At 37.5% G+C, this 144,179-nt stretch overlaps 4 protein-coding genes and 1 long non-coding RNA gene across 11 annotated transcripts; 3 read left to right on the plus strand and 2 right to left on the minus strand.

The window, feature by feature from the left end:
- Window positions 1-6,196: 6,196 nt before the first annotated feature.
- On the minus strand, window positions 6,197-9,690 carry LOC149805570 (uncharacterized). The gene is made up of 2 exons (XR_016414913.1): window positions 9,522-9,690; window positions 6,197-6,363 (listed from the first exon to the last, which is right to left on the minus strand). It is a non-coding gene; the product is annotated as an uncharacterized LOC149805570 (long non-coding RNA).
- Window positions 9,691-21,703: 12,013 nt separating this feature from the next.
- On the plus strand, window positions 21,704-24,914 carry LOC149805571 (uncharacterized). Its single transcript, XM_089936434.1, has one exon. The coding sequence runs from the start codon at window positions 22,421-22,423 to the stop codon at window positions 23,111-23,113; it is 693 nt and encodes a 230-aa protein (XP_089792560.1). The 5' UTR covers window positions 21,704-22,420; the 3' UTR covers window positions 23,114-24,914.
- Window positions 24,915-47,659: 22,745 nt separating this feature from the next.
- On the plus strand, window positions 47,660-57,871 carry LOC149805572 (papilin-like). Its single transcript, XM_089950194.1, has 2 exons — window positions 47,660-47,772; window positions 56,240-57,871. The coding sequence occupies exon 2, from the start codon at window positions 56,240-56,242 to the stop codon at window positions 57,713-57,715; it is 1,476 nt and encodes a 491-aa protein (XP_089806320.1). The 5' UTR covers window positions 47,660-47,772; the 3' UTR covers window positions 57,716-57,871.
- Window positions 57,872-69,177: 11,306 nt separating this feature from the next.
- On the minus strand, window positions 69,178-112,447 carry LOC149805573 (delta(3,5)-Delta(2,4)-dienoyl-CoA isomerase, mitochondrial-like). 7 transcript variants are annotated; one of them, XM_089950199.1, is made up of 9 exons: window positions 111,887-112,447; window positions 111,496-111,622; window positions 103,040-103,205; window positions 95,126-95,214; window positions 90,258-90,388; window positions 82,328-82,441; window positions 77,119-77,261; window positions 75,357-75,507; window positions 69,178-71,054 (listed from the first exon to the last, which is right to left on the minus strand). In XM_089950199.1, the coding sequence occupies exons 3-9, from the start codon at window positions 103,159-103,161 to the stop codon at window positions 70,959-70,961; spliced, it is 846 nt and encodes a 281-aa protein (XP_089806325.1). In that variant the 5' UTR covers window positions 103,162-103,205; window positions 111,496-111,622; window positions 111,887-112,447; the 3' UTR covers window positions 69,178-70,958. The 7 variants fall into 7 exon arrangements, with proteins under 7 accessions (XP_089806325.1, XP_089806323.1, XP_089806322.1 ...); XM_089950197.1 differs by having other exon boundaries at window positions 111,496-112,447; XM_089950196.1 differs by lacking the exons at window positions 111,496-111,622; window positions 111,887-112,447 and adding an exon at window positions 104,608-104,748.
- LOC149805574 (retinol dehydrogenase 14-like) lies at window positions 104,721-110,857 on the plus strand. The gene is made up of 2 exons (XM_089950195.1): window positions 104,721-104,821; window positions 109,315-110,857. The coding sequence occupies exon 2, from the start codon at window positions 109,360-109,362 to the stop codon at window positions 110,314-110,316; it is 957 nt and encodes a 318-aa protein (XP_089806321.1). The 5' UTR covers window positions 104,721-104,821; window positions 109,315-109,359; the 3' UTR covers window positions 110,317-110,857.
- Window positions 112,448-144,179: the final 31,732 nt, after the last annotated feature.

Raw genomic sequence — 144,179 nt, forward strand, 5'->3', positions numbered from 1 at the left:
ATAGATCATCCTTACCATGATTACGGGAATGCCCTTAATAGTAATCAGAGTTGACGTTTTCTCCTCGAACAGTCAAAACAGTCATCAAAGGGGCGATTTGTTTTGCTTTGCACTAGTCCATGAAAATACACCACTTTCCCTCATAAATCTTTAATCTGGAGGGCCTTCTAGCTCGTACCATTCTAGATTGTCAGGTTGAATTGTTTCTACTGCAAGGCTCTCCGGAAAAGGGCCCAGCGTGAAGGAGAAGACGACCCCGGCAAGGATGGAACACGTAGGTCCGAGGCTGTTTGAGAGGATAGACAGTCTGGCCGGAATCTTTCTTGGTAGATCTATTGCTAGATAGAGAAGTTCGTTGATCCAGGATTTGTCCTATCGGAGAGTGGCAATCAGAATCATTTTGCACTTCTGGTCTCTCAATCTTTGTAAAATGGCATGAACTAAGATCATGGGGAGGGGTAGGCGAATTGCACAGACACTCCCAACTTATAGAAAGAGCGTGTGTAATAAGATCCGCGGATGTATAATACAATCAGATTAGTTGCAGATACTCCCTGATTCTAATCCATTTTTTGTCGAAACGGGTTCTATGAGGACGATGATTTGGACAACCCGAAGATGGGAAGACGGAACAGGATGAGTTTGGTGAGAAAATCCATACTTAGATGTACAAATTGATGACATTGACATAGATGGATCTTCCCAATTAATGTGTTTGTCAGATCTAGACAGATGGCAAATTCGTTCGGACGGATAGAGAAGTGAACTGATCTTGGTGGTTCCATCTTCAATGCCGCTGGCCATTGTAACCACAGAAGGCTTGGAGGAAAATTCCGGAGATTGTGGATTCCGAATAATTTCCACAGCCTGCTTATCAAGTAGCGTCGAGATCTATAAAACTGTTTTCTTTACATTGTCCGACGGCATTTCCGCCAACAATGATGAGGACGAAAGGGGAGGTGTGATGTGATGTGATTTGGATTTTTAACGTAGCTTTAACAATTTTCCAGTCATATCGCTACGATGTCTGCAATGTGGCAGTTTATAGTGATGTCTAGCACTGGAGCATCAATCCGCAGACATGTAGCATGATGTCTCACCCAGTTACATTATCCTGACACCGAGCCGACCAGTCCTAACACTAACCTCTTAATGCTGAGCGCCAAGCGAAGCAGCTGTTAGTACCATTTTTGTAAGTCTTTGGTATGACTCGGCCGGGGATTGAACCCACGACCTCCCGCATCCGAGGCGGACGCTCTAACCACTAGGCCACCGGAGCGGTTGAAAGGGGAGGTAACGAGAACCGAAGTTCCTCTGAAGCAATATGAATTGCCCACTCGCTTGGCAGAAATAGATCGATGCATTGCTGCTTGAAAAAAATAATTACACCTAAATGAAAATCTAAGCACAACAATAAGATTGATTCTCCTTCAAAATGTTAAGGCAAGAATGTGTAAGTTCTCAAGTAAACAACATTATGTAAAAGCCAAGACGCAAAAATAGAACCAGGATGAGGGTCAAACGTTCATTTCTAGAACATTCTAAGTTGTCAAAAAGATAAAGTCTTGTACTAAAATTATAATAAAGAACATGGCAAAAATCAGGTAGATAAGGATTTTCATGAGGAATTCCAATATCCTAGACTCTGATTAAGATAAACATGTTTACATTAACAGTGATCTGAATATTTAGTCTACATCCATAGGGAAAATATCTGCTATGTATTATTTTGTTTACAAAATCAATATCCCTTGTCAGGTACACAGTGAAAATGATTTTTAACTAAGGTCAATTACAAATTACAAACATAGATAACATATAATCATTAGGAAAAGACAAAAAGTAATGCAAATTAAATTTACATAACAGTAGTGTATATAAATGATTCAGATTCAAATCCAAGAGTATCATTCGTTGTTTTTCTATATGTACATCCAATAACTAGTAGTAAAGTTTAGTTGCTTAATGTGATGATGCGTTTATGTGTCATTTCTAGGATACAACTATGCACCAAGAACATCATCCAATTAAAAACGAACCTAACTATCAATCTGTGTCCGGAACGTACAAAGGTAAGGCAAAACTACATTCCTCCAAAGTCCGTTAAAAAAAAACGAGCGTAGGGTATTTTCGTCTGTGTCATGCTGCGATTTCTGTGGACCTATGAATGGTGGCAAAATTTAGTCACACGAATCAACGGAAACGGGAAAGTTGAAAATGTAGGATATAAACAATTGTATAGTTGGTAGCTATGTTAATTAAATCAAAATAACGACTTAGATGAACTGTAAATACATTTAAATGTTTTAATTACCTCTTGCCAGTTCCTCGTTTCACTTAGTTTGCATTTCCATGTCGCTTGAATATGCCATCTGGTTTGTTCACCATGCTTTGTACAAGTATGTTTTGTTTGTAGTCTTCTGCTTTCTTCGTCGTCTTGTTTAAATCATATTTATTTAATCAGTATGAATGAAAATACTTAAAAAAGCAACGTATCAATTTGCATTAGAGATTGCGATTCTTCGCAAAAGGTTAAGAACTACATTTTGAAACGGACACTCTGGACAGGGCTGTGCCGAGTTCATTTATTCCGTCAATACACAGTTGTTTGTAGTAAATCAATACAAATCTAAACTGCGTTGGATATGCAAGTGTTTGTTTTTGTATGAATAAAATATATGTATATAGCATGTATCGTACTACTCGTCGCATCAATTTTTCATTCAAAAGAAACTCGAAAAGCCTAGTTTACTTTCAAAGAAATATTTAGTCTATATATATATATATATATATATATATATATATATATATATATATATATATATATATATATATTCTCTCTTCCTGTCACAAGGAAAGTAACTCGCAAAAGCATAACCAACAAGCTGAGAGATGTTTCTCCCTTGTATTAGTAATTTGCTTATTTTAAAATTAGTCAATGCCTGTCCACCTAGTTACGATTGGTCCAGTAACTATTTTGCTATGGTCTGCTGTGAAATAAAACGTTGGTCTTGGAACAGGAACAGGGCTTGTTTTTGAGAGAACATGTATTTTGCGGATCTGAGCAGAGGCGTAGCTATGATATTTTGCGCCCGGGGACGAACTATAAAATTGGCACCCCAGCCCCCTCCCCGTTTAATCACAATTTTGAATATTACCCTTGTTTACTTATTATAATGTAACGTTGTAAGCCTCATTTTGGCGCCCCTGTACCTTGGCGCCCGGGGACATATGTACCCCCCCTGCCCCCCCCAGCTACGCCTCTGGATCTGAGAGAATACTGGAATAACCTGACAATGCTGCTATTTATATTTCTTAACTGAAAAAATAATTATTCTAAATTTGCAAGTGTTCTTAAGCTGTTTTCGTCAATGTGTACACTAATATTTAAACCCGTTGACCTTGTCATAACTTTCCATCTAACAACTATCATTCGTCTGCAATAATATGCACAAACATATCAAATCCTTTATAAATTTAGGTTCAAGGGGGGACATCTTAACGGTTACTAACCAGCTAATACAGTTAGGAGGCTGAGAGGGACCCACATATAAAGCAAAAATATACACGATTGCACCAGTTATTCGCAATAGAGTAGCAGAATTTCAATCTGAGTTCCCTGCAAAATTACATTTTTCAGAAATCAAATGTGAGATTTTGATGTAAAATATACATAGGCTTTCATAGAACAAGATTGATAGAGACAAAGAGTCTATTTGTTATTCTTTTACATAACTGAATATCATCTGAAAAAAGGAGCAAATCTCTAACACTTCAATTTGATTAAACTTCTAAGGGTAAAGACGGATTATGCATTAACTGTTGATCATATATATATATATATATATATATATATATATATATATATATATATATATATATATATATATATATATATATATATATATATATATATATATATATATAGAGTTTGGAGAGAAGTTACAAATGTGCCTTTTTCTTATTTAACAACTTTATCATCTTTCCTCAAGTATAATTAGGAAAAGAATGCGACAGTCGATTTTCACTGATGATGTTTACTTTCCTAGAAGCTCACTCCGTTGATATAAAATGTGTCCAAATTCAATAACATATTGGCAGAGTGCAAATATTCCTTGCGAATCATAGTTATTCTCAGTTAATATAAAAACATCAGGACTGGTATCTTATGGTTAAACCAAAGAAACCAGAGTCACATGATTCAATAGCGTGTATATACCAGATACCGAAATAAGCTGTCAATCGCTTGATCTTGTCTTCGTGCAAATGGTTAACATGAATTATGGATTGCTTCTACGGATCCAGGATTGTTTGTTGTCATTAGCCGTTATGATAATATTTGTGTATTCAGCTTTGCTTATCAACGTTTTCCCTCCTAGACATATATTTGCAGTTCTAGTTTGAAGAGGTATTTGAACAAATACACTTTCATCTTTACTTGTACAGTCCTTTCACTCATAATTGTCTGAGATACGAAGCTAAGGTTTCAGTCAATTACATTCTTGACTTTGCCTCATTTTCATTCCTTGCATTTACACAGTCAGCGTGTTGTAAAATGTATGAAAGGCGCCAACAATACACAAAGCTAATTTAGTATTTGCATAATGTGTTGTCATATTTGCTTAATGTTTATCGCCTTATGAGCAAAAAAATAATACAACGCAAGTTCAACAGAGACGTGTTTTGAATAACCCTTCAGAATGTAAATAAGAGCTATCAAATGTCGAGTATACATGTTTTTATATGCCTTCCGATTTTCCTCTCAGTACATCTCTGTTCCTTCCATTTTAAAGACTTTACTGGTATCTCGGATGATAGAACAATCATTTTGAATACGATGAAACACATGGAAATTCACTGATTTTCTTTATCTTTCTTGTGAATATGAAACAGATTGCGAAAAATTATGGGTATTTACACCTTTCCAGCTGTCCATTGCCAATGCACTGCATTTCATGAGTACGTGTGTTATAGTATTTAGTAGTTGCAAAAAGTAACAAGTTTAAATATTCAGTGAACGAGTGGTCCACGAATTCCATTCTGGTGGTCCGATGAAAAGTTTACGACAGCTAGCTAACGGTTCAATGAACATTAGGAAAGATCATGCAGTGATCCGCCGAGACCCTCAGCAGTGTTCGAGTTGTCCGCGAAAATAAAAAACTTGATACAGAGGATATCTATGTGTTTTGAGGAGATATAGGGAAAGAGTGAACTGTCTCCACGTATCTATTAAAAAACGTAGATTTTCTTTTTATATTTTATATTAAATAATATATTATTTTTTATATTTTAAAACCAGAAACGAACGATTTGCATGGATGTTTTTTTCTTCTTTTCTAATCTGTGCCAGTGAGATTAACTGATGCATTTCTACAGCGATAAAAACAAGTTCCGAAATTTACAATACGTTTAGGGTAGCGAACTTTTATAAATTCAGCTTGTACAAATAATGCTTCAAATTGTGTATTGTATCAAATTAATGAATGTTGTCAAACGAAAATGAAGTGATCTCTGTTTTCCTAAAAACATTTATTGCTCGGATTGATACTGTTTTGTTGGGGGTACTGTAAAAAACATCACCAACCGGTCACATCGGACAGATTTCAGAGCGTTACATCCATAAACAGAAACTTGTAATGATCGTTGTTTTACTTGTGTGGTCTTTATTTCTTTATATCGTTCAATTCATGCACTCAAATATTTAATTTTTGGCCTTAAATAATCTTGCATTCTAATTTGGTAACGGATGCTGTCTGATTTCTCCATCATTTTTAAACATTATTTTGATTGTGTTGAGGGGTAGAATCACTACTTAATTAATGTTGTTACTAAACTATATTTAACCATTTGTAGCAGAGTATTCATCAATTCGTTATTGTATGGGTGACATAGTATAGAATAGCAACAGTTCGTGTAAGTTTAGTCCCTAATAAATAGCAGGATTGATGTATAAAATTAGTGTAAAAAAGCTAATAATTGAAGCCTATATTCGTTTGATTGGAGTTCGCTTTTTATAGCGCCTCCTTATTGATTAAGAAAATGTATAATTGAGGGTCTATAGTCTTGATATATATTAAGATCTGTTCAGGCGAGAGAGAGAGAGAGAGAGAGAGAGAGACAGAGACAGAGAGACAGAGAGAGAAGGAGCAAAAATAGAAATATGAAATATTCCTTAACGTGGAAATACAGATTTGAATAACACACATAAGGACATATATATTCCGAAAATGGCTGCGGATACATCATATGCTCGTAACGATGACTACGACGACTATGCAGCTGTAACCGGCATTCTTCTTCCAGAAGAGGATGGCTTCAATTTAGCTTTGGCTGATTTCCGGTTGTCTCCGCAAGAATTGTTACCTGCACAAAAAGTAGTACTACCTTCATCATCATTACCATTTCTGGATGATTTCAGAAAGAAACAGAAGGAAGTATTGGAGAATTTATTTTGCAACGAGAGAAAGAAGCAGAAGAAGCATTTGTACAACGGCAGAAAGAAGAGGGCGAAAAGAATGCAAGAAGAAGAAGAGAAGAGGCAAACTTTGAATTGTGAACGGAAGAAGGAAGGGAGAGAAAATGAAACGGCGAGTCTGTTAGAGGGAATTTTGAAGACAAATGTATCAGATTTCTTTAGCGGAACCCAAGAGAAAGAGACATTTACGTGCGAAGACTTCTATACCTTTTATCACTAAATCACTCTCACTGCAGCTTAAATGCTAGCAGTAGTAGCAGTTATGACATTATCAAAGCAAAAACAACAACCGCAGGAGGAGTAGGACTTGGCTATAGAAAAGAATTCAAACAGTTAAAGTTGATTATGTCAAGTCCAATGCGTAGAGAATGTGTTTGTACAAAATCAAATCGTCGTTTTCTGCCAATTCTTTGTTGTGTATTGTGTCATAGGATCAGCGACTGTACATTTGAGTTGGCAAGAAAAAAATATCGTGGACAATTTTACCAAGCAGTTGTATGGGTTATCTACTTTCTAGTCCTAACTTCAAATGTGCTACTGACAGCAACAACAGTAAAAACGCTAGTTGCAACTCTTCCAGTCAAAACTACAGCATTTTAAACTGATGGTGACTTGAGGACTGCGTGTTTTAGAAGAAGCATCTTTGAAGCGAAGAAAACAATTCTTGAGAACTCCCTCATTAACAAAAGAAGTACAAAAAGTACTTTCATGAGAGAACTAAACATATGGTGCTTTAAACTGTTAAAGACTTGTTGGGTCACCAAGACATCCCTATAAATTAGCTTCCCACTTTTGGCCAAGGTATTGCGTCTTCCTCTTCGCCACGGTAAGGACAAAGCAGATACCTCTTCAGTTCTCATAAACACGTTCAGAAATAATAGAATAGAAAACAAGAGCAGAAACGGTCAGAGGATTTGACGTTTTTGATTATGAACTGAAAATGAAAGAAAAAAATGATGCACCGAGATTCTTGCGAATGTTTCAAGTCAGACTCAATCAAATTGCCATGCCACCAACGATGATGGCGATATTAAAATCCCATTGAGGAGAATCTCATACTCTGTCGTCTTGGACTACCTCAGTCTCTACTAAATTTTAATCAAACCAAAGAACATGCAGAAAATTACATCAATCTGAATAGCAGTCATTGGTATCTCAAAGCCAAAGTTTTCAAAAGTGGACAACAACAATCAAGGTGCCTAACCATGAGTAGTTCCAGTCAGCAATTTGTTGTTGAGCAAATTAGACTTTACCTGAATAATAAACTAATGGGCATTGGAATGAATATGTACCCTTCCCAAGAGTACCTGGAAAATCTTTTGACGGACTGAAAAAATGCTGAAAACAAACATTTGGATGCCTCCGTGGTTTGGAAACCTGACACTTTGGACAAATTTAAATATACAGAGTTTATTGCATTATTGTTGATGCAGACCAAAGTTTTGGATTTGACGTTGTTGTTGTTGTAGGGTTTAACGCCATTTTTCAGCACACGATAGGCTATACATGGCGGCCAGTATTAATGGTGGAGGAAGAACCCAGGAAAACCCCGGAAAGAACCACCGACCCACGAGAAGCTACTGGCAAGCTTTCTCACATATCCACATTAGCCGAATCCAAGACTCGAACCCACGCAGACAGAGGTGAGATGGCAGTGATCCGTAACGAAGAGCGCTTTAGACCACTCGGCCACTCGGGGCCCCTGGATTTAACGACTTAGGACAAAAATCAAACACGAGCGCAGCTTAGAAATGATGGATCATTTTAATTTGGATATGTGGTTGCAAGACAAGTATTTATTAAATAGGTACGTTGGTGGCTAACTGAAAGTAGTGCCGTGTTCCATTCGATGGGGCAATCTAACGAGTACAAAACCATCTGTAAAGAAGCCAGAGTCAAGCATACCGTGTGAAAGTGTTACCTAAAGCTGCAAAGGACACAAGTCAAACTTTGAGCAAAACGACAGCCAATTATCCATTACGATGAGTGAAACTGAAAACTTTCACCATTCTCTCTAGAATCTGATCGATGTTTTACAAGCTACTCAAACGTTTGCTGATTGATATAATCAGCAAAGCCGCCCTCAACAAAGCCTTCAATCAAAATACTTTCGAGTTCAACACATCAATATTTCCAAGACATACATTAATATAAATCACTCAAGATCGCTAATCTCTGTGTACCAGACCCTTAGAAACGAACGTTGCCCTGAGAAATTACACGAAAGCTTACTTAAAACTGTTTGAAGCCACAATATAGTTAGGTGACAACAACAGTCACTACGTTTCGGACGATGATTACGCAGAAAGAATAGGATTCGCTAATCTGACACCAGAATTAGTAAAAGTATACGGCGGTCAAATCTCCAGATCACCTGGGCCAACCGCACAATGCAGCAGCTGATTATTTAAAAAACCCATAAAGATATAGGTAAGCGACGGGTAACCTTTCATGTAGAAACTATCTGAGCTGTCCGCAGGCAACGAGGTTCTAGTCTATTTTAGTAGCAGTCACCTTTACTCTCTGGACCTAAGAGTTCACAAGTTTGCTGTAAGCCACATCCATGGTCATTTGCGTAAGAAAATAATATTTTTGATTATATCAAAATATTTACATGTTTAAGACCTAATGTTTTCAAAGAATAGCATATTAAAGTTTATATGCAATCATAATAATAATTTCCTGTGTTCTTGGTCCAGTATCCGGTAGCAGGTCTCTTGATCCAGCATGCATTATGTAGTAGGCAGTCACTAACACAAAGGTCCAACATCTGACGTTTCGGTTGTAGGTGATGAGATTGAAAAATATTTTGGAAATACCAAGGGTCCAATCACCATCCCTTGTCTTCATTACTTTGTGATTTAAAGATTCAAACACGATATTCGTATTTGTAGAAGTGGTAAAAGATAGTCTACACTTCACGACGAAACTGATACTGGAGCCACTTTACATAAGTAATTGTTTGATTGATTTAAGTAAACAACATTCTAGTTATGTGGCTGGTATCAACCTGATTATCTTTCGTGTAAATCTAAAATAGTCATACCTTACGTATCCACCCTGGACTTGCAACGTTGGCACCTTCTTTGTCCTAGGTCTTCAGCCTCCTGTTGCTTCTGTTGAACAAATGTTTAACTAGCCCTATGTTTTGCAAAGCTGAAGCCTTCTGTATGCTACCCAAATGGATATAATTTGTTTCCTTTCCTTCTGTTGCGTACCAGTGTGATATATAACATTAATTGTCGCGCTGGGAGAGATATATTTCGCCTTATTTTTTTATATTCGGCTTATTCTTTACAATTTATAAGTCGAGAAATAGGATTTGAATCTTAACTAATTTGATATAACACGAGCCTTCACCATATATTCATATGATTTTTTTTATGTAACGATGATTCTTTACCCAATTAAACACTATTATAACTTTCATGGGTCGAGAAACTATGAAGGAATATTTTAATTTTAGTTTTTCATTAATGGATTTTCAGACGTGTTAAACTCATTCAAAAGACACCGACCGGAAAAACTGCATTTTCTCTATTGTAAAGACCGGATACTTTATCCTATAGAAGACAATTTTAGAAACTTTTGGTTTGTCTCTATTATATTCCATATCAAGTAATATGACCGTTCCATTAGTACGTAAAATTCCTACCTATTAGCTTTTGTACAAAAAAAGAAAACATCAAAGCGCTAAATTAATTTATGTTATTTTCATTAGGATCAATTACTATAAATAATTCATGTGCAGATTTTTCCATTAGGAGTTTTAAGTCAGTGTCAAACATATTAAACTGAAGAGGTTTGTTTTTGGATCTATCAAATTTGTTAATCATGTATTCTTTGTTTGAACTATAATCACTACCATATCTTCAATGCGTGATTTAATAATTGCGAAATATGAATACAGGTTATGAAACATATTCAATATTAATAAATGCATTATGGAGAGAATATCCTTAAAAAGGTACCAATTGACTTACACTTATGATATGTTTTATATCAATAATGCACGAGAAAGAAAATTCAGTAAATCTAGTGGTATTCAAAACTATTCAAGCATTATTTTTATATTACATGGAATATAACGGATACCATCACAAAGCACATGTTTAATGTGAGAGATTCAAAGGACAGAAAACGGAGGAAAGGAAATCAAGGTACATAATACGAACGGTCATACGTTAAATGTGAAAGCGTTATGTATTCATAGGTCTTATTGCATTTTGAGGTATTATTAAAAAGATCTCTTTTCGATTTAGGCTTTGCATTATTTGACTCATAAAGTACGAAACTGTATTCTACAAAATGCTATAGAAATACACAAAACCGTTTTATATTAGCGTATTCACCTGTTTTTAACACGTTGACTGCATAAATGCAAGTAATAAAAACATGGCAAAGAGAAGGTAATCACGTAATTGATTGAAACATTGGTCTCTTATCAAACACTTGTAAACATTGAATGAAAATGTTATTCCACAAATACGAGAACTTTCAATTCTTAAACGAGAAATATCTGCTAGAAAAGCCAATAAATACATTGCTGGAAAAGTGAATGTGAAAACAAAATAATTACCAATATTGAAGACTAATGAGAAAGAGCAAGCGTAGCATCCATGGAGTATTGGTAATCAATAATTCATGCCAAACTATTGAAGCGAAAATCAAGACAGTATTTTAGGTCTCTGGTGTACACGAAATATGGAAAACTATGAGTCTACAATCTTTGTTCTGACAATAAAGCAGTAGCTATAATGATTGGATAGTAATTGTACTGCTGTATATGATCTGAAATGATAATATTTACAGATTACTGACGGATTATGACAATTTGATATTAATTTATAAGGGTTTATTTTAATCCGAAAGAGATAATCTAAGTATGCAATCAATGTGAATTTTTCCGTCTGTAGAGAATATCGTCGGCCTCAACTATTGCATTCTATATCGGGCTTTTGCTTTCGGAAATGAAATTGTTGCTTAGTTAAAGAAATATTTCTAATATTTATCTGAACAATGTGATGTTAACTATAGAGCAGGAAATGTACACAAAATCAGTATATGTCTGTTGTTACCTATCTTGCAGGAAATGTACACTAAATCAGTGTTTATCGGATGTTAACTGTCATACAGGAAATGTACACAAAACTAATGTATATTGATGTTAGCTGTCAAAAAGGAGATATGCATAATAAGTGAATCTCAGACCGAAGCTTTATATTAGCATTTGAATAAAAAAAATGAAAGTGTCAGTGTTATATCCTTTTCTAGAGCTGATATTCATGTGTGTGAAATTCGACGTTTCCATGGAGCCAAACAGACATAATTGATTCTAGAGGGATATTTCTAGAAATCTGATTGAAACTAGGCTACGTTAACGTGGATGACGTGTGGATTCTCGCATTTTCTATCAGACAAGAATTATGTTGGAATTCTATTGTAAAATATTGCAAAATCGTTAATGATGTGCATAGCACTCCCATGATTTAATGAGACAAATGGCCTTCATATTGTTGATAAAAAGAATTCGAAGGTTTCGATGATTATCATAACGAGTATCGATGATTATCATAACGATTATCGATGATTATCATAACGAGTATCTAAAATTTGGAAGAGCCTTAGCAGAAACTTTTACATACGAAACAGCTTGATCACCTCAAAAATTGTCCATGGGTCTAGGATGTCAATGGTTAAAGATAGACCAGTAGAAACCACCAGGAGAGCATTGATGCTTGAGAAAAAGGCTACACAGAAACTAAGTGAAAGCTTCAAAGCCTTCGGATTTTCTAAGTGGAAAAAAATGGAAGACATGGATCATCGGTCATCGTTCCTGGAAGAAGAACTTGAATCATACAAACGAAGGAATACCCAGCTTGCCAACTTATTTCTAGACTGAGGAAGAGGAGAAGGACAAGTTAGTTGTCTTGGACCATTTGATCGAACCAATACTGAATTAAAACCTCAACCTTTGCTGGGTGGGAAAATTGCTCCACTCTCCATGTAATTGCCCCTTATTCCCGTGCAGAAAGTCAGATGCTTACAACTCCATGTTTCGTATGATAACGGACTTTCTTCAGCAACCACAGATGGGTAATCAGGTAAAGAACCTTACGGAAACTGAGGAAAAATCTGTCGCCGCAAAATCAGCAAGAAAGGAAACTAAAACTAATTGTGAAAAATAAACCTCAAGAAAACCAGAAGAAAAACAAACTTCCAGACCAACTATAGTAAACCAGTGTCCATAAGAGCTTAGCAAAATCCAATGCGACCATTGTTGAGAAGGATAGATATTCGATAATGGTAGGAACTGACAAGACATGCAGCATACGAAACAAACTGGCTGCTTTTTAATCTCGAAATCTGTGCTGAAAAATCGAAGGTATGCTTTTGTTTAGGTAACATGTTTCTTGGATGTTATTGTGGGTAAATAATATTTTGTTCGATATTGCTTCGATTATGAATGGAAACAATACTAAATGAACTGACGGAAATAAAATTTACTCATTAATGTAACAAAGGTGTATTTAATTACGATGGTTTTATTTTTTTTTTAAATCATTGTCTGTTAGATCCTTTTAATATGTGATTGAATAAAATCCAGTTCATATAAACATGTAATCACAACTTTTTAAAAAATCATTGTGATTTGATTTGTTTCCCCACTATGAAGTTTGAGGACAATTGCGATTTTTGCAGCCCCATTAACGCTTTTAGATTTCGCTTACGCTGAGAGAGCGATTCATACCTAAGCTGAGTTTTCATTTGCACCAACTTTGCTTTGTTATGGCAAAGGGACAGTTGATGTATACCTGTCCCCAGCTATACTTGAAGGTTCCAATCGCAAGACTGATACATTTCCACGGAAGGCTCGGGGACACTAGAACTAGGTCTGTTCTTTTAAAAAAATAAGAACGTTCTGTCTTCTCCAATAAAAATAAGTAACTTTTAAGCAGTCGCTTGATATGTCTTGTTTGCATTTCCGTATTATTTGAGAAGTTGGAACAACGCTGCATGAAAAATATCGGATGGTTTTTAGAAAACTGTTCAGCAATACTCAACGTTTTTATGAGAACCTACTGAGACTGAATGATAACATTTTGTATACTAGTGAACTCTTGATCTAATATTATTCCATCGCTGAGACCCGATGATATCAACGAGGATAGTGTGGGGTATGCCAGCGTTCCCTTATGCAACTTTATTGTATACTCGTGTAATTTATAACCGCACACGTGGATATTTTTTGTTTGCGATGATTTTAAGAATACCAGCAGTTCTTGTTGCAACTGAAACACTAATTCCTATCACTGGTGCTATCACGTATGTGGCTGATAATGCGCCGATGACAGTTACTCTATTAGCGACGACCGCGGATGCAGATTATACAACTATATCAGTTACAACGACGCGTCTGCGGCATTTTTTTAGTTTTACTGTGTACTCGTTGATTATATTTTTCAGTTGGGTATACCACGAACACACTTGCTCGTATCTGAAATGTTGAACGGCAATTGGGTAGTTCATCATATTTTAAGTAGGTGGTAGTTTAGCGACTAATTCAAGATACCAATAGCACAACAAGCCTAAGTATTTTTCTTCGGGTTCCGCCTCAAATGTTTCATCTTCGCTTTGCTCCAACATCACTAACATAGATCCAGAAGATCCAGCTAGTAGATAACTCCGCGAAATTGTAATAGATATCGTAAATGTTGCAGCACAGTGTACTGAGAACATGTATATACATGTAACCTCAGCGGGATGTTCAATGGATTTATCGAGTGGTGTCCATAATGCTGATCCAGACGGTATTGTATATACTACACTGTCGGTGATCTTCATGATTTCAGAGAGTTTTATGCCTATAACCGTTGGTTTTCCAAAGAAATTCTCAACCATTCCATTTATTTTGTAAACATGATTAGGATATTCAGATCTGAATGTGGTCATTCCATCATTGGTTGTAAGTGACGGGTTCATCATCGGAATGTTGCTATCACCGACGTACTTCTTCGTTGCAGCGTCATCGTTTGATTCTGGTTCTCTAAGACCAGTAATTTGATTATTAGTCATATTGAGAGAACCAGTCATTGTATCACCGGGCGGATAGTAAGAGATCATCGATCTCAGTTCTGATCGTGTTGATCTTGCCGTCTACGTATCATTTTACTGCCACATCATCGTCTGATTTAGGTTCTCTCACATTAATAATTGTATTTTTGCTCATGTTGAGATCGCCATACATACTATCTCCAATTCTTCTGATGCGTCCAGTAATCTCTTCTATGAGTATTAAAACTGATTCCTCTGAGTTTTTAACTTTACCTTTTTTAGTAAACATGGCTAAGTTATCTTCGGTCGCATCTGGAACCCGCAGGATAAAATCTTTCAACGGGATATTGCTCGTCTTGAATCGTCCTTGTTAATCCTGAAAACAACGACTTCATTTTGGTCCCCATTTACGAGACTCAAAAGATCAGCGAGTTCATTCTTGACCTGGTCAAGGGTTGCATATTTGAATAAGTCACATTGGGGCTTGCCGTGAGTCTTACTCGAAGTAGAATACCTACCATTGTATATTCACCAACACCCATGTATTCTCATCCACGACTTTACGACGTGGTGTCAGCAACCTTGACACAGCGTAAAGTACAGCAATTACTGCACGGTCACATATTGGCGGATCGGTTATTGTCTGTGTTGGTAATGTTGATTACTAGGTCGGAGTGTTTTGAAGTCCGCCGACATATTTTAAAAATTCTTTGGATGGCGCCAAACCATACGAATCGAAATAAACAACTCCACGTGGATCAATCTCGTATGCAACCCAATGAGTACATGTACCAGAACTTCCTTCGAGTTTGTTGATACAGGTTTCAACACGATTTGGTTGTTTTTGGTAATTGATCACGCATAAAACACCTCTGATGTTTAATTTTAGCATCAAGTAAATCAAAATGGGACCTAGGAACAATCAGCGAAGTGTCCCAGGTGGTCTTAAACCTTTCCCCTTGGATTGACCGTAGCACGAATGGGGAGTTCCTGGCAGTCTTTGACCTTTCCCTTTTTTTGAAATATTTTGTCCTTGGCCTGTTGTTTTCTTTAATGCCATCCCAGCGGCAGTTTCAACAACACCAAGCGCAGATGCTTTTGCAACAGCTATGGATTGAGCGGCTATTAACGCTGGTATAGCTGAAAGAAGTGGAAATATAACACCCGTCTTGACTGCGTCTTTAATGACATCTGCAGAAAGATTTAATCTAACACCGGTCTTTGATCGTTTTGCTTCATTAAAGTGCCTGGGTTGACGTTCTGTCAGTGATCATTTATTTGGACTACCTGCGAGCTGTTCTGATTTCAGTAATATTTTTATTCCAGTTCCTTTTCGATACCGATTGTAGCTTTTTAATCTGACCAGGAGTCAGAGTAACACTAACATGATGATATTATAATATCATGAGTGATTTAGTTACATGTTTTCCACTGGGGCATCAATAACTCTCATTAGTCCCCCAACACCTTCAAGCAACATTGTTTTGTCGCTGAGTACAACAGCGATTGCTCTATATTTAGCAACGCCAGCTGGCAGTGCACTTACTCGAGCTCGAAAATGTATATCAACGAGTGACTGAACAAATCAAGGTGTTCCAGCGAGAAATAATAGATCGGATATAATGTTGAGAAATTTCGCTGAGACATTTGCAAGCCCCGAATCTACATTTTGATCACGCTGCATGAATGTCATTAAGCGATAATAAGCACACGCAACGTGATTATTTTCAAAATCCAGCAACACTTCTTTAGACGGTTTTTGGTGTCCATTTATCCTCAAAGAAACTTTAATAACCCCAAGTTTGTAAAATACCATATGATTATGTATTTGCGAATTCTGTCGTCTGGTGTCTTGAAAAGCTGTAAATATATGTCGTGGCGCGGAAACTCCATGATGTGATGCGATCTGCCATGCAAATGTACCAACAGTGCTACTCTCGATCGAGTCTGTAGTCATTGTCAACTATGACAGCATTTATTTAACACCTTGACTCATAAAAGAAAGCAACCGTTGTTCTTCATCGATTGATGGTGATATTACTGGCATCCACAACGAACGATTCGTCAGTGTCACTTTTCCATGAAGCGATTCAGTTTCTCCCGCATTACCGCCTTCAGCGTGCCAGATACCATCGTCGTCCGTGTCCTTTCGAGGAAGAGCAACTGTGTGTTTTGCCCCGAAAATAACTTTTCTAACATTTCTACAAAACCAAAGATATGTGACAGTGGTATACCACAGCTAAATCTCCCCATAACATCAATTTGATTTTTACGTGCTGAAAATCATCGATTAAAATTTTCATTCACAAAGAATAAGCTTTCAACATCGGCGTCGTCAGCCGCAGCAGTAACCTTTCTAGGACGCGGCAAAGTATAAGGTCTGCCATCAGCGTGATCAGTGGTATCTTTTGCTAGCATCATTGGCGGACCAGCAGACCGTGAATATTCATCGCTGAATCGGGATAGCCCCCAATATCGTCGTAGCAACATCAACATCAATATTACAAACCTCTATTTCCCGACCATCAATAATGCCATAATTCGGTTATTTACAAATCCATTCTGCGCATCACCATAAGGATTACCATCGGTGTTTATCCTGAACTCCAATGAATACCTCGGCGGGCAAGAAATATCTACTTGTATCCTGAACTTGCACCTCAATTCGCCCACGCTGATCTGCCTGTCGCACTTCATAAGAATGATATTGATAATCACGTATCGATTCATCTTTGATGAATGGTGCGTCCATGTCAAATGCTGGATCAGATACAGGTTTGAACATTATTTATATTTGCTGATGTCCAAAATGATGCATCATCGACGTTTAACGTCGGCGACTAGGAGATAAGCCACTACCCGTTTCCATATTTGCAGTTACATTCCGAGCTTCTTCATCGGCTAATTCTTTCAATCATTCATTTGTAGCTTGATTTATTATTTTACTAACATTTGCAGGCATAACTTCAGTGCTGGGGAATTTTGCTGGCTGTGTCTTTCGTCGTATTAATCGTGCTAGTCTGTCCTTGATTGTTGAGAATGCTTTGCTGGCAACATCACCAACAGTACCCATGAACAACATCAGTAGCTTTCATTCCCAGCTGATTACAATCGGTATTGTTTTGGGGGCTATTCCTCCAAATAGACCCTGAACAACATGACCGAGTCCATCCCCGTAAATCGCTTCGTATGTTGGTAATCGCGAATTTATCACCCTGACCATTACAGGTTCACGTTGAGTATTATGTATGATCATCTTATTTTAGTCATTGTATCTAATTGCATACCCTCAATCACTGTGGTAATCATCAACGATTTCATCGATGAGGAACCTATAAACATTAATGTCCATGATACCCCTGTAAATAATCTCTGACAAATAGCGACTGCTTCATTAACGATTTCTGGGGGATTATTGCCGGCTCGTCTGCCGCCAATCAAAACTTCTGGTCTATCAACATCAGCAAGGACGCTATTGGGACAAAGTTTGTCAGACAACGGAAGTTTTTTTGTTTTGTTTTTACACGGCCAGCGGCAAGACCTTTCTCGGATTTTTTACCTGGTTGTTGTAACACTGGCTGTGATTGTTTTTAGTACTGGCTGTTGTTGTTGTAACTGTGCAAGATAGTTATCTACTCCATTAATAAATCTATAATATCCTGGATTACTATTGGGCATGACCAACTCCATAGTGTATGCGATATATCCATTCTTAGCAAGCTTCCCTATATATCCATTCGTAGCAAGCTTCATTACCTACATTATCATCAGCATACTCAGGTTCCAGAACGTTTTTCGCCGATTAAAACTGTTCACGGCAAACGCAAACAATTCTTCCATGCCGTTAAGTTTTATTTATTTTATTGTGGTAATATTTTCTTCAGTGAATTTATCAGTTGTTTCAGTTATTTCTATTGCTGGTTCTTGTTCTGATTCTGGTATACGATCCTTTAGCACGAGCTTGGTCAATACCTTCAAGTATTTATGGTATTAATTGAGCAGCAGCTATTTCACCTGCATGTTGTCTTAGAATCGTTTTTCTTTAGTTCTTTTTGCTATTTTTCCAGTTGCTACATCGGTTTTCTCCAACGTGGGAAGAAGACCCACGGTAGCCTTTGTAACTCGTTCGGTAGCCTTTGTAATTGGTTTGATTAATTGTTCGGCACTTTCTGTAAATTCCACCTAAAACTCGTGACGCTCTTGTAACTTTTGTTTGACAGAATCACGAACTGGAAGATATGTTTTTAATTGCCTCTATTCGCTGTCGAGCTAGTTTATTTGTATGAGATTCCATGGTTAGCGTTATTATTGATATAATATTGATTTAATTACGCTACAGCAGCAGGGAGGGTGACGACCATTGAGTGAGTGTCCGGGTAAGTAAACGAACACGCTTACAAATTTGCAAATGCAAGCGTCAAAGATAAAATACCCAATTAGAGACCTCGATCGGTTAGAAGTTTCGGTTTGGCGTTATTGACGCTTGTATTTTCATTTTCGTAGGAAGCTTTGTTTTCGCGAATGGACTTGTCTAAAAAGTGGTCTGTTCACCCTCCCTGCTGTTCGTTTTCACTTGCCTCGACAAAGATAATTGCCCTTATTTTGACAGCTTGTAAATTTTTAGGTAGACAGTATGCGTACTTTCTGCAAGTTATCAGGTTCTTCGGTCTTTGTAGCACTATGTAGCACTAATCACACTTATTATTTGTAACTAAGTGTTCCGAACTTTGCTCTATTGCACACTCATAAGTATTTGCATAATAAACTATTTTATGTTATATTATTACAGTTACATTTTTAAAACGATATTTTCCAAGAAGGACAATTTAAAGCTTGAATAATATCTAAAGATTAATTTCTGTAGTATTTTAGCTTAAAATTTAATTTGTTTTTCTTTTTCGTCCAGTTTGTGGTTGTTTTGAATTTATGTCATTGAAATGTAGTTTTTAATTATAATGTTTTTTTATTTTGGACTTAAATTTGGAGAAATTTTTTCATTAAAAAAATATCTATTCAAGTAAATATTGCTTGAGGTAGAGAACAGTTTTTAGTGAGAACAATTGTATTACTAAGTAGACAATAAGAGTACATTTTAGGGCTAGTGTAGCAATTTTTCCAATTTGTTTTATTTACATATTAATGAACTTTTGTCGATGTTTTGTACCTTTTTTCTTTACAGAATAATGTATACATAAATGAAAAAGCAAACGTCCTTTGAGGTAGTCAAATGAAATTTGGAAGTAATTTTTATGTGTGTGTGATTCGGATTTTTAACGAAGATTGAACCCACGACCTCCAGCATCCGAGGCGGACGCTCTAATCACTAGGCCACCGGAGCGGTTAAAATTTTTATGTTATTTTGTACATAAAGTGGTTTATTTAACAGAAACTTTCGACGTATAGAATGAAATTTGTCGTGCATGTTTGTAGGCATATGTCAGATGAATTGATTATATTTGCATGTTGGTTTAGCAAATGTTACAAGTTTTCTTATTTTTAATGTTTGGGACTGACACGTTTTTGTTTTGTTTTGCTGTAGCTTTTTAGTCCATGACTTCAGCTTCCTTGCCGCCCTGCTACATAAATGTCAAACTAATAGAAAGTGTTGCAACGCCATATCTTTCAGGTTGCTACTCACATTGATTGAACCATTTCGATTTTATTCTTGGACGACTAAATTACGAGCCTTAAAAGCCAGTTATTATTTTACATTAATTGGGGATGGGGTTTGGAAAATATGTTTTTGCATGCAAAAACGAATCTATTCTAGTTTTATCTCTTTGTAGTTCTTCCATATTATCAAGTAGAGAAGTGATCTTGGTACATCTCAGGGCCTTACTTTATATTCATGGAAAGGTGATTATAAATGTTAGGAAGAATATAATTTTTGGTTTTTCATTGATGTTTAGGTTCTTTGCACAATAAATTCTTTGATACCTTGTTAAAAGCACAATGGAGAAATTGCATTTTTTTATATGTCAAAATGACTGGACACTATTCTCATAGTAAGGAAGATCATTTAGATCTTGCTGACAAAACGTTCAATTTTCTATTGTAATGACAGCGACATCAATACACTTTAAAGCCAAAAGCAAATAAATTCTCTAAATAAATTAACACTGTATTCATTACGATCAATTTAACAATTCAGTGAGTCAGATTTTTCCATGTCGGGTTTTATGCCAGTGTTTTTTGGCTTAATCCAATTAGGTTCATTTTTTGGATCTATCAAATTTGTAAGCTTTATCCTTTTGTTTGCACTACAACCTTTATCATATCTTCAGTGCGTGTTTTTATGAATCCAAAAAGACGAATATTTAGTATGAATTACATTCAACAGTAATAAATAAAATACATAGAAATTGTACGATAAAAATCACTCAAAATAAGTACCAGTGGCACACACTTATAACATGTTTCAAAGCAATAATACAAAAATAAATATTATTTGTGTTCAAACCTATTCATAAATGATTTCATGTCATCTGAAATATAGTTTATATCCTCATAATAAAATAAAGACAGAAATATGTAAAAAGGAAATAAAAGTACATAGCAATAACACCAATGTGTTAAATTTGAAAGCGGCATATGGGCTTATAACAGTCTGCGGTAGTATTTAAACGCGCCTTTCCGATTTAGTTTTTACATTATTTAGCCAATAAAGTACGTAATACTATACCATAAAACGTTATGCAAAAGTTCAATAGTTATTTTATGTAAGCGCTGTCGTGCATTTTAATAGCACGTTGATTACATGAACGCAGGTTATGAAAGGGGGCGAAGAACGGTTAATTATTTATTTGACTGGCAGCTTGGTGTCTTATATCAGACAAAATGTGGACGATAATAAGTGAAACTTTAATTCTTCAGATGGTTTGGTATAGTATAATTGCGAATCCATGGCTAACAGGGAAGCAAACACACACACAAAAGAATTATTGATCACGAGGACTGAAATGAAAGAGCAAGCCTGGCTCCCACGAAACAATCTATAATTCATATTTACTATTTAAGCGAAGTTAATTCGAGGCAGAGACAGCTTTCTTCGACATCTGGTGAATACACATTAGTTTACCTGTGCGTCTAAAATCTGTTACCTGACCATAAGGCAGTAGATATAATGTTGGGACAGTAACTGGACAGCTGTATATGATCTGTGAGAATGTTAATGACATGTTATTGACGGATTATGATAATCTGATATCAGTACATGAGGGTTAATTTTGATCCAAAAGAGAAACTGAGTTTGCGAAAATTTTCGTCTGCAGTGGATATCGCCTGTTTTGACTGTCTCATTCAGAACAAGACGTTTGCTTTCGGAAAGTTAATCAAAGTTGTTGAATAGTTAAATAAATATTTATAATATCTGTCTGAACAATGTGTCTGACGCAAACTGTCAAGCAGGAAATACGAACGAACTCAGTGTATATCGGATGTTACTGTCATGCAGGAAATATACACAGATTCAGTTATCTCAGTGCGAATTTTTTATTTTATTTATCCGATATCCATGTATGTATTGAAATTATAAGAAGATTCCGTCCTTTTATCAACCTAGCCTTATAAAATCCGACTTTTCAACAGAGCCAAACATACATAATTGATTCTGACGGAATATTTCTACAAATCAGATTGAAACTATACTACTCTACTGGGAATAATGTGCGGCTTCTTGCAGATGCTTTCATGTATGAATTATAATGCAAGAAATAATTGGAAATAATAAAAATAGTGAACGATGTGCATAGAAAATCTTGTGATTTAAAAAAAAGAAACGTTTACTCGATGTTTTCGATGAAAGGTTTCGAATGTTTCAGAACTAGGAACTACAATTTGGGAGCCTTTGTGCAAACGTTTATATATTAAACCGCCTGATCGACCTCAAAAATGGCACAGAGATCGAGAATTTCAGTGATTAAAGATAGAACAATGGAAACCACTAAGAAATCGTTGATGATGGAGAAAAAGGCTACACAGAAACTAAGAGAAAGTTTCAAAGCCCTCAGTGTGTCTCATTGGAAGAAAATGAAAGACCTGGATCATCAGTCGTCGTTGCTGGAAGAAGAACTTGAATCATACAAACTAGGAATGTCTAGTTTGTCAACGTATTTCCAGACCGAGGAAGAGGAAAAAGATAAGTTAGTAGTCTGGTACCCATTTGATCGAACCAATACTGAATTAAAACCTCAACCTTGCTGGGCGGGTAACTTGTCCCACTCTCCTCGTAATTGCACCTTATTCCCGTGCAGAAAGTTAAATTCTTACAACTTCATGTTTCGAATGATACCGTACTGTCTTCAGCAGCCGCAGATGGGTAGCAAGTTAAAGAACCCCATGGAAACGAAAGACAATTCAGAACGTGATAATGCAGAATCAGCAGGAAAGCAAAACAAGATTTTGTTTCCGGACAATATGACGGAAAAAGAGAGGAAATTAAAAATAATTGTGGAAAATAAACGTCGAGAAAATGAGAAGAAAAACAAACCTCCAGACCGAGCAATTAACTATGGCAAACCAATGTCAGTGAGAGCTAAACAAAATCCGATACGGCCAGTGTTTAGAAGGATGGATATCAGATAATTCTCGGACGTTAGGAACTGGTCTGGCATATTGTAAACAAACAATATGTCTGCTTTTTAGTTTCAAAGGCTGTGCTGAAAAATCGAAGGTGTGTTTTTGCTTAGGTAAACTTTTCATGTTGAACTATTTTACTTAAATAGACTTAAGAATATATTATTGATTAACTTATTGAACGAATTAATGCAAAATAACTGGCGATAATTACAAGATTCGATCAATACTTTAAAGAAATAAGTTTAGTCAATTGTAATGGTTTTCTTAGAAAATGCTGACCATAACTTTACGGCGAATTAATTATTTGCATCGCGTTGAAAGCAAATTAGACTAATGCAATCCAACCATAATAAATCTTTAATTTAACACTGAATATTACCAGCACCACCCCTTCTGTAAAACGTATGGATTAATGACGACAGCTTTGATATATTTGCAAGATTGGCAGTTAGAGATTCCAGTAGCCCAAGACTAATTTTCTCTTCAAGTGTCATGTACATTTGTCCTTGTTTTATTTATCCTTAATTAATTTCCTCACTAAGGAGTTTGAGAAAGAGGACTAATTTTTGCGACCTTCAGTTTTTCTTTAAATTGATAAGAATGTCATAACTAAAAAGGTGTTTCAACTGCACCAACTTTTACAATTCTCCCTCTGATATAGCCAAAGAGATCACATAGTTACAAACTTTTCAATTTCAACATGGCACTTTTGGTCCAGATACGGTAACATACAGGCGGGTGGTATTACGATTTCTAAAAGATTGACGCTAAAGCACGGGGACAGTAAGCATTATTTGCATTTCCAATATTAAAAAAATTAATATCTCACATTTGAATTAAGTGGGGAGAAGAAGATTTCAATCATTAACACAGTTTCACTCATATTTCTATCAAGCAGATCATGACAATGAAAATTCATCAGCAAGTCACCCTGCATTGTTACGAATGCCAACAAATCCAATATCGTCATTGTACTCCTCGATACTTATATTTGTTATGTTTCCCTCCTAAATATATAATTTGAATAATGCACAAGATCAATTGAAATTAAACTGGATGTTCATTTACCTCAACAAAGAAATATTCTCAGACCTCGAGATTTTACGAGATTCAGATATAACCTTTGTGTTCAAGAGTCGAGGTATAAAACACCAGCTACACGTTTTGTCTGCGCTGAGTCCCAAAGGTTTGTTTTTCTTCAAATCCCGCCATTGTCATCTGCATCAAAATAGTTTCTAATGAATACAAATTTGTTACATTTTAACTTTTACATAATATATTTTAGTCTATTTTTTAGAAACTGAGTCCATAATCCAACCTGCATTACGTAGTAATTGTAAATTATCCTAGTCTCACCAGGCCTGATTTAGCACAGTAGCGTAATAAGGGTAAATGGCGCCCGGGGCGACAATGATGGTGCAAAGGGGTTTTGGCGCACCAAGACCCTCTGGCGACCATGGGTTTGGCGCTCCAAGAACTCTGGCGCTCGGGGCAACCGCTCTGTCCGTCACCTAACAATACGCCACTGAGCTAGCATCATATCAGTAAATAACGGTATGTTAATGAGGTTGATTGAAAAGTCGGAACTATAAAAAGAACCAGGCATTTTCCTTGATTTGTATTCCTTTGTGATTAGATGGTTCAAAGTAAACACTTATCCTGGCTCTTCAAGGTATTCGTGTTGTTAGAATAGCGAAGAAAGACCATTTCAAGCAGCCTTCTTTATTTTCTATGATAAAATTCTCATTTGCATTCGTGTAAAGTCAACATTAAGGTCTCTGTATTGAATAAAAAATGGAACTAGGAATTTGTTTTTGTTGCTGGTTGTCTTCCTTGTTAATTATTGTACATTTACTCGTGCTTCAAACGTTCCGCTGTTTTTCAAAACCGATTACTTTCACTTAAGTATTACGGGATAGCAGACTATATGCAAGAACTATGGACCTCAGAAACTAAAGAACTGGACAATGTGTACGCTCGTCAGAGCTCATACAATTTCAGAATACACTGCTGCCTGAAGGCTGTTTCGAACCCTGTGTCATCTAAACTTTAGTACATCGTCTCTGCACATTAATGCAAGAGAAGTTGACTGGATTCTATCTCCGTTGTCACAGAGTGATATCTAACCTAATACGAGGTATAAACAATCCGGCTGTGTAAGGCCGTTTATATGAGCTGCATTGTTACGTTATCGGCATATTGAAACGTCTGCCGCGAGGTACCTTGTACCGTCGTTAGCCGAGTGCTTCGTCTCTGCAAGTTAAGATTTCCTGATATTTTTTCTTCTTGTATAAAGACAAGCCTTCAGAATCTGCACTGAAACGATTGAAGAGAAAAGATCGCATAAAAGGCAATATTATTTGAACGCGATGCAATAATGAAAACTTACGGATTTACATCGTCGTGGCCGTGGCATTATCGTTCCAAAGGGAGGTAGCCCACAGTGAGGGGGGACTACCTAGCTGCTTCGACGCCTCTAAGTAAGCGACTTAGCTATCGGGCGACTTACCCTCCCATTTTGGATATTTTCCCTACATCGACCAGCTCAGAGGACATGTCTGTATGTTAACAGTAACAAAATGGTTCCAAACACTTGGCCCCACTAATTTGTTTATTTTCATGACTTGCAAAGGTCATTGAAGTGTATATCTTGACTGTAACCTAAAATTCTTCGTAAATAATGTGTTAACTTGTGTTTTTGACAACGTAAAATTGCTCTTGCTTTTTGGAGCACTTCTGTTGTAAAATCTTTAATTTCGTAAGTGGTTAGATTTGCACGTTGTCATGATCTTATATAACGGAGGTAAGTAAATATTGCATGCAGTCCGCAGTCCGTAATGTCTAGATAGAATCAGTCCCATTAAGTTTTCGGTAGAATAAGAAAATGAGCATATAAAAAAAATGGTTACTGCTTTTGTATGGGAAAATATGAACTCGTTTTGTCGGATGGATATACTGCATTCCCAAAGTCGTACAGTATTTCCATCTGAAAAACTCGTTCTTATTTTCCCATACAAATGCAGCTACCTATAAATACTGTAAAACCGATAAAACTGGATTTCCAGTTACAATAACTGCTACCATCGTTTTATCTGCTAAATCTCTTCCATCAACGCCCATGAAGACTGTACATTTAACGTTCAGTCTTTAATCCCCTTTGATCATGTCAGAAAGGTACAGAGTAATTACTTTTACTTATCGATTATCAGTGATTCAAGATTTGCAAGGAGAGACAAGAATTTTAAACTTAACCGACTTTGTTTCAAAACAGATAGTCACAAAGAATTTACAAAATGCGAATCATCCAACCCACGTAAAGGTGATTTAGAATGTTTCTTTGAAGATAAAATATTTATATCCAGGAAAACAATTTAGGAAACATTTTATATCATTTTTCATGGGATATTTGCTTATGCAGACAAATAATTTTTTTCACGAAAACACATTTTGCTTTCGTATTTAATTAGAACACAATGGAATAAACTCGCTGTGTCGAAAATACCATAGAGTCTTATTTGTCATGTAAATGACAGGTTTATACCAAAAGTTTAAATCCAAGTACACATTCTAGTAAATTCTGTCAAGCAACATTTTCCGTATTTTCAGCGTAACATATCTACATTTTCGCATTTATAAAATAGCGATAAAAGAAACTTTAACAATTGAAAACAAATATAGAAAGTTTATATCAGTTAGTAATATCATCAGGATCAGATAAAAAACATAATAACATGAAGTAATGTTAAGATTTTTCCAATGCGTGTTTTGTACCAATGTGAATTGAAATACATAATTTGTTCCGTCCTACCCTTTTCTTCGTATAAAAAAATATTACAAGATATCTAATGTTCGTGTCACGATTTCAAAAATATGAAGATATAATTTAAAATGTATTAAATGGTGATACATTTATTAAGAGAGAACGTCGTTAAAAAAAGACCGTAACAAAAAAAATAAACAGCATCCATCTGTCTTGAAATATTTAATAGATGTAGTGCACACAAGAATAATACATCAATGTATTCGTGTCCAAAAACTTCTATATAATTTTATCATCATCCATAAAATAGCTAATGTCATCACTGTGAGTAGTGAATGGGGTCACCCTAGCCTCAATGGGAATTAGCATTACAGGACCCCCCTGGGTCACTCTAGCCTCAATGGAAATTTAACATGGGAAAAAATCATGGGTCACTCTAGCCTCAAAGGGAATTGAACATGGGAAAAAGTCTTGGGTCACTCTAGCCTCAAGGGGAATTGAACATGGGAAAAAAGTCTTGGGTCACTCTAGCCTCAAGGGGAATTGAAAATGGAACAGGGTCGGGACCCTATTTTAATAGGGTCCCAACCTGAGGGGTCTATGAAAAGGGAACAGGCGAAAATTGAAACAGGGAGGGGTCTCTATGTTTTGTTTTAAACAAAAAAAAAATTAAAAAAATGGGCTAGGCAATTGAAAGTCAAGATCTTTTCGAGACCTATGAGTGGCCCTGAAAAGGGTCTTTGGGTTTCTTCTTCTTTTAATTTCTTCTATTTCTCCACCAGATTCTTATTTTCTGTCCTACACTCTTTCTCTTCTTTTCTTTCTTTTCTTCCTTCTTCTACCCTTCTTTCTTCTTCTCCTCCTCTTCTTTCTTCCTCTTCTCATTTTCTTCTTCCTTTTCAATTTTTTCGTTCCATACTCTCATCCTTATCCTTTCCTCTTCATCCTCCTTCTCCTCTTTTATTTCTTTCATCAGAGCACTGATCATTTCCTTTACTTTTCTTAAATTGCTGATCTCCATCTTCACTCCATGGGGACTATAAGAATAGCGATCCTCGTTTAACCTCACTAACATTTGCTCCATCATACCCAAATTGTCCAGGACGTCTTGCAATGTTTTCATTTTATCAAGCTGGTTCGAAGCCATCTTCTTTTTTATTCTTTGCAGAATGGTGTGAATGACGAACGTTGTGGGTTCTTATAGTTAAAGTGTGGATGTGAAGGAAAACATCCCCCTAAGACACAAAATTGATATTACCTAGATCATCACATAAAACGCGCGTACGTGAAGGAAAACATCCCCTACTTTTCTCATTTCATATGATCTACTATTCACATACGCTAACCAACAATAAACTAACCCAAAATCTACCATCCACATACCCAAATCATTAAAATCAAATCCCAATAATCTACTATCCACACTAACCTATGCTAGCGCTTATTAACACACAATTATATACATAAACTCATACACTCACACTAGGAAAAAAGATTCAGTGTTTATATTCAGTCTCAGGCGAACATTCACCCCGTTCAGCAAATATTTCTCTTGCAACCACATGTCCAAATGCAAACGATCCATCAGTTCTAAACTCTGTCCGTCTTTGATTTTGTCTCTTCGTTCTACAAACCCCGCATTGTGTGGATTCTTTGTATTAATTTCGAATTCTTCAAACTGGCCTGCATCGTCAGCTTCCCATACCACACAGGCATTGAGATGAGTGTTCTTGGCGTCTATTCCGTACGTCAAGAGATTTTCCAGGTAGGCACGATAAGGGTAAGTATCTATGCTGCTACTGACTAGTTTGTTATTCAAGTACAAGTCCACTCCACTGAACAAGGAATGTATGAAATTGTTGACGGGAGCTATTACCTCATCGCCATCTACGGGCGAATTGTCATCATCGACAACTTTGACTTTCAGGTACAAGTAACTGCTATTCAGATCGATGTAATCTTCGGGCTGTCTTTTGATTTCAAACTCGATGGGAGCTGAGGCTGTCAAAGAGGAGACGGGGTGAAATTCCACCCATTGGGATTCTTGCATGGTCATCATGGTGGGGGGCATGGCAAACAGATCCAGTTCCGACTTGGAACAAGCGCAAGATTCTCGGTGCATCATTTTTCTGTGTCTCAATACTTTAATAATCGAAAACGTCTAAGTCTCTGACGGTTCTTCTTTTCTTTGTCTTTCTAGCTTTAGAAGTGTGAAGTCTGGTGAAAGGGTGTTTTCTTCGTCGTCTCTTTCTGCCTTGTCTTTGCTGAATGCCTGACTCGGTAGCGTGCAGGGCATTTATAGGTGTTTCTCGTCGGCTCAAAAGGTCTTTACCCGTTTGCAGCAAGACATTTTTGCCTGCACTCATGAAGGCTTCTTTGGGGTTTTGTTTGTCGATGATGACATTTTGGAGAAATTCTTTGCCTTGTGTCAGTGCCGCATCTTTCAAGGCGTGCAATCCTCGTGTTACCATCGGTTTCAACACCGGAGCCACCGAACGAAAAGCCGATTTCAACATATCTCCTAAACCGTGTCCTCGATGTCGAGCAACCCCTCGGTACACTGGATACATGACTTACGAGTCGTGAGAGAACCGTTTTCGAAAATGGAGTTTCACCGTGACTTTTCCTTTGGTGTATGGAATATTTTGTCCCAGATCTCCTTTTATAGCAATGTTGAAAGTGTCCAAATAAGACTTACTGACAGGCAAATAGTGAGGATTTACAAATTCGCGGTGGACATGATAAGTGTTTCCACCTTCCTCGTTAGCGATCGTGGCAGAATCCATTTTGAAAGGAATGACACGCAGTAACGGTACGGAGATGTGTCCCACCACGTTGTACTCCACCACATCGGAGTACACAAACATCAAATTCAGTCCTTGGTTCAGTTCTACCGGGGCACGAAAGAACTTGCTAAAAGACTCGTTGTCGTAAACGACTGGCAATTCGTTTTTCTTGAGCATGGCCATTCTCATGTCCATGTCTCCGCCCAACATGTCGAACAATTCAGGACAAAATAAAATGGACAAGATTTTACTCCCGTCAAATTTCATCAAGAAGCGACGAGCTGCTTTGTGGTATTCCATAGTGACACTTTTTTTGACACTTTCCAAAGCTTTCAGAAACACGACATTAAACCTGGAGGTAATGGTGCTCACCAAATGTTGACCACTAAAATAATAGCCTGGGAGAATGAACAAGTGATAGGTGGTGTACTTTTGATTTTTTGTGCCAGGGGTTTTCTTGTCATATTTGCCATGGGTATCCAAGTACTGTTGCATTTACTCGTCATAAACTTCCACATCAAAAAAGTTTTGATTGGGAAGGACATTGAGGACTTGGGTCGGGTGAATGATTTCTACTAAAGCCACTTCCCAATGGACTTCGTGATCTAATGGGATGGCCTGAGGTAATTTGGCCGTGTAACAGCACAACGTGTTGTGGGGAAACCCCTCCATGGAACTGTCACTGGGTAAGGTTAAGTAAATTTTGGTTTTCGTGACTCATAATTCCAGAGTTCTGTGGCTGTCCGAGGGGATAGTGGACGTCAGAGGCGTGTCTCCACCCAAAATAGGGTTCTGATTGTGGTTGTTGGAGTGGTGACTGACACTGGCACTGGACACAAGGTTCCCGTTCAAGGAGAATTTCAGGGAGGGATTGGGAAGCAGGTAACCGATGCAACTGCTCAATAAAATGGTCCAGAATTGTTTGTCTCCTTGTTGCAAACTCAAATTGGCAATGGCTGCCCCGATGACACAATATACCACGAAGATTTGGCAGAAATAGACGATTTGCGTTTTAGGCACACGTTCTCCACACCACACCCACAAGGGTTGTTTTTGTAAATCTTGCAGAGAAGAACTGGGTGAAGGAGTGGTCGACGTAGCTACGTCTGTGTGAAAGGGCATGATGGTCACTTCTTTTTATAGTCGATGACTTGCGAAGCGTCGATCCAAGAATCAAAACTGGGTGGATATCCTTTCCAACGTACTTTGACTTCTTTGACACGTCGTTTGCCCACTTTACGGGTTCTGCGTTCGAGATTGCTTTCGATGTCGTACACGTCGTCTTCTTTTTTGGTGACACGTTGTAACTCGGGCAAATAAAACGTTCCTTTGAGCACTTCTCCGTTCATGTCTTCCAATTTATAGACGGCAGGATGATGGCCATGCACTCGTCCAGTGACACGAAACAATTCGGTCGTCCAGTTAGGTAAGTAACCTTTGTCGAAAGTGCGTTTGGTTTTGCCAATGCGCACCCAATCTCCTACGGCCAACACTCCACTTTTCTTGGGGACAGCCCTCGTCGGGGACGTACCAAACAGGCGCTCAAACACCAGCACTTCGTTGTCGGGAGTCACTTCTTGCGGGGCACGTCCGATGCTTCGATGGTAAGATTGGTTGTACGCTTGCACCAGGTGCGGTAAGATGTCGATGTACTTCAGAGTGTGGTCATGCGTAAAATATTTCCACATGCGTTCTTTCAAAGTGCGTTGAAAACGTTCCACGATGCTGGCTTTGGTTTCGGGATTCTGTGGTAAAAAAATGAATGTCACGTTTCTTTAATTCTTTTTGGAAAGCTTGGTTCAGAAATTCGGTGCCTTTGTCCGTTTGCCATCGAAGAGGGTGACAACCGCTTTGTTTCAACACCCGTTGCAAGGCTCGCACTAACTCGCTGCTCGATTTGGAAGTCAAGGGCACGACCCAGGCAAATTTGGAAAAGACGTCAATGACACAAAACAAATATTTGTAGCCGGGATTGTAGCTGGCCAAATGAGAGACATCGGCTAAATCGGCTTGCCATTGATGATCGATGCCTTCCACTCGGGTGCGACTTCTGGAAAATTTGCGTCGAATGGGTTTGTGTAAAGTGTAGGTAGCTTGTTCTTGTAACCATCGTTGCACTTGAGGTAAACGGAGACTTTTCAGTCGAATTTTGGCAGCACGATACAATTTTTGAACTCCTGCGTAACCTGCAGGATGGGAGGGATCGTAGTAAATGCTGCCTAAGACTTTTTCCATTTTTTATGTTTGTTTGTGTGTTAATAAGTCACCCACTCTTCGGTGATGTTACTTTGGGTGGGGCGAAAGGGTGGTTTAGAAACGGATTTACGTGTCCGATGGGCTACGGGAGTAGAAGTCGATGGAAGTGGTGGTGGAGGTGACAATGGAATGGCTTTGGTCTTCTTTTCTTTCTTCACTTCTGGTTTCCCTTCTTTCTTTTTAACTTCTGTCGAAGGAGAAATGACATCATCTTTTTAACCCAAGCTTTCATTTCTTCTCGTTGGGGTGTGGGGGACGGGGTCAACAAGGATGCTGCAATCTTACTCGAAATTGGAGCTGCTGACGGTGTTTGAAACACTTCTCGCATCTCTTCTTCCTCAGGTCTTCGTGGGGTAACATCTCTGGTGACCCCTGGGGATGGTAGTAGTGGTGGTGGTGGTGGTAGTGATGATGGTGCTGGACTTTTCATTAAGGTCTTAAAATCTTTCAGAGTGGGTAGAGCTGTTTCGTCTAAAGCTTTCTGGTGAAAGATTTGCAGTCGTTGCAAGAGTTGACCGTACTTTTGCGATTTTTCTGTTTCGGACAAATCTTGGCGATCCATCAAGGACTACAATTCGTGTTGTAACTGGGACATCTCGCTCAAATTGGGATTGGGAGGTAAATGCGGGGTGCGTTGTTCTTGCCAACGATGATATTCCATCCATCATTTGTAAGGCACTAAAGCTAGTTTTCGTCCTTCCATGGGGTTGTCAGGGGTCGATTCTGAGATCTTGGAACTTCCGAGGCCTTTTTATCTTGCTCCCACCAGTCCTCCCAACATGGTTCCCAAGACTCCTTTCAGTATGGGGCCTAACAAGAGAGGTAAAATACCTCCACGTTGCACTAACATCTTCTTTTTTTTAACGAATGGGAATTTTCTTTTGAACCATTTGGCGAAGAACGTGACGATGTTTGCCTAAGCATTGTTTCTGGTGTTTGGACAAAGGGATCGTGCCTTTCAAGACGTTCAAACAGCATTCGCACACGGTATCGATGACCTCTTTGGAGGCTGATTGAATGAGTTTTTTCGTAGAGGTGGAGAAGCTTTGTCAGGACAGATAACATGTCCCCATGTTTGACTAAACGAGGAGGCAGTCCCTTTCTTTTCTTTCCTTGGGGCTGTTTAGAAGAGGGATGTTTTCTGGAGGGTGACATCTTTGAGTCTTCAGCACCAAAATCGCTGATACCCCGACTTGGTCACAGGCCTTTTTTTATGCTGTAACGCGTCTCCACTGATTGTCTTTACGTCGTATCAATTTGAGGACAGGCATGACACCCGTGCAGGGGTACGCAATGGACTAAATCGAGCCAGTTCTTCCTTGGACAAATCCAGTAAACTTTGTAACATGCCCGATCTTTCTTGGACTTTGATTTTGGGAGAAGGTACTTTGTGAGCAGCAGCCACTGCCACTAAATTGGAGGGTCCTGTCACTGGGGAAGTTCTTGGGGTCATCAACGGAGAAGTTCTTGGTGTGATCAACGTCTCCAAGTACTCTTCAGTTCTTGGTGTCATCAACGGAGAAGTGGATGAACGTGAGGCTGCCGAAGACGCAGTCACCTCCGTGGCTGGTCGTGGTTTGCGAGTGTAAGGTTGCGTCCTGGCCGAAGTGCCTCTCTTGCGACTTTTTTTTTGTGGACTTTTCTTTTTCTGGGGACTTTTTCTCTGTTTCTTTTTCTGGGGGCTTCTTTTCTTTTTCTGGGGTGGTGTCTGGTAAGAGGAGGGTCCCGCCACTGGATAAGTTCTCCTTGGGGACCTGGTCTTTTTCTTCTTCTTGGAGCTTCGTTTGACTTTTTTCTTGGGGAGAAGTTTGGGGGTATTAGGATCCCATCTTAAGAGAGAGCGAATGATGACCCCTCCTAGAGTACCGCTCCCTCCAGGTTTCAAAATGATTTGTTTTTTGGTTTGAGTGTCGATGCGGGGATCGGCCAGTTGGGTCAAAGCGACTTTGTTTCGATCAAAAAAGCGTTTGGTTTGATGAGGAATCTGAATGATTCCTTGGAGTAATTGACGTGCTGTCACTGTGAACCATCGTAAGACTTCTTTGAGACTAGCTTCTAAGACACGAGCTCGTGTTTGTGGATTTTTTTCTCGACTGATGCCATACAAGGCACGAATCAATTTGACGGGAAGATGCGACTGAAGGGACGTCATGTTCAAAATTTGTGTGAGACAGACGAAAGGTGTCTGAGGTTTTTATAGATTTTTTTTGTGAAGTGAAGTCGAGGACAGAGACGTGTACAGGACAGGTCCTCCGTCTTGGCACCAGTGGTGAAACAAGTGGGTACGAAATCGCAAATCATCGGGGGTCGTAGGTTTCAAATCGACGAGTAAATAGGCGTGTGGAGTTTGAGTGGCATCGTCGTACGCCTGAGTCAGCCAAGGCGTTCCTAATTGTTTGGCTAAGACTTGCACTTGCGATTTATCTTGAGGGCTTTTAAACAAGACCACGTAATGCGCATTGAGACTGATGGTGCGATGGGCTTTACTTTGTTGAAACAAATTTTGGGTGATGTAAACGACACTGGCATTACGATGATGCCCTTTGCACGTGAACCACAGTTTAATTTCTTCTTCTTCTTATCCTAACATGTCGTCGAAAATGACCAAATGGGTTAGACGGGAGTCAGAGACGATGCCGTCGTCTTCTTTAGGAATGCCTTCCACAAACACGATGGAATCGCCTTGATTTTCTCCCAAGAGGCTGTACGCCGCTTGCCACTCTTTGTAACACCACACGATGCGTTGAGGTGGTCAATCGATCAAATGATGTTTATGTTCGATCAAACGTTTGACGAATTCGGTTTTGCCTGAACGGCTAGGTCCAGCAATGAGCATGTTAAAGGGATGGCGAAGATACAAAGCCTCCCAACTGGCACGATCTAAGTGTTCGTCGATGACTTTGACAGTGGAGGAAGAGGGAGCAGAGACAGCAGAGGTAGCCATAGTGTTAGGAATGTCACTTGTGACACGAAAACAGACAAGACAAAAGTTTATATACTTTTTTCAGGACACGTTTATTGAATGTTTTAAACATGAATACGAAAGACAAAAATACATAAAAGCCAAAGGCTTAAGTATAACGATAAACGGCACATGATAACCATGAACGTGGAATAAACACAAGTGTCTGTACAACATGTTTTGGGTAATGTTCTGACCAGTTCTATAGGGGGGTAAGGTCACACAAGTGTCCTCCCGAAAGGGTCTTTCAGGCCTGTCCACGACAATCCTGTCCTGGGTGACAGCTTCTTCTGGTACCGTCACTAACACAGGTTGAAAAGTAACTTTTTTCCTTGAACAACTCTCGTGCATACTGGGCCACTTCTTGGGTCCAAGCCTCAAAACCCCTCTTTTTCCAGTCACGGACATCTGTCCAATGGGGGTGTAAGTCACGAGCTACACACACATCGTCATACACGTCTTGGGTAGCTAAAAGTTGACGAATCACTTTTTCCCGTAGAGGTCGAGAAGTATCCAGTTGAAAACGTAAGGCTTTGAGCAAAAGGAGTCTCTCGTGACCATTTAAGGCCATTGAGGTGGTAAGTACTGTTCGTAAAGAGTCCACAAAGAATCGGCTGGTAAACGAAATCCCAGAAAACAAGTCACTAAGACACACACTATGCGTCGTCCCAAATTAAATGAATACAGTTCTTGTAAAAATCGATGGTAATGATGCACGGTTTGAATATGGTCATTGAGTTCCTTCCACGGAATCTGTTCAATTACATGTGACATAAGTCGTGGCATGACAGCCTGTTTTTATATTCTCTTTTTTTCGGATGCAATACACGTACTTTCAAGCCAGACATCTTCGTTCTCCAGTAGGGAATCTAAATCTTGCATACTGTCCCGAAACGTCAGAGTATGTTTAGGAGTTTCCTCTTCCGTTAAGTAGATTCCACGTAAAATATGTTGGTAATCCTTTAACTTGTCTTCCTCAATGCGTTGCACTAGGTGAATCTCGATGTAACCAAAATTATGAACATGTCGATCATTGGAGACCTCAAAGTTTTGAACAATGTATGACCACTGAAACAATTTCTGACGAATCAGTTCTTTTATACCATTCAGGTACCAGTGGTTCAAACACCGGTGACGTAACGGATGCAACTGTTCTTTACGTTTGACTTGTATTTTCACCAGCTCTCGGTAAATCCTTTCTCTCAACTCCACAGGCAAAGCACGAATGTTCTCTTGTAAAGTATCCATGAATAGGTCAGTCCGTACAATTCACAATCTTCTCCTAGAGCAAATGTAATCCACATAGTGAGTAATTTCTGACCACTGCCATTCAGGGTAACGTCCAAGAATGTCACTGAACTCTTTTGATGTAAACGGTCTAGAGTAATACAATAGGACGAATGCACACTTGACCCAAAGAAATCTAACACACTGGTTGACTTTTTTCACTTTCCTCTTGTGAATTTCTCGGCACAAAAGTTCTACAGTCACCTATTGAGATTTCACTCTGGCAAACCCCTGCCAAACTTCCTTGTAAATCTTCTCTTGCAGTTCTTTAGGTAATGATTCAATATCGTTTTTGAAATGAAGTTTAAATACTGGTCTCGGTGATGTCCAACATTTGACTCCTAGCCAAACTGGTTTATTCTTCGTCAACGACATGGTAAGTTACTTTAATGTCTCGGTCCCACTAAGGGTAAGTAATGACAATTCGGTGACCATCGAGCATGTTCTACGTAGGCCGAATCTTGCGGTTCCCAGTGGTGAAGTGACACATCACAACTGAAGCACTTGACTTTATCTCCTTCGCCCAAGTAGAAAAATCCGGCTCTGGCTAATTCTTCGGGGGTCGGGCCCCCCAGATACTTAGGCCATTTTCCTTTGAACGATTGAAGATGATTTTCAAAGTCGCAGTATTCCGACAAACGCACAGGAAACGAATATTCGTCTTTCACAGGTTCGTTTCGATGAGGGTTGGGTGACATGAGCGGGAGTTTGCTCAGAGCTGGATGACATCCGTAGGGGGGTAGACGTGAAGGTGAACATCCACCTTTAAAACGAAACCCAGTAAAATGTCCAAGAGGACGAGCGGCATCGCTTTCGCATCCCTCAGGTTTGACACGCACAGCGTCACTTTCCATGATAGGGGTAGTGAGAACAAAGTTCCCATGATGCTTTACGGCATCGATAAGGTCACAACGTACAGCATCGTACCCATCGCAAGGCTCACAATCGCATTCCACTTCAGAAGCCCCACACTTGAATTGTGCCTTTCTAAACTTGTTTTGTGTTTCTCTGAAAGTATTCGTCTTGTTCGCTTGGTCTTGGTAGTCACAATGAACTATCGATCTTGCCTAGGGTTCCTTTTTATATACAGACTAATACCGATGTGTCCATACGAAATGATTGGGAAGTCGCACTCGCTTCTGGTACACGATTTGATAGACTTTTTCCAAGGGTCGACTGACGATATGGTGAGTGGGTAAACGTACAATCTTGTTCGGTTGATAGGTGGTCACTTTAAAGTGTTCATCATCTCCAGATTGCAAGGCTTCTGTCAATACCCCAAAGTTGACCACACGACTGGTACGATAATTCAGAGTCAATCCTTTCACTTTACACGTCGTGTGCACTTCTCCTTGTGGGTCCCGGTATTCGTAGCCGTAATTTTTGGGACCGCCACTGACGAAACTTAGAATCTTGTCGTCGGGATGCTGTCTGTCCAGGCTCCTAAACGGTCTCCTTCGATGTCAGGGTGCTGTTGACTCGGGTGATGGATGTAAATGCAACTGTCCGTGTCAAAGTACAGGATGCGTTCCCCTAACAGTTCTAAAGCTTCGTACAATTTTAAGCGAGCATGGGCTGTCACGTAAGCCGCAATGATGACATTTCCAAAAGGGTCGTCTTGTACAAAGTCCAGATCTTCTTCGTAATTGACCAAGATCAAATCCTCGCGAACGACGTCCACGTGTTTCATGTATTTGGTTTTGTCGTGAATCGTCTGGAAGTAGCGGGAAGGTTCTGTCAAATATTCCGTCTTGGGTAAACACGGTCGTTGTGCCATTTTACCCCACAAGCAATTTAACATCACTTTGGCAAACGATCGCCTGCCTTCGTTTTTCTCGATGTGGTCTAAAGAGATGCCTTCTTGTTCATAGTATTTCCCTTTGAATGTATTTTGGTCTTCGGGAGTGTGACACCAGGAAGGATAGCCGCTGGCTTCTTGTTTCATTTTCAAAAAGGCATCCACGTAGTCGGCGAAAATGCCTTTCTGACTGGGGTCACCCTTGTGGTATTGTTCTGTCTTGGGAAAGTGACAAATTTCGTACACTTCTAACAGTTGGTATCCCATGTCCAGAGCTTTGAACAATTCTACGCTGACCCAGGTTCCCGTCAAAGCCCGTTCTTCCTGGGTGTGCTGACAAGGCTGATCTTGGTTGCACGTTTCGGCACAAGTACGGCACAAAGGAAACATCAGTTTGCCTTGGCAATGGTGAGGTAAGACCGGATGGTACAAGTCCTTGGGAGGCAAATCTTTGCACTTGATCAAGCCTTCGTATTGTCGAATGTTTTTCAGGTCGATGTGTTCCGTCAGCAATTGTGGGTGCCCTGCAGGAAAGCGACAATATTTGCACACGTAGGGATACAGCGAACACACGTCCAAGTATTTGATTTCTTCTCCTTTCTCTTCGTCGGCTTGGTACAGCAAACAGGTGGCATTGGTCCTTCCTCCGTACAAACTATCCCTCGGGTTCAGCGGGTCCATGAACTGGTAACTTTCCACGAGGCGTTTAAACTCGGGATCGGTTTTCAAACGGTGATCGTACTCGTGTTCCCACATTTCCACCACTTGGTATCCTTGCTGTTCTAACTTTAGGCGTCTCTGACAAGTGTCCTGGTACAAGTCTTCCATGGTTCGTTGTAAAAACTGATTTTTAGTGCCACGGTCAGTATAACAGACGGGACATCCGTGAAATAAGCAATTGTTAAACTCGTACACAATCTTGGGGTTTTCTAAGTCCCAGCCATCGACCGAATGCGTTCCGATGGTCTTTTCACTCCCTCCGTTGCAGGCATGCTGAATCCACTTGTCTTCCTTGTCGCACAAGTAATGTAACCAACGTAGGGCTTTGACCGAGTATTGACGTTTGACAAAGTTGGTCGTTTGAGGACTGATGACAGCCACGGTGTTTTCAGGCATGAATCTTTGCCGATACACTAAGGAACACGCTTTTGCAATGGTGCAAGCTTCTTTCAAAGGATCGACCCTTCCGTGTTCCATGAACAGTTCTCGAAATTTTCCACAGCAAAGCCGTAAAATGTCCACGTCGGAACGACAATACTTTAGCATTTCTTCCTGAAACTCGAAAGGGTCCGAGGCGTGAGCCTGGTACCAAGCGTAGAAAGCTTCTCGTTGTTCGGTACGCATGTTGTCGGGGTCGTAATAGTGAGCCTCAGGCAAATGGGGTAGAACGGCGTGTTGATTGGCTTCCGTATTGAAAAAGTGTGGAAAGTACCCTTTAGCCATTTCTGTCATTCCAAACGTTTTAGGCATTCGACTCAAAGGCATGGCCAAATAGCTCATCGAATCTTTAAACTGCACTTGTCCCACTTGCATGAAAATGATTTTGGCTCCGTTCAAAGTGACTTTAGGACGTTCGGTGCCATGTTCCGTAAAGTATCTGAGAAGAAACTGTCCATCGTATCCGGAGAAATTGTGAGCCATCACTGTGGCATGACGATGACAATCTCCGTAACATTCGATGTCCTCTTGGCTCCACGTCTTGTCGATGGGGTCTAAGACCCATCGGGCGAAATCGGCTAGCGTGTTCGGTCCTCGAAAGATTTTTTCACGCCCTCCAGGAATCTTGCTGCAGTGAGGGAAATGACTGAAGATAGGTTCTTGAATGCACTTCTCGCACGCTCGATGAGCCACGCAGAAATTAGGTATGTGAATGCCGGTCTCTTGCATGCATTCGAAATCGAAAAAGATGAAATTGCCTTTCTTCTTGTGTCCATCCTCTTTCTCTGGTGGGGGCTGGTATTTTTGCACGTAGCATTCGTGTTCCAAGTCCACGATGTGGTGACAAATGTGACATTTTTTCTTTCCTGAACATACGTGTCCCTTGGCACTATTGGTACGTAGGCCTTGTCCACACGTGGGGCACAATCTCAGCAGTTGACAAGCGCATTTCTTCTGTGAACCTTGCGTCTTCAAATGCTGTTGGTAACAGGCAGGGCTGACAAACGTACGCAGACAAGTGAAACAATGCACTGGTTTTTGTCCTTCGCTCTGACAGGGTGGAGAGGCCAAACATCCTGAGCATTTCGATCCACAATGCTTGTGTTGTTCTCGATTATTATAGCCATAGTCACATTTCTCACAGCAATAACTGTATCCCAGGAATCCAGTGATAGTGGTAATGGTATCGAAATGGTCATCGTGATGATAAAGGTGAATGTATTTTCCGTCCTTAAAGTCTTGACCTCGAAACAACAGAGGCCCACGCATTTCTTGAGGATGCACTTTCAAGGTGTAGCGTGGAGCTAGGGCATCTTGCAATGTTTGCATCTCAGGAATGCCACAGGGTTTGTCTTTGGGCAAGCCAGCTTGTCGTAACAGGAGTTCTGCTTCGTTTCGTTGTTTGGCTCGGTCCGATTGTCGAATAGTTTTCCAGGCTCTTTTCCATTCTACCGTGTCGTTCTTGTTGACATAGGTTCGTTTCACCACGATGGCCCTGGCTAAACACATCTGGTCTTGAGGGTTGTGAATTCGAACGAGACTTGTTTTGGTGCTGCGAAGCTCGTCCACCAATAACATCTTTTTGCGTCCAGTCCCTTGAGGAGGAGAGACGTGGGTCACGTCCAGTGTGGCTTTTCCATCGGTGATGTCAAACTGGTTATTGAATTGTTGTACGTGTTGAATCTTGTCCATGACTTTGGAAGCGGTCAATTCTGCAGGGGTGCTAAACTCGATCCAAACAGGGGATTTCAAACCATCGTGTTGTATGGAAAGTCTCAAGCGATCGTGAGGAGGAAGAGGAGGAGGAAAAGACTGTGACGGTGAAGAAATTCAAAAAACAGAGAGTAAACAAAGAAACAGAAGAAGTGAATGTACTTTTTAAAGTGCTCTGTTGTGAATTGTGAATTGGATTGTAACTATTGATAAAAGAATACATTAATTATATAAGGTAAGTGTCTTTGAGTTTTGATTTTAAATAAGAAGCTAGACTCACGCACTCATATACACGTACTATAGGGATAAAATGGTTTTTTTTGTTATTGGCAATTGAAAGTCTATCTCTTTTCGAGAGATATGGGTGGCCCTGAAAAGGGCCTTTGGGGTAGGGGTGAGTTTAAGCAATCAACTTTAACTGTCTTAAGCCTTTGCCACGGCCAAGGCCTACTTCTGGACTGCGTAATGTTGATGATGATGATGATGATGATGATGATGATGATGATGATGATGATTTGGTTGAAATCACTAAGGGTGGTACTGTAGGCTTAGTCACAGAGTTGGAGTGTTTAGCTCGGGAAGGTCGTATTCTCTTCGGTCGTAATAAAGAAGTCTGATACATTTGTTTCAGACTTCTTAACTCCGCTAAAATGTCCAACAGTACCGTGACCGTTTGATTTTCACCCTCTTGTTTCTTTGCTGCTACTTCTTCTTCTTCTTGTTTTTTTCTTACCTCTTCTTCTTGCTGCTGTTGCTGTAGGAGAAAAGCTTGTTCCGCTTCCTTTTGTCGTTGTATACATTTCTCCAATTCTTCTTTCTGTCTCTGTCTAAAATTCTCCACTTGCGGTAATGAAGAAGGAGACGAAGGTTCCGGAACAAATTCTTGCGAGGTAAGAAAATCCACAAAATCCCAATTTACCTCTTCTGAAAGTAAGTCCGAGTTCCCTTGGGCGGTCTCCACTGCTGGTGCACCCCAATGGATCGTTTTCTGAGTTTCCATCATGTTGAATCACTGTCACATAGACTGACTGCACACAGGCGTTAGCAAATCTATATAGACCACGTGACGTCACAGACTGCTCTCTTCGGATTGGATGCGGGCTGACTGAATTTTGTAACGCGTGTTTGGATTGGTCAACAAACTCAATCCGTTTCAATCCTACCTCTACCTATAAATAAGGGCAGTTCACTGAATTGATTCACCTGTTCTCGGCGCCTCAAGATGTGGACCAATGTGCAATCTTCTACGCTTGTGTCTTCAATGATGTTCCGGACGGACATACCCATGTATGTCCGATCCAAGTGGACAGATATCCACAGGACAGACACCAGTCTGTGGATACGTAGGATCTACGTAGAAAGACAAGGATGCCTCCAAAGAGTCCTGATTTACGGTCCTACAGTGAGACGCAGCCTAAGGACAAGAAGAAGACCAATGCAGTGCCCTTTATGTTAATAGATACATTAACATAAACCCAAAGGCCCTTTTCAGGGCCACTCATAGGTCTCGAAAAGATCTTGACTTTCAATTGCCTAGCCCATTTTTTAAATTTTTTTTTTGTTGTTTAAAACAAAACATAGAGACCCCTCCCTGTTTCAATTTTCGCCTGTTCCCTTTTCATAGACCCCTCAGGTTGGGACCCTATTAAAATAGGGTCCCGACCCTGTTCCATTTTCAATTCCCCTTGAGGCTAGAGTGACCCAAGACTTTTTCCTATGTTCAATTCCCCTTGAGGCTAGAGTGACCCATGATTTTTTCCCATGTTAAATTTCCATTGAGGCTAGAGTGACCCAGGGAGGTCCTGTAATGCTAATTCCCATTGAGGCTAGGGTGACCCCATTCACTACTACTGTGAAACTAATACAATCGACAGAAATTTGATGGAATGAAAAAAGTGGGCATTGTAGTAACGTGCATATCTGAAATCTTAAATAAGCCAACGTCGGAATAATAGGTTTACATTTTATTCTAGCATTCAAATAAAGGTTTCTATTATGCTTATTCTTTGCATTATCTGACCGATGCGATACATTAAGCGTATATTGCAAAACGTTATACAAGTAAACAATGACCATTTATATAAATTCAGTTTACAATTTTAATATGAAGATGACTGGATATGTGGAAATAATTGTCTCCCTGAGTGACACCCTTGGTCTCTCATATCAAATAAACGCTGAAATAATAGTAAAGAAAATAATGTACCAGAAAAAGTGAATCTAGAATTCTTTTAAAACGTTTATAGAGTTGAACCGTAAAACGTGTTGTGCAGGAAAGCAAAGACGACGACAAAAGAATTATTACTGATCACGAGGACTAAGCCAAACGAGAAAGCCGGACTCCCACGTTTACGACAAACAATATGGAAATTATGCTTAACTTTCCCGTGAATTGATGCTGTAAAGTACAAGAAACTAAACAATCATTAAAGGTGAACACAAAAACGTCTGGTCATTCGGAGGAAATTAGCTTAACCGACGTTAGAGCTCCTTTTCAGAGTGAATTCTTCCACGCGATGAAGCAGCGAGAAAAATGCTGATTATCTTGACAGATCACGTCATCTGAAACCTTCGAATAACTGGTCCTCTAAATAGGATGAGCGTAGTAAGATGGCTAGAAAAGAGGAAACCAATATCAACTTGCATCTGTTTCCCTACGTAAGTATAAATATTCAAAACCTCTCACAGAACAATAGACAAGGAGGAAACCATAAAAATCAAAGCGAAACATGACATTAATAACTGAGTCAAAATGAATATTAGTCCTCAATTCGAGTTCAGAAGGACCGTCAGGCACGCACTTTAATTCTATTACGATGTCTGTGTAAAATCGGGCGTTTCATTGATTCGGAACTGACATTCACACAGTTCGGATTGAAATTAGGTTACTATATTTGTGAGTGCTTTAAGAAAGTTTCGGATACTGGTGCAGGCAAAATATATTTAGAAAGACTAAAAGGACTATCTCAAGAAACATTGTGAAGGCAAGCACTGATGTATGCTTAATTTAATGATTTAAATAGGAAAAATTAGCTTGTTTATGCAGGATACAGCATTTGCAATCAATGAAAAGGTTAAAATATTACCAGAATAAGTCTGTCGAATGTGGATGGCTTGTTGGAAGAAAAAACCCACTTAATCAGGTAGAAAAAATGGCACAAAGGTAGCGTATGTCAGTGATCCAAAGATACGGTGATGGAAACCGAATAGAAAGATGTAAATATGGGAAACGCTAGAAATAACCGAAGAGAAACTTTAAAAGCTCCTAATGTGTCTCTTAAGATCATCAGTCTCCGTTATTGAAAGAAACAGAATCATACAATGAAGGTCTGTCTTACTTGTAAATGTATTTCCAGACAAAGGAAGAAGATGTGGCTACATTTGTAGTATGATTCCCATCTGATCGAAATGATAAGTAACTTAAAGTCTCAACCATGCAGCAAACTGCCCCACATTTCTCGTAACTGCACGTTATTTCCTTGCAGGAAGTTAATTCGTACAACTGCACATTTCGTATTATTCTTGACATTTTCAACAACCCGCAGAGGTTGTAAAAAGGAGAACTCTCTAGAAACTAAACGACCAATCTTATAATTTGTGCCGAATCAGCAAGATAGCAAAATGAAATTTTATTCCATAAAACACGGTGGAATTAGAAAAGAATCTGCATATAATGATAGAAAGTAAACGTCGAAAAGCAAGTCTCCTGGGTGAGTCATTACCAACAGATAAAAAGAATCCGATCCGACTATTACATTCAATTAATGAGGATTGATAACCGATAATACTGTAAAATAATAACTAATATGACGACTGCTCTGGTGGCTTAAGTGGTTAGGGCGTCATCCACCTCGCATACGGGAGGTCGTGGGTTTGAACAACCCGGCCGAGTCATACCAAAGACTTATAAAAATGGTAACAGCAGCTGCCTCGCTTGGTGCTCAGCATTAAGAGGTTAGTGTTTGGACTGGTTGGTCTTGTGTCAGGATAATGTGTATGGGTGGGACATAATTTTACATACCTACAGTATGATGCCCAGTGCTAGACATCATAGCGATATGACTGAACAATTGTTACAGTTACGTTAAAACTCCAAATCACACATACACACCAAGATGGCGTATTGAATATAAAAAAAACCCCAGCATTTTAAAATTAGTGTGCATGTTTGTGCTGAGAAACGTTAGGTCTATTTACATTTAAATAACACGTTACTTCGATCTTATCGATCGTAGGCTTAATTATTTGTTGATTAATGTGAATTGAATTATCAAACGAGTAAATACATTAACTGGATTGAATATTAATATTTCCTCACTAATTTATGGAAGGAGGCGTAGTTAATTGCGATAAATTTTCGATTGGTGGCACACACATTCAGACCTCTCTGGTGGCCTAGTGGTTAGAGCGTCCGCCTCAGAAGCGGAAGGTCGTGGGTTCGATACCCGGCCGAGTCATACCAAAGACTTACAAAAATGGTACCAAAGACTTCTAAAACTGGTACTAACAGCTGCCTCGCTTGGCGCTCAGCATTAAGAGGTTAGTTTTAGGGCTGGTCGGCCTGGTGTCAGAATAATGTGACTGGGTGGGACACGATGCTACATGTCTGCGGCATGATGCCCCAGTGCTAGACATCACTATAAACACTCACACTACAGACATCGTTGCAATGTGACTGAAAAGTTGTTAAAGCTACGTTAAAAATCCAAATTACACACACACACACACATTCATGGCCGATGTACTGCAAGATATGTAGGGTTGTCACTTGTGTGGGATCGAATAAAATGCAAGTCGTATTGCTAAAAGAAGTAAGTTCCAAAGGATTAAATTGTTTCGTCTTTAGTTGACATATCAAAGTAAATTAGATGCATTCACTGTGTCCTTACAGTATTGTTCTTCAACACATGGTGTTATAATCTGCTACTACCGATCTGTAAAATGTACTCTTTTGTGACTACAGGTACTATACACTTGAAAGATACACAGTGACCAGGGACAAAACGTTGTGAGTACACTCATAAAGGAACTGTTTATTCTAGCTCTGGTTGAAAAGATCCGATCAACTCCTTATCACCCTATGGGAAGTGGAATGGTGGAACGTTTTAACCAACTTTACTGGGCATGTTTGGAACTCGTGAGAACAACCCGAAAGTTGACTGGATGTCATTTGTCGCCACATTGATTAATGCTTATACAGCTAGCAAGCATGAGAGTAAATGATATGCGCAGTACTGTCTGGTCTTCGGTAAGCATCCTAGACTAGCGATTGGTGTCATTATTGGACTTACGGACCCAAAATAACAATCTAGAATGTAGAAATAGGCACATTGAAGAGCTAAAATGCGTACAGGACAACTTCGAGAGTGGTCCCAAAATGGCAGACAAACAAAGCCCATTATGACTCTAGAGTTCGAAAATCTACTCTGCTGAAAGATGAAATAGTTCTGATAAGAAGCAGTGGTATCATAAGTAAATCCGGACTGGCAGACAAGCAAGAAAGAACTACTTAAACTGTCAAAAAACAACTCATCTCATATATACCAGTCTTCAAGGTGAAGAGGGAGAATGGGTGAAGTCCGACACGCACACTCGGAGCAAAAGAGTGCAAAGCATGTCATCGAAGAAGATAAAAGTCTGATTATTGAGCAATATGTGCATACACAAAGTGAATCATCGTCCGTGTCCGAGTCTGAATCCGAAACGGATGCTTCTACTGGGGTATATATCATTCTTCAGCGTAGAACACGGAACCAGACCAAACACGCGGTGAAGAGAATCATTGTCAGCAGGCAATTTAACAACGATGCATCGCAATCAACGTATTCTTCAATTCCCCGTTAATTCTCTCGTTCAAATGCATGGAGTTTTTCAAACTAGTGAGAATGAGTTACTAAAGTCAAATAGTTCTTCCACTGGTGGTTCATATTGAGAGCAGATTTGAGCAAAATGTGAAAAATCCATTTCCATTTACCTCCGAATCACCTCAGAATTCCGTTTCTCCTCACATACCACAAAATCAAGTCTATTAGTCAACACACTCTTACCCCAACTGATAATTTCCAGCTTCAAAATGGGCTGAGATGCTCAAACCGACTTCGGAAAACAGTTGAAAGTCATGGCAACCAACTGATATTACATTTGGTATTAAACTACTTGTAGCACAGAGTTCGTAATATTGTGACATAATCGTACAATATTTAGTGTCCCCAGAGTGACTCTGCAGATATATTGTTTTATATTTGTTTGAATTTAAAATAATTGTATTTCTTTTGCCTTTTTCACGAGAAAATATTTCAGTTTGGCATGTTGTTTTATATAAGTTTGAATTTAAATAATTTGTGTCATTTGTCTCTGTTTCAGGAAAGTATTTTATCATGGTATGAATATTTTCATAATGTTTAATTTCAGCTGAACAAGACATGTGAAATATTGATTTGGTAGTACTTTACTTGCACGTGCTGAATTTAATATTTTGTTTTGTATTTCAGATGAAACTTATTTTAGTGTTATTGCTTGTTCCACATCAAGGTGATGACAGGAGCCACTTTTAAGGGGGGTGGGGTGGTGTCACGGATGGTAATTGGTCTAAATAAAACAATACTCATTATCACTCATATGGGTGTATATATATATATATATATATATATATATATATATATATATATATATATATATATATATATATATATATATATATATATATATATATATATATATATCCCACATACCATACATCAAAATATGGTTCGACACTTTTTGATACACAAGGTAATTCAGTAGTTGGACCAAATGCACGGGTTGCTCATATTTTTGCACTTAGCACAATAAACACGTGCATTGAGTGAACACTATGTCCCTTATAATGACCCTGCTTTTTTAAACCTAAACGTCTGATTCTTTGACGAATGTATGCAGTCGTAGCTACTAAAATCTAACTCGAAGGTTAGTATGGTGTTTTATTTTATTTGTATCCGTATGAATTTTGTAAATTCATTTATTTTATAATAATGTAGAGCCATCGAACTTTTTCGTTATCAAATATGTTTTGTAAATATTGTTCTAATCTAATTTTAAATCTATAGACAAGTATTTGTATCCATGATAAAAAAAGGTTAAAGAGAAACTATATATTTTATGTAAAATTCACGTTAATACGTTATGCTAGACTATAACATTTTCAACTGGTAATTTCAGGTCCGTTTCTTTCTTTTTCTTTCTTTGATTACAACTATATACCGCGGGTCCATAACAATAGTAAACGTTACGTTTTCCCCCTGAATATGTATGGAATTGAACCCCGTGACACAATGAAAAGTAATAAAATGGGTACAACGTAAGGAAATCGTGTTGGGAAATCTGCCGACCCGTTCTGATTCTCTTCCAGGCACAACAGATTGTGATATGTACGAGGTATTTAATTATCTGTATCGTTAAGCAAAGTTTCTTCGGAGGGTTCCTTATGGTCGTTTAACCGCAACGAAACTTGGGACGCTTCATTATTAATGACCGTTTAACCGCAACGAAACTTGGGACGCTTCGTTATTAATGGCCGTTTAACCGCAACGAAACTTGGGACGCTTCATTATTAATGGCCGTTTAACCGCAACGAAACTTGGGACGCTTCATTATTATCAAATATCACCTTACTCGTATCGCGATTTGCATTTTGAAAAGCCTCGAACACGTTTTGTTGCCCCGTAGTCCGTGAATAGAATATCACGATATCCAGAATGTTAATGTTAATAATTCCACTTTGTCAGCAGAGGGACTTCCATCACACCAAGTTCTATCATTGGCGTTGTTCTAGCTGAATAATGGGACTGTTTGACTGTAAAAATAACCTTGCAGATATCTCTGCAAACCTCAAATATATGACCGGTATCGCACACCGAAACCTCAGTCTGCACGAAGTTGTGCTTGACGCTGCGCAAATCAATGGTTGAAATCATCGTCGGCGCCAGTGACAACGGCTTTTAAATCTGAAATACTAACCGCATTCGCGTGTTCTCTAGGTCATCTATACGTATACGGTTGATTTATCTGCATGATTGGATGTATCTTTGATAAACAGCATAGTTTGGGCCAGCGGATCTCGCGTTATCCTCATTGTATTTGGATAGTCCTTTAATCGTGGAGACAATGTCAACGTTGTCAAGAATTGCTTCGGTTTTCTTTCCCACGATGGAATAACGTGAGCACGATGCCAGTGACAAATCTAACTTTGGAATTGACAGCATCGTCTTGTACAAGTTATCCCATAACTTTAAAAAGCATCACATGGCAGAAAAATAGACGTGTCCTGCACATGTAATTCTATTTTTGATTTATTAAGAACCCTAACAGAGTTGGAATAATACTTAAAAATCCTCTTTGCTTTGAACTTGAACACGTACATGTAAATGTCCAAGACGTAATCGGATGTAATTTTGAATTAGGTCATTATTTATACGTCATTAGTTTCGTTTAATACATTTTGTGAGACAACTGTACTCCACCCATTGTTATGTAAATCTATATTGTGTGTTCATTTTCATGATTATAGATTGTAAGGGTCATTTAGTATATAACATAAATGATTTGATTGTGGGTTTGTACTTTAAGATGAGGTCATTTTTAAACAGTTCATAATTTCAAGAGAGATGTACTTTTAATTGGAATAAACGTGTTTTTTTTTTTTACCTTGGAAGAAAAATCGGGCTGACCTAGTTCTTGATTGGCTGGCTGCTAAAGTACTTCACCTTGCTGACAAGCTTATATTGATCTATAATGAATATTAGACCTTCTTCCCGGTGTGAAACTGCGTTTTAGTTATCTGTATAAGAGGTGATTTACTGAAATTAACGACTCCTAGCACATCAGTCTTAGATAGTAATATAGCCGTGTTCATGAGAGGATTTATGCATTTATTTCAATTATTCATTGGAATTACAAAGTTCTCATACTTTCGGATTTATTATCTGTTTTGGAATTGCTGTGAATTTATTAATGACATTTTGGAGTATAGCATTGCCATACATCAAGACTATTGGCACATAAGTACAATATATTGAACTGCATTCGGAATACCACTGGAACTCATTTGGATTACTTGTACTTTTGAACTTGTGAATGAATTTTATGACTTTTAGGATTTTAAAACACCAATATTTAAATTTTAATTTTCGCTCAGCACTTTCGGGAAATAAATTCTATTTTGAATTTTACAATACTTTTTGGTTTTCGCTCTTTACTTCTATTTAGTTTAAGATCATAGTGTCATAACACCAGTACCAGATGTACACCCACCGAATCGGATAGAAGTTGTTGCACGGCTTCATTGATAATTTTACTGACCGATGCTGACATTGTCGCTATCGATGGAAGTGTACCTGTCTTTGGTTGTCGAGTCACTAATCGTCGTATTTGATCTGGAATCAATTTAACCGCCTGCAATTCCAGGCTTTTCAACTGATCGGCAGCAACATTTTCAATGCTAGTAACTTGTTTAGCGACCGGCTTAGCCGCGATGACAAGGCTACGAGTACTTTTGGAGCGCCTGTAAACATTTCCTTCACAAGATAACCAAGGTCAGTTCCGCAATATATCGTGTAAACGGGTTTCCTTGCGTGAACAACACACACGCGTATCTCTTGTCGACTTCTGTCTTTCTATTTTTATATCGGGTCTAACTCTAATGTACAGTTGTATTGTCAAGGTCTCCTAGCGCAGGTACAGCATGTGCCCATCCTGATCCACAAGGGTAATACGAATATGCGCCAACAGACCATTATGCCATAATATACACAAACCACGCGAGGAATTGAGAGCGAAGTACATGGGAAAACTCTGGGGAAAAGCCAAACAATATGTAACCCTGTGATGCTATTCTTCTGGAAGCAACGCTTTCGTAACTACCATTGATAACCTCCGCGACAACTGTACAATGTGAACTGCATACTGTTGAGATTATATAGAGTCCACAGAACTGAATATGTGCTGGTCTTAGATTAAATAAACTTTTAGTCTCTCAAGTCACCAACGAAATCTTTCGTCAGATAATGATTGAGTCAATGTCAGTGTAAATTTTGGGAACGTGACGGGTGCCTTCTCGGCCACAATCCGACTACGACGCAAACGAATTATTCGCGAGATGGTTTCGATCGAATATTATGCCATCTGTATAGTCTCACAGAAAAAGTGGGTGCAGGCAAAATCGTGCGAAATTCTGGTTCGTTACATGAAATCGTGATCATCGCGGTAACGCCCGGGGGATATGTCTACAATGACATGCTGAATCGAAGAACTGATTTCGCGTATAATAGTGTATCGGAATTCGGTGCTGTATAAACGTCATCGACAAGTTCATGCATTAACGCGCAAAACGTTTCCAGGTCCATGATGTTACTGGTTGGATGCGGCCTTATTAACGATTTCTGGTGCATTGGTGCCCCCGAAAGCTGGCCCTACTACTCTTTCTAACCTATCTGTTGAAGGTCCGCATACGTACATGTGAACTCTATTGTTGTCATGGAACTTTGGTTGTCCCACGTTTTTGAGTCCATCACCAGCGAGAACTTTGCAATGTTTGGGTGGATCCTGGTTGGAGATCCTATGGTGGGGAGGAATATGCCTCTACCTCACGATGAACATCCTACACGTCCCAATATTCACGTCATTGCAAAAAAAAATTGTTTATGGAGACAATTCTCCCAGACTGGATTTACCATTTCTGGGCTGTGTATTCTATATTTGACAATGAGCTTATTAAAATCGATCCACATACGCTAGTTTTACCTTATATTCTTTTATATCCAGTCCATCCTCACCCATGCGTCGCAATCCATTTTGATGGAAGTCCAATATATAATCCTTTGTTTCGAACCAGGTAGGCTAGTGGCAAACTGTAACAAAGGTTATGTCGGGTGTCTTCATTAAAAGTTTCGAATTTATGCGTCTAACTTTGATTTGTGCTTGGGTTACCTCTCCAACATCCTCTTACATCTTTTGAAATCTTTTCTGAATTTTTGCTAATTAAGCAGGTGCACGCCTGATAGGACTGGATCGTCCTTCTAGTGGTGGTTTCCGCGACATTTTTTCTTTGTTCTACAGTTTCCGTGGTATGGTCTACAATCTTTTGTTGGTTTTATCAGCGGTGTAAACGTTTGTTCGAAGTCCTGTGAAATATTGATGTACTGTCTGTCGCGACTCTAACAAATATTTGATATTTTTTGTGGCCTGCTTTAGCAGAATTACGAATCATTTTCTCGTGTTTCCAAGCAGCTTTGCGGCTTTTTCCTCACACTCTCCTTAGATATCAATGACAGTCTCTAACATGTTATGTTTATTATAATTGTTAAATTGCTGCGTCTGCCACTTGCACCCAGAATCTCGCGACATTTTCCAGAGGATCAGGTCAAGTCAATAGTGAGTAAACTGTACGGGTCATGTACTGTTTTCACATACATTGCGAAAATCATCCACTAGTGGTCGGCATCAAACCAAGTACAATGAGTGTGTGCGAGGCCGTGTGCGTCAACGCCAATAAATACAATTAACATGCTACAGCTGTCTCTGATCTCTTTTAGCTCGCAAAAGAGCTGGACTTTATTAAACTCGTTTAATAAATTCAATATTAAATCATTACCTATTTGAGATAATCTACATAATAAACATGAATAGGACAAGCGAAGTTTCTAAACATACCTTATCCAAAACGTACAACAGTCCTTGCAGTTATCGGACAGGTAAATCTGCCATTGAAAATTTAGCGAGCGTGGAGAAAGGTCACCCAGAGTGGTTAGCCAAACAACTGCTGAAGTAAACCAGGCTGATCTTTTGTTTCCTCTACATGATCGGGTACGCGGACATATAAACAAGTACCCGTTAATCATTGTAGATGTCACCAATATTTACAAAGAAGTTGAGCCGTTGATATCCAAAATTTCTGTAATTGTCATTAGATGCTCTTAAACGTATTTGCACACGCGGACCTTATCATGTAAAAAATTCTCATAGTCGTTGCCGCCTTGTTAAGAAAACATAAGATGCAGGTTCGTGTTGGGCATATTAACATATATGACGGGCAGGCTACTGTGAAACGATGCAACCGTACAACTGCAAACAATTAATTGGATATTGGTACATGAGGAATTTGTTTGAGATCTCGTACCGATCTCGCGATCAAAACTACTTCCATCAGTCACACAAGTACTAAATAATGAAGTCGTGATTGGGTTAGAACCTGCTAAGGTGATTCGACAAAAGACTGACACTTTTACCTACACAACGATTTCACAATCAAAGCTATTAGACACACTCGGAAACAATTTTGTTCGGTTTCTTTATGCACTAGGGGAGTCAGAAGGCAGGCAACGTCCTGCTAGTGACCCGCCATGGTCCACTGATGTCTTTACTATCTCACAACACGATACCATTTAGCAACCGCCGGCGAACAAGCAGCAAATCCAAGTGGACGCAGTCTGCCAAACCAAACATTTGAGTGAGAAGAATTGCTGGTCATTCCCAAACATACAGAACGATCACCAATAACTATCTTAATGCGCTAGCGAATTAATCGTAAGTTGATTCACAATCGCTTTCTGTCCGTATGCGTAAGTGGTGATTCATCCGGGGGAATATTCCATCACTTGATGTCATTTAACTTACGTAACAACGACCTTTTTTGGATGTTATTAACACTGATTCATCTTTTGGATATTCTTTGTCAAATTCGTTCAGAAGAGTGTCTAATACCATATCTGTATACACAACGCCAGTGGTGATATGCCTAAGAAATGATTCGGTGTCATTGTCTTGTTACAATCCCGGTAAATCGTTTTGATCTTGCTATAATAAAACTCGTACATGACAAGTTTTGACAAGTCCAATACAGACGCATGAACATCGATAGGCTTAAGCTTTCTTAATGTGAACAGCTACGAGTCCGTATAGCTTGCATACATACAATGCCGGCTGAGCAGCATGCCTTGTTGCTTGTCTTCACCATCTCCAGCAATGTCGACACGGATACGTATATTCACCGAGATCTACCATTGTTTTTCCGAACACAGCGTTGTTCATGAGATTAAAGAAATCGTTCATAAACTCATTCTTAGACCTTTTTCCTAAGATCTGTATTCATCTGGATGTATGGAGTCATCCACTATGGCGAAACCTGAGCATCCGATGCATTCGTTGGATATGCGTACATGTTCGAAAATAATACTGCAGATTTCTCGCATGTACAACACAATTAAGCTTTTTGTATAGATTTAGATTCAGTTTTGGATGCATTCTGTATAGGGTAAACTTAATTCAATTATTGGGCATTGATACAGAGATATCCACTACTTGGGGACAGCTATTGCTTCTGGCGTTAGGGTGTAGTCGTTGTGAAGGTGATACTCCAGATCAACTTCGTAAAAGTTCCCGATGCAGGTCGCTGTTATGATCGAACCCACATGTTTATTTTGTTGTTGGCATAATAATTGTGGATTAATCCATTGAAACCCCCCAACAAGCATGGACTGTATCATCACCCATCCATAAAGGTAACTGAAGTCAAGATACATGATATGACTGTTTGGATTGTTTGTGTGGGCGTATCATTGACTCGCCATTGAATACCACGGTCAATAAACAGATGATGATCAAGATCAGTTAGCAGTTCCTGTTGCTGTCAAAGTAGATTTATATCATCGCCGAGAGCATTCTGTAAATCTTCATTTTCTTGTAACAATTGTGGGATATCTTTATGTACTTGCAATCAACAAAATCCTCAAAGGTTCTTCACCCAACAAGCTTTGAACGCACTTTAATGCCAAACAAACTTGCAAATAAGTTCTCTCAAGATTGTTGCCATCATGTTAAGCCGATAAATGAGACCCCCAAATCTGCGTGATATTGATAGACTTTTTCCGGGTCTGGTAGCATCTATTCATAAAATCGAGTAAACGTCTGTAGAAAAGTCTGTCCGCAACATATTGGTATACATTTTATACAATTACTGCATCTCTCGAGCTATCATTGGTTGAAGGGTCCTTTGGTCGATATGTACAGAATATTTCCGGATCAAATCCTGTGTTCAGCGACTTACAAATCCACGTAGAATAACAGTCGTATGTTCTGTGGCCATTTTCTAATTTTGCGCTAAATATGGCTGTTACTAAGTATCAGTAAGTGTCCAAACTGTGCATGGAAGTGTCCCGGAAAACTTTTTAATTCAGCAAAATAACCTTTAATGAGATTATACCAACAAATCATCCATCAGTATGAATACATATTTGGGGGGGGATAATTTATCGGACTACCATCAGCTCAAACTGGTTGAAAATTTCTACTAACTCTCAGAAAAGTGTTGGTTTCAATTAAAATTAGCTTTGTGTTAGTATTTTTTATGGAACAAAAACTGCAATGTCTTTTTTGTCTATCTGATCTTATAAAAAAAAATTAAATCTTAAAGTCTGACTGGTCTAGTGGTTTATAAAAAAAACGCATTTTAATAGAGCTGAAACATTTCTTAGAACGATCAACCCCATGCTTAAATAACTACAATCTACTTGTACACATTGAATTGCATCAAAATATAGCGAAAATGTTACAGCTTTTAACGAATATGAGACGAAAACTGAAGTTCCTAATCTTGTAACAGCTGTGCATACATTTTATTAAGAGACACGTATAAATCCGGTCATATTAAATACAGAACAGAACACGTTTGGTGGATGTTAATCAACAATTGGCTGTGTAGTCAAAAGACGTTCAAAATATGGTAAGAAATCGGAATTGTGAAGCATATACTGCTTATTTGGACTTGTCCAAAAATAAGCAATGCAATTGTGCTTTTCCGATATTATTGTAATAAACAAAATATTGCCGACTGCGCAAAGTCGTGTTAGACACCACACACACACCAAAGTAGCAACTGGAGAGATACACTGGTCAACCACTGGTTAAAAATAACTTGCCAGTTTTTGCTGCTATTTCTAAAGTATTGTTGTGCATGGTTAAACGACATATGTAGCAACAAAGTTTTGGTATTTCAGTGTAAGAATGTTTGTACTAACCCCATGAAATAAATTAACACCTTTTTCTATCTAGCAAAATGCGAGCTATAGATCAAAGTTTACAAACGTTTCATATGCGTCAGGTAGGTAGATTCCCTTTCAAACTTAAAATGTCAAATCGTTTTGTGTTTAGGTTTCTAAATCGTTTCAATTATTTAAAGAATGTTCCAAAAGCTGGAAAAAGAAGTTAATTGTTTGAGGTAAACATAAAATCCAATATAAAATAGCATCGTAGTTGTATATTCGTCTAGCTGAAAATAAAGTCAACGAGTTTGTAAGTAAACTTGTTCATCTGTCTTAAACCTGTGGATATTTGAAAGATATAACTCTGTAACTTTATTATACTCCTTTTATTTCTTCAACAGATGAATAGTTTGGGTCTAATGCTGATCTTCCAAGTATTGGTGTCCGCCCAATCCCCTAATGACTATCCGATACAACAGGTGGATCGCTGTAGTTTAGTTCTCGATTCTGGCGAGTGCCTGGCGAACTTCCCGATGTTCTTCTACAATACTTCATCTTGCAAATGTGAGGAGTTCATTTACGGGGGATGTGGTGGAAACGACAACCGATTCCAGAGCAAAACTGAATGCCAGCAGCTATGTGGGAACTACAAATGCCCAAAGTGTAGCCTTTCTGTTGACCCAGGGCCATGTAGAGCGAGCATAACGAGGTTCTACTTCAACACCAAGACCTGTCGTTGTGAATCATTTATTTACGGCGGTTGCCCAGGAAACAGCAATAATTTTCCATCGATGGACGAGTGCGTTTCCACCTGCAGTCGCCAGGAGTGCCAAGTTTGCAGTCTTCCTTCTGAATATGGACCATGCAAAGCACGCATAACTCGGTACTACTTCAATTCCCAAACCTGTTTATGTGAAAACTTCATGTGGGGTGGTTGCGAAGGAAATGCAAACAATTTTATTTCACTAGACCAATGCCAAATGTCTTGTAAGTCATTTGATTGTCCAATTTGCTCACTGCCAGCGGACACGGGTCCCTGTAAGGGTTCATTCAAGAGATATTTCTTTAATTCTCAGAATTGTAAGTGTGAGTCGTTCGTATATGGAGGATGTGGAGGAAATGCCAATCGTTTCACAAGTAAGATAAGTTGTCAGAACGCTTGTCGAAATGCGCAATGCATTAACCCAACATGCTACCTCCCTGCTGATAAAGGTGGCTGTGAAGGAACCAGTACTCAATGGTACTTCAATTCACATAAATGCAGATGCGAACAGTTTGTTTATGGTGGATGTGATGGGAACGAAAACAGGTTTGATAGCTCGTCTTCATGCATGGCGTCGTGCAAGAACACCAAATGTCCAATTTGCAACTTACCCGTGAAACCAGGTCCCTGCAAGGGGTCTTTCAAGCGCTACTATTTTAACATAAACACGTGTCAGTGTGAGACGTTTATTTATGGAGGATGCCAAGGAAATGAGAACAACTTTGATACCATTGAACAGTGTGTGAACAGCTGCGGAAATTTCACGTGTCCCTTTTGTAATCTTCCACCGAAACCAGAGAAATGCACCCAAAACGAAATTACGTATTATTATGATACAGAATCGTGCTCATGCAAAAACTTCAACCATAGCTACTGTGGAAGAAACTCAAATAATTTCTTCTCCTTGGATGATTGCGATAGATCATGCGGACAGCAGAATTGTGATGTCTGCTTACTTACAGCAGATCCCGGACCGTGCGAGGCAGCCATACAACGATACTACTATGACGTTCACGAAGGACGATGCAAATCCTTTATTTGGGGCGGTTGCATGGGCAACTTGAATAACTTCAAAACTATGAAAAGATGCACGGAGGTCTGTGGACAAAAATGAGACTTTACGAGTGTAATACAATAAGTCTCATGAAGATAATTATGACAGTTATCATAGCAGGGAGGAACTTTAAAATCCTGATTTAAAATAAGTCTTTGAGTTTTCACGCAAACAAAACGTTTATTCTATTATGAAAATAAAATTATTATAAATATAGTTTCAGATAAGAAAAATTATTGATTCACAAGCTAAATATTTAAAGATGCCGATGCAGAAATTACATTTTTGAAAAAGTCACTGCATCGAAAACAAACCAAGCATTACTTCCATGTATATACTCACTTGCAGGCCTGACCCTAGGGCAAGGCAAACAAGGCAACCGCCTTGGGTCCTGCGCTTTTAGGAAATCAACTCCTCAATGCAATTTTTTGCTTGGGACCGCGCCCTCATCGCTTGCTGCCTTGGGCCCCACACATCCTAGGGCTGGGCCTGCTCACTTGTATGCGAGTATAAACGATTAATTTCATTCCGTCATTTTTTGATTCCAACATATATTAATCAACACAAGCTGTCTGTTTTATCCTGTGAATAAATCTGCACACCTGACATTGACTCACACCGCTCCGGTGGCCTAGTCGTTAGAGCGTCCGCCTCGAAATCTACCGTTCAGGTTGCAGTAATCCCTCTCAATGGTTTTGTGCAATCGAGTGTCTGTACATATTTGCATAGAAACAAATTGTAATAAAATTGATGGTAAATATCTATGGTTGATAAAAAAATTTAATAGAGAGAAATAACACTCAATCGAAAAATATTTTCGTTTTTTTAAAGAAAAATGATGCACTCCGAGAACTGCTGGTGTAAAGTGGCGTCTGCTTTATTGTAGGATTGTCAAGGCAACAAGTACTGACTGCAGGGTGAACCAGTGCAGCTTAAGAGGAAGCATGTGCCCGGTCAATCTGGTCAGTTGCCTATTATAAAGCGAGAAGGGGCTATCCACGCGTTTATGTATGATCTTGAAGAACAATCAATCTAGCATCCATCTTGACGTGATCGAACCAAATTGAGTGTGCATATATCTATTATACTTTAAGCTTGTGTTAAGTTAGTTTTAAACCTTCAAAACCGCCTTTTCTATGTAAAGAAACTTGCGATTTTCGTCCTTCCACATAAGGGAGGTTACATTTTGTTAAAACACCTTTTGGCGCCATTAAAGCTCTGCTTTCATTCATCTTTTCAGAAAGTGATTATGATCAAAAGAAACAACTTCAACTATAAACAAACTGTTACTGCCGGCAATTCAATGTTAAGTTCTAAAATGGTCCGTTGGGGAGATGAAACCGCGCTTCTATATTAAAGATGGTGTAAATGAAGCTATCTTTGTTATTTTAATCCTTCAGATCTTTGAAAAATGTCTACAATTGAAAGAGGCCATTCACTCCTCCTATCAGATTCGATCAAATTTACATGTAGTTATATTTACCAAGGTAGATACCTAGTGCAAGAAAGTTGTTTCGTCCTTCTGCTTCCAACAGACTGCACAACTGCCTTTTTTAAAATGTCTCGGGCAGTTAAAAATTCAGAATGAATCAACTGCAAAAATCCTTTAACTGATGACTTCAAAAGAGATTGTTGCTTTAACTGCGGATTTTATTCCTAAACTGCGGGTAAAATGACTCACATTTTGCAAACTCCGTCACGTCACACCATACATGTTCAACAGAAAAATGTACATGCATGCCATGAGAGAATTATGGTAATGTATGTTGATATCCCTTTTTATAGATTGGAAGTGGCATAGTGTGGCGTGATGTATTGGTTGTTATAATGGCAGACAATGTGAAGAGGATACCAACTATTCATGTTGTATCTGAAAAAGTTTTGGGGCAAAAAACTTGAAGGTTGCCATAGAATGACATGCATAACCATGCAGATTTTGCTTCACTTTATGCATCCTACCCCCACTCAATGTAAGTTGCTATAGGAGCACATTTTTCAAAAACTTTTGCATGTATATACGGCTTTACATGCAATATAAAAACGGAGTATATGGAAATAAGGAAACGAGATGTGTGCTTGTATAAAATATATGCCCCCGCCCCCCCCCCCCGTGCAGACAAAATAGTTTGTCCAAAAATTAGAAAATGTAGAAAAACAAACTGAAAAATTGCGATATTATTAAGGTAAACATGTGTCCATATACAATGCATAAATGAGTAATTTGTCTACCCCCTGATCTGTCTTTATTCAAGGCAACATGGTTTTGTCCCCAACCCAAACAAAAAACGTTCAAGTGCAAAAAAAGTTCGCAAATGTATAAAAAGTTTTAAAGGGCAACAATCTGATCATGTATATTTAAATACAAAGTTAACTCATTCATTTGTCAACTGCGAGTGCCTTCGGCTTATTCATGCTAAACGCTTTTGTTAGTGATAAAAGTATAATGTTCAAATGCATTCAAAAACATTGGAAGAAAAAAAGTGGTGCAATGACATGAGAATCGTATAGTCTATTTTGACGACGCAGGGTACAAAGTTTTCATGGTTCGAAGTTTAATAATTTTGTGAGATCATGCTAATATGGATTCAGGATAGGCATGTGGACTTGCAAACGAATGAATGGACAGCATACAAATATGCCCCTTCTGCCGTCACAGTGGGACCATAACAATATTCAAAATTTTGTTCTTCAGGATACTTTATTGTTCATTTTTTCACTATCCCGTGTCTTCAGTCTCATCTCTTCCATTCTGCCCCCCCCCCCCAAAAAAAAAACAAGAGGCCAAAACCTGGCATATGTAGTATTGCAAGCACGCTAACCTATGTGACTATCTCCCAACCTGTATATCCTGTCAATTTTACCTTTATTACTACAGTCTGACAACAAAAATTATATCCCATCAAAAAGGCAAAATAAATATGCATGGATCGTGCTCATTATCGAATTAATCCAATTTACCAATACTGAAATCAGGTGAGATAGTTTCTTGAAAGGAAACAAGACTCTCAGTCAGTTGAAAGATCACTTCATTAGTGTCTACACATCTCACTTGTTCTAAAACTCGTCTAATACTGTTATAAACATGTTTGCAAAGTCTAGGTCAAACCTAATCGAAATTCGGTACTAAGTCTAACCCAAATCGAATTGAAATTCGGTACTAAGTATTACCCAAATCTAATCGAAATTCGGTACTAAGTATTACCCAAATCTAATCGAAATTCGGTACTAAGTCTAACCCAAATCTAATCAAAATTTGGTACTAAGTCGAACCCAAATCTAATCGAAATTCGGTACCTCGAGTGGTAAGACGCTCGGTTAATCACATACAATATCGCCTTGTAACTATGTTTAGGTCTTGATCATTATCAAACTCGATTAATTTCTTTGTTTTAAGACTATGCCACAAGTTTGATCAAAATGTTTAAGAACCATGTATCGACTTGAGTGTTGTCAAGCTAGCTAGTCATCTTAATGTTTAGATGACGCTGATAGCTGTAGTTATCTGAGATCTTGATGATCTAAACCCATTTTCCAAGTTTAATCATCATCCTGTAAAAACGTAAAATCTTTTGAGTGGCTTAAAGCTCAGCCAATCAGATTGAGGCTCAGCTCGTTATTATGCAAAGGTAAAGCTCAGCCAATCAGATCGCGGATTATAAAACTCGTCCAACATCTCGATGACATTTATCTAAGGAGCCAAGTCTGATCAAAAAATGAATCAGAAATAAATGGTATGCAGTGGTGAAAAGCTCGGCTTATCAGAGGAATGATCACTCCATAAAATATGCTTAAATCTCGCTCATAATAAAACACGCTGGACATCGGAATAATGTAACCCTATTACAGAGTTGGATCAAAATCAGTACAGAAATAGTTTCAGGAGTAATATAAAGCTCAGAGGGGCCCCGAGTGTCCGAGTGGTCTAAAGCGCTCTCCGTTACGGATCACTGCCATCTCACCTCTGTCTGCGTGGGTTCGAGTCTCGGATTCGGCTAATGTGGGTATGTGAGAAAGCTTGCCAGTAGCTTCTCGTGGGTCGGTGGTTCTTTACGGGGTTTTCGTGGGTTCTTCCTTCACCATTAATACTGGCCGCCATGTATCGAGTGCTGAAAAATGGCGTTAAACCCTACAACAACAGCAACAAGCTGCACGATGACCTCATTAATATATATAGATAGACTTTATGATGCAGGCTCATTTTCAAAGTGTAATTAAAACAAGATTTTACAAATATAGCCAACAAAGCTGTGAAAGGTTCAGTCAGTTTGATGCAGGATCACCACATCATTTGTGTGGAACTCACTTATTACTGAGACTCACCATAAGTCTTTGATATAACCCAGATTTTAAATGTGATTCAAATCAGATAAAAAATATAGTCTCCATAGTGGTAACAAGCAACTGTTTGGGGGCACAGATGACATATAACCAATGTGGGGGCCATGAAGGATATATCAAATGTTAAGTAAGTAACTCGGCTGTTTACAGTGCATTCAGATGTGTCATTTGATATATGCAAGTTACCGAGATTATAACCAGTGAGTATACGTTCAGATGTGTCATTTGATATATGCAAGTTACAGAGATTATAACCAGTGATTATCCTTTCAGATGTGTCATTTGATATATGCATGTTACCGAGATTATAACCAGTGATTATCCATTCAGATGTGTCATTTGATATATGCAAGTTAGAGATTATAACCAGTGATTATCCATTCAGATGTGTCATTTGATATATGCAAGTTACCGATATTATAACCAGTGATTATTCATTCAGATGTCATTTGATATATGCAAGTTACAGAGATTATAACCACTGATTATACATTCAGATGTCATTTGATATATGCAAGTTACAGAGGTCATAACCAGTGATTATACATTCAGATGTGTCATTTGATATATGCAAGTTACAGAGATTATAACCAGTGATTATACATTCAGATGTGTCATTTGATATATGCAAGTTACCAAGATTATAACCAGTGATTATTCATTCAGATGTGTCATTCGATATATGCAAGTTACCACGATTATAACCAGTGATTATACATTCAGATGTGTCATTTGATATATGCAAGTTAGAGATTATAACCAGTGATTATCCATTCAGATGTGTCATTTGATATATGCAAGTTACAGTGATTATAACCAGTGATTATCCATTCAGATGTGTCATTTTATATATGCAAGTTACAGAGATTATAACCAGTGATTATACAGCTCACCACTACAAGTTTGTAGTAGCCTCCAGTAGCCATTTCATTTCAGTCTTTGCTCATGGTAATGCCCTTCAGCAATGTTCATCATATTCAGTGTTCCCTCATGGTAATGCCCTTCATGCTACTGTACTCCCTCATTAAAACATGGATAGTCATTGATCCTAACTGACTAGCTAAAATAAGCAGACAGCTTCTCCATTTTCATGGTGAATGATATGTGAATTAGTGATTTAGATTTTTAATGTAGCTTTAACAATTTTCCAGTCATATCGCTACGATGTCTGCATTGAGGCAGTTTAAAGTGATGCCTACCACTAGGGCATCATGCTGCAGACATGTAACATGATGTCCCACCCAGTCACATTATCCTGACACCAGGCCGACCAGTCCAAACACTATCCTCTTAATGCTGAGTGCTTAGTAAGGCAGCTGTTAGTACCATTTTTAGAAGTCTCTGCTATGACTTGGCCGGGATTCGAACCCATGACCTTCTGCATCCGAGGTGGACACTCTAACCATTAGGCCACCAGAGCAATTACTGAATGTGTTCCTTCCCTAATTATAAACTTTTTTGACTATCTGTTTGGTTAGTTGACAGTACACATTAGTAGTGATCAAAACACTCAGTGAATAGCACAAATTTATAAACATTTTACAAATATCTTCTCACATACATGTACGTCGATGCACCAGTAATATACATCAAAAGAAAAAGAGCACAATATTTAATTTTTAGGACTTTCTTTAATTTACAAGAAAAAAAATTAAAGTATCATAAAGTAAAACCCCATTATATCATGATGGTCAGGGTCCAGAAAGTGCCATCGTGCTATGCAACATACCATGCAATGTCTAAATAAGTCATTTCACTGATGAAAATATCACACTGTGTATCCTCTTACCAATACATGACCCAGTGGTGAGGGGAAGGTGACTTCAGTGACAGTTACTAACCCGATGCATATAAAACTGAGAAATACTTAAAACTGTAATTACATATTCAATATTTATTTCATGGGCAGAGAAATATATATATATATATATATATATATATATATATATATATATATATATATATATATATATATATATATATATATATATATATAATGTGTGTGTGTGTGTTTTTCTGATACATTCATATTCATATTTGCTGGACATGTAAAAAGAGTTTCATGTTTGGCCAATAAGACAATGCATAAATCAGACACTGAGTTTCTAAAAAGAACCGCAATTTGGGATTGAAAAAACTTCAACAGAAATTCAGAGAGGTGATCAAGGATGCTGATCTCACAATGTATTTGAAATGAAGGATTTTTAAAGGGGAGTGCAACTGCCTCAACCAGATTTGAGACTAAACCATTATATTTCATGGGCAAAGAGTGATCACCATAAAAAGTGGTTATTCTCTAAAAGACCCAGGAAAAGCATAAAAAGACAAATCATAGATTCATTGAAATGTATGTTTATGATGACTACTACAGAGAAATAACAGGGAGTATTATTTTTGATTATAATATCAAATTCCACCCCCCCATAACTTAAATGGCTCGTTCCAGTCAGTGTTCGACAACATTTTAACCATGCATGTAACTTAAGTATTACAGACAAGTGGTCTTTGTATACTGGTGTTATCTGAAGCTGATGTCTCCATTTCTGACTAGAAAATACAAAGAACTGAAATGAAGTGGTGAAGTGTACAAATATGTGGTAGTGGTGGAGTGTACATATATGTGGCAGTGGTGGAGTTATTAATGTACATTAATGCTAAAATGCATTTTCTGGGGGGTGGGGAGTGGAAGAGAAGAGAGATACAGAGAAAAGGATGCATATGTATTCCATCTCTCTCTCGTTGGTCGGTGATTCTTTCCAGGGTTTTCCTTGGTTCTTCGACCAACTTTTAAACTGGTCACCAATGTATAGCCTATCTTGTGCTGAAAAGGGCATTAAACCTTATAAAAACAACAATAACAACCATTCTCCTTCAAGGTTTAAATATTCACAATAGTTATATCCATATAGTCTCCATTAGGTTAAATCCCAAGAATGACTTTTTGCATGCTGTCTAATTTTCTTTGCAAGTATAACTACCTCTCCAGTCCCAACAATTTAGATTTTGTTTAAAGTGAATGTACTCTTCCTGTACTTAGGTGGCAATTGTTTTTTTATCTTTGCTTATGCTAGATGCACTTTAAAATGGTGTTGGTTTCATTGGCAAGTTCATGTCACTAGCTGAGAAGTTTACAATAGTAACCACCTGGCATTTCCTTTAACTATATGGTATGGTATTCATAATACCCATGGGTAGCTTCATTTCCCTATTGGTAGCCTCGCTAATCTGATCTGGTCTGCAGAATCTTGACCTCAAACAAGTGTTATCCTGGAATGACTGAATACAGCCATAGCATATTTAATTAGCATATAAATACCAATACAAAGCCATGTGAGTCTTTTAATAATGGAAGTGGAAACCAACATTAGAAGGAATTGATTTACAATCATGAAGACATCTGTCTGTCTCTATCTCTCAATGGGGCATACACATTATCTGATCATTAGGTGAAAGGAGAAAATTGTGATTGAATGTCTTTGTCATGGTTATTCATCTTCTAACTTGTAAATTCTAACGCACATATATGTAATTAAATTTAAACAATGCATATTACAAACAACATACATTACTGGTGCATGCTGTTTTAGCACAATTACATCTGATCTATGTTAATTTTTAATAATGACGATCATGTAACTGTTAAAATACTAAATGTGGGATCCTATATATGTTCATACACGATCTCTTACCCAAAATGTAATATTTTTACACATTATTTTTCATACTCGTGGATAGTTATTTTCCATATGAAAAATATGATAAAACGATTTGGATGACATAATCCATATACATGTCAATTCGAAGTATAAGCAAATACGGTATTTTTGGTGGATTAAGGACTTGGGGGGAAAACTCTTTAGAAGAATCACCAACAACAACAAGTTTTTGCACATACCCACCTTAGTGGAGCTGAGACTTCAACTCATGCAGACAGAGGTGAGGTGTCGGTGATCTGTAAAGGTGCTCACCTTAGATAAGTCATTCACCCCAGGTTCTGCCAGATGTACTATGCAAACATCCATTAGTTACTGTTTACCCTGGACTGAGCAATGACTGTACAAAGGATGCACTGAAGACAAACACAAAGCAATGACTGTACAAAGGATGCACTGAAGACAAACACAAAGCAATGACTGTACAAAGGATGCACTGAAGACAAATACAAAGCAATGACTGTACAAAGGATGCACTGAAGACAAACACAAAGCAATGACTGTACAAAGGATGCACTGAAGACAAACACAAAGCAATGACTGTACAAAGGATGTACTGAAGACAAACACAAAGCAATGACTGTACAAAGGATGTACTGAAGACAAACACAAAGCAATGACTGTACAAAGGATGTACTGAAGACAAACACAAAGCAATGACTGTACAAAGGATGTACTGAAGACAAATACAAAGCAATGACTGTACAAAGGATGTACTGAAGACAAACACAAAGCAATGACTGTACAAAGGATGCACTGAAGACATACAAAGCAATGACTGTACAAAGGATGCACTGAAGACAAACACAAAGCAATGACTGAACAAAGGATGCACTGAAGACAAACACAAAGCAATGACTGTACAAAGGATGTACTGAAGACAAACACAAAGATGACTTAATGACCTCAATGTTGATGGTTTAATAATAAGCAGATTAACAATTATCGCCTTTTAAAGGAGATAACTTCAAAAGTAAGCAAGAAGTTGATATTTTTTCTTCAAGAATATAGCACATCTTGCCATATGTATACAGTAAAGCCTCGTTAATCCAGACTCCGCTTATCCAAAAACCTTGCTAGCCAGACATAACTCAATGGGAACAGAATTCCTAAACGTTAATTTGCTCTGTTTATCAAGAAATCCACGTTCTGGATCCGGAAATCAAAATCGGGGACCAAAGTGTAAAATTACTTTAAAACTTGTATCGATAATTCCGGAAATAATCTGTGCAAAAATAGGAAAATTTGAAACATCGTATATGAAAATACAGTCTGTCAGATAATACAGATTCACCTATGCAAATTTGGAGGTGTGCCAATGTACCAATCTTGGATTGGTCAAATTCTAGTGGTATGTTAAAGTTATCAATTGATCACATGGTCATGTGTGTGGATAAACTAAGTAGCGTGATCATATTGTAACCAGCGATTGGATAAACAAAGTCTATTTTAGCTAGTTGCTGACGGGGGTGTTAATAATTAAATAAACACACTGGGATCAAATTGTCCACGCTTTTTGACATAACATATGGTAAATAAATTAAGTGTGTCATTAAACCTCTTTGTTGTTTACCAATTGCATGTAACAATCAAAGTTTATTGATGGCTGTACAAATACAGTTGATTGATTTAAGCTGTGGACAGTACAGGGCTTCATTTCTGAATAAAATGGGAATGTCAATTATCAGCTCATTAGCAGCTAAAAAAAGCTGTAAATACAACTTATAAAAATGACTGCATTTTATTAGTTTACCATAATGCATTTAACTGCGAGATATCAGTTTGTATTCATTGTACTTTTTACATATATTATGGCGACATCATGAAGCAAGCATAGACAAGTAGAGATACCGGCCAGCATAAAAAAGAAGATTTGCCAGCACAAAGAAGATCACCCAAAAGCTACCATTCAAGATATATGCCAGCATATTATAGCTTACTCATCCTTAGACACTGGCAAGTCATCAGTTGCAGACATCATAAAAAACAAGGACAAATGGTTGTCCGTACCTGCCGACTCAGCAGGCCTAACCCACGCTTGCCATACCAAATATCAACAAGTCGATGAAGCCAACTTCATGTGGTTCTCAAACATATCAGTCCACCATGCTGCCATCAACAATGAAATGCTCATTGTTAAGGCAAAGATACTTGGAGACCAACTTGGCATCACTGACTTTGCCTATTCTCGTGGTTGGCTGCAATGCTTCAAGAAAGGCGGGGCATCAAATGCAAATTCTACGAGGGAGAAGCAGAAAGTGTCGACATTAACAAAGTGCAGGCCGGCAGAGAAGAACTACAGCAACTACAACCCACAAGACATATTCAACCTGGATGAAACTGGATTGTTTTTCTGACTGGGGCCAAACTACAGTTTAGCAACCTACAACATTAAAGGCAACAAAAAGTCAAAGGACAGGATCATCGTGACGCTCACTGCGAACGCAACAGGGACCATCAAACTATTTGTCATCACTAAAGTCAACAGACATAGGTGTTTTGGCAAAACTTGTAACCCAGACACATACGTGAGATAGCCACCACAACTGCAAAGCTTGGATGATGGCAGAACTTTTCATCGACTGGTTGAATGACTTCAATAGACAGATTAGGGAAGCCAAACGCAACGTCATCTTACTTGTAGACAACACTGCAAGCCACACACAGGGGGACATTTCATTACACAATGTAAAACTACACTTCCTTCTGCCAAATACAATGGCACACATTCAACCAATGGACACTGGCATAATACATGCATTCAAGGCTTACTACAGGAAACAATTTGTTAGACATTACATTGACTGTGCTGGGCAAGGCTAGGTTCAAACTGTGGATACTAGGCAGGCACTACACATGGTAATGACAGCATGGGGTTCAGTGACACAAATTACAATCTCAAACTGCTTTAGGCATGTACAGATCATACCGACACCAATCACTACTGCTGAAGATATTGATGATGGACATGCCATTAAGTGAGCTCAGAGATCTGATAAGAAGCCTTCCCACCCAGGCTGAGATGTCTGCCGAGGAATACATATGGATAGATGACATGGAAGAGACAGGGCAACAACTCAATGATGATATTTTGACACTGGTATCTAGAGATGAGGTTCCAGACAATGCTAATGAAGAAGACGATGATGCCATCAACCAAGCCAAGGACAGCATAGCAACATTAATTCTGTATTTTGGGCAGACGTCAGCAATATTCACCAGTGATGACATAAAACGCAATAGTTAAGCCCTTAAGAATCTATGGCCACTATCAATAATCATTGCAGATAGATCCACCAAAGAATCAAGGCAAACAAAGGTTACAGATTTCTTCAGGAAATTGACATAATATATGTATGTACAGTACATACATGTACATAGTGTGATGTGTTCGATGTGTTGTCTAAACTTATATTTACTGTACATGTATATATAAGCACGTTATAATAATGTGAAATAAACACACATCAATAGATGTATTCATTAATTTATTTCAACCATTATTGAATATACAGTACATTTACAGCTAGCATATACATCATGTACATGTATACGGTGTGATATAAAATAAAAATGTGCATGATTCAATTATCCGGAAAACTCATTAATCTGGACATATTCACTGGGAACGCATGTGTCCAGATTAATGAGGCTCCACTGCATCAAACTCTTGTTCATTTTGGCTCTAAAGCTTTGGAGAACTTCCAAGAAATTGGTGAAATAATTTTTCTAAATTTCAGGGGCCACACCACAACTATGATATATCCAGATTCATGTTCTGTGTTTCCTTCAAAGATCTTTCTTTTCCATGACTTCTTCATGACAAATTTCTGATTTTTCATCACTAAATTCTTTAATGTTTATAATGAAAGGTAGGCTTGTTAGATCTGTCCACAGTAAATAATGACAATATTAATCCAGCTGATATGAAAGATAACCATTTAATCAGATTTGTTGTGAAAATGGCCTCCTCCTCCTCTTCTGACAACCATCTAATCCACTCACTTTATTGTAATTTCTGGTCATTATTCATGACTTTTCCATCATTTTTCCATGACTTCATGGCTATTTTCCATTATTTTACATAACTTTTCATGAATTTTTTTCCCCATTAGTTTCCAAAACGAGAAAGTTTGGTGCTATAATGGAGCATGTTATAGCAGTGTTTCATTTTAGTATTATGTTACAATTTGAGATGCTTTTCGACTATGGAAATTTAAAAGTCTGATTCCTGAGTCTGACTCACCAAAATTTAACCCAAGGGTTCCCTACTCTACAACATGAATTCCTACAGAGAATGCTGAGACTGATTTTCTTACGACCCGGTTTTCTCAGTTGTCTCTGTACACATTATGATATGCATGAAAAGAACATTACGTCTGTTTTCAATAATTTAAATACCATATATACTCGCTTATAAATCAGTGAGGGGGTTTCTTCTGAAAATTGAATTCATGCAGATTATGTGTTTTCTTATAAGCACAACATACAAAAAAATTGACAAATATAGTGGTAATAATTGAACTCAGCCAACCCTTTGATCAAGCTGCATATCTGATACTTGATCTTGCTGCCCAAATGACATCTGTTCAGTTGCATCCTTTAATAGATTTCACAGGCAAAATGACTGAAGCATCACTTACAGACTCCAAGTCTTTACATAAATACCGTAGAGTGTTAAGACGAGAAATCAGAGTCAAACAATATTTACGATTACTAGATGATGATGGAGGGTTTCATCACTACATTTGGCCATTCAGACAGTGAGGATGAATTATTGGGCTTTGTACTAAATGATAGTGTGAATCAGATCATTATGGGCTACCATTTTTATATCTGTATGTGATCTATAAATGAATTTATACATTTATCATATAAACAGATTTAAATGTTAATCTTTAAGGATTTGTATGGATTTTATCACATGAACAGGAACACAATTTAAGTTGTTATTTTATTTGTGACATATTTCACTCAATAATGTAATCATATTTCACACTGGTTTCATCTTTATTTTTCATATTTATCCACCTATTCAGTGTTAGATCTTTATTTTTCCAAGGTGCAACTCTGACTCAATGGAAATATATCACCCCATTGGATGGATGTAAATTGAAATGTACACCAGACTTAAAGGAGGGTCAAAGACAAATAAGCTTTCTGCCGCTTTATGTAGTAATTATTTAAGTGCAGTTTTTTCCAAAACACAGAAATATATCTATCTGTATTAGTGTAAGTCCATCAAAACTTTGTTATAACTTTGAGAATTTAGGAGTCTTCTTTTCCATGAGTGCCACTGCTGCTTTTGTAAGGTCCTTACTCTGAAGCATCCCCTGGTTCCAAACTCCCTGAAAGATTTCAGAATTCATGACATTAACAAGAAATATTGAGATCACAAGACTACAAGGCTTTCCTGAACATACAGTAATTAAATAAAAAAGGTGTATAGTTGCTAATGCCAACATGGCTGCCAACAACAATGACTATAACACAAGGGACATAGCATAAGCTCCCCTGCACACTTTTGTGTGTGGAAAACCATCACATTCTTTTTTACTTACTTTGAATTTAACCCCTGACCTTTCACTGCCAAAATTTAGAAGTTTTAAATGTGCTCATCCTTAAACTAAGAACCTGTTCTTGAGACAGGTGGTCTCTCATCTATAGGTGTTTTTCTTTCCCCAAAGTGATCTGCACAGTTTGGTTAAGAAACTCAGAATTGGCAAAGGTTGCTGTACATAAACCATTATCCATGTCCTAGTCACTGTGACCTTGACTTTTATCCCTTTTGCATCAAACAATCAATAGGTTTCTTCCATACTCTTGTGAAAATGTTTGGCCAATGTACTAGATGTACTAAGACTGTACTTTAATGTACTAAGACTATTATTCTTTTTAGAAATACTGTGACTAGGATCTGACCTAAAAATCAATAGGTGTCTTTCTTTTCCCATGCAAAAGCTATGCACAATGTTTGGTTAAGGTACATGCTCTAGGACTAAAAGAATATACTTATAATGCAATAAATTGCTGCTTATAGGGGGGTAATGTTAGAAGCTTAATTAATCCAGTATAGCCCTTTTACCATCAGACAAAACTGGGTACAGTTTTACTATGAGGACACTTGAAATAAGTTGATACAGTAAAACCTGTCTTGAGAGACCACTGCTATGAGAGACTACCTGTTTTGAGAGACCAGTATCTCAATGCACAGATTTATTGATTATATAAAGTTATGACATGCTATGAGACACCACCTGTCTTGAGAGACCATTATTTTTTGGCAGAAGGGGTGGTCTTTCAAGACAGGTTCTACTGTGCAGTACAACCTTTCCTTAAAAGTCAACCCCTCTGACATAAAACATGGTCTCTTAAGACAGGTTCTCTCTCATGAGAGATCATAATATATAATCAATACATCAATGCATTAAGAACCTAGTATCAAGACAGGTTATCTTTCATAGCAGTGACTTTGTGGGCAAAACTGTTCATCAGTTGAGCAATACAGTAGAACATGGTCTCTCAAAACAGGTGGTCTCTCATAGCAGTGGTCTCTCAAGACAGGTTTTACTGTAACTATGACAAGCTGCTTTTTGCATTTCTCAAGTTTTGGTTGTGGAACAATTATATATGATTGAATTCTATACATTTCTTAAAAGAACTGCATGGTGTAGAAAGAAAGCAATTTATGTGAATGAAACAAACCAATCTAAAGTTTTGTGGTTAAACCTACAAAAGGACAGTTTTATCTTCAGGTCAGTGGTGTGCGCTGTAAGCAGGGCATAGTGCATTTCCATGTTTATCTTCAGGTCAGTGGTGTGCACTGTAAGCAGGGCATAGTGCATTTCCATGTTTATCTTCAGGTCAGTGGTGTGCACTGTAAGCAGGGCATAGTGTATTTCAATGTTTTATAATGGTCAACACCACAATGCAGCTTTTAAAATGTAACAAATATTAAAGGCCTGTTTACCAGAACAATTCACATAAAAATACTTTAAAAATGATATCAGTGTCATACAAAACATACCATATAAACAGTTCCAAAGTAAAATTGATGAAAGGTTACATAAATAGCATGTTATTGTAAGGCCCTTCAGTTAGGAGGAAAATGGACACAGAGATACTGTAAATTGACAGAAAAGATATTTAAATAATATGAGGGTTAGAAAAGAGCATAATTCGTCTTGTGGAGATGTCTACATACATGTCACCTGTCTAACAAGAACAGGGTCAGAAATAGCAGTCTCAAGGTCCTAGGAATATCACTGACAATTTCAGGACTATCATGGGCCCCCAGGTTGCCTGACATCCCCTGACAAATCTTCTAGTATATATGTAGACCAGTCCAACCTTTCATTAGAGCAGTTTAAGGTCATCCCAATTAAATTATCCTTAATATTATTAAAACCTGTCTGTTGTTTATGGTTGAAACAAATTTCAGTCATAGTTGCCCATGCCCATTGCACATAAAACACGTTGGAAACAAATTTCAATCTGAACTACCCATGCCCATTGCACATAAAACACATTGGAAACACATTTCAATCTGAACTACCCATACCCATTGCACATAAAACATGTTGGAAATAAATTTCAATCTGAACTACCCATACCCACTGGACATAAAACATGCTGAAAACAAATTTCAATCTGAACTACCCATGCCCACTGCACATAAAACAAATTGGAAACAAATTTCAATCTGAACTACCCATGCCCATTGCACATAAAACACGTTGGAAACAAATTTCAATCTGAACTACCCATGCCCATTGCACATAAAACACACTGGAAACAAATTTCAATCTGAACTACTCATGCCCATTGCACATAAAACACATTGGAAACAAATTTCAATCTGAACTACCTATGCCCATTGCACACAAAACACGTTGGAAACAAATTTCAATCTGAACTACCCATGCCCATTGCACATAAAACACGTTGGAAACAAATTTCAATCTGAACTACCCATACCCATTGCACATAAAACATGTTGGAAACACATTTCAATCTGAACTACCCATGTCCATTGCACATAAAACATGTTGGAAACAAATTTCAATCTGAACTACCCATGCCCATTGCACATAAAACACTCTATTTTGCCATAAAACAGGAAGTGTTATTTTGCATAATTAAAATGTTATTCTGCAACCATGTAGGTCCATATGGAGAAAATATTTTGTTGTTGTGGAGCTTTTTACTTGATTTTTTAAATTAAGTTTTGTCTGTCTGTCTTTACTTAAACCCACAACTGTCAGAGCTACCATGAGAGGGACTGATGTTTTGGACAACTAAGTCATTCAATATTAGGCAATGCTTCAGACAACTAGGTCATTCATGTTCAGTTGATGTTTAGACCACTAGGTCATTCGTGGTCAATTGATGTTTAGACTACTAGGTCATTCGTGGTCAGTTGATGTTTAGACTACTAGGTCATTCGTGGTCAGTTGATGTTTAGACCACTAGGTCATTCAAGGTCAGGTGATGCTTTAGACCACTAGGTCATTCATGGTCAGTTGATGTAAAGACCACTAGGTCATTTGTGGTCAGGTGATGCTTTAGACCACTAGGTCATTCGTGGTCAGGTGATGCTTTAGACCACTAGGTCATTCGTAGTCAGTTGATGTTTAGACTACTAGGTCATTTGTGGTCAGTTGATGTTTTGACCACTAGGTCATTCATGGTCAGTTGATGTTTAGACCACTAGGTCATTCATGGTCAGTTGATGTTTTGACCACTAGGTCATTCATGGTCAGGTGATGCTTTAGACCACTAGGTCATTCATGGTCAGTTGATGTTTAGACCACTAGGTCATTTGTGGTCAGGTGATGTTTAGACCACTAGGTCATTCGTGGTCAGGTGATGTTTAGACCACCAGGTTATTCATGGTCAGGTAATGCTTTAGACCACTAGGTCATTTGTGGTCAGGTGAGGTTTAGACCACTAGGTCATTTGTGGTCAGGTGATGCTATGATCACTAGGTTATCCATGGTCAGGTACATTTTTGTATACTCACTGTCATCACAGGTACACCATACATTCAGTAAATTTTAATTTGACTGTTCATTTTTTTTCTTGTCCTTCCTTTTCTTACTTTCCTATTCACATTTAAGGAAACTTAACTAAACTACATAAATGACAACTTTATAGCAGTATGTCTACTATCCTAGAGACTAACATATAAATACACTAATTCAATGAAGTTCCATTTAGGCTTCTCTATCCAAATAATACTTGATATAAAGTACAACTTTGTCGTGCTCTTGAACTATTCTTGATAAACTGGCTTCTTTTTATGTCATTTATGCTCTTCACATGACAGTGTCCTTGTGAATACTTTACAACTCCCTCAATGATGGGACCATCTTTTCTACACTGATACTACTCGGCCTGTGCTGCCCCAATTACATTATAAAAAAGAACAGCACAAATAACTGTAAATCTCAACCCCCACCCAAAAATCAATGCATTTCTTATCCAGTCTGAAAATAGAAACACATGAAGGGCAGTGTTAATAAGTTGTATGTTAAACTTTATTATGTGGGCAAACATTAAGCCATACGTGATTGGGATGTCCAGCTTGTGTTCAAAAGAATGGTATCGTACATACAGTCCTGAGATTTCATGGCATATACGATACTTACAATGTGGTTCATCCCTTCCTCCACTGTATGGTCCCTGGAGTAAACCAAACTTGCTTTAGTCCCTGTAACTGCAATAGGACTTTTGCTTGCAATCAATGCTGCAGTTTCAAGAGCACCTTCTATCAGTAAATCTTTGTTCTGGAAAACTCGACTAAAATTAACACAAAAATACAATTTTTATTCTGCAAAGTAGTTTTGGATTTTAGTTTCAACAATTTCATGATCATCACTAACAAGCAGAGTGAGTAAACTGGACTGCATGCTGCAATAACTTTTTAACAGTTCTCTCCCTTGCAATAATAATTCACAGATATATATTGCATGACACCAAGCATGTGCAATTTAACTTCCATGTTAACACATTAACCCCTGGAGCTTTTTGTCATTTTTGCCTGAAAATCGAGTAGGAAACACATTTTGAAAGCTATTTCTGAATAGACTTGAAAATACCAAATCCCCGGTCTTCTTTCAATAACATACTGCCTAGCTGTGTTAGAAACATTGTTTTTCGTTGGCTATTTGACTTGCACATGAGCAGAAGGGTAAAAGTTGGACTTCTTTTTTATTTTTATTATTTTATTTTTTTGCTAAACAGAGCCATTATTTTTGTATGGAGACCACTCTTTATTCCAAATGCCCATCTCATCCTACTTTTTGCAAAGGCTCATCTGTCTGTTTGCAGTTCATACTGGTTTGCCTTAGATCTGAGACCAAAAAGTCTAAAATCCAGACACAAAATCGGATTCCGATCACAGGCGAATTTTGGGTTAAAAAAAGTCGGTTCCAAAAAATGAATTTTTTTCTATCTGTATTTTGTAGTGCAACTAGATATACCAGATTATTCGGTATCATTGTAGAGCTACATCTGGCTACCTTTCTATAATACCACCCACTTTAGTGTATCATGCATGACCATGATGCTACAGAGCTCGGCAGTAGGCTACTACCTCCTGCCCCGTAAAGTCGTTGCTAGGGGTTAATGTGTTAAGTTGCAAAATGTTTTCCTCATTTTGGCATCAAATCTTGCACAGTTATCCTACATGGTCTGTATTCAATCAGAAATATCTTTAGAAAAAAATAGTTAAACAACCTTTGGACATGTTATAGGTTGACACAGCTAAAAATGATTTATGCATCCTTTTAAATCATATAATGTTATCTGTAAGACAATGAACATTTAAATATGGTATGCTGGCTTCCCTTTCATCTTAGAGATAATGAAAATCACCGTAACTCTAGCAAACCGAAATGAAATCCTACGGATAAGAAGGAAAAATTATTTAAATACCAGCAAAATTGAAGTTAACCAAAATCATTATATCTGATGTAGTGCTGATCTAAATAAATGAGCCTGATATATTTACAACTGAGGAGGAATTCTGCTATACCGATTAAAGACAGGATCGGAGCATAGAATTAGCTGAACTGTTTCATTCTCTAACTGTGGAGGTGAACTAACCATGGAATAAGCACATATTTGTCTGTTACATATCTGTATAAGTCTAACCAGGTGGTTTCAAAACCCTCTCTTTAATTACATGCTTACAATTTCTGTGCACCTTTTTTGTTGCCAGAGTGTTTTTATTTTTTCAAATTTTATCACAATAAATCCTGGATATAGAATGTGTCTCCACAGCTGCTACTGGGTTTAAAAGGATACAATTTCATATGAAAGGTTCTAAATTTATTACCAATCTACCCTACTTATTAAACTGAATTATTGATGACAGGTGTGCCAGGTAAAGGAAGGTAACAGCAATACCTGACAAAGCCCATCTGCTTGGCTTCATCTGCATAAAATGGTCTCGCTGTGTAAGCCAACTCACGAGCCAGACTGTCATTACCAATAATCTTGGGAAACCTCTGTAATGTTCCAAGGTCAGCAGCAAGTCCAAGGTCTATCTCCTAACAATGTAGAAAAATATGTTATGTACCTGTTTTCTATCCTGTTCAGGCTTATTTTGATATTCTTTTTAAAGTGTGATTTGGATTTTTAATGTAGCTTTAACAACTTTCCAGTCATATTGCTACAATGGCTGCAGTGTTTGCAGTTTATACTGATGTTCAGCACTGAGGCATCATCCACAGACATGCAGCACAATGTCTCACCCAGTCATATTATCCTGACACCAGGCCAACCAGTCCTAACACTAACCTCTTAATGATGCATGCTCAGTGAGGCAGCTGTAAATAACATTTTTATAACTCATTGGTATAACTCGGCTGGGACTTGAACCAGCAACCTCCTGCATCTGAGGTGAATGCTCTAACCACTAGGCCACTGAAGAGGTAAAAGTCTGAATGATGAATAAACTTTATATACTTAATTCAGTGTGTAGTCAGAAGTCCATAAGGGGATGTGTATTTATTTGAATGCAGTGTGTAGTCAGGAGTAAATAGAGGAAGAGAATTCTGCATGTAGTCAGAAGTCCATAAGGGGAAGTGTATTTATTTGAATGCAGTGTGTAGTCAGGAGTCCATAAGGGGAAGTGTATTTATTTGAATGCAGTGTGTAGTCAGGAGTCCTTAGGGTAAAAGATTTTATCTTAATTAGGTGTGTAATCACAAGCCCACAGCGGGAAGAATGTTTATCAGACTTTTGTGTTTAGTTAAGAGTCTATAGCGGGGGAAAATGTTTATTTTATCTCAGTGTGTAGTCAGAAGACTATAGGGGGAGGAGTATTTATCTGAATTCAATATGTTGCCAGGAGTTGGTTAGAATTCAGTGTGTTGTCTGGAGTCCATAGGGAGAAAAGTGCTTATCTGAATTCAATTGAGTGTGGAGTGGGGATGTTTATTTTAACTCAGTGTGTAGCCAGAAGTGTTTTTGAGAATTCTGTGAGAAGTCAGGAGTCCATAGGGAAATGTGCTTATCTGAATTCAGTATGTAGCCAAAAGTCCACAAGAAGAAGAGTGTTTATTTGAATTCAGTGTATTGTCAGGAGTCCATAGTGAGAAAAGTGCTTATCTGAATTTAGCATGTTGCCAGGAGTCCATAGGGAGAAGTATGTTTATTTGATTCTCATCCAATACAGTGGGTACTAAAACATAAAGATGTACGTACAAGCTATAAGAACAATACGGTCATTAGTTACAAAAGTGTCAGCTACATGTAAATAATGTCAACACCTGAAGCTCAACACAGTGATCACTCTGGCATCCTTTATTATGTCCCCCTATCTATCCATACCCTATATTCTGGTCAATGTTACTTGGTTTTTGTCAAGCGCACTTTACCTGAAGCTCAACATAGTGATCACTCTGGCATCCTTTACTATGTCCACACATCTGTCCATACCCTATATTGAGGTCAATCTTACATGTTTTTGAGCATGCTCAATGGTGTGTTGTGATTTGGATTTTTAACGTAACTTTAAAATAATTTCAGTCATATTGCTACAATGTCTGCAATGTGGCAGTTTATACTGATGTCTAGCACTGGGGCATCATGCTGCAGACATGTAGCATGATGTCCCACCCAGTCACATTATCCTGACACCAGGCCGATCAGTCCTAACACTAACCTCTTAATGCTGAGCGCCAAGCAAGGCAGCTGTTAGTACCATTTTTGTAAGTCTTTGGTATGACTCAGCTGGGAATTGAACCCACGACCTACCAGTGGCAAAGTGTTTTACCTTCAAGATAAATTAAAGGCATGTTCCATAAAAAAGGGTTCTTCTGTTTAGTATTAAATCAACTTTTCTGCTAATTTAGAAGCAAATATGGAGCAAGTGACAAATTTACTGGTAATAATATAAAATGTGACACTCTATGAAGTAAGTAAAATTCCAAGCATATTTGTAAACCCAAGACAAATACTGTAGCATTAAAGTTAAGAGATTGAAACTTCAGAAAATTCACCTGAATGACATGCCCTAGAAAAGTATTAGTCACCTTTTCTTGATAACAGTTACCTGTTTTTTTAAAGTTAATGTATAATACTATTAATGAAGTTATTCCAGAGTTATTAATATTTGAGAGAGAAAGTTAACTATGATGAATATTTTGCTTGATGAACCAGTAAAACTACATTTGTTGTAAAACTTATTTTACCATTACAAAACTTTACCACCAAGTCATTTCTCCGTATTTTCCTGTCACTTTGCTCTTTTTAGAAAAGTGGAAGAAGTCACTTTGCCATAAATTTTTAGTAAAACATATTACATGGCCAGTTCAATTGCCTGACTTGAAAATAATTAAAATATTCAATGGTTTCAGATCAAGCAATCTTTACAAAAAATTTCTTTTCTACAAGCATCAACACCGAGACAAACATTTTGCTACATTGCATGACATCTGTGTTAATTTTAGTCTTAAATTCATCAGGAGTTTATACAATTCCATCCCTCATAGAATTCTGACACATATTCATTTAAATGGAAGATAAGAGCTTGTTTCTTAGTGATGTCTTGCTTTATGAAAGGTTACTTATGTCCACCATCTTGGATTCTTCATGAATAATTTTGATATTGTATTTTGTTGAATTGTTAACATTTTTTAAGAAAAATCAGATTGAAATTTAGCTGATGATCAACTCCCACCTTACTTGATTCAATGCATAATGTTGGAATAAAAGGGTGAAGACTGGAACGCTTTTTGCAAAATCTGATAATATATTCTGTTGCATGGCTTCTGAGTTGTTGTTCATTGGAATTTCCATTTTTAGTAACAGTGGCCACATTTGATGGTAAGTCTATATAATCTCTATACATGTGATGGTAAGTCTATATAATCTCTATACATCTGATGGTAAGTCTATATAATTTTGATGGTAAGTCTATATAATCTCTATACATCTGATGGTAAGTATATAATCTCTATACATCTTATGGGTGTGTGTGATTTAGATTTTTAACGTAGCTTTAACAATTTTTCAGTCATATCGCTACGATGTCTGCAGTGTGGCAGTTTATAGTGATGTCTAGCACTGGGGCATCATGCTGCAGACATGTTGCATGATGTCCCACCCAGTCACATTATCCTGACATCAGGCCGACCAGTCCTAACACTAACCTCTTAATGCTGAGTGCCAAGCGAGGCAGTTGTTAGTACCATTTTTGTAAGTCTTTGGTATGACTTGGCTGGGGTTCGAACCCGCGACCTCCCGCATCCGAGGCGGACGCTCTAAACACTAGGCCACTGGAGCGGCCTACTATGGTAAGTCTATATAAATCTCTATACATCTGATGGTAAGTCTATATAATCTCTATACATTTGATGGTAAGTCTATATAATTTTGATGGTAAGTCTATATAATCTCTATACATCTGATGGTAAGTATATAATCTCTATACATCTTATGGTAAGTCTATATAATCTCTATACATTTGATGGTAAGTCTGTATAATCTCTATACATTTGATGGTAAGTCTATATAATCTCTATACATTTGATGGTAAGTCTGTATAATCTCTATACATTTGATGGTAAGTCTATATAATCTCTATACATTTGATGGTAAGTCTATATAATCTCTATACATCTGATGGTAAGTCTATATAATCTCTATACATTTGATGGTAAGTCTATATAATCTCTACACGTGATGGTAAGTCTATATAATCTCTATACATTTGATGGTAAGTCTATATAATCTCTATAAATCTGATGGTAAGTCTATATAATCACTATACATCTGATGGTAAGTCTATATAATCTCTATACAACTGATGGTAAGTCTATATAATCTCTATACATTTGATGATAAGTCTATATAATCTTTATACATCTGATGGTAAGTCTATATTATCTCTATACATATGAAAGACCTTAGTACTAGAATACTTTGTCAAACTTGGTAAAATTCTGCAGTGCAGTTTCTGACAAATCATTTAATCCTTTTCAAATTTTAATAATCATGCTCAAATTTGCTAGTAGATTGGCATCATTTGTAAAAATCTGAAAGGTCATTATGCCAGGATGACCTCTGTGAGGTGTGGTCAAATTCTATTCAGAAGTTGTGGAGAAGAAATTGTTTAAAGGCTTTTCTACACAGAGTAACAGCGGCCATATCTGAGGGCAGACTGACATTATTTAAACAGAACTTAAAGGTCTTCATGACTGCTCCTTTGGTCTAGTAGTTAGAGCGACCACCTCGGATGTGTGAGGTCTTGGGTTCGATCCCCAGCCAAGTCATACCAAAGACTTATAAAAATGGTACTAACAGCTGCCTCATCTGGCACTCAGCATTAAGAGGTTATTGTTAGGACTGGTCGGCCTGGTGTCAGGATAATTTGACTGGGTGGGACATCATGATACATGTCTGCAGCATGATGCCCCAGTGCTATACATCACTATAAAACTGTCACACTGCAGACATGGTAGCAATATGACTAATTTTTTTTAAAGCTACGTTTGGGAAAAGAAGTCATTTTTTAAGTTTTAGTTTTTTTTTAAAGTAATGGTTGCCATATTGTGGGTCACTCTGCATCATTTGTAGAAAATTTAAGGGTCTTTATGCCAAGAGAAGACTGAATCTGGTCAAGTGGTTTTTAAGACTATCCAGCTGATGCATGATGGACAAAGGGCCATACATATACCCACTTGACCTTATGCTAAAACAAATGAAGCAATAAGACTAACATTATTTCGGGGGGGGGGGCATCTTCTGTACAAATAATGGGGTTTCTTTCCTATTAAGAAAATATTTCAAAACAGAGCTCTCTTATGATTTTCAAAATGTAAGTCCGGGTTTCTCATTTCTAAAACAACTAAGGTTTCAGGAAGAGGAAAACTATTGACACAAATCTGAAATCCGTGAAACCTGAACCTGTGACTGAAAGTCCTGGAAGCAAGGATTCTCTCAAAGACAGCTCTGCAACATTTCATAAAGATCTCAAAATTCTTGTATATAAAAAAAATTTGAAAATTACTTTTCCATTGGATATTATTTTTCTGTAGTAAATGGATCTGAGCATCATTCAAACTTATCACAGACAAATCCATAACAGTTACTGTATGTGAACATATACCTTGATAACAAACCAGGAATCCTGGGAACAGTAGCGAATATCACAGGCTGATATCAAGTCTATACCCCCACCAATACAGGCACCATGAACAGCAGCTATCACTGGTTTCAGGCACTGAAAAGTAGAATCTCCACATGAATTCCTTAAAAAAAACTCTAAATGGTTTTGATATCATTCCCTAAACTTTCGATACTTAGTTGACTGTGGAACTATATTTGTTTTTAGCAGTATACATGGTGTAATATTCAGTTCCTGTCTATGTTATTCTGGTCAAAAACACTGTTCAAGAAATAAAATTAATATGGTACAAGGTTCAGTCACCGGGTCTGTGAATATGTTGAATCTGGAAGCATTTGACATATTTAAAATTCAGATATTGTCACACAGTGTGTATTTACATTGGATACAACTACAAACTGCATTGACCCTGATCTGCCACTGAATAATGCACTGTCACATCTGGGTCTGTGCAGTTTGTTAGGATTTGTCAGTAGAACATGCAACACTGACTCTAATCTGTCAGTGCAATATGCATCAATATATCAGGGTTGATTTTGTTTGCAGCTGGTCCTGACCTGTGTGTGCATATATATATATATATATATATATATATATATATATATATATATATATATATATATATATATAAAAAATCCCACAGACCATTTTTCATAATGCCATGATGTTCCATTTAATCTAACTGGTCCATACTCTCAACAGCCTCAACTGTCATAGTTAGGAAATATGCTGTTAGAAAGCATGGTATATACTGCTGATATCTAAAAGGGCATAACAGTCAATCTTGTCACAGGGACTTGATCCATGGGCAGGCTCATGGGCCCCAACCATAGGCTTGACCCATGGGCACCATTATGGGCCCTGACCCATGGCCAGGATCATTAGCCCTGACCCTGGAACATGATGCATTGGCAGATCATTGACCCTTACCCAGGTACTTGGCTCATGGGCAGGATCATGGGCCCTGACTGAGGAACTTTTCCTGTGGGAATGATCATGGGCCCTGACCCAGGTACTTGGCCCATGGGCAGGAAATACTAATGGGAGTTGAGAATGCAAAATGTTTTTATGTTCCAAATACTTTATAGTGTAAACTGGACAAAGAATACAGAAGTATGAGTTATGGATCCAATGGCCCCATCAGCAGGAATTGTAGAATGTGACAAGTAATTATGTGATTACGTCATATTCTAAACATGCATTTAAATATATGAGACTACTGAAATAAATAAACTGATGAGAAGAAAAAATAATCAAACAGTGTATTACTTCTTAACCTCATGCCCCCGAATAAATAGATATTTAAGAATAAAGGAAATACTGGATTATATAAAATGCAAAATTAAGTGAAAAGAGATTCAAATATTAGGAAAAAAAGCCAAATAATCAAAACCGATCTTTTTCTTGACCCCATGGCTACATCTAGGAATATGACATAGCTGATGATCAGGGATCATCCTCGGCTTCGCCAATGTCGCAAATTGCGATTATTTGTCCATATTGGCAACAAAATATACCATCTGGCGATTTTGTTGCCAACAACCTTTTTGGCCGTGTAATTTGTACATACAATTATGGATTTCAAAGGGACCACAAATGGAAGCCATAAACGTGGATGCACAATGCACTGAAATCTGTTACATAACTAAACTGTTTGCCAAACCCATCTTTACAGCGTTTTGGTACATCATAATCCACTTAACATGCTGACATCTCGCCTGAGTACTGTATGTTGTGATACACTCAGTCATGCTACTGGAATATACCTACAATCAACCAACCTCTGAAGACGCAAACAGAAACACTTACAGTTAATTGAATGATGGCTAATCCTTCTTTTTTTTTTTAAATGTATCAATAAAATAGTTTTGCTGAAACTTTAGAGAAAACTGATTACCTTTGATTGTGTATAAAGACAAAGCAAATGGAAACAATCTCCATCAGAATTATATACTGTCAACAGTCCAACTTTATCATAGGTAAACAAAAGTTTACTGTTGCGTGTTCATCCTAAGAGTAAGTTAACAAAATTAACAGCATTTGGATTTAGTGCAAATTCATCAAACAGTCACCAAACCTGATGCTATACCAGACAGTATGAGTAAGTTGACAAAGTTAAACTGAAATTGATGCTATACCAGACAGTCCAACATCGTCTACATGTAGTGATGGTAGTAATGCTTCAAGTGCAACACCACATCGTGATGAACGGGTCAAAAGCTCCCGAAAGCTGGAAACTTGGGCGTCTGTGGCTGAGATGTGATACAAAGTTAAAGCAGATGTTCTGTGATATATGTATCAAGGCACAATTCGTCAATTCATTTACAACTGGTTGAAGAAGAAGTGTATCACCAAACATGAATACATGCAGGGTAAGTTAATTTTGCTCAATGATCTTTTACTTTTGCCATCAATCCCACGTTACGACTCCAGGGACTTAAACAACGCAACATGAAATAGCAAAACAAACAAGTTTTGCGAAATTGAAAATAATTTATTTCTCAGAATACAGGAGTGAAAGAATTAAATTAACTTACAGCATAGTGAATGAATTCCTATGTCCCAAAAGTCCTTTAAATTTCAATAGTTCCATGAAATCCGAATTAAGTTCCAAAGAAAAATGCCCCTTCTGTGTTGAAGTTTCAAATGTACAGAAAGATTTCCAAAGAATTCAAATAGTCGCTGAATAAATTTAGTTAATACTGTACAGTTATTCTAGCGTGTCATGCAAAAAATAACTCTTTTAAAAAACCAAGCTGGGTTACTGAATCTGAATATAAGTCATGCAGATTGGGACCTACTATCGGTAAGTTTCTTGCGGCATATTTAAGCAACGTTTTCACTAAATATACTTTGAGTTTTTGGGTCCAATACACATGAAATTCTCAAAGGATATGCTGTTTCTCCCTGTGGAGTGTTATCCCCCCACCCACCTGACCACATTTCATATTCTGGTCAGCTGTGCCCAGACTGCACAATAACTAAAGGTCAGACTCAATCCTCTTCGACATACTTCAAAGAAACTGCCTGTTCTACTGTGAGTGAAAGCACTAGCAACTGACTGAGAAATAAACAATGCCCTTTTTTTGTTATAACTATCAATGCCTAAAATCGGTGTGAATTTATGTTAACATTTCAAATGTGGTCCCAAGCTACCATACATGTGATAACTATTTCCCACATTTTAGATTCCATCTTATTTCCTTTTTGTTAACTCATATATGCATATAACACTGCTTAATAAATAACATATTTATTCCAAATTAATTAGTTCATTCCTTCTTTTAATTTAATGATGGTAATTAATGCTTATATGTACAGTACATTAATGCCAGGTGTTGACTCATGTAAGTTTCATTTGCAGGAATGGATATCCTAGTTTGCTTGTCGAGAAAAGACCTACAGCATTCAGTGATCGTTCTTGGGATTTAAAAAGCAATTCACTACAAGCAAAGCATGTAAAGTACATGTACAGCAAAAACAAATTTCTGAACTCCTGGTAGATGGTGATGTACTTTATGAAGCTAGCCATAAATGGGGGGGGGGGGCATTTAATTACTAAAATGAAATCGACGGTCACATTATACATCAGTTATCTTACATTGCAAAGTACAATCATAGGGTTTTAGTTGTTGTTGTTGTTGTTCTAGGGTTTAATGCCATTTTTCAGCACAAGATAGGCTATACATAGCGGCCAGTATAACTGGTGGAGGAAGAACCCTGGAAAACCCAGGGAAGAACCACCAAACCATGAGAAGCTACCAGCAGGCTTTCCCATGTACCAATGTTAGCCCAGCCTTGGACTCAAACCCACGCAGACAGAGGTGAGATGGCAGTGATCCGTAATGGAGAGCGCTTTAGACCACTCAGCCACTCGGGGCCCCTAGGGTTTTAGTATTAAAATGTCATTAACTAAATTTCCTTACAAACTATTATTTGGAAAATAATATACATAATATAGATTTGCTTGATACCGGATGTTTCTATTTAAAAAATAGAGAATTGTTGTTGCTGTGGGGTTTAACACCATTTTTCAGCACAAGATAGGCTATGCATGGCGGCCAGTATAAATGGTGCTTGCCGCATGAAATGATTCTAGCTGGATTTAACTGCTTATCTAGCATCACATCATCATACACATCTAAATTATTCATAAATCTGTCCAATTCATCTACGGATGGTGCTTCATTAATATCTGTAATAAAATTAATAATAGCATTACCGTCATCAATACCATCTACGTTCATTACATTTTCAATAAAATCTTTAAGCACTTTGTAGCATCACTGATCATCAACTGATGGCGCTACTAAATACAACTTATCCCACTTGAGCCATCTCACTGTCAGAGTAAGAAACAATTGTGTTTTACCTGATCCAGATGGACCTATTATTATCATTCTGACAGAATTTGGTAGAGCAGGATGATGTTTCACTAGTTTTTGTTTTCATGTTGCTGAGAAATCAATGACATCCATGTTATGAAGATGTAATAAATAATATGGATCTATATTGTGCAAAATGTAGAGCACCCACTTTCACAAGCGGATTAATAACAATAATAACAAAAAATAAAAAGCGCGCACTTACAGGTAAATGTGTAAAATGTGGTGCAAAAAATATAAATTTATCTCGCTGACACAGTCAGGTGACAAATCAAGGAAAATCAGTGGCGATATTGCTGCTTCATTGGGAAAATTACCAGGAACTCCATGGGCTAAATATCCAGGAGAAAACACCTTCCTGGATATAATTATTGTGGACCTGGAACCCAACTTGATATTCGACTTGATAAACAAGATAAACCAAAACTAGGTGAATATCCAATAAATGAAGTGTGTCATGTTCATAATGTAGCTTATAAAAATCCAGATCTGTAACAAAGACGTATTGTAGATGTAAAGCTGATTCATGTATTAAATTCTATTCAAAATAAATCTATTAGAGATTCATTAGCTGATTGGTTGGTAAGATCTGCGATGAAAGGTAAATTATTATTTGGAGCTGGTAATTAATCATCTGATTATTAAAATAATGGAATCGATTTATTATAGCCCAAGAGGATATTGGAAAGGTAAAGCAGCGATTAGTAAACTCGCTGATGCAGCAAATGCTACACATTCTGTTGCTGCAAAATGGTTAGCACGACAGGCAATATGGGAAATTTATTTACCACCACCTAAAAAAAATCAACATGCACATTTTGATGTCAGTACTCCCAATGAAGTATTCTGTTTTTACCACATGATACTATGAAAATTGGTAGACGTCATTTCACATACAAATACGCATTGACTGTCATTGATGTTGCAAGAAGATATAAAGAAGCAGAGCCATTGTCAACTAAAACAGCAACCGAAGTTTCTTTTGCTTTTGAACAAATTTATCATTGAGGACCCTTACGATGGCCACAACTATGACAGGTTGATCCTGGCAAAGAATTTCTTGGTGCAGTATCATCTTTAATGAAAAAACATAACATCAAAATCAGACGAGGATATACTGCAATTCATCGTGATCAGGCAATTGTTGAATGATTTTATCGAACATTTGCTGAGCGGTTATTTGGATATCAATATGCGAAGGAAATAATTCAGAAAGATATAAAATCTCGTGAACGGGTTGCAAGATTGCCAAGTTTAATAGCTGCATTAAATAATGAAATTACTTGAACAATTGCCATGAATCCTACCAATGCAATTAAAAAAAAAACCACATACCAATACAATGACGTGACTTTTTAAAACAACTAGTATTAGATAATGTTACTGTACGATATTTATATGAACCTGGTGAACTTGAAGACGATAAAAAAAAGAGTGGTTTATCCTATTTGGAGTATTACGACACATAAAATTTCTCGTTTAAACTTAATAAAATCCTGACTAGTAGCATCTAAAAAATCTCGATTTTTATGGTAGATATATACTACAGAAATCCATTTTTCTAAACGTTCAATTGTCTTTTAAATAAGTTTTTCTACTTCTAAAATCAGAAGCAATATTTATTGCTACTATTTGGTCTTCAATATGTCTGAGATTATGATCCTTATATATATTTCTGTAAGCCATAGGAAGTTTTTGCTCAGGAGATTGAGGAAGTGGTCTTTTCTGTTGTGGCTGAATTTATGACACAGAAGATTGTTGTTGTTCTATTTGTTGCTGCGGAAAAGAAAGCTGATTTGTGGTTGCAGCAGAAGAGATTTTTGTTGAGGAATTCATTTTAGTGCTTTGTCATTAAATTTCTTTCTATCACCAACAAGTTTTCTATATCTTAGATCATCATCTCTGGTCTGTTTTTTGTTGTGAAATATGTGAAAGATCCATTTGATAAAATTATCATCGGTTACATTTTCATGACCGAAATTTCAAAATATCAATTTTTTTCAGGTAATTTATCTTCTTTAGTATTTTTAAAGTTTTTCAATAAAATTACCTCTAAATTTATTAATCAATTTAACATTCTCTTTTTTAACTTTAGGTTTAGGTGCAAGATCTTTTTTATCTCGCTAATACCTTCAAGTATTTCTTCATCCATGGGGGGAGGATGAGCAGCATCTATTTCAGTTGGAAGACCTCTTAAAATCTTTTTTGTCTGTTTAGTTCTTCTTGCTATCTTTTCAGTTTGCTCAGCAGTTTGTTTTACCAGCCCAAGAAGACCTTCAGTAGCTGTTGCAACTCTTTCAGTTACTTCAGTGACGGGTTTAAATAATTGTTCTGTAGCTTCTGCGTATTCAACCTGAGATTCTTGACGTTCTTGTAGTTTTTGTTTAAGAGAATCACGAACAGGAAGAATTGTTTAACTGCTTCTAATCGTTCTCGAGCTAATCTAGCTGTATATGACTCCATAGCTGGTGCCATTATTTTATCAGCAATGATTTTAATTACCCGCACAGGTTTATAACAATAACTTTACATGACCCTCGATGTAAACGACTTGATAAAATCTTCGGATAAAAAGAACAGCAGCGGGGGGGGGGGGGGGTCAACCTCAGTGAGTGCAATGAAAATGGTACAAAACATCTTTTTATAAGCCTTATTTCAGAAAAATAAACCTCCATGATAGTTTTTTTCTTGGTCTTTTTGTAAACCTTATTTTTTCAGTGTGAGGACTCCTTGAAAGAGGTCTGTTAACCACCACCCCTGCTCAACATAGATGCTGATCTGCAGGCAAATTATGCTAAGGCAGATCAGAATCATTGTTGTTTGCAGTTTGACTTGACTTATAAGTGAGTAAATATGGTATTAATCCACAACCCCAATACTAGATAATCCCATTTTGTGAGCATAATAAAATCTGGATAATGTGTTTATTAGTATATCAACAACATTTTTCGGTTATATAATAATGGCTACATGGTGTGGACTGAATGTGAAGTTCTAATAATGTGAAATTAAAGAACTGCACAAAAATATGGAAGATAACCCTTTCCAAACATGTAGTAGTACAACATAAAAGATGCAGGGTAAAAAAGTTAAATATAAAACAAAAGATAAAGGGTCAAGATTTTAAAATTTGGTAAAATGTATATAAAATAAAAAATAAAGGGAATATGGTTAAATCTGGTAAAAATGAACATAAAAATTAAAAGCTAAAGGGTAAAGAAGTTAAAAGTTGGAAAAATGTATGTAAAATAAAAGATGTTGTTGTTGTTGTTGTTAAAGGGTTTAACGCCATTTTTCAGCACAAGATAGGCTATACATGGCAGCCAGTATTATTGGTGGAGGAAGAACCCAAGACATACCCCAGAAAAAAACACTGACCCGCGAAAAGCTACTGGTAAAAATAAAAGATGAAGGTTAAAGATGTTAACATTTGGTACAATGCACATAAAATAAGTGATAAAGGTAAAAAAATTATCATTTTGAAATACTGGATCATAAGACAAAAGGTGTTTACTGGAGTATGTCACCTTTTCTGGTGCGGTAAAACTCTGCTGCCAGTCAACCAGTATCTGTCTTATTTTATGAGCTTTTCTACCCATATCTGTGTCTGGATCATCCATCAATGCCATTAAATGACCCAGGTCCATCAAATCAAGCCCTGAAAACACAGGAATAAAGAGGAGTAAGGAAAGAGCTGTAACAACTTAGTTTGGTCCAGATAATACTACATGAGAAAGACCAATGGTGAGAAAGCCTCTTGCCCAGAGTCTAAGAAGGAGAGAATACAGGAAACACTCAATTTTCTACCAACAATAACACAGTATGATTCCATTTATCAACAAAAGCCTTAAAAAGTTGCATATCAAAACCAGCTTCAACTTCTAGTCATTACACAATAGCCCAACTCTTATCTTCATATTGATATACAGGTCTATATGTGAATCTTATTAAACGTACTGGTTAATACCTACAAAACCATGATCTGTCTATGATACACAAGGTCATGCTTAATACCTACAAAACCATGATCTGTCTGTGATACACAAGGTCATGGTTAATACCTACAAAACCATGATCTGTCTGTGATACACAAGGTCATGCTTAATACCTACAAAACCATGATCTGTCTGTGATACACAAGGTCATGCTTAATACCTACAAAACCATGATCTGTCTGTCATACACAAGGTCATGGTTAATACCTACAAAACCATGATCTGTCTGTCATACACAAGGTCATGCTTAATACCTACAAAACCATGATCTGTATGTGATACACAAGGTCATGCTTAATACCTGAGAAACCATGATCTGTCTGTGATACACAAGGTCATGGTTAATACCTGAAAAACCTTGATCTGTCTGTGATACACAAGGTCATGGCTGATACCTGAAAAACCATGATCTGTCTGTGATACACAAGGTCATGGTTAATACCTGAAAAACCATGATCTGTCTGTGATATATAAGGTCATGGCTGATACCTGAAAAATCATGATCTGTCTGTGATACACAAGGTCATGGCTGATACCTGAAAAACCATGATCTGTATGTGACACACAAGGTCATGGCTGATACCAGCAAAACCATGATCAGTATGTGATACACAAGGTCATGGCTGATACCAGCACCACCATGATCTGTATGTGATACACAATTTTTTTAAATAAAACATTAAATTAGTCAAAATTTGAAATCTAAAACAAATGCAGAGGCACCAAATTAGAAAAAAGAAAGGAGCTAACATCTGATCAGTACATAGGACAAGGACAGATAAACAACAAATGATAACATGACATTAGCTGTCATCATTATATTCAGATAATGCATTTAGTCTTTAACATTCCAAAATTAGAATTGATAAAATTAAAGATCTAAATGAATTAAAGCTTGATTGCTCTCACAAGTTGTTTGATCCATAGAATGGCAGCTGCATATCAAAAACATTTTCTTCCAAATGTTGAAGTTTTTTTTCTTGGGACATCTAAAATTGTATCTGATGTGTTTAATGATGCAGAAATATTACTTATCAGTTTAACAGTAATAAATTTTGGCAGTTAAAGGGAAAAGGTTAAACACAGCATTTTTTTTCTAAAAGCCTATTTGCTTACCACTGGAAAGCCATGATCAAAACTGGCCGATGTGGTCATTATGTGCTGGCTGATCTGGATCTGTTCAGTTTGTTGGGATTAATCAGTAGAACAAACAGCACAGACCCTGATCTGCAGGTGCATTATGCTATGGCAGATCAGGATCTTTGTAGTTTTACTTGACTTATGAGTATATATGGTATGATGGAATAGAAAAATCATAAAAATCATGGAAAATGCCACCTTGTGAGAACACTGTAAGAAATAAATATCAATTTAAGAAGTCTTCTCAAGTGAAATTCAAGCTTTCATTTTATTTCTGATTCACTGTATCCATTATAAATGTGACATGCCTTCATCTATTCAAGCATGAAAAGAGTGAGCTGGCTCACAATGATGCATGCTACCACATCATTGTGAACCTAATAAAATGATCATTTGGCAGCTACACAGCTCCGGTGGCCTAGTGGTTACAGCGTACACCTTGGATGTGGGAGGTTGTGGGTTTGATCCATGGCCGAGTCATGCCAAAGACTTACAAAAATCAGCTGCCTCACTTGGTGCTCAGCATTAAGAGGTTAGTGTTAGGACTGGGCGGCCTGGTGTCAGGATAATGTGACTGGGTGGGACAGTTATGCTACATGTCTGCAGCATGATGCCCCAGTGCTAAACATCACTATAAACTGTCACAATGCAGGCATCATAGTGTTATGACTGAAAAATTATTAAAGCTACATTAAAAAATCCAAATCATACACACACACACACATTCAGCGGCTAAGCTTGATGTATTTTGACAACTCTTGAAACCATAAAGAACATTTAACATGATAACTTATTTTGTCTCAGCCAATTACAATATACGAAAGATGCTTGCATCACAGTAACTTTTCATGCATAGGTACAGCCTAATTACATGTAGAAATCACACAACTAGACAGCTCCAAAGTTACTGATTACCTTATCTATGGGTTGTTCTTCAAAATATGCAGTGATACATTAGAAAACAAACTTGTTAAGTTCTAGTGAAACTCACAATATTTTGTCTTTTGTTTTCTTTTTGGTTGCTATTTTTCAATTCAGATGAAGTGTTCTGGGACCATGCAACTGAAGCATGCCGCCTGTTTATAATGGTACAAATAATATAGGGCCGTAAACGGACATATGTTATTGATGAAGTGACACTTAAAATCAGTATCTTGAAGAATTAACTGGTGCAAACATAATGATGGGTTTAGATCCAGCAGTTTATGAGAGTATTCAAGCTTTGAAGATGCAGTCCACTGGTACTGCTTGCAATGGATACATGTGCTCTAACCTTAAAATCATTCTTCAAATTAAATATACATCAATATTAAAATCCATGAGATAATTATTTGTGTCGGGGCAATGTAGCTCATGTATCAATCCCTCTCTTTACCCAAACTGTTACCCAAATTTGAGTCTCCCTCACTATCTCATGCCATCGCCTTTGCCGTAGTCGATGTTTATAACTTTGTTGCTCATAAGTTATCCTCAAAGAGAGGTACTGAGAGAAGTGAAGTATACAATATTTGAAGTATTAAGTTAACTGGTTATGGGTTTACTGAGCTGTAAGTGCCAAAAACAAACGAACCAAAAAGTTTTCAAAATGTGCTGCTGTCAGTACACACTGACAGTAGTGGCACAGAGTAGTGTATGTTGTTTTCCATTGGAGGCCATTTTATGATGGTGCTATTTTATTTCCTACAAATGTGAACAGTTGCTTAAGCACAAAATTTGATTTCCATATTGTATATTATCATATGTTCTTAAAGCTTAGACTACAAACCGTGCAGCAGGTCAATTCTAATTAACACCATGCAGTGAAAGATAAAAGTTCTTTGTTTACCAGAACCAAACAACTAGCTGCAGTATGAAAACTCACATGATAATGTTTTAACATGTAGTCAAGTATATATAAGAGATTATCTTTTCCCACATAAATTGTCTATGATACATGTACTAAGCTAATGTCCACTTTAAGCACAATTATTAGCATGGGATAGCACTGCAGTGAATCTGAGCCTTTCAGAATAACCATTTATCTCAACAAGTTTACAACTGGTTTTGATTGTTTTCAGTCAATAACTTAATGATATTCATGTAGTTTACTAATCTAAATTAAAACTAAAACTCAACTCAGGAAAGCTCTATTGTCATTTTAGTAGCAGAATACATTCTCATCGGGATGAAATAAAAAAATATGCTGAATAATACTGACTGGTTAGAGTGCTCTTTTTTCAAGGTATATTTGATGAACAAGTAAACACACAGAGAGGGCCCTACAATAAAATAAATCATAATTCATCTAATGGGAAGATGAAAGAAAGAAAAAAAACCTAGTAAAATTAAGAAATTTCTTACTAAAGTCACTTTAATTAATGATTAATATTTTTATTGGTAAGATTTTAAACTTGTGCCTGTGCCTGTACATTCAATTTCCTTTCAAAGCATTACAACCACATAAAACAATACTGCTAACAAAAGATGAAAAAAGAAGAAAATCAGTACTAAAATAATATCTAGGATTTTACTCCTACATTTTTTTAAAAGTCTTCACTCTCATAATTTCCAAATTTTAATATAATATTAATAATAATAATAATAATAATAATAATAATATGATATATTAAAGGTACTTTAAACTCATATATATGATTCTAACAAGGGCACATTATATCATCATGAATTGTTGCTGTTGTTCTCGCTGTTAATAATAACAATAATTATAATGATTACCAATAACAAGAACAAAATCAATTCACAATGAAATCAGGTGCCTTTTTGAAAATTATATAGAAAGTTGAGAAGTCCATACTTTGATCTTGTCTAGCTGGGCATTTCAAGAGGAAAACAAAAATTTAACTTGACAGGAAAGCTGTGTAAAAGTGAGGTTATCAGGAAGCACTGTGACAACATTACTAGTAAAACTGACCTGGTATGTCTTGCGATTTCAGGTTTTCCTTCCTAGTTCCAACACTTTGTTTCAGAGATACTACAGTCACATTTAGACTAGATGACAATGCAAACATCAAAATTCTTTATCCTCAATAACTACTTGTTGCTATGATAAGTTATTATTTACTGCAATGGAAATTATCTGACTTACCAACTTATGATTCTAAGCTAGAACTTGAGATTTAGGAGAAGAAAAAACAATTCATATGTTGTTAACTTTGGTTCGCTTCTTGGATATCCACAATGCTGACTAAAAGAGGGCAAAGTCCTACAAACAGCATAGGCAATACCAGGTAGTCACGTTTTAACACATAATTTTATAATACCTGCAGTAAAAAGTGTTCCACTTCCACTTAAAACAATTGCTCTGCACTCTTCATCAACAGCCAAGTTGTCAAAACACTGTCTAATTTCACTGAAATGACAGAAAAATCAAACTGAAATGTATATACATGTATCTTGCTGCATAATGGACTTCAAAGAATTGGGATAAATGAAAGGGAGGTAACTCAAGGTGGGAGCAGCATACCATATTATCCAAATGCAACAATGAAGAAATAGATCAGATATGCTGAGACAACAATCAGGATATCTTCTACCTATTTTATCACATGCAAGAAAATGACTTTGGATATAAATATGGCCATTTTAAACTATCCCCATAACCACAGATGTTATATGTCATAATAAATAAGCTGATGTCACAACAGCTTAATGTGTCATAAGTATTAGCAATGTCAGTACACAGGCTGAGGCTACTGAGTCTAAATGATTTCTTCAGTCTCTTTTTTTTAAAAAATGTTGCAGGAATAACATTAAAAATTAAAAGTGCTGGCATTTCAATGATGGTTACATTGCCTGTCTTTTATGAGGATGTATTATCTTCATGCATCTTGTCAGATATCCATCCCCAAAAAAACTTTCCAAAAGAAAGCATCACCACAATTACCTCCAAGTCTCTTTTTTTGCATCAATAAGAGATGAGGATGCTGCAATTGAATTCACCATCAGATCAGGGTCTACTCATTTATCTGACATCAGAAATAGAATCAACAGAATAGACCCAGATCTGTCAGCACATTATATGATGTCACATCTATTTCTAAATCGTTCACAGGTCAGTCACTTGATATACATAAGACAATGCAGTATTTCATTCAGTATCAGTCAGGAAGAAATTTTGTAAGATCACCATATCATTTGGATGTCATGGACAATATCCTGATGATGTCAACACTTTCTCAAGCAATGGGATAAAAATGTTTTTGCTTAATGTAAACATTCCATAAGGGTTGGTACATGAGAAAGCCTGCCAACAACAACAACAACATTCCATAAGGGGGAAGGGTGGTTACTGTATTTTTACCCAATTTATCATGCTAAGACTGTGTTGGATTACAATAAATGGAACTAAGTTGTGATCAGACTGGTTGCAATTGGTTTGTTGTGTCTGAATCTGGATTGTTAGCTGTACTGAAACATCTGCAGAGATGCCTTCCAAAAGCATGCCTATCAATAGTCCTTGTGTCAGTTCTTTTTTAAATCTAGCCAGATGGTCTGGAATAGATAACACATTCATTAAAAGTAACTATTATGTATATTTAATTTGCATTTTTGCTGGATTTTCTCAATGATTATATGTTATGTATATTTGTATTTTGTAACTGACCTTTGTTCAAAATCAAGTTCATGGTCTACCTGACCAATAATATTTATTTTGTAAACTACATAATACATAGCTAATAGTTCTCTATGATATTAAATAATCAGATCATTATTGGAGGTAAACATATTTATTTGTATGTGAGACTAGAACACTAGTTTTTCAATTGGAAATTTCTGATCTTTTTGACAGCTTAAGAAAGGTAACTGACCTACATCCTGGTTCTATTATTATGTCTTAGCTTTTTTAATTAATACTATTTACTTCAAAATTACTCATTCATACATTAACATCCAATGTGGAATCAGTCTTATTGTTGTGTTCAGTTTTTAATTTGGGTGTATTTATTTATTTTAATTATTCACAGGAAATTTGGGTGTATTTATTTAAATTATTCACTGGATTTACAAAGTGCTCATTAATACTTTTCTGACTAAATCATTACTTTGGACTTAATTCAATTCATTCAAGGACCTTTTTGGATTATAGTATTGTGTCACATCACAACCATTAACACATCACCACATTCCAAGCCACTTGCACATTAGTACATTTGAGATGACAGGCACATCTGCACAATCCAAAATTGGAATCTATTTGTAACACCACTGTAATTCATTTAGAAGTCTATATACATATATTTGGACTTGTGATAGAACTTGTACCACTATTTGTGATTTATTTTACAATACTGTAAGTCCTTTTTTAAATTTTCACTTTGAATTCTAGGGAAATAAATTATCTGTTGAGTTGTACAAACCTTTTTGTTTTGTTTTTGCTCTTTTCTGTTAATTAGTTTAAGACATTGAGTTGTAACATGACAACCTTCTGTGCAATCATCTCCTGTTTCCAATGCACCTATTATATACCAATACACAGTGAGTATCAACTGAGATCCAATAGAAACACAAGGTGTACCAGTTTCTCCAATTCCAAAACCCTGAATTCTTTCTTTATGTTCTGCCACATACAGTAACCAAAACAGTGCTCAATGAAAAAAAATATTTTGGACACAGGCTTCGGGCTGGTGACCTTAAAAAAATCACAAGTCCTAGCTCAAATTCCATAAACCCCGACTCCAAATCCAAAAGAGCCCTATTTTCTTTACTATTATTTGTCGCATAATGTCACAGTTGCTATGTTTTGAACATGAAAAGAAATGATATCATATTAAATTGACTTGTGTTTTTATTCACATCTCAAAATATTTCATGTAATGCAATGTTTCCCACAGGTCCTGATGGCAACCATTGTTAAATTGCTCAATCAATGTTCTACTTAATCAATGGAGCAGTGTTGATGTTCATTAGTATCTGGCATGCTTCCTAGTTTCAACTTGTACCTTTTATGCTTTTCATAGGTGTTGCTAAATTTGTTTACCAAGGGTGAGCAAGGGATAGCTCAATTATTATTCATTAAACTTTAACTTGAAACATCTTGAATAATGCAACAGCAACTGAGAATAATGCAACAGCAACTGAACAAGGCAAAAAATCTAAGAACTTACTCAAGTGTTTCTGCCAAAATCGTATTTTGGTCTGTGTTTTTTTTTTATATCACTTCCTCCAAAGCATGGATAATATTTATTCTATGACTCTAAAGCCATTATAAGCCTTTTATTACTTACAACACTAAAAAAAATCCATCCCACATTTGGATTAACACTCCAGAATACAACAATTAAGTAATCATTTAACAGCTTGTTGTGAATATATGTTAGCTTTAATCTAATCATTGAACCACGCATCACTGTACCAGTCACAATGACTGCTGAAATAGTTCAGTTCCCCAGTAGCCTGGGTTTGAGTTGTTTCTGTAATGTGTGGATACAATGCATAAAACTTTTGTCATTTTTATTCAATATAAAACAAATTTTAATTTTCAAAAGCAGTAGATTTCAACTCTAAACAGTATGCAGTAGATGGCCCACAGCTGCCAACCCCCAACTACAAAAATACTGACTGCTATGACAAAAATACTGATTTTAGGAAGAAATACTGATTTTTAAATTTAACTGCATATATAACTATTTACAACATCTACAACTGCCACTAAGATGCACATGTTGCACTCTTGTACCTGCTAAGTAAGTCATCAGACACAGGATGTTTATATGAGTCTTTTCCACACCATGTCTTTTCAATCATTATTAATTCCAATGAACCATCTTTCATGGATGATCTGAATTGTGTGTGATTGGTTTTTACTTAACTAAAAATCCTCTCACAATCAGCATTAGACTGTGGTAAAAGAAAGAAGTCCTAACATAAAATAACTCAGATGATCATAAAGAAAGTCTTCACATGAATTCTTCATCTTTGACATCAGAATCAACAGTCCATCAACACTATCACGGGAGAGTATTGTTTCAGTCAGGGATTTGATCTGGTATGAGGCAAACTGTGCTCTAAGCTTGTACGGATCTGATATGAGGCAAACTGTCCTCTAGGCTTGTCCTGATCTGGTATGAGGCAAACCGCTCTAAGTTTATCCTGATCCGGTATGAGGCAAACCGCTCTAAGTTTGTCCTGATCTGGTATGAGGCAAACTTTGCTCTATGCTTGTCCTGATCTGGTATGAGGAAAACTGTGCTCTAAGCTTGTCCCGCTTTGGTATGGGGCAAACTGTACTCTAAGCTTGTCCTGCTTTGGTATGAGGCAATCTGTGCTCTAAGCTTGTCCTGATCTGGTATGAGGCAAACTGTGCTCTAAGCTTGTCCTGATCTGGTATGAGGCAAACTGTCCTCTAGGCTTGTCCTGATCTGGTATGAGGCAAACCGCTTTAAGTTTGTCCTGATCTGGTATGAGGGAGGCAAACCGCTCTAAGTTTGTCCTGATCTGGTATGAGGCAAACTGTGCTCTAAGCTTGTCCCGCTTTGGTATGGGGCAAACTGTGCTCTAAGCTTGTCCTGCTTTGGTATGAGGCAATCTGTGGACTAAGCTTGTCCTGATCTTGTATGAGGCAATCTGTGCTCTAAGCTTGTCCTGATCTGGTATGAGGCAAACTGTGCTCTAAGCTTGTCCTGATGATTGAGGCAAACTGTGCTCTAAGCTTGTCCTGAGGTATGAGGCAAACTGGGCTCTAAAGCTTGTCCTGAGCATTAGAAGATACACCATATTTTTTCAGCAATAACATGGACAATTTCTTGAGAAAGAATCTGATGTCTGCAAAAGAGACCTCTAAGCCTGAGCTAATATTTGCAACTCGGGCATGTGTCAGAACCTCATCCTTTAAGGGGAATTTCTTCTGCAAATATGTGCAAGCATTTATGAAATATCTCCTCATAGCACTGAAAATCTCTCGATGCCTGGTGCTTAAGGCTTCCAAAGCCTCAGCACACTCTGTCCCAACAGTCAAATCCTCATTTTTCAAGATAATATTGCCATCACTGAAATCAAGGGTAGTGATATTATTTGTCCCAACAATGACTGAGGGCTTAATGAATCTGCAGACCAGGTCTTTGAAAAGATTCATCAGAAAATCTTGTAATATATGAATTTGTAGAAAACTGCTCTGTAATAACACACTACTGACCTCAAACATAGGAATTAGTGACTTAAGGAAAAGTGCATATGCAACAGCCTCCTTGTTGATCAATCATTCATATATTGATAAACCCATGTTTGCCAATGGTTGAGGCTTCATCTTCTTTGATGTCTGTTTGCCACATCTGTTCTGGTCATGATTGTCAGCTTGAGGTTTCATAGTCAACTTTTGTGCTGAAGTTGACTTGGTGATGTTTTCAAATTGTATGCACTTTGATTTTGTACAGGCTTTGTAAGTCCTTGTATCTGTGCACTCACTTGGCACTTTTGTCCATGTAATAGAAAATGTCAATTAGCAGTTCATCCATTCTTATGGGTAAAGCATCAGCTGCCTTTAGTGCAGCCAAGTTGATATGATGGCAAGGACATCCGATGGCAACAATATCTAGCTGCTTCCTTCTGAAAAAGAAATGACCCCTTTCTTGTAACCCATCAATACTGATGCATTATCAGATACAAATCCGATGACATTTGCCCATGGTATGCCCAATTGCAACAGTTCATTGCTTATCATATTGAAGATATTTTCCCCAGTTGATGTACTTGTATTCAAGCTTGATAATGAAAGCAATTCAGTCATAATCTTTTCTTTATGATCACAGAATCTTACAACAAGAGGATAAAGCTGGCTGTTTGAATCATTTCCTCCATCAGTACCAATGCTGAATACTCCATCCAGGAAATGAAAAGAAAAAGAAACATAAAATTAGGCTGAAAGAATAGATACATAACCAAACTGTCACTATATAATCTAAAACAAACAGGTTCACAATTATTTGTAAATTGTTTCCTCTTAAGCTCTATCCACTTTGGCTGAATTTATCTGACAAGGCAATATTCTCTTTTAAATGAAGAAAAAATAGTATGTATCAGGCTCACCACAAAATCAGCATCTCATTTTCTTTTACTAAAAATGTGCAATTTAATTTTAATAACAGGTAATATTTTTATACCAAGTATCATTGACCTCCTCAGAGAGGAAAGTTGAGTTTATGCAAGTTTTTGGTTGAACAGTGTATCAAAACAATACAGCACATAAAGAAATGTAGTGGAAAAAAATAATTTCGTGCAAGGAGGGAAAAAAAACCCTGCAAACATTCTGACAATCAAAAATAAAATTGTCACAATTCACAGTTAAAGTAAAAACTTAGAAGGTCTAAGACTACGCACCTTTCAGTCTTTTCACAATGTAGTTATGGTTGTCTGTTGCCAGCTCATTAATGATAGCCACTGTTTTCATTCTAGCACACGAATAATCCTTGGCAATGTTGCTGTCTGGAAAATGTGTGCAAAATAAATCGCCAGCCTCACAAACAACTGAAAGAGGAAGGTTCCTTCCTCTAAGAAATTGAGTAAAAAGAACTTCCGATGGAATTATGTCATGGTTCTCTCTGGTATGTATAAACTTTAGTTCAGGCTGTGTTGTTGATGATGAAACAGCAAGCTGATGTTTATTAGCTTTTTCACGCTGTTTAATGTCATGGGTGTCTCCATGCCCAATAGCAAAATCATAATTGCACAATTTGCAAATTGAAAAATTTTCTCTGTTACAAGATGGTTTCACAAATTTAAAGATGACAGAATACTTGTCCTTCAAGTTCTACTTTTTATCTTTGCTGGAGAAAATTCTGTCTCTTCTGCTTTTCTTTTAGACATCATCAAGATGAGATTCAGTGATAGTAGCAGACGCTCTGTGCAATCCAATATGGTGGCTGGCGATTAAAATTTGGCAAGGCAGCCTTGACTTCGAATGGACCAATCATATTTTATACATGCACCACATTTACTGTAATAATGGAACCACGTCCCCTTCAAGACAGAAAATTGCAAGGAAATTTTTTTAAAAATTATTTTTATTGGAAAAAAATGGATTTGAAAAAATGTACACCTGTATTCAGGTCCAAAATATGGAGAGAAAAAAAAAGGGACAGTTGGTAACTATGGACGGTCATAAAAACAGTATTTTTGTGCTACCACTGGTTGGTGTTGTTGTCGTGGTTTTTAACGCCATTTTTCAGCACATGATAGGCTATACATGGCAGCCAGTATTAATGGTGGAGGAAGAACCCGGGAATACCCTGGGAAGAACCACCTACCCACAAGAAGATACTGGCAAGCTTTCTCACATACCCACATTGGCTGAATCCTAGACTCGAACCCACGCAGACAGAGGTGAGATGGCAGTGATTCATAAAGGAGAGCACTTTAGACCACTCAGCCACTCGAGGCCCTGCTACCACTGGTAGAATCACATTCACATTGTACAGTGTTTATAGATTTTGACAGAAGTATAATAAGTAAATGATGTGGGTAAGGGGCTAAAATGGGGATAAATATTATTTAAAAAAATTTACTAGTCTTTCAACAACTAAAGTTTATTTCATATTTCATCCACAACTTGAAAATAAAATCCCACATGCTGTTAACGTGATCAAAGTTTTCTCAGGCAAATTTTGTATTTTCGATAAGCCTGGCACACACTTCAATCAGAATATGTGACAAGAACGGCATGCACTTCAATCAGAAAACAGGATGGTCCGAATCTGAAATTTTAAGGGCATTGCAAAAAAGAAACATTTGTTTTCCTCTTGAATTAACAACATCTTACTTTTCTCTTTACCTCGGCTGCTTTATTTTACACATAGTTGACTGGTTCTTTGTTATCTACATGCCGTTTTCAAAACCTGTGTGCATCAGTCAACTCCTGTTCCAAATTCTGTTTTCTGGAATTTCATCAGTATAGTTCAAAATATGGAATTCTCAATAAAATTCATAATACTTAAACAAAATCCATAATGGTTGTCATTTATGCATTTTAGTACATGATGATTTTGTATTAAGAAAACTCTTTTATGAATGCAATTCATACAGATGTTATTTATTATACATATAATCATTCTCTTTTCAACATTCTAAATTTTGACCACTTTACATGCATTTCTTTTTTCCCCACTACTTTGCTCCATTATGTTTGTAGAGAAAAGACACTAGAGAAAAGACAAATTTCTCTAAACTTTGAGTTCATAAATTACCTGAAAAATGCTTTATTCATAGCATTTTTTCTCTCAGGTCTGGCTATTTCTACTTGTGCCACAAACTCTCTCGGACGCATAACTCTTAAAGTTTCATAATTCTTCTCTCCTCCAGACATCATTCTAGTCACAAGTATATGTGGTTTTGGAGCCTGGAATTTGATACCTATTAAATAGAAATGAGAACTTTCATTTTATAAATAATTTTTGCGAAAATATAATACATTATTTCGTAAATATCAATACACACTACTGGTGGTGTGTCTGATTTGGATTTTTAACGTAGCTTTAACATTGTTCAGTCATATTGTTACAATGTCTGCAGTGTGGTAGTTTATAGTGATGTCTAGCACTGGAGCATCATGTTGCAGACACACAGCATCATTACCCACCCAGTCACATTATCCTGACACAAAGCTGAGCATTCCAAACATCTAGCGAGGCAGCTGTTAGTACCATTTTTACAAGTCTTTGGTGTGACTCAGCTGGTGTTCAAACCTGCAGATGCACTACTGGGTATATCCAGGATCTGAAACCTGTGTTGACAGCTATTGAAACTCTTCAAACAGCATACAAAAAAATAAAATCCAAAGGTACAAGGTAAAAGTTTTAAAAGAAAAACAGCAAATTCAACAAATTCTCCAAGTAAGATTTATATCCACTTATATAATCGTTCATTTTCTTTTAATAATACAGGACCAAATTGGAAACTTTATCTGATATTTATCATCAGCATAAATCTCTGAAATCAAGGATTTCCCCAATGGTTCTCATCACTGTATATGGGTTTAAAATTAAATAGCAGTCCATTAGCCCAGGGGAAGTAATTTTCCTGCTGGACAAGTAGTTTTCATAATTTCTATACTCTGAGTGCTAGCAATATGTCATTCTTTTAGTTTGTGGGAAGGATTAGTGATGATTTAGCAGGATTAGTAAACTTCTCAATCTATTAGTCCTTCTGGTTAAAATAAATTTAAGTTTAAATTGTAAACCTGCAATACATTCACAATAGTACAGAATATAATTAGAGAGGCATGTAATTTTAAACCTTTGAAAATAATTATATTTACAAGCAAAGTTAAAGGCATGTAGAAATAGTGGAGTGAAATAGGTCAATGCATAAAAGAGCTAACTGACTTTCCGTATCAAATATTTTCATTCTAAAATTCCCAAAATGCACAGAAAAAGTTTACAATTTTAAAAAATAGTCGAATGCTTGTCATATGAAAATATCTGATTAGGATGGCGATCCACATGGGACTGCTCAATTTAATGGGTAAGAAAAGCCTAGTTCGAGGCTGACTGCCATAAATGGAGATTCAGTCAAAACAAAATCACAAGGGCTCCTAAATACAATAACTCTCTCTCTCTCTCTGTGTTTCTTTAGTGCTAGTCTAATTGAACCCCTATTAAAGCTATACTAATAAATTTGGTTGGAAAATCACGTTTGCTTCGTTATAACACTGCAGAGACCAAAGCCCGTGACCAAAACTTGAGGGCAAAGTCCAACAATGTAATTACAATTTATAAACTGACTCGCATATTTATGGTTGAAACGTAAAACTGACCAGAAAGGGTGCGTCTTATCGTGGAGGCAAACACCCTCATATTAGATTGTCTTTTGCAAAACGTAAAACAATATTCGTAACAACTCAGGTCTCTGAGATCGTTAGAGTAACCGTTCCTTAAACTCTTTCACAGAGCGGTGTAAAAGCAAATTTTACAGTTTATAAACTATCATGTTGGTGCTTTCTCAGTTTCCCGGAAACAAATAGGTTATTGGTGAGTGTTTAAATAAGAGAGTTTATAAAAGTCTATGGTCGCCTCTAAAACCATCGTTATTCTATGTTCTGCGTCTTCTTTGGGGCAAACTGGAATAATTTCAAGTATGTTACCCCAAAATTCATCTTCTTTATTTTTATCCTAGTGTCACCCTCTTGATTAAGTGACTTGATCATTAAACACTATATAAGCAGGGCCGGCGCCAGACCCGGCCAGACTATCTGGCGCCCTAGGCAAGGTTAAATTCTGGCGCCCCCCCCCCCCCCCCCGAAAATATCAATTTCAAAATTTATAAAGAAAACATTTGTTTTTATAAATGCGCCCCCTTGAAATCAGGCGGCTGCTTACTGCTTAGTTTGCCTATATGGTAGCGCCGGCCCTGTATATAAGACTATATACTCGTACTTAGTTTACTCGTTTGGTATGAAAATTACTCACATCTTCGCAATCTTGTTTTTTATTTTCTTCCCTTTTTTTTATCAAATATGAAGTTTTAATCTGTTGATAAGGTAGACAAGTTATAAAAAAAAACGTTCTTCTAAATAAAAAGATGTCATCTCCCCAGTAAAAACATAGTTTCATTTTAGTATGAGTTTGATACAGAAAGAATGCGTTTACCTGAAACTGGATTAGTTTTCTAATTAATATGGTTATTGAAAACTATGCTCCCGTTAGTTGCAGCCGAAATAGTAGTCTGCTACTAGTTTTCTCCAAAACCAATCTATGTGTTATATTACTGCCAAAATGTCGAGTATTGACTTAAATTTGGAAACTGTAATGCAACAAAATTAAAATGACCAGTGAAAATCTTGTTTTTAACTAGCTTAGACGCTTTAGACTCTCACTGAGACTAGCTTAGACGCTTTAGACTCTCACTGAGACTTTTGTCAGGGGCAATTACAAAACGGAGACAACAACGAAATAAGAATACCTTGGATGCCAATTTATTATGGAGGTTCAAACTAATTATGTGCGTTATCATACTTTTTCCATTAGACATAGTCACATACATTTTGATCAATTCAATTATTTCTTTTATGTTTATCGTTTTTTTTCTTATTTTTGTTTCATTCAAAATGTAGTGATCAGGGTTTTTATCGATCTGCGTGGTACCAGGCGTCATTCCTTTACTTACTGGGTAAAAATTGTCACAACACGCAGAGGTTGTCATGAATTGTGTGGTCCCATTATTCCTTACATGGAATTTGTTATTGGTATGTTTATTCGACTTTTTACTTGGTTCGATATATACACCATTTCTGTGAATGTTGTTTATTACACCGCTTATTCTTACCATTATATTGATTGCCAGAGCTTCAGTATCTTCTCTGGTTATTGCTTTTCCTCTGGCGTAGAGAGAGTTATTAATGACGATGAATTTCGCACGTACACAGACTTTCAGAGACCTTTATGTGTAATATGTCACATAGCACGAGGAAAACTTACTACTAATTTAATGAGGGGTTGATCTATCATGGATTCCGTCTAGACCAACAAATAGATCTCCACTTTTTTTCCTGATATTAATCCGCCTCCAGTAATGTCAGAAAAAAGCGCGGAGATCTGCTTTTTGGTTTTTGATTCTGTCCTGGTACGAATCAAACTGTCAAGTTGTCAGAAAACTGCATACTGCCTACTATAACGTTCGTTTGAGGAATTATTTTTTTTTTGGCGGCTAGATGTCATGGTTGTTCCTAGGCATTACCGTAATTTTTGTGTATAACGCTCGCCGAATTGCAAGCAGCGTAAACGCAGATTTGTCATTGCATAATATATCGGTTAGTCAAGGTCTACTTATGTATCGGTTAGTCAAGGTCTACCATTCTTGGTGTTGGTTTCACGTTATAAAAGCTTATCAGTATTCTATTTAGCAGATAAAACACGTGTCCTGTGTCGTTAGAAATGCCTGGAATTATACTAAAATTGAAATGGATGACAAAAACAAGCTTAAGTTTCCAAATATTTTATAGAGGCAGAAACTAGTGATAATTGGAAGGTAAAATGTATCCTATATGAAAGGGAGTTTGCTAACTCTGCTGATACTACCGACACAATGTCGAATCATCTATAGCACAAACATACATCCCTTAACGAAAATTGTTTCAAACATGATCCGCACTCAACAACCAATTACAGCTTTCGAAATTCCGGTACTTTCTTCACTGTGGAAAGTAAAATGGCAAACGTGCCCAGAAAAATTATTCATGATGTGTACTCAAGAACTGGGGATCTCAGTATGGTTGATGTGGAAGGTTTCCAAAGTATCTACTCTTAGCTAAATCCAAGACATGGTTTCTTATTTTTAATTTTTAATTTGAATGATCATGTTTCAACCATATAAAGTGCATCTTAGACAAAAATTATGCCCGTAAATGGAAAACATACCAGCCCAGTTGATCTATGTTATGGTGTTTCTCACGGCCATGTTCTCGGCTCCGTTCTCTTCATTCTGTACACTCAGCGGCTCTTAAGTGTCATAGATTGACATCAGGTGTTTATGGATGACATGCAGCAAGCTGCAGATGAATAAAGATAAAACTGAAGCCATCCTGATCACCACGCAAAACTTTATCATTCACATCCTTTACCTCAACCAATCAGTATCAGCAATACCAACATTAAATTCAAACATTCAGTATGAAACCTATGTGTTACTCTCGACATACTCTCTCATTACCATGGCCGTAGAGAGCGATCAACGACCCTGGGGTAAGAAACTCCGGGGCCTCTCCTAGTTTTTGTTCAAACAAAATTTTTCTTTTATAAAATTAAAGTGTTGTTCGGCCCAGGCACCCTTACGGGTACGGGTCCTGGGGATATATCCCCACCCCCTTGTCGGCTCTGCTCATTACACCAATATGTCCTGAACATGTACAAGGCTGCATGTCTGGAGCTGAGACACATCAGCTCCATTCGTAACTTTCTTTCGAATGGTGCCACTAAAACACTTGCGTGCTCCTTAGTACTTTTAAGACTGGTCTAGTGTAATTCACTTCAGTCTGTTTCGTCTCAGAATCTACTGCAGAAACTTCAGAAAGCTCACGTCAGAGCTAATGCTCGGAGTACGAAGAACTGACCACCCCTCCCCGCCCCACCCCACCCCTTGCTCTTTAACCTCCACTAGCTAACCGTTCGATCCAGAATCAAACACAAAATATGTTCACTGTGCTACCTTTTGTTGACTAGCTCCAGTCCAGTATACCTATCTGACATCATCCATATGTATAACCCATCTAGAAACTTAAGCTCCTCTTCCGATACCCGTATTGTCATTGTTCACACTGGTAAACGAAGTCATACGGAAAAACGTTCTTCTCAGGGCCCAGCTACGTGGAACGAATTGCCCATAAATCTTATACAAGAACATTAAAGAGTGCTCCTAAAGCTTGTCCATTTATTTACTTAATTATTGTCAGCATGCTTTTGTTTTGTAATTTCAGAGTGTTTGTTTTTGTAATCTTACTGTATATGTTTTTATGTGTTATCTAATATTGTAAAGAGCTTAAAGCTTCTAAAGATTAGTCGCAGTACTAAGTCCACGTTATTATTATTAATTATTATTATTATTATTAATTATTATTATTATTATTATTATTATTATTATTATTAGATGCTTAATCAGCAATCACCTGGCATCAGGTGAAAAACAGTACAGTGATGTATATTAAACTGAAGTTATTGATAATGGATACGTATGTCGCAAATGTCTTTCAATACTTACGAGTAAAATTTACCAAACTTATAAGCACGATTTTTAGCAAGATATTTATATACTTTAGCAACATAATCAGTTATTCTTTAACATCAGTGATATAGAGCCTGGTTATCACTTTGACTTTCTCGTTAGAGAACGACAACTTCATTATGGTCGTCAATGAAAATGTACCATTGCGTTAAAACGGGTTCATTTCGTTTCTCAAAGCAGGTTGGTTTTACACCTTATCTCATGGCAACAGCAGATGACTTGGTTTCCCGTCCTATTATACACCTGACGAACTGCAGCTTCGCTGTTAGCATATCTGATCGTATCATACACGATTACAAATGGTTAATGAATTAATGAGAAAATTAGAAAAGCTAAACATTTTAGAATATCGTATCGGATTTTTGTTAATCAACTTAGCTTTTTTAAGTAATTCATTTTCTTTGCTGTGTTTACTATGATCGATTTCCCGCTTCCCGAAGATGAACACTGGCAAGAAATGAAGGAGTTGAGCGACAGTAAATTCGTGATGAGACATGAAGCTACTAAATGTGACGATGCTTGAAAAGTCTTCGAGGAACCAGTTATTTAAGCTCTTCAGCACTGTTCTCAAGTGTTGTAAAGGGTTCAAATAGTACATAAGCTCAGATATAGGTCAGAAGGTTATGTATCATATGTATCATTCTCAGCAATACATGAGATAAAGTCGCCTCTTATAATTCACTTTTAAATAGAAACGTTTGTTCATTTCCGACTTTTTAAAAAATTTCTTTATCTTTTATTGTTGCAGAAGAAACGACAGTAAATACTAGTTCTCAAATCCTGAAAACACCAAATGGGCTCAGCCTGGTACTGGAACGTCGTCTATTTCGGAGCCGCATCTGCCGCTATCTTGCTGCTAAGACGCTTAATGCTGTACGGGAGTCGTTGTCAAAGCAAGGCCTTAATGGTTGGCAAAACAGTAATCATCACCGGCGCCAATAGTGGGATAGGAAAAGCCACAGCGCTAGATTTGGCGAGGAGACAGGCAAGGGTAATTCTTGCCTGCAGGAACGAAGTAAATGCCCAATCTGCCGTGAAGGACATCCGAAGATACACAAGCAATGGGGAACTTGTGGTGAAGAAGCTGGATCTAGCATCCCTAAAGTCAGTACGTACCTTTTGTGAGGACATCGCTAAAGAAGAGTCGAGAGTTGACGTCCTCATAAACAACGCTGGTGTCATGAACTGTCCATACGCTAGGACAGAGGATGGTTTAGAGACACATCTGGCAGTAAATCATGTTGGAAACTTTCTCTTGACTAACTTACTTCTCGACAAATTAAAAAGTTCCAAACCCAGCAGGATCGTTTTTGTGTCGTCTTCACTGCATAAATACGGAAGGGTAAACTTAGAGGAAATGAACAGCCATGAGCAGTACAAGAAAGGAAAACCATATGCTGACACCAAACTTGCAAATGTTCTCTTTGCCAGAGAGCTACATGACAGACTCGAAGGTTCTGGAGTTTGCGTTTATACGGTTCATCCTGGAATTGTTCGGACAAATTTGGGAAGATACATGATTCCTGGTTGGTTGTACACGGTTTTATCTCCGTTTTTCCTAATGATAGCTCGGACTCCGACGGAAGGCAGCCAAACCGTAATTTACTGCTCTGTAGCACCGGAACTAGAGGGCGTTTCAGGAAATTACTATGGCAGCTGCAAGCAAGAGCCATGGAGTGAAGCAGCTTCCGATGAAGGAATAAGGAAGAAAATATGGGAATGGAGTGAAAAATTAGCTGGTTTAATGTAGTAATATAATAGTAATAGTTGCATTAATGCTGAATGTGCAGTGATTTGTGTACTATTTATACTTTAATGTACTTTGTAATTTTAAGAATTTAAAATGATGACATACTTCCATGGCGTGATTTCATTTCTTTTCTTAGCAGCTTGAAGAGAGAGGAGACAGAGAATTTAGCCTAGTAAAGACCACTGTACATACGCTTTTATTCTTCATGGTTGCCGATGGAACCTCATACTGGTATTGAGTTTCTAGATAGCTAGTTGTAAAAGACGTAACATCACATTCAGCAGCCTACATCACGCACTACTTATGGCCAGATTTTATACTCTGTCCTAAAATTTTCATATTCCCCAAAATATGTCTTCATTACAGGAAACAGTATGGACTATAAGGCTGATGAGCATTGACTCGTGCTTTTACGTGTACAGGTCATTCAGGATTTCGAATGAAAAGAGATGTGTAGGTGCTAGTCTCTTTGAATTAGACTATCGCGTGACCACACGAGATCTGCACTGAGTTAGAGTCTGGTAAAGGTTTATACAACTGATCGATAGAAATGTGACTCATTTATCTTTTTTTTCCTTTACTCTGTCCAAGAAAAATGCAATATATATATATATATATATATATATATATATATATATATATATATATATATATATATATATTCCGTTTACATGTGATATATGTAAAATTGGCTTTTACATATTTTAGATGTGCTGGAATATATTCTAAAGAGTATGCAATGCATGCGCTTTTAAGTTCTTAGTCACTGCGTGGCACAGTGAAACGATCCACAAGATTTTGGAGCAGAGGTTATAACAAGTAATCCATTTGTTGTCTGTCTAAAAAGTATTCAAATATACGGCGAATCTATTTGATCGGACTTTTGAGTGAAGAATCGTAACTAGCATATCAATCAGTCAGCGAGTTTTCATTAAGCCCTTGTATTGGAGATTGCGATCAATTGTTTAGGATCTTTTCCATACATGTGCTTGAAATAGATCTTTCAGAATCCCCTTGAGGGCTCGAGTATGTGGAATAGTATGATGCTCCATTCCATATGTTGCAAGAAACGACCAATGGAGATAGGAGCTGCGGAGAGTTAAGTTCCAGTGTTTTTCAAAACCGATCACTTCCATTTAGCCAGTATGGCATTGTGGACTACATGTAAGACTTGCTTACCTTCTCCTCTTCGACTTCACGCCTGTCAACTTCGACTGTCACGACTACAATTAATCAATTCCGTCTCCAACTCTTGAAGACTTGGGATCCAATGGAACCGGAAGTTCTCTGTCCCCTTAAAAGCTTCCTGTGAAAACACAAGGACGGTACAACCTTTTTCCTTAGCCCTCACAACTCACACTACACACAGCCTATCATCAGATAATGGCTATTAAATTTCTTCAGTCACGTACTCATTTACATCGAGATACCCATACGTTCTGGTATGGTAAAACTAAAGCGCAGTATCAATTATTTCTTATACATATATCAATACATTAAATCACATAAGTACATATTCCCACTCCCGTTATACTAAATAATATCACATTAGTCAGACGCATTTCTTTACCTTACAACTCCAACAAAGCACACAAATATTCAAATATCCATGCTCTGATATATGCACACGCACATAGTAACTAATCTTACATACTTCAACCATGTTTCCAAATTCACAATTCAAGCATGTGTAAATTCTAACATGACGCATTAATAAATGCACTGGTTTACTACGAAGTAACTTAATAGCGAATCAAAAAATGAATTCTGACCACAAGCTAACAATCTACATAATTCCGCCTGGCATCTAATAATTCTCTACGTAAGGGTCAAGACCATTTCTCTAATACGCATGTAAATGAAACACTACAACGGTAATTCTGCATACTAAACGATCCTAGTAATTAAGTGTACATACTACAAATAATTACAATTATGATGCCGTAATATTCTGCAAAATCGAGCAAATAACTTACTGACCTTTTCGAAGCTTTGTCTTTCCTTAGAATCTACCACTAAGTTTTACCGCCAAATTACTTTTTTTTGGAGGGTGCTCTCCCTGGTTGATTTTTTCAGACCATTTAGGAAGACCCTCCTGCCTTACTTGTTGTTGTGTATGCTATATTTTTTGGCTGATGTCTTGTTTTTATTTATTTATATGTTTCATCTTTGTATGAATTTCATTTATTTTAAATGGCTTTTGTATGCATATACTTGGTATATATATATATATATATATATATATATATATATATATATATATATATATATATATATATATTGTTTACTTATTGTATTTTTAAAAAAATGAAAATAAGGTGAAGATCTATGCAATGCATTCACTATCGTACAGAAGGTGTGTCTCACACATTTTTGTCTCTTGTTCTCTTTTTTGTCTCTTTATTGCCCTTCTTCTACGTCTATCTCGGTTGATTTCTTCTTCTGTCGTGGTTGTTTGCCAGGGTTCTGTTGTTACCATCTCTTTTGATGTTATCATTGTAGCTGGCTGATTTTCTAGGCATTGGTCTTCCATGTCTTCCATGTCTTCCAAGTACATTTCTGTATGTTCCTCTGTTAGATCTGATTGTGCTGGTTGTACTGTTGCAGATTTAGTTGCCGTTTTGTTGCTTTGTTTTTCTCCTTGTTCCTTTTGTTGGCCTAGTTTTTGATCTGTTTCTGTTTCCCTTGTGTGTTTTCCTTCTTAATTATCGGCTGTGTTTTTTTCTTTGCTTAGACTCCCATCCTTTGTTTCACTTGGATTTCGTCTGCTTTTCATGTTACTTGTTTCTGTAATTTCTTTTGTTGTTGTTGCTGAACTTGCTTTTGTTCTAGTTGATGTTCTTGTTCTCCTTGTTGATGTTTTGAGCTTAGATGTTTTTTTGTATTTTTTTGTTTTTGTCGCTTCATCTCTTGTTTCTGGTTCTCTTGCTGTTGTTGAAGTTTGTTTTTCTCATGGGGTTGCTGTTTCTGTTTTACTTCCTCTTGTTTATGACTTTCTTGTTGATGTTGTTGTTGTTGTTTTTGTTCTGGTGGTCCTTATTGTTGTTCCTGTTGCCTAATAGTTCGGAAAATTCCACCGTTACAGTCTAGATGTGGTTACTTTCCCATCTCCCTGTGTGGGTCTCAGCTGGGGTTTCGGGGCATATATGTGGAGTGTGCCCCGTCTATTACACTTTCTGTGGTGTATTGTGCATCACTTGTAAGTTGTACCAAGCTTTTGTCAAGAAACCATGTAGATAGAAAGCCCTTTTAATTCCCCTAAGTTTTGTCTTTTCAATTTCCAGTATTCTAATCCCGTTGTGTATCGAGAATCCTGAGACGGCCGCCAGTCTTGATTTTTCCACTTTTACGCCAAATTTACTTTCGAAACGGTCAGCTGTGTCTTCCAGAGGTATCTCCATGGGAATGTCGGATAGATGGAGTTCTCCTCTCTGCTTCTTGATTGTTTTAGGAGTGTTTTTTTTTTTGTTCTTTTTTTTACTACTACCGTCTCTCCTGAGATGTTTAATTCTCCATACGGTATGACTGGCAAATTCCCCCTGGGGCTTATTATGTATCCGTCATATCCATTCCTGTTAATAGAGTATATTTGTTGTAGTATGTCCGGGTTTCTAGTTTTCAGGGCAATTATTACAGTTGATATAGTAGGTACTTTCTCTCTCGGTATAGTCCTTATGTCCAGTTCTTGGGTACCCTCCTGATAGTAGCATTCAAGGAATGGCCCTTCTTCTGTCTCTATTCTCCTTGTTTTAGAGTATTTTTCCAAGTTCTTTATCGCATTGTGGGCAGCCGCCATTTGTACTCGCTTTCTTGCTCGTGAGTAGAATTCGCCCTCTATGCTTCTTCTTTCTATAAATTTGTAAGTCTTTGTATATTTGTATAATTTCGTATAATGTTCCATTGATTCCTTGCTTCTCTCTTGAAATAAAGTTCCTATGCGCTCTTACGGGCAGCTTTGATTGCCAATAGCTTTCTCAAGTTTGCTTTGTGCGTGCAATTGCCGATGATAAAACAGAATTTACTTCTCGAGGGGCCCCGAGTGGATGAGTGGTCTAAAGCGCTCACCGTTATGGATCACTGCCATCTCACCTCTGCGTGAATAAGAGTGTCAGGCTCAGCTAACGTTGGTACGTGAGATATCCTGGCAGTAGCTTCTATTGGGTCGGTGGTTCTTCTCGGGGTTTCCCAGGGTTCTTCCTCCACCAATTATACTAGCCGCCATGTATAGCCTATCTTGTGCTGAAAAATGGCGTTAAACCCTACAACAACAACAACTTCTCAAGAAATGACTTCTTCTCGGAGTAAACCCTATTGAACAGCAATCCGTCCAGGTGAATACTAAATTACTCTTTACGATTCATAAGGTATCATTCGGGTCTGAATTGTAATCACGCCCTTCATCAATGTTTGATTGGATATCTCAGTGGACCGATCCAACCAAACTTAGCGGACAATGTCCCTTTCACTGTCTGTCAGCGTGGGGACGGACAAGAACACGCTCCGTTCACCCGTGGACTTCCTTTGATACTTGAATCAACCTTTAACATACAGGTGTGATATCGACAAGCCTTTGTTCAGTGACGTGAGTGGTCGCCTTCGCCGACTCAAGTTTTCGGGCCTCTGGCTGGTCATGTTAACCTTGCGTAAGAGTAAAACACTAACCCCGCGGAAATCTTTAGGGATCAAACACAAGGCCGCGGTAATAGTCCCAAGACAGGTAGATTATAGCTTATACACGACTTTATAGCTAGGGATTAGCAAACTGACAACACTTTTACGAATAATTTAAAATCATTCAGTTTACAGTCAAGATACATGAGATTGGTCTTAACCGGTCATCACAACAAAGAAAGTGAGCCAAATGTGTGGAACTTCTTTGTTCGACTTTTGATATACATGGAGTTTTTCTGACTTTTTGACTTGGAAATTATTTTGTTGTTGAAACCTTTTTACACGATTTTGCCTACAAAAATCAGTTTATGTGTGCATGTATAGAGTTTAACGGCACGTTATGACAGTAATGACCATATAGGGCAGATTAAAAGTTCTAAAAATGTAAAGATAAAAAATTTCAAAAACTATAGTGTTGTTTTATATATTAAAAATTTTGTTTTTAATACATGAGGTTTTCAGACCCACTTAGATTTTGTATGCATTGGAAAATTGTGTTTTACATACATACCTTTGGTTTAATTTATTGAGAATACTGCAGTATAGTTGGAAAATGATGTTTATATCAGGGGGCCTGTAAAGATTTCCCTAATGGTTGTTTAGCTGTAATTGTACCTTTTTAACCCAATTAAATATTTGACTGAAACAAAAAATGAGTAATTAATGCCGCATCTTTCTAATGCAAAAAACTTAGTGCGTAAGTTATTTTAGGCGCAGATAAGAATATTCATCATTATTCTGAGTATGTTTATTACATTTATTAATTTACAAATAGAATAACAAATATTGACATTTTACTGTTAAACAAAAAGTCAAACACTACTGAATAAAGTCCTTATGCTTAATATGAACTTTTGAGATACTTGCTTGAAATGATATGAAGAAAAAAGATACTGAATTCGTTCAAAATAATATGTCGGGTTTCTTATTTACAATTTATTCTCTCACTCTCTGGAAAACTATTGTGTACATTTAGAGAAAAAATGCTGTAACATCATAGATTTAGTAAATGGCGAATAAAACAAATGGATGCGAAATGGCACATACCGATGTTCATGTATATCACAATTGTACCATGCTGAACCATCGGTAGTAATAGTCCCAGCTTATAAAGCTTACAGTAGCTCAAATTCAGCTGGACTCGAACTACGGAAGGTCCTAAAAGCAAGGACTGTCACTACCGATGGTTTATTTGGTATAATATTTACTGGATCCAAGTTACTGATATTTTAGGAGCGGGCATTCTCACTGATAAGGATTATGTATAGTTCAGTAATTATTGGATTCAAGCTAGTACAGGTTCCAGAAACAGGTGCACTAATTTGTAATTGTTGTGGACGGTACAGTATTTACTGCACCTGAGGTAATAAAGGTTCTAGAAGCAGTGACCCTAATCTGTGTGGTTTCTGAATAGTACAATATTTGTGGTAGTAACTGTTTTGGAAGGGCGTGTATATATATTTACTAGTCATGTAAGCCACCTTTTCTTTTGATCTGTGTCGAAGACATGGAATGTCACAGCCTCTTGTCTCACACAAATTTCTTTATCCTCTCTTTTATTCTACATTTTCTGTATACTTACATAATAAGTTACGTTACGTTGGTGTGTTATGGGTCTCAGGGAGAGGTAGTACTTCTGACGGCTGGAACATGTCGTGCCTTCCCAAGGGTAGTTCATCCACATTCCCAACTCTCACCTGTGGCTCCTAATAGCTGTTTGTATGCGAGAGCGGCCACATCCCGAGAAATCACTTCGACTGGCGGGCTAAACCTGGTGAGGGTGGCCTGTAGGACTTGAGTATTCCGGTGATTTTAGGGACTTTTCTCAACCCAGGATACGAAGATTGCTCCGGCTGACTGGGCGGATGAGATCAATCAGAAGATCCAACGGCCAGGAAGGCAGTTCAGCAATACACTGTGGAGTGCAGAGGGCACGTCGGAGCACATAAGAAGACCTGGCCATCCACTGCAGCCAAAAACGTTGCCAGCCGTAACGAGTTATCGTGCCACTGGACTCCTACTATTGTGGTCGAGACGGTGAGGTTGCTCTAGTGCATCAGCTTCTTCACCATAACATCCTAAACGCGCAGGTTTTTGTTGTGTAACGCTCTTCACTCAAACCCCTGCGTCCTCTTTCTTTCTACTCAGCGCATCTTCAAAGTCCAACGGCGATGGAGAGGGACGAAGCGACAGGTAGAGCTTACTTCTGGCAGTCGTAGTTCCAAACCTACACAGAGGCGGTCTGTGGACAAGTGGTCGTTTTTCTTTGAACCGGGAGATCAAAGAAGTCTGGCAGCATCCCAGGTGAATGATCAGCCGTGTTTAGGTCAGCACTGCTCACCCTAGTAATTGAAGCGACTAGAAAAGGTGTGCTAAAAATTGCCTCTCCTATAAACTAACTGGCCGGCTAGCCGAGGTTGGCAGTTAACCCTTAATACGGTCAACACCATAAGCATAAACAAACCAAACTTATTCTTGATATATGGAACGTACACACACCCATGGACAAAGAAGATACACCCAGGCCTCAGAGAAGAACAGCCCTCGTAGCTAGAGAACTGTGCCGATACAAGATTGACACTGCCGCTCTTAGCAAGACTCTTCTAGCCCATGTAGGATTTATCTGCGAACCCAAGGGTGGCTACACCTTCTTCTGGAAGGGGAAAACAGAAGATGAACAAAGAATCAACGGAGTCGGTTTTGCCATTCGTACTGCACTTTTTGGGTCAATTCCTAGTGGTTCCTACGCACGTGAATGAACGCTTGATGCAACTCCGCGTCCCTCTCTCTAACTCACGGCATAGCACCATGATCAGTTCGTATACCCCTACGTTGACCAGCAGCGAAGGGGACAAGGAGGCCTTCTACGAACGTCTCGATGCCCTCGTAAAAGATACCTCAGCTTGCGATAAACTCGTAGTACTTGGCGATTTTAACACCCGAGTGGGCCACGACTATGAAAGCTGGAATGGAGTTTGGGACAGCATGGAATCGGAAAATGAACAGGAATGGACTGCTTCTACTGTCGATGTGTGCAAAGAATAATCTTACTATCTCGAACACACTCTTCCGTTAGAAGAGCAAGTATAAAGCGACTTGGATTCATTCCATATCCAAACAATGGCATCTGATAAACTATATCATCGTCCGTAACAGAGATGTCCGCGATTGATGGATAACAAGAGCCTTGAAGGGAGTCGAGTGCTGGACGGACCACCGATTAATCAAGGCAATCTTTGACCTCAACATTGTCCCGCCACTTCACAAAAAGACGAAGCTTACCCGAATCAAGTTCAACTCTGCAAAGCTGAACCATCCGCAGGTGACAGAGTAATATCAAGCTCACATTGAAAACCTACTGACTGAGAACGGACCTCTGAAGGGTGTCCCAACCTCAAAGTGGAACCAGCTCAATGACATGTTCAGTGATTCTGCAAAGGTCATCCTGGGACCCAAAAGAAAAGTCCACCAAGACTGGTTTGACGAAAATAGTGACGTGATAAGAATCCTCCTTCGGCAAGAACGAAAGGCCTAAATAGAATGGCAAAACGACATTGACTCAGTCTCAAAACGTGATCGCTTCAAACACCTGTATAGCAAAGCCCAGAGAGAACTCCGCATTATGCGAAATAGCTGGTGGGACCGCAAAGCAGATGTAGTCCAACATTACGCAGACACCAACAACTCAAAGGAGTTTTTCAGGTCCCTGAAAGATGTCGATCGACCGTCGAAAGCCTTCAGCACCCTGCTTATCTCTTCTGACGGTACCACTCTGCGCGAGGACAAAGAGAGTATCACCGAAAGGTGGAACAAACACTTCTCCAACCTACTGAACACGCCCTCCACCGTAGACTCTTCAGCGTTAGACGAAATATCCCGAAGCCAACTATATCGGATCTGGACTTGCCCCCTACCACGGAAGAAGTCAAGCGAGCCATCAAAATGATCAGTTCTAGCAAGGCACCAGGCCGGATGGAATTCCCGTTGAACACTTCAAAGCAGCTGGCCCTAAGGTACTTGAGGCACTGCACATCGTCCTGATCAGCATTTAGGAGGAGGAGTCCATGCCACAGGAGTTCAAAAACGCAATGATTGTCACCTTATACAAAAACAAAGAGAACAAAGCTGACTGCGGAAACTATCGAGGCATATCACTCCTGTCGATTGCAGGCAAGATTATGGCGCGTGTCCTTATCAACCGTCTGGTCGGTAATGTCTAGGAAGACATACTGCCGGAGACCCAATGTGGCTTCAGACCAAATCTGAGCATGATCGACGCGATGTTCACAGTGATACAAATACATAAAAAGTGCACTGAACAAAGCATGAACTTCTACGGTGTCTTCATAGACCTCACAAAGACCTTCGATAGCATTAAAATTGTATAGTGTTTAAGCCAGAAAACTCTTTGTGATGGGTCACTTCGACCTTTCTTCGTTCATCTCCCCCATGTCAGTGTAAACTTCAAAAGGGACAGCATTCCAACTCAGTGAAATTGACCGGGATATCTTAACATGGTCCTTAGAAAAGAAACATTTGAGCTACCAACCCTAACCGCTTGGTAGGAATCTATGTCCACTTATAATTTTTTCAAAGGAAAATTGTTACGCACGGTCGTTCACAGATTCAGAGCTGTCTAAACCTTATGAAAGGAATTATTTCTTTGGGAAAAAATAGGGACCGCTGCCTACGATTGGGCAGAAGAAATTAGGGCGTACACTTTAGAGCAATCAGACTTTAAATTGACGACCTTAGTCGAAATTCTTTTGTCTGAAAATTTCCTGGAAGAGGAAACTTAGTCTACTCCAGGGAGGCTAAAGATAATAATGCTTTCCTCGTGAAACAAGAAAGGGACCAGGTGGTCGTCTTGCAAAAAGAAGACAGGTTTTAGTGCTAGGACGCACAAGTTCTGAAAGAGAACAGCAATAAGGAAGTTCTGAAAGAGAACAACAATAAGGAAAACAGCTTTCTGAGAGAGAGAGAGAGAGGAGACAGTCTGGAGACAGAAGTCCGAGGAAAAGAAGGACGAGGTCAGAATAAAAGGACCAGGATGTCCATGAAGGGGCAAAGCATAGAGCTTAGGAAGGATGAACTAGAAGACGTTGATATAAGGTCCAGACAGGAAGGTGATGCAAATCGGTAGTGGACATTGCGCTCTTTTCATCTCTCGTTACGATGATGAAATAAACCCAAATTAGACACTTGTTAAATTCTATTGATATAATCAAACTTGAATTGGAATTGCCGTTATCAATTTGTTCTGATTAAATTTGTTATTATTTTGTCAAAGGGGGCTCGTATTTATTTCTTCCCAGTATTCTCGCTCAGTTCTCTGTTGAAATTATATTCTTCTTTCACTCCCGCCGGGCTATAATATCGAGGGAGGTCATCCTCTAGATAACGCGAGCCAAACCCAATTAATCACCCCTCTTTCTAAGAGGGCGACATGACACCTCCTTTATCATTCAAGCCTGTTTCACTGCTTATTCTATACTTCCGAATATTATCATATTTAGTGAAAACACTGCAACATATGCTCTCAGACATAACTTTCTTTGAAATATCATATGTACCAATTATTTAAGTCATTTGATATCAGATACGTTTTTTTTTTCACAGCCCAGGTCTTACAAATATTTCATGCTTTTGACAAACAAATAATGAATACACGTTTATTGAGGCGCGAATCAAGCCTATTCGTAACCATTGACTAATAAGCAGTGATAAATTTCCATCGTCTTACTATTGGAGGTGCCCAGCCCATTTTATCTGTAATTTCCGCCCAGTTTGCAGGCACGGGATGCAGAATAGTCTGAACGCCCCTGATGATCATAGTAGTTGAGCAGACGACAGGCCAGAGTATTGCCACTCCGACGAAACATACTATTTCGACCTCAACTTCAGCTGCGGTCTGATTGGTCTATTAGACACGCCAAGCTTCAGGGGCAATATAAATGGCAAGTTTGGGTTATACGATCTCCATACGTTGAAAGGTCACTATCCCATTATGAAATATTATGTTCCGTTGCGAAACCTTACGAAGCACATGACTGTGATGACAGTGGGAAGAACACATTGAAGAAGTATTCTCCTTTACTGCTTTACTCCAGTATATCACCACTTGACAAGACAATGCAATTAATCAACAGTAATCTCTCTCTCCTTTATGGGATCTGAGTCGGGCCGGGAGCACGGATAATGCAGCGCTTGTCTTCCACTTTATAAGATAAAAAACAAACACACAAACAACAAAACACCAAACGAAAGTGGGAAACCAGGTTTCAAAAGAAACAGGTAACAATTCAAAAAGTGGCTCCAGCAAAGGAAACTTTCTTGTTATGGAAAATTTACATCGATTTCTCGTCGCTGATTCAACAGATGAGAATCGGAAGGTTGGTAACCTCTTGCTACTTGTGATATTAAAAGTTCTTACGCGCCTGGTTGAAGAAGCAAAATGCGTATATATATATATATATATATATATATATATATATATATATATATATATATATATATATATATATATATATATATATATATATATACACTCCGATAATCTCCTGCTTTCATAGCAGATACGTCACCATAAGTCTTTGAACTAGTATGAATGTGAAGTTTGGTCTTAGGAGTTAGATCGCTGCAGAGAGTCTCAGATGCTGGTAAATCAGAGATCTTAGAACGTTTTTCAAGTGAAAGGAATCAACATTCGCCGAAGCAAGAAACCAGTTGTATCCGGCCCACAAAGAGGACAGTGGACCGCTGCCCCAGTAATTAATATAACCATGTTACAAACAAGAAACCTAAATGAAGATCCAGCTCATACCAAAGATCTGAAACTGCTAGCATCAGAAGTAATGCCTGTTCACAACCGAACAAAGAGTGAAACAAATAATCCATTAGATTTTCTGAAAGAATATGACAATGATATAAAGCTCTTCAATATATTTAGATGTCTTGGAAGTTTCAAAAGTGAAGTGCTCCATGATACCGCGACAGTGAAGCTTCCCAGAAATCCCTATCGTCGCTAGCCAAGGTTCCTATGTGATAACCCTATATACACCTTGGCGGATCGAACAGATATATTGGTACTTTGTCCTAGCGACATCTATTGGATTTCATGAGTTGCCTCCTTTCTACGTAATGCCCACTAACCAATAGCGGGGTGCATTTTACATCAGCCGAAACTGTTGGTTTTCTATAAAGGATACTTTATAAGTTTAACATCGAAAGTATGATTATATACCAGAAGGAAGCCATTACATGTCTATTTGAGTGAAAGGTGATTGTGCAAGCACGGATCAGCAGTGGAAAATTGCTTATCTGTCAGTTGTGCGCTCTCCTTGTCTCGATCAAGTAGGAACAGCGTTTACATTTGAGCAATTTAATATTGATTTGATGTAGTGGCTTGCCGTCGCATCCAATGAAATTCACAGACCCGAAGACAGAAATATCTGCTCGATGCGCCAAGGTGTAGATAGGGTTATAACATCGGAACCTTGGCTAGCAAAGATGAGAAAGCCCATACTTCATATATATATATATATATATATATATATATATATATATATATATATATATATATATATATATATATATATATATATATATATATGTATGTATGTATGTATGTATGTATGTATGTATGACACCACAATACAACAGAATTGATTCATATAAACAAATATTGATGAAATACATATTTTACTTAAAGAAAACGACAAAATAGATGCCTGCACTAAGGAAACATTTTTGAGACGATAGAGATAATATAAAATGTCCTGTCCTTCAACAACTTTTTAGAGAAATTTTTATAAGACCGCTGGAGGAGTCAACATACGTAACAAAATTCCTGTGTCAGATTAATCTGAGCACTACACTCCAGGACATGGAATGGCTATTCATGTGTCCATACACAAAACTCCTAGACGCTGCTAAATATACCTTCATCCAAGCATCTAATTCAAAACAGTTTATCTTGACCATTTCATTGGACAGTTACTAGCACTTTTTTCTACTAGGTGACTTTAAAAGCTAAGATATACTTTGGAACTGCCAAGATATCAACGAACGTGAAAAGGAAATATACGACTACAGTGTTTCAAAACATAACATGTTCGTATTTAATGAAAAGTCATATACCTACATGTAATATTCCACGGGACCCTTATCATCCACAATCGATCTCTTTTACTTGAATTTTCTTTGGAAGATGGTGACGACATCTATAATAAAGACCACATTCCATTATATCTAAAAATAAATGCACCCAAACATCAAGGGTTAGGCGAGAGGTGGATAATGAATAATGTATACTGGTAAACGTTTAAGTCCCTCTGCATAATAAATTTATATGAGCGTTTCGAAATCGAACCGAATCAGATACTCTGACTAATATACTCCAGGATGGGAATATAATACCAGATAAATCAGGGACTCCCAAACATATCAACAAACTATGGTTTTAAGACACCATCAGAAAACGGTAAAAGTCCTTAACAAATTCAATGCCAAAAATCTGAATCAGTATCGTATATACCGAATTACGCTTGCCGTACCATCAAAGGAGAGAGAGAGAGAGAGAGAGAGAGAGAGAGAGAGAGAGAAAACATAGAAACCCTATGTCACTATATTGAAATCGTGATCCTCTATTAAAACAGGACGGAATACGTACGGTACATCATTAGCACAAAAAAAATTAGTTGTATTAAACAATTAAAGAAGTTAAATAAATTGATCATGACCATGTCAAATATTTCAACTGACCGAAACTTTATAAAACAAACTCATAAGCAATAAATTCTGACAACTTACTCATTTGAAAAAAACCTAAAAGATGTTGTGTTTTTTTAAATTCAATTCTGCTAACGCTGATGCTTGTAATAAACCTTTAGCATCATGGCAAGAAGCAATAGTTATACCAATACCTAAACCTGGAATGTATGACAGACACTTTCAAGTATAAACGCTGTATTTGCAAAACCCTGTAAAAACCAAAATCATGGAGAACTCCAAAATCATGGAAAGCCTCAAAACGCTGAACAATTTTAAATGACAGACTACCCTGGTATCTTGAATCCAACAAACTACTATCAGACTACTTTCAATGGGGATTGATGTTAGAGAATCCTGGATTTAAAACGAGTCTTGTAGGACTTTTGTAAATCTAAACATGAATATGGCTTCATTGTTTACGGATCAGCTTGCGAATCTTGTGTGCAGATGTTTAATATGATATACAGTCTTAGTGTTTTTAGAACTTAATCTTCAGAAAACCCTCTATGATGAGACAAATGAGACATAGATTTATCTTAAGACGAACGAACCTGGCTCTTCGACCTTCTTGTCCCTTTAATCAATCGAAGTCCGTATCTGATGTCCTTTCTGGGCCCAAACACCACTCTGTAAGCCGAGAAGCCAAATTGAATTTCTTTAAGCATAAGAATTCACCCTCGTCTAGAGACAACACAACTCAACCCACCCCACCCCACCCCAAATATGTAATAATTACCAGTATATTAAGTGCAGAGACAGTCCTTTTTTCAGAACAAATTCAATTACATCGGAGCCACCTATAGTGTCACGCGTCTATGTAAACAGACGATTCTAAAGATGGAGGGAAAATAATGTAACTGCAACGACTAGGGGCACTACCTTGAGCCGGCTGCCAGATGAAGCTTTCATTTGTACCGCAAAAATTACAGTCATACAAAATCTATGAACTAAATGTAAACCTTTCATCAACAAAAAAGAAGAAAAAAGAAAGAAAAACAAAATCAAACAAACAAATGTCATCATCTTTTAGGTTTCAGCTTCTTCTGTGAAAGCCTTGCAAAAACCTTGAATTTGTAAACCCTTTAATATCCCAAATCTTACAGAAACATGAGTTGTCCATACAGTGTGGATACATTGACTTCCTAGTCACAGTGTATTAAGGGTAATAAAAGGGCAGATAAAGCAGCCAAAGCTACCATGCAGTCAACCGCCAAATATATAAATCAGCGTGCTCAATATGCAAGTTTATATACGTGGAAAGAAAACTACACAAACAAGTTTCGGATCAACAAGCATGGCATGAAAGTGGTATCCCTCAGTAAAGAAAAAACTGCTGATCTCAGGTGGTATTGTGGCAATCGTTTATGACACATGTACTCGACTCACGGTAGACTACGTTCTTGTCAAGTGTCAACTTCTGCCCGTGAGACTTAATGTGAGTTCAATTAAGAAAGATAGCTTTATCATGACATACCAGCTGAGACAATCTTGGCCATTTAAACAATCCTGTGTATATAACAAATTCTAACCATATATTTTAAGGTTTCATATTTTTTGCCTTTTGTCTTTAGTTTTATTTACATTACAGAATTCTAACATCTTAACGTTTTATCTTTTTTATCGTAGTACTTCATCTTTACTTTTATTTGGTCAAGTATATATTCCTAGTGGCTTTTGTGAAATGTTTTATGCTTTTATATTGTAAATTTTTTTTAGTCGGCACTATAGTCTGTAGTATACTGATGTACCCTTAAGTCTCATACGCATACAATCGCTGCATTTTGTGCATACTTTCCAACACCAAAAATGAATTTCGTTGTTCTATTTTAGACTGAAATAATGCAGGAAAACGTTATATTCTCTAATACTCCATCCCCATTCCCCTTAATATTACCATATGCTCTGACTGATTAAAACAAATTATCATGCAATATCACAAACGTTATTTGGGATACATCCAAGGGACTTAAATCTAATAAGACGCAGTAGGCCATTCGTCGACAGTATTAAGCCATGATAAATACATTAATAAACAATCTCAAGCTGACTACCACATTAATTATAAGCAAATGTTGAATGTATCTCATCAAGAATGTAAAATATTAGATTTAATCTCAAAATCAGTTCTGCTTTCGGCGAGTAGAAATACATCGTCTGCATACAGTAAAAACCCGTCATTTTCAGTATCACCAATGAGTGCGTCTCTCTCTCTCTCTCTCTCTCTCTCTCTCTCTCTTGATTTTATAGACCGGTGTGAGTAAATATATAGAATATCAACAGAGAACTGAGAAAGACTATTGGAAAGAAATAATGTAATATGAGCCCCTTAGACAATAGAAATAACAAACTTTAATCAATAACAATTAATAGCGGCAACTCCAATTCAAACTATGTTATGCAAACATAATTTAATAGCAGTGTCAAATTTGGATTTATTTCATCATACTAACAAGCGGTGAAAAGAGCGCAATGTCCACGACTGATTTCATCACCTTCCGCTCTTGACCCGTGTATCACATCTTCCTATTCTCTCTCTAGACTTCCTATTCTGAACGCTTCATCCCTTTCTGGACTTCCTAGTCTTTTATTCTGAACACGTCATTTCTTTCCGGAGTTCCGTCTTCGGACTGCCTCGTCTCTCCCGGAAAGCTGTTTCCTTAAAGGGCAAAATAACCCCTAAATCTCTAGCTGTATCACTTCCTATAAGTACATAAAATTCCCTAACTTACGTTACTCAGACGCATAACTGGATATCCAAACACTGAATAAATTCAATTAGATCATCACTCTCGCTTCACAACGACAGACCATAAGTTAACACGTGAGCGGTGTATCTAACATTACCGTATCTCTTTACCTACGCTACCACATGTTCGATTACTATTGCCTAACAATCACGAACTTCTAGCTCACAGCAATCCCTAACCCCTGAAGATTATTTAAACATTACAAAATCAGATATACACATTCGATTATCGTTAACTTATGATAATCAGTATCATCCTAACAGACAACGGAAATTTTTCATATACCCTATGCAATCCTGCACATATGAAAATTTGGATTCATGTAATCCATCAATTCTATTAATGAACTAGTAACCGTCAAATTAAAGAGATACATTGCAAAGTAACTCCAACATCAACAAATTTCCATGAAATTGAATAAACAATACTGTAACGTCGATCTCTTAGTAAGATGGGTGGTTAATTGGATTTGGCTGGTGTTATCTAGATGATGACCTCCCTCGATAATATAGCCCGGTGAGAGTGGACGATAGAATTTCAACAGAGAACGTAGCCAGAATATTGAGAAGAAATAATCCAATACGAGCCCACTTAGGCAAGAAAAATAACAAATTTAATCAGAACAAATTAATAGCGGCAATTCCAATTCAGTCTAAAGTATACCAACAGTGTCTAATTCGGATTTATTTAATCATAATAACGAGTGGTGAAAGAGCGAAATGTCCATAACCGATTACATCACTTTCCTCCCGTGACCGTGCATCAACGTCTTCCTGTTTCCCTGAGGCTTCATATTCTCTACGCTTCATCCCTTCCTGGACTTTCTAGTCCTTTATTCTGACCTCAACACTTCCTTCTTTCAGAATTCCGTCTTCGGACTGTCCCGTCTCTCCCCAGAAAGCTGTTCCTTATAGGACAAAAATTACCCCTAAATCTCTGTATGTACCACTTTCTATATATACATAAGATTCCATCACTTACGTTACTCAGAAGCATAATAACTATCCACACTGCATAAACTCTGAACTAATCCGAAAGAACATCACCCTCGCTTCACAGCAACAGGTCATAATTAACACATTAGAGGTATATATAACGTTACCGTATCTTTTTACCTACGCTACCACATGCTCGATTACTATTGCATAAAAATCACAACATTCTAGCGCGCAGCAATGCAATTCCTAACTTACAAGATTATTTAAACATTACAAAATCAGACATAAATATGCGAGTATCATTTACTCACGATAATCAGTGTCGTCCTAACAGACAAAGAAAATTATTTCATATAACCCTATGAAATCTTACACATATGAAAACTTGGATAGCACGCAATCGTCAATACTATCAATGAACTAGTGACTGTAAAATTAAAGAAATAAACTGCATAACAACTCTAGCATCAACAGATTTCCATGAAATTGAATAAACGATACATAATATGAAACCTAGTCATATCAATCACATTTGCATAAAAGAAACAATCAAAACATAGAATTGACATGGGAAGGAAAAATTGCGTACCTTAATGCTGTTCTCATTCAGAAATTGTGTGTCCTAGACTAAACCCTGTCTTTTCTTACAAGACACCCAATTGGTCCCCTTTTCTTATTTAACGAGGAAAGCACTATTTTTTAGGCGTCTTTGAAGGCACCTCTCCTCTTTCAGGAAATTTAAGACTAAAGAAATTCGACTAAGGTAGTCACTTTAAATTCAAATTATTTTCAAAGTGTACGCCTTAATTTACCCTGGCCAATCGTAAGCAGCGGTTCCTACGTTCCTAAAGTTTTCCCAAGATAATCATTTCTTCCGTCAGATTTCAGGCAGCATAAAATCCATGAAGTACGGGACATATAAATTTCCCTTTGAAAATGATACTTTGACAAGGGTTCCTCTCAAGCGGTTATGTTTAGTAATTCAAATGTTTACATCCTCAAGACAGCATACCAATGTCCGCTTCAAATCTCACTCAGTCATAAATTCTAGCCTTTCACGTTTTAACACTGACACGGGGGGTAAATAGATGAAAGGTCGAAGTGACCCTTACAAAGACTTTTCTGGCTTAAATGTGATAAAATTTTAATGCTCAATGCATTAAACTTTAAGGTTCAATACAATTCAAAATTCGGCACTTTACAAATACATATATGGATCCTAGTCATATCAAACACATCTGCATAAAACAAACAATGTGAAAAAGAAAATTAGTAAAAATTAAAATTGCGTACCTTAATGATGTTCTCTTTCAGAAAGTGTGCGTCCTAGCACTAAATCCTGTATTTTGCTTCCTAGGAGCAAAACTTCTTTCTCAGGAAATATCGGACTAAAGAATTTCGACCAAGGTCGTCACTTTAAATTCACATTACTTCCAAAGCGTACGCCTTAATTTACTCTGACCAATTGTACGCAGCGATTGCTAAATTATTCCTAAGATAATGATTTCTTTCGTCAGATTTTGGACAGCCTAGAATCTTTGAACTACGTTACAATCAACTTTCCCTTGAAAATGACTATTTTAACATGGGTTCCTATCAAACGGTTATGGTTGGTAGCTCAAATGTTTATTGTCTCAGAACAGGATTACGATGCCTCGGTCAAATCTCAATGAGTCGTAGATGCTGGCCTTTCAAGTTTAACAGTGATATGGGGGGAGGGGTAAAAAGAACGGTCGAAGTGATTTAAACCATCAATGTGTATTTGCCCCATATATCACTAAAGACGCTTACGTTTATGAAAAACTATATAAAACTCTTTGTTTTTCTTTTATGACATATTCTAATTTAATTTCTCTAGTTATTATAAATTGCTGAATATAACGACTTTTATTTAGACGTTATTACTCAAACTGGATGCTAGTCATACATATTTCCTTTATTTTGCAACAATTGTTTATGAAATCCGATGCATTAATTAAAATTTAAAATGCACCAAGACTATGCTATTTTGGGTAGCGCTAATTTGGACACTATTTATCCAAAACTCAGTATAAATTATGTTGCATTTTCTGGAAATAATTGCGTTTTAATGAAATGACTGGAATGTTTAGTGCCATTGACATTTCTTGTACGACCGAATCATACTGATTTGCCTTGTGCCATTTGGCTGAAATTAATAAACATTTTATGTTCGGTTAGGCTTTCATGTTGCCTTCTACTGAATGCGTTGTATTCTTCACTATTTAGCAAATACACACGGAAAAAATCAGAGAAAAGAGTGTTCATAATTTTCTTATGGACTGCATTGGAGTGCAATTGCAGCTGACTGGCTCAGTTAGTGCGTGATAAATTACAGCAATACAAAATATTCCATAGCGTTGATGGTTCTTCATTCCGCCAAGCTTTTTTAGCCCTTCGCTTTTAAATGTTATGTGAAACTATTATAACTGCGTTTACTAGGTAAGATATTGGAATTAGCCATCTCAGACAGTAATGGAACAAAGATTTGCATGTGCAGCAACAATGACTGACTGATTGTCGAAACAAGATTCCAGCTTAAAAACATCAGCATGAAGATCACTCGTAATAAACCAGCCAGTTAAAAAGCCTTGATGCATGTTTCTAGTATCAAAAGTAGTAATGTATTACCTTTAACAGTGGGAATATCTTTCGTATCGAACTTAAAGCAACAGTTTAGGAGAAAGTTCCATGAAATGTGTGAATGTTCTGAATAGAGCAAAGACTTATCAAGGCCATATCTATTGATTAAATCCATTACTTTACAAACAATAAATTCAGAGTAAAATATTAGACTGTCCTTACATAGCCATACAGTATTAAACGCAAGAGATACCGTTCGTAAATAATGTGTAGAATCATTCATCAGGCAATTACGACAAATAGGCAAACGCAAATTTGAATCAATTAAAAAAATCAATGCAACGGTTCCCATAGGTATTACAAGAAAAAAGAAGCACATTTCTATATGAAATGGCATCAGTAAAATAACTCTTTTTAATATAACCACATAAAAAAACAGATTTCACAGTTCTGACATTCCTATGTTTGAGAAAATGATATATGCATAACCCCATATCGACGTGCCGTTTAAAGATGGAAAGTAACAAATGCAAACATAATATGGATATTTCTGATTTGCTAGTAGCCAAAATACACTTTTGAAACTACCATTAACATCAAAATCCTTCTCTGCCTTATTGCTAATCCAAAGATATATTGGCAGGTTACTTATATTTTACCCTTACTACTGTTAATTATTCAAAGACCTATTAACATGTTAGTTCTCTCTATTTTACCCTGACTACTGATAACCATTCAAAGATCTGTTGGCCTGTTAGATCTCTCTATTTTATCCTGACTACTGATAACCATTCAAAGACCTATGGGCCTGTTAGGTCTTTCTATTTTATCCTGACTACTGATAACCATTCAAAGATCTATTGGCCTGTTAGGTCTTTCTATTTTACCCTGACTAATGACCAATAAAAGCAGAATAGTTCCTATATTTAAAATCACTGTAAATGGTACCAGCTAAATCTGAATGTAAACGTTACAAACATCTTGTTCTGAGTAGGTAATTTCTGAATCGATATGTGTTCTAGCCATTTATGTTCCTAAACCATGCTGATTATTAATGGCCAGCCATGTAGCCATTAGATCTATCATTCTTCCTCTGTATCCGTCAGTTAACGTAAATTCCTGAATTCGACCCTTTGTAGCCTTAGTTACAACTCTTCAATTGTTTGTCATGGAATTTTGTACCACTGCTAAAACTGTTCCTTTTACTGTCATAGATTTATTAACACTGCTACAACTGTTCCTTTGCCTGTCAAAGACTACAGTACCGCTGCTTCAACTATTCCTTTGTCTGTCATAGACCTTTGTACCACTGCTACAACTGTTCATTTGCCTGTCATGGAAATTTTTACCATTTCTACAACTGTTCCTTTGCCTGCCATGGAACTTTTTACCACTGCTACAACTAACTGTTCATTTCGTTGACATGACTCCATTCTCTCGAGTTTCACTGCTTTGTCCATTCTTGTCATTCACTCATTCGATTCCGGAAAGTCAGTACTTTTTCTTGCTTTTGGTTGCATGCCTTCACGATTCGTGTTTATTTTGATGACAATGTCTCTATCTTTTAGCATGCAATGAAAACAGATGGTAGGGTTTTGCATCAATCTTAAAGCCCTTGATTCTTCATGATAGATGAAAATTTCTTCGTACTTCTTGTTTCAATTTAATTTTCAATGTTTCACCTGTAACCTTTATCTTATCTTTCATACTCTAAATATAGTGTTCAACACCCAAGGACCTGACTCCACCAGAGACATTTTTCTCTCAACAGACACTAATGATATTTTTAAGCTTAAGGTCATCTTTGAGGAGGACATTGACCTTGTGGGCTACATTTTCATGAATTTTATACTGGGGCGTGCGTAAAACTGTCCAGTTTCTAATCGCAAGCAATGCGACACTGTTTCACATATGTCGGTGTGTACATGAATTTATCACTGATCATGTCATTTCCAATATCTTTTCTGAAATTTTTCTACCCCTTTTATTGTGTTCTTTTCTCGTTCTGGACGCCTTGATGTTGACTCCCTTACCATTTGTGAGAGTTTCTCAATCAATATAAAGTTCGATCTTCATAGGATCAAATATAATTATAAGTATGATCTTGGTGTCAGCTTAAGAAAGTCATCTACATGGATTAGGGGACCAGTAAGCAACTTTTCAAGATACTTGAAGGCTCCGTTATACTCACTGAATAATCTCGATAACTTGACGATGATATTTAATGTATGTTTTCATAAACATCTTGTACTTCTTGATTTCTACCACTATGGAAATTAGTATCTACTACATATGGACGCACGGTTTGCATTTCTTTTCAAATTACAAATTTCATCATGTACAATGTATCCCAACTCGTGTCATATACACCCTCAAAACACGGATGACGGAAACAGATCCATACCCAGCGTTTGGAAGGAAATTAAAGCTGTCTGCTTTAGGTGCAGAGGATACATTGGGCCGCCGGGCAAAGTAATAATAATAGCCCTAAGGGCATATCCATCAGGAGTTTCAGGTAATAGATAATTCCAACACATGTTCGAATGGATGATGTAAAGCAAACAGGAAACCAATGGCAATATTTTCCTAGCTGATTCAGGTTCATAGAAAGGGATGCTTTTCATAGAAGAAAGGATGAATGCGTCCAAGAGAGCGAGATAGCAATCTGGGGATTTTCTTAAGGCTGGATTTTGATAGAAACGCCACGAGGTGCTCCGGTGTGTTTGTACAATCACAAGTTACCTCCCTTACATGATTATAAACCATTAAATGCCTATTGACAATGCGATTACATTTATTGGCGAATAAAAAAAAGTGCGGATTATGTGTCTAGTCATACTAAAAATTATGAAACGGATAACTTTTGCAATTTCTAGTTGCAACGTAGACTGGCATAATTTAGTTTTGTAAACATGCATGTCAGCATTTAAGCATTCTTAGCCAACTAATGTGTGGATGGAGTATCCTTTGGTTTTTCTGTGAAACACCACAGACGTTGCACAGAGAGCCATTTTAAATTTCACGATAAAATGAACATATTACGTGATGGGATCACATGCCGAAATAACAACATCGCAACATTCATTTGAACAAAAAATGAAAAGCTACTTTCAGTTAACTGTGTATTTTTAGCTTGAACATTTAATTGACTGGTTCCAAGACGTATTTAAATAGTTCTTAATAATTTGTATAATGTTTCCTATGTTTGTAAACTTTAAATAATTTTAATGCCGATCACTAAAACAAAATAACGTTGTACAAAATGTTTTGCAGATCTTTGTACAGCACGCCTGATACCTAATGATATACGTATGTGACGTAACACAGGTAAATTACAGTGACATAAAACTGAGAATGAAAACAAGTCTGCTATTGCGCAAGGAGCAAAGTGTTAAATCCGGGTGTTCTCTGGGTAGCCTTGGATAAAGTTGGATAACCTTCTATCATGTCCTATAACTTTTGGGGTGGTTTCTTCGTTTTAAAGATGGTCATGGAGAAACGTTGTCTGCGACTGGTGGACGGGAATGGCTGCTGTGAAGAGTGCAATTGATGAAGATGTTTGGTACACAATGGAAGATAATTTATATTATCACGGGCGAAAATTCGCCAGCTGTTTTTAATCTACTGAATAATTATTTGATGGTCAGAGAGGCTTTTGCAAGACTGATACCGGATTTGTTAACCTCTGATCAAAAACAGTACTCGAACTGAATTCGCCAAACAGCTACGCGACAAATACGTAAAGAGTGACCAAAGACGTTTCAATGAGATTTTCACAGGCGATTGAAAACCCAGACTCAATATAATACAATAAAGTTGTGGATAAAACGAAACGAGCAGAGACCATAAATTGCTCGATGTGGTCGGATGTCAAGAGAGCGTTATGCACATTATTTTTCGGTCCCTGACTCTGCTAGTGTCGCTGGAAGTTTGTATGCCACCATAGTGTTACCAAAGGATGTGGAACACTACCGAATCATCCCTCCTTGCACCCAAACACGAAGTATTCATTTGATCGATTTCAACGCGCTGGTGCATAAATCTGCAATGGTGACATAATCTAATAAAGGAACACACTCCACGGCATCCAAATTTTACCACATCGTCCATCCAGCTTAAATTTAAGTCCAAATGGGTGTTGGTTAAAGCCCATTATCAAAAATTCGCTGAGGCATAGGCACCTTGCTACCGGAAGCGCAATTTCCAGTGTATGAACGGCATACCAAAAAGTGAATACAAATATTCAGAACTTTAGAAACATTCCCGTATTTAGTATGTATACGTTCAGGAAACAGATCGTTAAGCAATAACTTTTTTTCTCTTTGATTTCGTGTTTTCCACCGAAATCTGAAGTTAGTCCGTGTTACAATTAACACGTGATTTTTATATTGCTTGACGGAAAAGATTGAGGTTGCTTCAAGTGCTAAAACTGTTATGCGAAAAAAAAGCCCTCAGCGGTCTGTCAGTATCTCTCTGGCCAGCAAAGTGTTCTTTCTTACATAGATTTCGAGAATATATGCTTCAAAATGACGAAATTGATGTACTCACAAGGTGCAATGAGACTAATCACTGTTCACTATATCAACAAAGAGGTGCTTTCAATTGAGCAGTGCATGAAACTTGCAAGAAAGGGTGGTTCTTGTCTCTTTTCCTTAAAGTTAGCAACAATGTTTTCGTTACAATCTATTTCAACAATGACATACCCGACCTAAACTGAGTTGTGCCTTAAGGAACTCAAATTAACAGAAGTCAATGGCATAGTGTATAGACAGGTCTTCTGTTTTAAGGTCTAGGGTACAAGTATATGTTTCCTATTAAGAATTTGTTTCCTCTTACCGTCATTATTATCTGTGAGAACAATGCAAAAGAGTCTCCTGCATCCAGTGCGAACGTTAAATGTCCCCTAAAGAAGAAATTTCCTGCCACCGTTACCGATGTGCTAGATGCAGAATGGATTTTGTCAGTGTATTCTCTCCCACAATTCCTTCTGTTTGTCCTGTATGGGTGAGGCCGTATATACGTATAGCACAATCTTCCATCCTAGCAATGGTAATGCACCGCATTTTCGCCTCCAAGATCCCAGGATGGATCCATAATGCAGTCATTTACGAGGTTTCGAGATTAACCCGATGTCCAATGGCTGCCGGATTTCGAGTTTATCCCTTTTCTGTTCCTCGATATATTTATTGTATTTCTCTTAAACTGCAATCACACAGAAGCAGAATAGTAGTAAAGACAAAACAGGTAAACGTTTTGTTTTTTCCATCGAAAATTCGTATCATTTATTCGAAATAATCTGGTCTGTCACGTATTGTGTCTACGACTTATTAAAATTTCAATTTTTTCCACAAATATTGCAGTTCCCTAGAAATTTCAAATTTTTAGATACTTTTTCTGTGACCTTCAGTTTTTAAATTTTCAGTTTTTTTGTGAAATTTCGAGTTTTTATTAAAAATATTTCTGTGATCTTAATAATACTATAAGGAATACGATACATTTTTCAGACCATGTGGCAGAGATTGAATGACTTTTTCATGCAACAGTTCTCCTAAATAACATCCTATGTAAAGTCATTCGCCATCTATGTAGTCCTTATAGGCTCTCATTAGAACAGAAAGTCACCCCACTGCGGGTCGAGAATGAGCACTTCGATGTTCGTTTGCCTTTGAATATATGGTAGCTTAGATCTTTACAACTTAAATACTATTGTTTGGATCACTTAAAAATTTTAATTCGATTAATTTCGTTTAAAGACAAGATCTTAAAAAGGTCACAAATTTGTGTATTTAGGAATATTTTTATGGGGAACTGAAGGCCGTGTGACTTCCAGAAAATCAGTGTACCGCATTTACTTCGCGTCAAAGTTTATTGGATCGGCACAGGCAATATATCGAGCGACTTCCCACCTATGTGTTACAAAGACCAGAGGAAGCCGCGGGGAACGGGGGTTTTCTAAATCCGTCCCCACGTGGACAGACAGCGAGAAGGACATTGTCCGCTAAGTTTGATTGGATCGAATCACAGCGACATTCAATCTGAATTGAGACGGAGGGTGTGATAACAATTTCGATCCGAATTATAACTTATAACTAGCAAGTCTCGCCTAGGACTATTGATGAGCAATAGGGTTACTCAGAGAGAGCCACTCGTAATTTGGCGGTAAAACTTAGAGAAGAGATTCTAGGGAAAAACAAAGCTTCATAAAGGTCAGTAAGTTATTTGCTCGATCTTTGCAGAATATTGCGGCATTGTAATTGTAATTATATGGAGTATGCATACTTAATTACTAGGATCGTTTAGTACATACAATTACCTTTGTAGTGTTCATTTACAGGCGTATTTGAGTATTATGTAGAGAATTGTGTAGATTGTTAGCTTGTGGTCAAACTTAATTTTGTAATTCTCTGTTAGGTTACTTAGTAGTAAACTAGTGAATTTATTAATGTGATATATTCGAATTTACACATGCTTGAAATGTGAATTTGGAAAATGGTTGAAGTGTGTAAGATTAGTTAAAATGGATATACGGATATATCAGAGCATGGATATTTGAATATTTGTGTACCGTGTATAAGTTGTAATGTAAAGAAATGCGTCTGACTGCTGTGGTATTGTTTAGTATTAAGGGATTGGGAATATGGACTGATGTGACGCAGTTTGTTGATATGTATGAGAAGTAATTGTTACCGTGCTTTTATTACGACGTTGTTTTACCATACAAGAACGTATGATTATTTCGATGTGAATGAATGCGTGACCGAAGAAATTTAATAGCCGTTATCTGATGGTAGGCTGTGTGTAGTGTGAGATGAGAGGGTAAAGGAAAATATTGCACCGTCCTTGCATTTTTACAGGAAGCTTTTTGGGGACAGAACTTCCTGTTCTCATAAGTCCCGAGTCTCTAACAGAGGAGACGGAAGTACGACTAGCAGAGCAGTCGGAGTCGACGAGTCTAGTCGGTAAATAGTCTAGGAGGAGGAGGAAAAGGAGTCGAGGAGGAGAAGGTGGAAAAGGAGGAGAAGTATAGAGAAGTCGAGGAGCAGAAGGAATTTGGAGAAAGTCGGAGGAAGAGAAGAAGGAATAGTAGGAATAGTAGAGAAGAATACACAGATGAGTAGAATACAAGAACAGGTGGAAAGCTATCTCACACTTCTAATCAAATAGGCTATCACATGGTCGAGCGGAAGGAGAGTACATGGGAATTTTTAATCGTTTGATTATTGAATTGTCATTAAATTGTTATTCGTTGAATTTAACTTTTTGTATATTCAATCATTTAACCGTCGGCATTGCTGACTGGGGGCTCTGAGCTTTACATATATCTTTCACTAATTTAACTTCCAACCAAAACCGAGCCTGGGTGGGACTTTTACAATAATTTTTAAAAAATATTGGAAAAACCCCACCCCACACCTACCACAGTCACAGCATAACCCGGCACGCCACAGCACAATAGCCATTTGTCCTCTGCGAATTACCAAATACTCACCCCATTTCTCACTCATGCTCACGTTTTATTTTGATCTGATAAACTTTACATTGTTTGCGAACGATCTGTGCACCCTGCTTAGTACAATTATAGAGCAGAAAACTAAATGCTTAAACATGGATGACCACATACGTTCTCATGGTCATGAATTTAAGGCAGTGTATGTATGTATGTATGTATGTATGTATGTATGTATGTATCATAGATTTCCGAACAATAAAAAATTTGAATGCATGCATATATAACAATATTTATCTATAATGATATCTTTAATGAAAAAAAACAACCCGAAAGTTATTTTTGGACATTTTTCATGTATCTTTCCCCTCTATAACATCCAATAAATAGTTAGCATTTAAAGTTATGAATGTCTGTGAATGGTAGCTTTCAAACTATAAATACATGAAATTTAATGGCACCTCATAATTGAATACACGAATGGTATATCTCAATACTTGATATTATTTTGATTTGTTAAAGTGGACATTGTGTAATGTTACTTTTAACACCAACACATCATTTCACCATATAAAATAACAATTCTGACAAGCACAATAAAATGTACAACCACCGATGTGTAATTCAACAGATACAATCTAAAAACTCAACATACAAAATGGAACTTTCAGCACAGTCAGTGTGATTCGATATGTTAAATTGAAACTCTCCACATATGACATTAAAATTCAAGCAACCGCCGTGTATAAATTTAGGAGATACAATCTAAAAACTCGACTTTGGACATCGAATTTTCAACCAACGCTGTGTAATTCAACATAATGAAATCTAAATACTCAACATATGAAATGGAACTTTCAACATTAACTCCTTGAACCAATATGTAAATTAGGAATTCTCGGCGTATGACATTGGAATTTCAACCACCGCCGTGTAATTCAAACGACACAATAAATAAACCTCGACATTGAAGATATAACTTTCAACCACTACTGTTTAATTCAACAGATACAGTCTAAAACCTCTACCTAGAAAATGGAACGTTTAGAACAAGCGTTTGTGTACAACGCATGAAACTGGAATTATGGACATATGACATTCAAATTTCAACGGCAACGTTCTGATTTGACAACCTTCTGTCAGCTACGGCGCCTCATATGTTTGTAAAGTGTAACCCTTCGTTACAAAATTTAAGTTTATTCGCTGAACTCATAGATGTATAGTGATGTGGAAACGCATGAGAACGGCATTCCATTAATTTTGCGCGTGCTGTTACATTTTTACGTTCGCTATTGCCCCCTCTCCATCCCGCATCTAAGTAACATGTATTTCCTCTATTCTCTCACTTCTTTATTTAGCACTACACCAATGTGAACACTCCATCCTGACTCTACGATATCTTGTTATTGTTTATTTTTCCTTTTGACTAATTATAAAATGGCTTCTGCGTTATCACTTGTCTCAGCATTCTCACATCTGGAAGGTTACTAAACAGTTTATTGATCGAAAACTATTGCTTTCGACCATCTCCGACTCCAGCGCCGTGTATGTCTCGCACATTTACGTACCGCTAATTGAAGGCGCATCTATGGACCCTCGTAGTCAAAGGATGCCAGTTTTGACGACATGCTATCAGTGCTAGATTAAGGCCTTCCAGTGCCCTAATCACCGAAAATAGTATGGTGCCTCCCCCACATATCAGATTTCCTCCCTCTTCCTACAAAACGTGAAACTAAAAAAGCAAAACAACAACAAAACAATATTAAGCTAAAAAGGTGGGAAAATACCAGGGTTGCCATCATTCCAAATCAAAATACTCGTACATCCAGATCGAAATGGTCATACATAATTCATTAAATTTTATCATCAACAATTAATTTAATTTTTTTCTGGTGCCCCTGTTAGGCTTGTGTCTAAAGCAAGTGCTTAGTGTATTTAAGGCAGGGGTGGGCAAACTACGGCCCGCAGGCCGCATGCGGCCCACCAATGGCTTTCATGCGGCCCGCCAAGGGTTTTCATGCGGCCTAGGAACAAGTCATCATTCGCACTGACTCTTTTTATGTTACTCTGTTTATCAAATAAATGTGCTTCTTTTGAAGTTTAAGTTTTCAAATATTAACAACATATTAACAACTGAAAATTAATTACGATGTTATTTAGAAAAACCTTTTGTTTTTGCTATTTCAAATATTAACTATTTTACTTAATGAACTATGCGGCCCGCGAAAAGGTGTAAATTTGTGTATGCGGCACTTGCACTGGAAAGTTTGCCCACCTCTGGAGCCTTAATGGGTAATCGGCAAAGCATGCTATAAGGAGAAGGACAGTGTTAATGAGAACTTGTTTCAGAAGAGTTTACTTTTCGTTCCCAAAATGTACTCTTAGAAAATAAAAATTTGTTCAGATATTTTTTGCATAAACGATTAACGAACTTTCAAAATATGCGAGTAGGTCAGATTGATGCTTTAGTCGAACATTAACAGAGCATACAATAATTCATTATGTTCAATATTTGCTAATTGTAAGGCATTTTAGCGACATTACGGCAATAGTCACTAACATATCACACGTGACTACGTGCTCATTCTTTGGTCAGAAGAATTGTGTAATAAAGCAATTTCGTCTTAATGATAAATTACCGCGGTCTTCCGACTATGCACTATTTTTAAAAGTTGCGTTTTCACCATAATTAAAAATGCAGTTTTAGACTTGTACTTGTAATGCAAAACTTGCCAGGAATCGCAGGACAGTTGTGTTAGACATTCGCCACCTACAGAATACCTGGTCATGGTCTTGGACCCATCTTTTAAGATGGAAAACTATGTGTTCTTGACCTGCATTACCCTCATGCCATTTGTACCAAACTGACACCATCGCATACTAACATATCTATAGAGGCCAGAGCGAAAACCTTCAGAATGAAGCACCCCATTTACCCATAAGCTGACGTATATTTTTTGATTTCGTGGAGAGCAAATAGGCCGGGCCGACAAATGGGGGTGGGGGGGAGGCAACCGAGAATACATCTCCGGAGCCCGGGTCCGTAACGGGACCCGGGCCGAACAACCCTTTTTAATCTCGTAATAGAACATGTTTGTTGAACAAGGACTAGGAGAGGCCCGGGTGTTTCTTACCCTAGAGCCCGTGATCGCTCTCTATGGCCCTGCAAATGGGCAGGAACACAAGAGTGTCTCAAACATTTCTTTGGAGTTAATAACAATTTCACATATCAAGTTCACGTTGGAGAACCAGACAAACCCAAAATATCCCTTGATACCATATCCATATTACAAGATAGAAATACAAAACCTGAATTGTATTGCAAGCGAACAAACCCTTCAATCTATATCTGCCTAACAGCTGTCGTCTTCAACAAGTAATGAATCACATTCCGTTATGCGTATGCGTGTTCATAAACCATATATGCCCATCGATAAGACGCTCAGTAGAAGGCTTGGCGAACTCGAAGGGCACTTAGAAGAGGGTACGAGAACAAAACTATATATTATATTTATTGATTCGGCTAGAGAAAAAAGCTTAGGTCATTGGCGGAAAAGTCTCCTCAAATACAAAGCTAAGACGGACAACAATAGTATCACTTTCGAACAGAGGCGTAGCTGGGGGGGGGGGGGGCAGGGGGGTACATATGTCCCCGGGCGCCAAGGTACAGGGGCGCCATAATGAGGCTTACAACGTTACATTATAATAAGTAAACAAGGGTAATATTCAAAAATGCGATTAAACGGGGAGGGGGCTGGGGCGCCAATTTTATAGTTCGTCCCCGGGCGCAAAATATCATAGCTACGCCTCTGCTTTCGAATCAACATATCACGTAGTTGTCCCCTAACATTGAGAAAATTCTCTGATATATTGCTACTTCTCTCTGTGCCTAATTGAGCTTTACAAAGCACCTCTTACGGTCGTCTACCACTTTGCCGTATTCATTCAAACCGTATTACGGGAGCAGGAATACAGATATATAAAGACAGACATTGTCCAATTTGCAAGTAGATGCCCAAAGCCGACTAATTTAGTTTATCAATAGGGGTTACGTACAAATTTCAAAGAGTATGATTTGTCGGTAAAAAATGTAATGTATGCCCTGACATACAAAATTTGTGCTATCAAATATTTTGAAGAAAAAAACAAAAGACACCAGAAAATGAAAGCACAGTTGAATGTCATTTTACAGTGGTTCCCAAACTTTTTCGGGCCACCGCCCCCTTAGTTATTCTCAGCGCCCCCTTCATTACCCAGTAAAAAGCATTATTCACCATTAACGCCCCCTCGGTAATCCCACTGCCCACTTTGGGAACCACTGTCATATCAGAAACAAGAACAAGATAAAATCTGCCATCTATTTCAACTCATCCCTGTACTCTATCTTGTCCCTCGAAATGATGCTATTAAGTCAAGTCACAGATAGACTAATAATAAGAATGACCAAAAGAGAAATATTGGTTACTGCAATGTGAACATGTGACGAATTTGACCTAACGAAAAGCTCTAGTCCATAAATTTTCTGTTTACCTACTTTGTCATTTTCATTCCTATAAATTTGTTCAGTCTCAATCTTCTCAGTGGAATAAAGTTATTATTATTATCATTATTATTATTATTATTATTATTATGTCTTTCAACCATTTTCCTTATAATGATAGACACACACACACACACATACATGCATACATACATACATACATGCATACATACATACATACATACATACATACATTCCGTGGTAGAAATTAGACCATGGATGTCAAGTCAGGAAATCGAAAATAATACTTTGCTGTAGTCGGGGCCTCATATCTCCAGAATTCATAGTTATGCAGCAGATAGTTATATCTTTCTAAGTAATAGTGAACCGTCCTGCTCAAGCTTCAATCCGAACTTTTTCGCTTTACACGATATATATGTGTGTGTGTGTGTGTGTGTGTGTGTGTGTGTGTGTGTTTTAATGAATATACTGCATTTGGCTTGTTTGTGTGCCACGAGCTAAGAACTTAGTAACTCACATTTTTCTTGTTATTGCATCCCAATGTATTGTATATATAAACATTTGCAAATTCTATGACTAGAGACAATTTTATATTCGGTTACTCCCATTAAAAGTATTGGTACAACGTTATACATTTTCCCTGTGTTGTATTCCATGTGGATTTCCAGATTTCCGTCCAGGCTAGGTAGCTTTAGTAATGTTCTTCGTGGTGATTCAATTATATGCACTATAAATTTTGTAACCGGACTTATAATTGTGTAAAGATAATCAGAGATAGTTTTACCGTATATACCCTCTATTTTCACAACAGAAACATTTCAAAGTATCAGTGGCCACAATAACCGATATTCCACTGTCTTGGAATAGTTTTGGTACTGTATATGTACTGTTTCAAGAGTCACCAACTCAACTGGTATGCGGAAAAGCACAGAAGTTGTCTACGTATCAATGACATACGTTTTCAGGGCCTTAAGTTCATTTCAGATGCAAAATGTAATATACTGCTCGACAGCCATCATTCAAATACAATCACAGCTTAACAGTTTCTCTATATAACCCTTTCGTGTCAGTAATTTTCAGCTGTTTTCCAGGTTCGAAAGACATTTGAACAAATCGCTCAGGTTTGTGCCAAGATACCTCGATATATTGTACAGATTAAGACTTTCATTACAGTGGTTATGTTGAGTTGGCTTCGAGATCATACTATAACGGTATTTTAAATTAAGACTCAGTACTTTTAATAATAACAATTTATGTTTACATTCACTCTTTTATCTTCATCTCTATTTTCTCACAATCATAGTTCAAAGTATACGTGCACAGCAACCGAGATCAATACAGACTCCGCTTTTATAAAATGTCCCAACTATGAGTAAATTTCAGGTCAAACAATGAATTGTGATTGTTCCGAAATTAAGAGAGAATCACTGCACTAAAAGTACATTTTGAACTGGATGAACCTTTCAAACGGACAAAGTTTGAGTTAAGTACGTATTCAAGTTGAGGTCATTTTTAACAATGAGGTCCGGTAATATAATGAGATCGAAACAAATTTGTAAGAAATGCCTAATATGGACATAAGGTAGCGCAACCACGATTTGCTAAAACGTTGATGAAAAAAGAAGACGGCCGAGGTTAGCTGACAAACGAAGGGCAATATGCACCGAAATTTATATGGATTAGAATAAATATTTGTCAAGAAATGAAGGTGGAGGTTAAAGTTTACTTTAAATAAGAATGATTTTGTAAAAAAATAAAAAGTGAAGGGGAATCTTGAAGGTAGCTATGGGGTTAATAATTTGCATCTAAAAATGAAGGTAAACCCTTGAATATTTCTGCCATTAAAAAAGTGTTGTCGGCTTACGTGCTTTTCCGCACACCAAGCTCTGTGTTGGGATATGAGCAAGACGTTATTCAAAGACCGAGAATAAACACTTACGACCATAATGTGTCAGGGCAAACCGTAAACGACTAATCAATTTAAAATGCAAATTACATTTAATACATTGATTTAATTTTTAAATACCTGTAAGTTAGTGCGTGTAACGTACATCAAGTACACAGAGCGTTAACACAATGCAATTCTCTCATCGTGCAGGAAGATAAATGTCTAAGCTATATTCATGTAACATCATATGAGTATCCAACGGCTAAGATTGTGACATGCCAATACATGTGATAGTCGG

Source organism: Sinohyriopsis cumingii, chromosome 2, assembly GCF_028554795.1.
Source record: "Sinohyriopsis cumingii isolate HCF-2022 chromosome 2, ASM2855479v2, whole genome shotgun sequence".
NCBI lineage: Eukaryota > Metazoa > Mollusca > Bivalvia > Unionida > Unionidae > Sinohyriopsis > Sinohyriopsis cumingii.

Coding starts and splice junctions, on each gene's coding strand:
- LOC149805571 (XM_089936434.1), top strand. CDS start 22,421: ATGGCACAGAGATCGAGAATTTCAGTGATTAAAGATAGAACAATGGAA.
- LOC149805572 (XM_089950194.1), top strand. CDS start 56,240: ATGAATAGTTTGGGTCTAATGCTGATCTTCCAAGTATTGGTGTCCGCC.
- LOC149805573 (XM_089950196.1), bottom strand. CDS start 104,647: ATGAGGGTGTTTGCCTCCACGATAAGACGCACCCTTTCTG. Junction 90,389..95,125: donor TGGAACACTTTTTACTGCAG/GTATTATAAAAT, acceptor CTGTGTTTTCAG/GGCTTGATTTGATGGACCTG. Junction 71,055..75,356: donor AGGAAGGGATGAACCACATT/GTAAGTATCGTA, acceptor GAAATCTTTCAG/GGAGTTTGGAACCAGGGGAT.
- LOC149805574 (XM_089950195.1), top strand. CDS start 109,360: ATGGGCTCAGCCTGGTACTGGAACGTCGTCTATTTCGGAGCCGCATCT.